The sequence below is a fragment of the Rhyacophila brunnea genome, unplaced genomic scaffold (genome assembly GCF_057557595.1).
Source record: "Rhyacophila brunnea isolate RB1 unplaced genomic scaffold, BYU_Rbru_1.0 scaffold_18, whole genome shotgun sequence".
NCBI classification, from domain to species: domain Eukaryota; kingdom Metazoa; phylum Arthropoda; class Insecta; order Trichoptera; family Rhyacophilidae; genus Rhyacophila; species Rhyacophila brunnea.
The window spans coordinates 18,149,489-18,293,667 of NW_028232837.1; the positions used below are offsets into that span (position 1 = coordinate 18,149,489).

Genomic DNA, 144,179 nt, shown 5'->3' on the forward strand with positions numbered 1-144,179 from the left:
TCCGGTTATGGACTTAAATTGTCTGTAGCGCCAGCTTACGTAAATAAGTAAGTATTATCTTGTAAATTCTGTCCAATAATAATTTAAAGAATCCTTTATTGTAACAAATAGCTTATTCTTCTTCTTCCACAGCGCTACATCCCGGGGTGGGATTTGGCCTCCTATACAACCACTCTCTACTCACTCCGGTCTCTCGCCACACTTCTCCAGTTACCGGGTCGTCCTATATGAAGCCAGTCCACTTCTACGGCGTCAGCCCATCTCCTACTTGGACGTCCTCTGGATCTCTTCCGTTGGGGTAGCCACTTCGTCATGATCCTTGGCGCTCTAACTTCAGGCATTCTCTCCACATGTCCCGCCCATCGTAGTCTTTGGGACTTACAGTATCTTATGATTGTTTGCTGTTCAATCAGCTCTTCCAACTCGTGGTTCATTTTTATTCTGTAGTTCCCATTTTCCAACGTGGGTCCAAAGATTTTGCGGAGTATTTTGCGCTCGAAGACAGCTAATTTGTTTTCCTCGTTTTGAGTTAAGCACCAAGTCTCACAGCCATAAGTGACCACTGGCCTTATAATTGTTTTATATATTAGAAGTTTACTTCTTCGGCCTAGAATTTTCGACACTTATATATATACTTCGATATACTTAGTTTTTGACTGGTTTATTTGCAGCCCAGCGTTTTCTGCTTTTATTTTCATAGTGCCACCATGGTCGATCATCCTCTGTTTGGATCTGCTTGTAATTACTATGTTGTCAGCATAAGCGCACATCTGCGTTTTACCGTTATCTACCCATACTCTTATGTTGGTTTCACAAGCTATGGATTCCACCACAAGGTTAAATACCATAGTGGATAGCGCATCCCCTTGTCTCACACCTGATTTGATTTTGAAGCTTTCAGTTTGCTCATTTTGTAGCTAATAAAGCGTAATATTATGGACCTAACAAATATAAATTCAAAACGTTCACAACATGAGTTTTTTATTATAAGAAATATTACCCTCACAAGAGAGAAGAAGAAAATATACTCTATAAAAAAACGTAAGTACAATTGTATACAGAAAATAATCAAATATTTAAAAAGCGCATTGACTAATCTTTCACCCCTCTCTAATGGTGTCTGATACGTTTGAGATGAGGAAACGGTTCAGATCCAGATATTTAATATATATCCAAATATATTCCACTTATAATTTTATAATTTCATAAAATACGGTCAGTTTAATCCACTCGGTTAACTCGTCAATGTCTGTATTGTATTTTTACCATACTTGCTTTATATTTTTTGTTTCTGTTTTTTTTTCAATTTGTTATTATTTTGTTTATTACAAACAACAACAAAAAATATCCTCATCTAGTCCACAATTTTGTTATTATATTTAAATAAATTCGAATTGAATACATATAATCAATTTCCATAGTCACTATATTTTGGAAGTTTATGAATATGTTTAATATTATCTTCTCTCTCTCATCTCTTCTGTTTCTGGAGTAGCCAACAACCAACCATCTTTCATAACAATTATTATATTCTATGACCAAAAATGTATTTAAGGAAGCATAGTCCTGTGCCATATTTTTTCTCATTAAATTTTGAAAGAATCAATTAAATGGTTACTTGAAATACATTCCTCGTGTACTCTACAATCATAGCTTACTGGATGTTTTGCTTAAAATTTTGACCTGTATGATATGTTCAATCTAAGATGGCGACTACTTCAGATATCTTTTTTGTTCACAATAATGTCTTGAGTATAAATATATTTTATCATTAAGATATTACAATATCAAAACCTATAGCGAATTTTAAAATGTTGCTTTCGCTTACGGTCTAAAATGATGAATTTGAGGTAGGTATATTTCGCAGCTAAGCCACAATAATCTTTATACATTGTAGAATATAAAATATGTATACATCATTATTTACAAATCAATATTACATGGTCCAATAAAATATTAATACAATAAAATAATATTATTGTAAATGTCTCCATTTTAAAATTGATAATAAAGCCATGCAGTTGTCCATATCGTTATAGCACTTTTTTGAATTATTCTTTTGAATGTATTCCATTTTGAATGATAGCCATTCAATTTCTTCTTTCAAAATATAATGGAATATTATTTAATTACATGACATGCTCCAGAAATAGTAGTAAAAAAATATATTTTATAGAATAAAATAATACCAGGTTAATATTATTCATTTCATAAAATTATAACCATGCTTAGGTACTCACAATATTCAATGTATTAATAACTCTGGTTCATAAAAATATTTACATATTAGTTACTATGTATAAACACTTAATAATAATATAATATCTTTACTGCAATCAAAATCACTGTAAACATGATACCAGAGGTATTTTGTTATTTACTATCAGACAGAAACGTTAATTAACTGCTGGAGGTATCGTACCTATGTAATATTATAATAAAATGTACATTATTCTAGTTTATCTATTGAGTGTTTGTTAATATTACTATAAGGTCGATCTAAAATTATTATTCAATGATAAAACTTATATTATGTATATAACTTTTATTATTTTACCACGTTTTTATTAGCTCGTATTCTTGTTTGTCCGGTACAGATTTTTTCTTGTGTATCCAGTATATTTTCTTTCTTATTTGTACAAGATTTGTATTGGACGATTGAAGATTTTTAACTAACTTCCCGACTAGCTAGACATTTGAAACTTTTAGAATATATCAGAACACGACGGCAATGCATTTTAGCCATTTTTAAGCAGAATTGAATTCATTTTCAGTTAATTCTGTTTTGTATGCAAAGTTATTATTATTGGTTGCTAAGGGGGTCCTAGCAACTAAATTATTAATATATACGTGTGTTACTATGGAAATCAATATGCAATGTCAAAATGATATTTCAGTATTCTATATTTATTCAGTATTTCTATCAAGTACAATAAAAAGTTTTTATTAATACATAGAATTGTCAAGTTTATATGATTCAACAGAAAATTTTAAAACTTGGTATAAAAATTATATTTGATTGTATATTATATAACTGTATTTTGTTATACGTTTGTATTTTGCATCCCTATCGACCGCAAATTGTGATCGCGAGGGAAACACCTAGGATTTTTACTGGAAAATACATTTAGTTTAATGTTTTTCACCCCACAAAATAGTATTCAATAAAAAATACTGCGTTCAATGACATGATGACGAATGGCAGAAATTTCTAATATGAGATATTCCACATAATGTATTTTTATTGTCATCTTGAAAATCAATACATGACAACAACATTAGAAATGTCAAAAGTTCGACAATATGTACGAATAATAATATTTTTTTTCATTTATTCTTTTTCTTACACCATCTCTATTCATTGAGTGAAGCATATGGGTATCATACTGTCTCTAAGATTCCTTATCGCTCAATCTTCTTGCATCTCTCCAAGTTAAATGTGAATTGATTACGGCGGGGAAATGAGTATACATAAAAATATGGAATATTTCGATTTTAACACTCAATCTATTTAGTCTAACAATGCCCAAAAATACGACTGTCATCACCTAATTATATTGTCTGTCCCCTGAGTTTCGAGATATTTGACCCCGGGGACCTTTTGCTTTGACGACGGTGGCTGAATCGGTCGTTGCTTGACTGATAAAACAGGTGGGTGCCGTTCAACTGAGTATCCGAAACAGCGAATTAGCATAGAAATCCAATGATATTGTAATAGTCTCTGTTTTAGGTACTATTGAGGTATCCAGGGGACTGAAAGAGGTATTTTATATAGTATGAGAAACCTTGTAATAGTTATTATTTTATTAGTGTATATATAATACATACTTATATCATCATCATCATCAGCCTGAATCTATCCACTGCTGAATGAAGGCCTCTTCAAGCTGCTTCCACTTCTCTCGGTTCTGTGCATTGAATTGCCACGTACTTCCGCAGAACTTTATCATTTCATCAATCCAGCGACCTCAAGGTCTACCTTGCGGAAGTTTTGTACTTCTTGGATACCAATTTATATAGATTTGTCCAACGATTGTCTCTTCTTCGAGCTATGTGTCCAGCCCATCTCCATTTAAGGCTTTTAATAAACTATATTACATCGCAAACCCTTGTCTGCTCCCTTATTCACTCACATACTTATATATCTATCATTTAATTTTACTCTTTTTATCATTTTGTTTTACTCTTTTTTTATTATTGTTTTTCTATGTAATGTATTAATTATCTAAATAACTCTCAATGTAATAGTATGTAACTGAGTTTAAAAAATTTTCGTATTTAAATAGAAAACATTTTTACAGAATATTTGTTTTCTTTGTGGTTGTATTATTAAAGAATAATTAACAGGTGAAATCTATATGTATAGCGTATTCTCCGATGCGTTTTACTAAAAGCTATTTTCTGAAAGGTAATAGTTTTTACACAACTTACTTTGTCCGGGCACTATATAATATATAATTATCGGTAGCTTTCATGAGTGATTTACTCCTAATCATTAATTTCAGAAACAAAAATATCACAAAATTACGCCGGTCTGAATATAAATAAACTTTCAAATCATTAAAATATACAACGTTAATGATTGATATGTTTTTATATTAAATATTGTTTATGTATCAGCTCAAAGTAAGTAATAATGAAATGCGGAGGCCTGGAGTAACGGCCAGATATTTTTACTAAGAGTGAGGTTGCATAGACACCTGCACACATGCTTACCTATATCAAAGATTAGATTTATTACACAACGTTTAGCTGTAATTTACGTGTCTGACGTAGGTCTTCGTATGCATCTTATAGTAAATAACCTGAGTATAAAGCCAGCTGTGAACTCCCATGTACCATTAAAAAATGTGTAATTAGTAGGTTACCATATAATTATTTTTTTTATTTTTAGCGGCATTTGTTATTCGCAGACGGGTGGCTGTACTTTTCGGTTACATGTAAGTTGTACGCTTGCAGTTCATCGTGGGATACTTATTCGTGCGCCGCAGTACGTGAAACATGAGTTCGTATAACATTTTATCAAATAACGAGTTCTTCGTTGAACTTTTCACCGTGGAATACATTTGTACGTATCTTTCAAAATGGGGCCATAGTTTGCAAATAGTACTGTTCCAATTAGATTAACCCTAACCTAACCTAACCTAACCTAGTAAAGACATCTTATAAAATTTGCCAAATGTTGTAGCATACGTACAAATATACTCCACGGTGAAATGTTGAACGAAGAACTCGTCATTTGATTAAATGTTACACGAACTCATGTATCACGTACTGCGGCGCACGAATAAGTGTCCTGCGGTGAACTGTTTACGTACAAATTTCTGGATACGGTACTTCTCAAACCGGCCATGTATGAAATATACTCTGATTACATTTTAGGAACAATGAATCACTTTTGATGATCAATATTATTTTATGATCTGTATGAATTTCGACCACAAAGTTCATAACAATCCTCTATATATTATATTATGTTACAACTACTGAATGAAAATTTTCTATTGAAGTTTGAAATCTTTTAAAGTACCTAAGTAAATACTGAGTACGTATATAATATTGCCACGGTGGCCCACGGTGGCCGCGCGGCATAAGCGTTGGACTACAAAGCCGTGGGTCCCAGGTTCGAATCCTGGGTCTGGCAAGTACAAAAATTGTTTTTCAATTTGTGTGTGTCAGGGTATGGACCTAATAGGTTGAGCAAGTGGCTGACATCCATTTCTCGTAAAAAACAAAATCTGTCAATACAAACCTCCACTCTGTGGAGGCCCATATGATCCTATCAGGATCGGACATGGTCGAAAAAAAAAAAAAAAAAAAAATATAATATTGTATGTGATTCTATATTATAAACCCGCCCTCCGGCTATCGCCCAGTATTGTGAAATTAAACAGCCTCTTGCTGTATTTTTTTATTATTATTTTGGTAACATGGACTTTGGTGTTTTGGAATGCATAATCTAAAAAAAGCAAACAAATTTCTTACAAAAGAATGTATAAAAATGATAAAGGAAGCAAGTAGCCACAGTCCACAAACATATAAATGAATTCTTTTAAGATATTTAACTTACTCGAGTGAGCAAAAAATAACAAAAGATCTGAGGTCTTTTATATTTCATTTTTCAAAAACGATTTCATTACAATTTTTTTTTATATAAATAATATTATATTATATAACATACTTTAATATACTAAAATACAAAAAAAAATACTAAGTGGTCTTTGACTATTTTATAATATACTAGATAGGTATTAGGAAGTGATTACCATATAAAAAAAATGCACGCCATTTTTTTCCATTATTTCCGACATTATTTCTATACTCATTAAATACCATTATTAAATTTTAAATAATAAAAATATGATGTATACCTTTGTATAACAAATCATATTACTTCAGAAATGGGGTAGTTTCACCTAGAAAGTTTTGCAGGAGTTTTTTTTTGAATTTTTACTTTGCTACCTAGGATTCGTAGCCGGCCCTCACTCATTCTGCAGCGGTGCTACAAAAACTATCGACACGCTGCAGGTCTGGCATGGCGGGAGGCGCAAGAGTTGGTGATGGATTGAGAAAAGGGGTGCAAAATGCTGGATCGTGACAGGGTAAAAGAAGAAGAAGAATATATTTTTAAAGTACCTATAATTCAAGACCGTCTATTTATTTTCGAGTTTCATTCTATTGCATGGCACCCAGTTGTCCCGGCGCCGAATCGTACTAGACCAGTCGCATTAGAGCACCAACGGTTTACATTGATTGTCAGCTAAATTAAATGTTTATTGGGTTATTCTGTAGACCAGTTCGGGTATAATATAGCACCTTATCTCCCTCCATTCAATGCCCAGACGTATGTATTGATTTCAAAAGAGATGTGTCGTGTTTTAAACGTAGTTTTGCCATATTAATCTTAACATTGACCTCATGAATAAGAAGGTTAGTAACCAAAGCAAGACGTAAACAGCCTTTCGTTATTTTTATTTCCATTTACAAACAGTAAATATCAAAGTTTACAAAAATGTTTATTAAATTATCAGCAAATGAGTGGTTCACAAGCATAGTGAACCAAGTCCATTCTGGTTATTTTTGAGTAACATTAATACTCAAACATAATATTTGAGTATTTCTTATTTTGTAAGGGTATAATTTCCCTTATACAATAACTTAAATGTACTAAAAATAACACTTTAGAATGGTAATCATACCCTTACAGAATTAGAAATACTCAAATATTATGTTTGAACTTAGTTTACTCAAAAATAATCAGAACGGACTTGATTCACTATGCTTGTGAATCACTCAAATGCAAGTACGTTATAACTAAAATTCGAGGAAATCCTGACATCGGTTAATAATTAAGGTAATTGACAGGTACTTTGATTTAAAACACAAAAGCCGAATGCCAAAATTAACGCAATTTGTGAAGCGCTTCCAAAATAATGTAACAACTACTAGTTAATTTCATAGTAATTAGGTAGGATGCACATGATTTAATTGGTAAAGAACATGGCGCGAATCCAGTAGATGCATATTCATAATATTGTCTTGGTGTCGTATTTTTTTCAAAAGATTTTTTCTACTAGGGAGGGTTCTACTCTGAGGTGTTTTCAAATTATGTGTGACAATTAATAATATATTCATTTTTATTTAAGTCTCAATTGTTAAACCGTACTAAAAACGTTCTGAAATCAGTATTGACTGTTTTAATATGAACAAATCATATTACTTTATTCATTATACGAGGGTGGGTCAATAAGTCCTTAGAAAAGCCAACAGGTGGCGCGACTAGTACTGTAAGCGGTTTGTTTTCATGCAGCGGCACTACCGATTCAGTATGCTGCGAAGTTTCAATCAGATTGGTCGGGTTGTTGTGTGTTTCTCGTACATTTAAAAAAAAAATTTGCTTGTGGAAAATGGAAAAATGGAAAATGGAGAAAATTGAGTTTAGAGCTGTTATTAAACATTTTAATATTAAAGGGTTAACAGCAAAGGAAATAAAAAATGAGTTGGATTTAGTTCACGGCATATCTGCTCCTTCACTTGCAACTATTTATAACTGGTTAAATGAATTTAAGCGTGGTCGTATATCAACAAAGGATGAACCACGCTCAGGACGTCCTGTAGAGGTGACTACACCAGAAATGATCAATAAAATCCACGATATGGTGTTAAGTAACCGAAGATTAAAGTTGAGTGAGATAATTGAGGTTACAGGGATCTCAAAAAGTAGCGTCATTTCTATTTTACATGACAAATTGGGCATGCAAAATATTTCTGCAAGATGGGTGCCGCGTTTGCTCACAGTCGACAATAAACGCAATAGGGTGGTGGCCTCTAAAGCCCTGTTGTCGCTCATGCAACGCAATCCGGATGAATTTTTTCGTCGCTTTGTGACTGTAGATGAAACATGGATACACCACTATACTCCCGAGACGAAAGAACAGTCAAAACAGTGGATTGCGAAGGCAAACCATGTCCAAAGAAGGCGAAAACCGTAAAATCAGCTGGTAAGGTTATGGCTACTGTATTTTGGGATGCACGTGAAATTATTTTCGTTGACTATTTGGAAAAAGGAAAAACAATAACAGGGGATTATTATGCATCTTTATTGGACCAGCTAGAAAACAAAATTGAAGAAAAACGGCCTCATTTAAACAGGAAAAAAATCCTCTTTCATCAGGACAATGCCCGTGTTCACACATGTTTACGATCAATGGCTAAAATTGAAGAATTGAAGTTCGAATTGGTCGACCACCCACCGTATTCGCCAGATTTAGCCCCCAGTGACTTTTTCCTTTTCCCAAACTTAAAAAAATGGCTAAGTGGACAACGTTTTTTTTTCAAATGAAGAAGTCATCGATCGGACAAATGCTTATTTTGAGGACCTTCCGAAAACTTATTTTTCTGACGGTTTAAAAAAAATTGAGAAACGTCTAACCAAGTGTATTGAGCTCCAAGGAGATTATGTTGAGAAATAAAAAGAAAATACAAAAATAAAAACTGTTTTAATGCTTTTTTCTAAGGAATTATTGACCCACCCTCGTAGTATACCATTTTTTTTAGTTCAGATAAATCGTGTCATGTAAAAATTACAAACTAGCACAATTTTTTTTATTTTATAGGTGTCAATCACGAATAAATTACGTTGCAGTTGTATGAATTTTTAATTAATTGTTGAATCGAAACATTTTCTTTTTGCACGCGTAATATTAACATTCCATGAAATACGTGGAATATACGAACTCATATCATAAAATAAGATAGTTAGTACTTTTAATAATATTCTAAAAATAATATGTTGTAGGTATTACAAAATAAAACTTCGGTACAAGTCAGTTATGGGAAAGCCAGTGGCAAACACATTTCGAAAATAACCGATATACTGGATTATTTGTTAGATTGGGTTAGTTTAGGTTAGTTTAAGTTAGGTTAGGTTAGGTTTTCATTCTTGAATTCATAAATTTTGCCAAAATCGGCTATGACAATTAGCGCGGTTCCCGATAACCCACTTGTACCAAAACGTTAAGGCTATACCTCAGTTGAGGCATGATTAAAAATATCGTGACTAGGCGATGCGTGGATTGTGAAAATGACGCGAGCCGAACGAAATATAATTTGTCAATATAAATTGTAATGTTCTGTTTATTGTTCTATTAGTAACAATAATGATATATTCATTGCATGTTTTCTTTTTCAAGTAAATGTGTAACGTTTTTTAATCATCTTTACATGATTTAAGAATTAATACCCCCGTCGCCATCACGAAACAAAATAAAATGGCGTGTCGGTTTCTCTGGCCGTTTCTTTCATCCATTTCGATTATCGATATATCATAAGAAATTTCTCTGAAATAACGCACTAATAGTGGATCGAGTAGCGCGCGTCTAGAAATTGAACACATTCGGCGACAATAATTCTTCACAATATGAGATGAGGTGCGGGTAATGAGCGAAGAAAAATAAGAGAAGTTCCTAAGCCAGCAACAGATTATCAGCACGTCATTACGTGAATTTATATTCCAGAACCATCAGAATAGTCAATAATAATTAATACTAAAATCCCTACAAAATTATTATTTTAATTACTTGTCATTATTGTAGCTCCCTTCGAAATGGCTAAAAATAAAGATACGTGAGATCACGTGATTTAATAATGTGTAAATATACGTAAAATAAAAAAAAAACATGCGTTAGGTTGGTAGTGCAAAATGATACGAGTGAGATAACTTTAGCGTATTTTGATACATTTAATTACCAGGTAAAATGACATTACACAATTTTTGTCAGTATCGCAAGCTTACCGTTAACTCGTGTGTGCTCACGTCACTTAGCTACAGTCTGCTTCTACCTAAGAATTCTAACAAAAAAAATTAATAATTCGAATCAGTATATTTCTTCACTTTTTATATTCGTCTAATTTTTATTTCCATGCGGACAAAGCCGTGGGCGATCGCTAGCGTTTATTATAAACATAATATTATACGAATAACAATATTATTTCTAATTTTTGAAATAATATTTTCCAAAACATGAAAATAAAACTTTAATTAAAATGTAGCCTTTAGAATATAAATGTAATAAATTAAATATGGCCTTATATTGTGTACATACGATACCTGCTGGGTGATATAAAATCAACTGACAAATATATTAAACCTACACCATTGTGAAACTGAAAAGTCGAAGCCCTACAAAATAAAAATATTCTTCTCCATAATATGCCATATTTTAAATTAAGGTTCATCACCATTATTCTAGTGGCTATCAAAAATACATGTTATTTTTTTCAGTGTGTATTTAGTATAGTCTCTATAGCAGTGATTCTTTAACTTTTTTATTCGACGAAACCCCTACCTGGCAGAGACACATCATATTAAGATTGGGGAAGGTAAATTACAAGATTGTCGAATAAATAAAAATAATTACAAGATAAAAAAATTTATATACCACGTTTTTAAATTTTCTGTTGAATCATATAAACTTGACAATTCTATGTATTAATAATTTAGAACAAATAAAGCAATTATCAACAAATCATTTTTTTACTATTTTGCAACAAACTAACAAATATAGATTACTGAAATGACATTTTGATTTCCATAGTAATGCACAAATATATATATATATAATTTAGTTGCTAGGACCACCCTCTTAGCAACCAATTTTGGATTAGATTGGATTTTTGGATTTCTTCTGAAATAACTTTTTATACAAAACAGAATTAACTGAAAATGAATTCAATTCTATTTAAAGATGACAAAAGGTATTAAAAGAATTCATTGGCATCATGTTCTGATATATTTTAAAAGTTTCAAATATCCAGCTAGTTGAGAAGTTAGTTAAAAATCGATTGCAAGATTTGTACTGGATGAACAACCACCAGACAAACAAGAATACGATCCAAGAAAAACGTGGTAAAATAGCGACACTTCAGTGATGCAAAATCTCGCTTAATTATATACATTATCTAAATGCATTACCTTTAACATTTCAATATTTTTGTGTGAGAATATTAATCAGATATTACATGCAAAAATATATATTTGAAATTCTGGAATACACGTCTACAAATATTCACAGTTAGCGCCGTATGCGAATAAAAAGTCATCGCCATGCAATTTATTCTGAAAAGTTCTTCTTTCAATTTCTGCCTCATAGCGATATATTCCGTATATCCGTAGGTAAGATATGAAACCACAAGTAATAATAACAAAAATTTGTATAAAATATAATATATCTAAACAGTATTCAGTGCCATACAATAATTAATATTCGTAATATTTTATTTCCACACTGTTTAAAACTAATAGGCAGGCTAATAAAACAATCACAATAATACCTTCTAGACAGCATCTCAACGCATCAATACTGTTCTGTGAGCGCGAGATAGGCGGTGATGTGATGACTCAGAACTGTCAGTTTTCAGAAAATTTAGACTGTAGTTTTTTCAGAAGCTTTCACGAATTTTTAGGAATAAAAATGGAAATTTACTTTGTATTGCCGTTTTACCTATTGAAAATCTGAAAAGTGACCGTGTGATTTGGTTGAATCAAGTCCTAAATAAATGCGTCCTTTTCTTTCTCATTGTTTGCATTATATTTTCATATGATGTATAAATTTAATCGTTTTACGTGGTTTGGTCAAATAATTTCGTTTCCCCACAATTAATAAAATTATTTGCGTTTAAAACCCAATCTGACGTATTTGCAGTTTCCGTAATATCCTGAGAATTACCCAGTAAACACACATTTCGAAAGCTTTTACATTATCAATAATAGATAAATCGGTATGGTTTGGGCATAACCCGATAACTGCTTTTTTGGTGATTTTATGTTAAGAGTAAAAATTGGCTCATTATAGTATTATAATATTACATTTGGTAATAACCTGATATCAGTATTTTCATTCAAAACTGCTCAAAACTCTACCTTAATATGATGGTGTTATGTAAACAAACACCGTGGTTAGTTTTGTGAAAACATAATCCAAAAACTTATCATATTTTGATTACTGATAAGTGATATTATTTTCCCAATTAGTGGAATAATTGACCATATAATTTTTGTCATGTTCTTCTTCGTTTATTTATATTTTCAAAGGTATACTCAATATAAGACAAAAAAAATGAACCGAGATTTATATGTCTAATTCAAAGTTTAAAATTGTTCTCCTGTAAATGTAACATTTTGCAGTTAACAGGTTATGCCCAAACAGCACCGAAATGCAAAATAATTATTTATGACGCCAAATAAAAAGAACTTTTCCAATCCATGTAATAACCAATTTTTTAATTGTTGCAACTTATCTAAAATTAACAATTTGTTGCTTATTCCAATAAAGTTTACCGTATATATTTATGAATATATAATATGAGATAACAGACAAATTATATGTATAAGTACTACACGCGTTGACGAGATAAATTTAATTTGAAAATGGAGCATGTTATGTACATACGAAAATATGGGTTAAATCTTAATTATAAAACGACTATGTTTACTTGCTTTTCCCTCCACCACTTGCTACGTCTCCATACATGTTATTCAGGCATATGACGTGGCGTAATGAACGTTGGGCGCTCTTAAAAGTTGTGCCGAAAGTGTCCCAGAACCAACTTCCCAAGACCTTGGTTGACTTGAACGACTTGAGAAGCTTTCATCCTACATAATATGGAGACACTCCCAGAGGATGTGATCGGCATCTTGTAAATCGCCACGTCATAAGCAAGTCGGAGATTCTATCACGCCAACATGTTTACTATAAAACTCTTTTTTACGATTAATACTTTCTTTATGATCACGAAATGTTAATTTTTACGATAAAAAAGGCAATAAATCATAATGACATATACGTAATTCCTGAAAAATCTAAATGTTCATGTTTAGCTTCCAAAGATACCCAAAAGTCTTTGTTTTGACCGTTATATTGCATGGGGGGCTTTAAGTTATGAAATCAACATTTCCAATTCATATAAAGTATGTGAATGTTGAAAATATGGATCATTTTATTATCCAAACACTCCATCCCTCTTATTTAGGAAATTTAAATAGACAAGAGAAAAAATAGAACATTGCAAATTTCCAATCACTGAATCCTGATTTATATTTCGATTATAAAACATGTCAATATTTTCATCCAGCTGTCCAAATTCAAATTCATAGTCTTTTATTGCTAAAACAAATGACTAACTTCTACTATAGCGACCATTTATATTAAATATTTTTAGTTTAATTATTGTTTTTTTTGCAATTAGTTTTCAAATAAATTTTCATTTTACAACGTTTTTATTAGGTCGTATTCTTATTTGTCCGGTGGTTATTTATCCAGTACAAATCTTGCAATCGATTTTTAACTACCTTCTCGACTAGCTAGACAACTTTTAGAATATATCAGAGCACGATACCAATGCATTTTTTAATACTTTTAGCCATCTATAAGTAGAATTGAATTCATTTTCAGTTAATTCTGTTTTGTATGAAAAGTTATTTCGGAAGAAATCCGTAATCTAATCCACTATTATTGCTTGCAAGGGGTCTGGGGTCTTAGCAACTAAATTATTAATATATACGTGCGTTACTATGGAAATCAATATGAAATGTCAAAATGACATTTCAGTATTATTTCTATCAAGTACAATTTTTTTTTTTGATCGTTTAAGCTAGTCAAGTCAAGTTTATATGATTCAAAAGAAAATTTAAAAACATTGTATATAAAAGTTCTTTTTATCTTGTAATTATTTATAATTTATTTATTGAAGAACTTACTATTTTTCATTGACAATAGATTACATAAAAAATATTGTGTTGAAAATCTTAGAAACAATCTTGGATTGAGTGGGATGTGGTGTTTGATGTTTTCTGTCAATACTGACAACCTCTTTTTACATCCTTGTTAGCCACTATTGATTTTAGTTATAGTATATTTTTTATAACATTGCACTCCGGATCTAGGATGAAAATGATGTAATATATTTAAAAAATATATTTTTTACATATATTATCTGTATATTTATTTATTACTACATTATATTAACACAATTAAATATCATTTGATCCAATTTTATGCGAAGAGGCGTATCAGTATAGTAGAGTCCAAAAAAAGTGCAAAGTTATAAAATGTATACTCTACTAATGTAGAAACCTTGATTTAAATTGAAGATATGCTTGTCATTATTAAGTAAATTTAAAAATAAGTTAACTGTATGATTATTAGATAACATTATTTTATAGTTATATCTGGGCTAGTATAGCACTAGCCCAGCGGGTCTATTCTATACAAAAGGCGACTATCGACCGCTAACGTGCTAACGTGATAATGTGTTAGTATTTGTTACATACATTTTATATTGAAATATTCTAATTGTAATTGTATTGTAATCAGTTAATCAGTTGAAACTGTCTCTCTCTCGCTCTCTCTCTATCGCTCATGCTCTAAATTTTAGCACAAGCAGGGGACATGCCATTAAAATATATCATTTATTACAAAAATTACTACCGGCGAATTATAATTGAAACAATACGTGTTAATAATTTGATACAAACATACCCTAGTTAGCGGTTTTAGCGGACTAAAGCAGCCTTTTGTATAGAATAGACCCGCTGAAAGCAATACGTGTATTTTCAAACACCCTCAGTACAAGATTTTTTTTATTATTTTTTTATTGCTTATGTATGATTTTAAGACCTTTACAAGTTGTGTATTTTTAATGATAAATCTTGTGTCTTGAAAAAATAGTTATTAAGTTTAAAAAAATAAGACTTGTTTGTTTGTTATTTTTACTACTACGTAAAAGCTGCAATAAAACACATCTCAATGGTTAAATTAATAACTCTCTTGTGAGCAAAGACAGAATTTCAGCGGTGAGTTATGAATATCTCGTAACAATGAATAAGAACGGTGAAGAAAAACTCTCCTTTCAATATACATTCTTCGGAAATAGTAAATTATTCGTTTGATTTTAGCGATAGCTATGCACATATTATAACACAAAAGAGTCATTCAGAAAATTCATTGAATCGATTGAAAGAAAGGAAACCACTTGCCTATATATGATATCCTTTAAATATACTTAACCCACAAAAATTACGTTGAAATTTTTATATATTCCGTAAAAATTTTCTGTTCTCGAGCGTTACGCAAACTTTTTATATTTGAGTTTGCAAAAACGACTATAACAAAGTAACTCAAATTCAATAAATCTATATAATTTTAAAGATTTTAGTAAGTGAAATAAATTGAATACTGATTTATATATGAAAATGTAAGATTGATTTTACATTGATATTCTCGTTGGTGGTGTGAAATAGATATTATATATTGGCAGGGTTTTTTTTATGACAATAAAAATTCGGCGCATTTTATTGAGATAGGAAGAAGTATTGCGATTTCCAAAATAATATTGACATACAAACTTGCGGAACAGTTATTTATAACTAAACTTTAAGACTTGCGTGGTAGTATTGATATTCAGTGTAAAGAAATAATTTTAATGTAATCTTTTATGAACGAGTCATTTTTATTGATTAGAATAAATTTAATAAATAATTATAAACCATGTGTATAATATGAATTTAGAATGAATTTGCAATGTATTTTTACAACGTTTTTCTTAGGTCGTATTCTTATTTGTCTGGTAGTTTTTTGTCCGGTATAAATCTTTCAATCAATTTTTAATTAACTTCCCGACTAGCTAGACGTTTGAAACTTTTATAATATATCAGAACACGATGCCAATGCATTTTTTTAATACTTTTAGCCATCTTTAAGTAGAATTAAATTCATTTTTAGCTAATTCTGTTTTGTATGAAAAGTTATTTTGATACCATTATTGTATTTACGTGCGTTACTATGTAAATCAATATGAAATAACATTTCATTATTCAGTATTTCTATCAAGTATAAATTTTTTTGATCGTTTAAGCTAGTCAAGTCAAGTTTATATGATTCAACAGAAAATTTAAAAACGTTGAATATAAAAAGTTCTTTTTATCTTGTAATTATTATTCTTTTAACACCATGTCCTATCCTAATAAGATCATATAGACCTCCACAGAGTAGAGGTTTGTATACATAGTTTGTAGTTTTCACGAGGAATGGATGCCTGTCACTTGCTCAACCTATTAGCTCCACACTCTGACTCAAACTTAAAAAATAATATGTGTATTTGCCAGATTCAGGATTCGAACCCGGAACCCATGACGTTATAGACCTACACTTAAGTTGCTCTGCTGACATGGGCATATTTTGCATTGGATTGTATAAATCTATTTAAAATAGTATAATTTTAAATACCACAAATTTTGTATTATAGTCCATAGCTTTCTAAATTGAAATACTCACCACTATCAAGACTTAAATTACTTACACAACCTGATGATATAGACCATTCAGGTTCATGGTTGAATGCATAATCGTCCTCCAGTATCTTTATCCTGAGCTTTCTGTCTCTCTAGTCAGTCATAATCACCCTCTCTATATTTGTATTTTTGTCTCTAAGACTTCATAGATTTGCGTGCCCTGGGTACTGTATTTTCTATCATTAATAAATGTAAATAAAATCCAAAATACATTATACATACATATAATTTTATTTAGGATATTAATTATGAATTTATTAATTCCATGATAGTAATTCAGTTCAATCGTCAGTTTCAACAGCTATTTTAACAGAGTCTAATAAAATCAAAAAATACGACTATTTATCACCTAATTGTTTTGTCTGTCAACTTGGTAAAAGACTGCTTTGAAGACGATGATTTAAATCGATAAAACAGGTGAATGTCGTTCAACTGAGTACCTAAGACAGCGAAAAAACATGTAAATCTAAAGAGGTAATGCAGTCACTGATTTTTAGGCATCCAGGTGATTGGAGGAGGTATTTTTTATACTTGTATATGAGGGTCTATGACAAATTAGGCGTCAGGATAACTGGGCGCTACACAATCGGATGGAATTTGAAAATAAAGACGTTCGTAAATCATATGTACTTTTAAAATATATATTTCATACTTATATATTATTATTTAATACTTGGTGAGAGTCTAAATAATAAATATGCACACGTAAAAAAATGATTTAATTGTGCATAAATATTTAAGTTTCAACAAGAAGAGAGTGCTTTTATGTTTATAAGCGTCAGGTATAGTAACTCTCAATCCGCAATAAAAAACGTTATGTTAAGAGGCAAAATGAATTAAAACTACTAAGTAGTAGATAGAAACTTATTAAAATTCCTCCTCTACTTTCTGTATCAAATCGTAACACACGTCTATTTATTTCATTCGACAGTGCGGCGCCCAGTTGTATAATCCAGTTGTATAATTATTATTTTATTGGTTTATATATATGAACTTATATCGTTTAATTTTACAGCTTTTGCCACTTATTTTGTTTTACTCTTTTATTAGTATTCTTATTGCTTCTCTATATCATTTATCTTTATATTATTCTCCAAGTATTTACCTAACTATTTGTTTGAAATAAAAAAAAATTTGCGAATATTGCATTCTAAAATTTTCAAAAATAATGTATTCTCTTTTAGATAAGTAGTTCTTTATTTATTTCACGCTTATCTAAATTAACATTTATATTAAAAATCAGGAACGATTTCTTACACATCGACCGACATTTTCATTTCTGATTTTGTACCGCAGTGAATTTTTAAACAATGATCACATCGTTGTCAGGATCGTCATATTTAATCCGTATATCATCACAGCAAGTGCACATTATCTACACTCCCTAGTTTCGAAGTATTGCAGCAGATTGGCATACATGACATCTCAGAGCAATAATGCTAAAGAAAGAAGGCATTACCCAGCTATATGCAGCCATTTTCTTTGCGTATGACGTAGAACCTAAATTTTATTATTTACTTAACTATGAAAAGTTATACTACCATCTTGCTTCTCAGTATTGCTACGACATTTAAGCACAATACGGTTAATCATGTTTTCTACTAAATTAACTAAAAATATTTATTGCTAACTTTATATTTCGCACAAAAACTATATAACACGTATTCGAAGTGTTTACTCTAACCGCAAACGCCAAACTAATATTCACCGGCTTCACGTTCTCAAACTTAATACAAGTAACTTTTTAATTATTTTTTTTTTAGACTTATACACGGCGTAAATGTGAACTCTGCCATTCTTGGTGGTGTTGGCTTGTGTGTCTCTGATAATTACCTTAGGAATCGATAGCATCCGTTGTTTGTTCTCCCACGGTGCAGAACTAACCTGCCATTAGTAATGCCAATTGGGAAGGCAATGACCACGTTTAATGAAATCGCTTCGGATATTGATACATTCCACTTACGTGAGCGTGAATTTAGGTGGACGTTGTTTTATAAGTTTTTGAGATAGGGTCTATCAAAGTTCACTCTGTGTGCTTCCATCTACTTTTATTTTGTTATTTTATTTTATTTCTTATTTTATTACTTATTGTATTTTTAACTCCCACTTCTCCGTATTTTTATTTTTAAAAAATATTAACAATTATTTTATGTCATGTCGTGAACGCTTTGAATTTATAATTTGTTATGTTCATTATATGTAAAATAAATAAATTTGATTTTATTTGAACTTATATTCATATTTCGTATATCTTACTCGAACACATATTATTGCAAAGAATGTTCATTCTTAAATCTTGTGATCGTGTATTTCGTTGAATAAAATAAATATTTTATAAAATTATTAGCAAGTCTAAGTACATAAAAACTAATTAAAGGAGTAATCCATGACGTTGCTTAGTAATTAAGGAATTATAAAATTGATACCTACCGTAATTTAATATACAAAAACCGATAGCCAACATAATAACGTACCTATTTTGACTACATGTAACAACTTAAAATTGTTTAGTAGTAAAAAAAGTAGTAGTAAATTAAGTAGGACGCCTATACACTGGTGCAAATCCAGCGGTTACAAGTTCCACGTCCCGTCGGGTGTCGTATTTTTTTATAAAAACAATTTTTTAGAGGGTATATGCATGGGATGTTTTCAAATTGTACAAAATATATCAAAGATTGTACGCGCAGCAAACGCTTTTTTGATTGCACACATAGTTAATTTTCATTAAATGACATCTTTTAGTTTACATCAATGCAACTAAACTTGCATTTATTGTTATTTGTCACCGTTTATAGTTTCTAGTGATTACAATCATATAAATTAGGATAAGTATATTAAACCATAGTTCTGCACCATTGTAAACTTAGAAGTTGAGTCTCATGTGATATCTTTTTTTCCATGGGAAAACTAAAAAAAATGCCGATATCAGTTGCAGTTCTCATTTCCCAATGAATACGACAAAATATTTATCAGAATCACTACCGCCTTGCGCATCAATGGATTTTCCATGGTTTTTTGCAAGGTAGTTTCATTGGCCCTGGCCGAATTCAAATTAGCAATACTCGATACGGGAAAACGGCTTGTTTCCAATAAGGCATTTTTTCAGCCGGCTTTGCGTGCCAAATCCTCTAAATAAGCCTTGATAGTTAATGCAAGGTATTCATCAAGGCGTCTAGAAAAATATCCAAATTTTCATTGTATTTTATCCGTATAATTTAATAACAATCTGAATTGGTTTTATTCTGGACCACACCAGTTGATAATATCCTTTCAAACCGAAAAAAACAATCCTCACCTCATCTTGATTATAACATATTTTTTATAATAATGTTTTTCTATTAAGAAATAATAGATTTATCAAGATGTAATGACCGATTTTTACATCGCTCAGCATTCAGCGGTGCTCATCAACTCAGTGAAAAACTCATGATATCATTAATTTAGTTCATCCAAATGAGACGAGCTCTTCTTCGTTATCTCCGACCAAATACTACGAATTTTGCAAGTTCTCATGCTCTCTGCATCTAAGATTTTATGACTGAAAAATAAGAAAGCCTGGCACGGGCCAAATAAGGAGTGCCTGTCTCGAATCTTGGGTGACTAATTCATTCGTTTGGCTATCCATGAAACTCATAGCATCTGTCTGTAACTTGTCTCTTACTTAATCCGCCCAAATATCGAGGGTATGTGTACATATAATAATTGTTATATACAAATTGGGAAGACAATTTAAGACTTTATTAGACGCATTTTATATTCTTTCATTCGATTTTTTAGCTATTACTACTAAATTAATAAATACATTAAAAAAAAAAATTATATACCACGTTTTTAAATTTTCTGTTGAATCACATAAACTTGACAATTATATATTAATAATTTAGGACAAAAAAGGCAATTATCAACAAATTATTTTTTTGCTATTTTGCAACAAACAAACAAATATAGAATACTGAAATGTCATTTTGATTTCCATAGTAACGCACGTATATATTAATAATTTGCTAGGACCATACCCTTAGCATCCAATAATAGTGGGTTGGATTACGGATTTCTTCTAAAATAACTTTTTATACAAAACATAATTAACTGAAAATGAATTCAATTTTACTTAAAGATGGCTAAAAGTATTAAAATAATGCATTGGCATCGTGTTCTGATATATTCTAAAAGTTTCAAATATCTGGCTAGTCGGGAAGTTAGCTAAAAATCGATTGCAAGATGTGTACTGGATAAACAACCACCGGACAAACAAAAATTCGAGCTAAGAAAAACGTGGTAATAAGATTCTGTGGCTTTTCAAGAATTATTTAATCTTTGAAAATGTATATGAACTGAAAATATTTTTATATTATAACTGTTATAATACTTAATATGATATAGTGACAAAACCATCTCAACATTTATGTTGTACGCAGTGCAGAGAATTCTCACTCAGGGGGATCTTAAATGGCCGTAAAATAAAATTGTCAACAAGAGTGTCCACATAAAAAATTCAGTACTGTCAAAAAAAAGTCTGTAATATCACAACAGCAGTGTTTAAAGTAATCTCTTATCCTTAATATAAACACACTGTTTACATATTTTTAAATACCTACGAATGATAACTGCCAGTAAGATGTTCAAATTAAAAGCCCACATACCATATCGTCTCTGTTCTGGCAGAACACACTAACTGGAGAATACTAGTTTTGAGTAATTTGACTTTGAAGTTGTTAAAATGTTTGAAACGGTCTATCATGTGAGTTTATTAAGTAATCGTTAAAAGGATGACTTTAAAATAAAGACTGTTTATTTATTAAGAAGGTTTCCAGACGGTAAAGTTTGAGATAAGGAACATTTTGGTATAACTAATTCAATATGTCATTTTTTCGAATTAGTGTCTTCTGCCTGAACAGTGACGATATGATACTCGAAAATTGGGAATTTTAGGTCTTCTTAGGAGTTATTCCTTCGTATAAATGATATACCTCTATGTCATTCATAATTTTGTATAATCGTATAAAATATATACATACCAGTCGCAGGTCGATTGGACAAATTCGGTGTAATCGAGCGTTGGGTTCTCTGGAATCTTGCATTCCATGTGAGTTTAGGAATCGCAAAAAATAAACGATCCGTTTTTTAATTTCAATGCAGTATTTGAGTCAGAATAAATAATTTTAAACGTGAAGTCAATGCAGTCAAAACTAGTGAGTAGTAACACCACTAAATAGAGGCACAATGCAAGTGACAGCTTTAAAAATAATCAAGTTGTAGCTGTCAGTATATTATTGATCAAATATCTATTTTTAATGTATCAAATTATTCGACCGCAATATTAAATTCCCAAGGACTCATATACCGGTAAACAAACCTGTGTCACCAGATTGATTGGCGATATTAAATACGGTATCGCAATGGAAAATTAGTCTAATATCCATTCCCATAGTATCATATTATATTATGACTGTAATAATAAAAAAAAATGCACAGCTACTTGTATTTAAACCGCTGACTCGTTCAATATAATTAGGTACTGGAATATAATGTTTAGGTATTAATTTTGACTGTATAAACAACGAATAATGATTTATCAAAATGTCACTCGAATCTAAGTACTTGGCTCGTAACTATTTCAGTACGTAATATGTACTGTCATTGTATTTATACTATGGTACCGACCGTTATGCTGCAAATAAAACTCGCTCCTGCATACATCTTCGACTTCTTCATCATCATCCTCAACACTATAAACCACACATCGAACACTACAAAGTATTTCATTATACATAGAGTAAATATTTTAGTCAAAAACCACATCTATTAGTAAAGTTTATTTAGCAGTGTTATCTTTGCAGGCCTTCATACCATACTCGTCGATAACAGTAGCAGAAATTGAATATCCTCTAGTGAAAACTGTTTAAATGAGTATCTCAGGCAGTAGAAATCAAAAATATGTCTGCTGTTCTTCGAATACTTCATGATATCACAAAAGATTGAACTGTTGCATGATGAATATTATAATATGTAAAAACTACCAGTTAATTTCGTCGTAATGAGATAGGATGTCCGTAGCTTATAAAATGGTCAATCACATTGGCGCGAATCCAGAATTTATTTGTCGGTTCAAGTTCCGTCGGGCGTCATAATTTTTCAAATAGGTTTTTTATAGCACTCTGAGGTGTTTTCAAATTATGTTCCCATATAATAATATTGTTACAACATATTAATTACCAATATTTTACTTATTCCACTCATTGAGTGAAATGAATAGATAAGGAAGCAGACAATGGTTTGCGATGTAATACAGTTTATTAAAAGCCTTAAATGGAGATGGGCTGGACACATAGCTCGAAGAAGAGACAATCGTTGGACAAATCTAGTCATCCAGTGGTATCCAAGAAGTACAAAACGTCCGCAAGGTAGACCTAAAGGCCGCTGGATCGATGAAATGATAAAGTTCTGCGGAAGTACGTGGCAACGTAATTCACAGGACCGAGAGAAGTGGAAGCAGCTTGAAGAGGCCTTCATCCAGCAGTGGATAGATTCAGGCTGATGATGATGATGATAATGATGATTTTACTTAAATATCTACGATACTTATATTAGGATGTTTTTCTCGTCAATTTTAAAAAGAATATTTAAAAATCAATGTATATTATATATATTAAATGTAAGTACCTACTAGACCACTTTAAGTTCATATTTTATTTCAATACATTATTTTATTTTGGAGACTTATTTTAGGTTTCTATAAGCCTTGAATTGAATTTGCCATCTTAATGGAAGTCTGCACATTTTAGAAGATACCAAACCAACGAGTCAATTATTTCATGTTGTAAACGTTAATGTTTTAAGCATACAAATATGACTATATTTCCATACATATTATTATGTATATGCATTAAATTTCAAGCTTAGTTTAAGAGTTTCATTATAATGCTGTAATAAAAAATAGTAAATTGGTAGGTAATTCAAAATATTATATAAATCGGCATTACGTTTAAGAGTAATCTGACGTTTAGTGGCTATAGGGTTACCATAGTTTGTATCAAACCGCTACCTAACTACGATAGTCTTTATTTTACGTCATCGTTTGGTATTCTGATATTACAGTATATTTTTTTTTTTATAATGCATTAGTTCAAAGCAGAGTTGATTGTTTGGGTACTGTATCAGTTGAAATACGATCTTACGATGGAGAGGATTCAGAAGAAAATTTAAAACTTCTTTACTTAAGGCTGTATGTATCCGCAGCTTTATCAAAGAAAACTAATTAGTTAATAATGAACTTTCTACATACATGCCTACTGTACTTGGATATATATTTGTTTCTGACAATTTCATGAATAATCTTGGTGGTGATTTTTGTATATTTGATAATCTAATAAATTGAAAGCACCAGTAAGTTGTTTATTCTCTTGAACTTATCTGGAATTGGTGACACCAATTGGGAGGACAATAACGAATTATTAGGTAATGTCTTCAATAAAATTGCTTCGATGTATCCCACAGTATAAAATTTGGAATGACATTGTTTTATAATTTCTTAATTATATAAACTCATGTTTACTGTATTCTACACTATTCTTATTATGTAGCTTTTTATTACCGTATTATTAAATAAAAATATCTCGAGACTTTGTCCGCGTAAAATACGATAATAAAAACTAGACAGGTAGTAATAAACAAATTAATAAATTATATTTTTTTTTCAAAAAATGACATAGACAACGGTTAGATCTAGGCAAGAATCTCAACACCTGAACGTAATCTCCGCTTCTGACTATTTTAAGTATTCGTGATTAAATTGTATTACTTACTAACTCCAAGTAAGCTAGTTATTAGATGTAGATGCATGGCCATTCACCCTTACGTCACCTCACCACTCTACCGCTACTATCTGCGAACTTGGCTTATTCTTAGTGAAATGTTCCAATAATTGTGTTATTTTCCACGTGTTTAATCTTAACGTCGAAACCTTTTGAGATATATAACAATATGACTCTAATCAATAATAACTGATATTATTTACCAATAATACAGTCTTAAAAGTAAACAAGAGTTAAAATTATTATTGATCTAAAAAAATTTGAGTTATAACGGAAAAGGCAGACAAAGTTTTTTATAAATGCTATAAGTACTTATTTTGATATTTATTTACTGGATATTAAATTTATTGGATAGTTAAACGATTTTCAAAATAGAATTATAAGTATTTTAATATAATACTTTACAAAGAGTATACCTACATACAATTGATTATAAAAATAATCAAGTATTCTAAAAATAATGGTTTTGTAGGAAAAATCAACATGCTAATCTCACATCAAACACTACAAAATCATAGACAAAACAATTCAGTTTTATTTGTTGTTTTTTGTGTGCTGAAAAAAAAATTATTTTTTCACAAAAATGAATTAAAATAAATAATTTAATTGAATTTAATATTAATCACTCTTGTAAATATTAATGGATAGCACAAAACATAATTTATTATGAGATTATACGAGACATAACGTAAAAATAGCTTTTACCCTTTGACACAGGCTAATAATTGTGTTTTTGACATCTTTTTGCGGCAAATTATTAATGGAAAATTATTATTTTTCCTTTGAAGGGTCAGTTTGTAAAATAATAATTCATTTTTATCATCATCAAGCTGGATCAATATATTCGTGTATTAAGGCATCCCGAAGCTGATTCCTTTCTAGACCAGCGCGTTGTCTTACCGCGTATTTCCGCTTAACTTAACTATTTTTACACTACACTACTTAACTACATTTTCTAACTTGTATGTACCACTGCCTTTGAGGTATGCAATTTAATTAATTACTAATATATAATGAAAATTGTAAAACAATGTCTACCCTTGTGAAATCATATTGTTTTTTTTATTTTAACGCATCATTCCCAGTATGCACATCTTCATACCATGCTATATTGCTCTAAGTTTTTCGAACCCTAATAAATATTAATGTCACAACGATACTTAGTGTAGTTTAACGTTTAAAAGTAAAAACCAGTTCTCTTATCAACAAATACATTCATATGTAAACGCTAATATAATATCATATTATTAACAGTTCAACTGCTATGTACGAAAAATTATATGAATTATTTCGATGTTGTTTGGGCATAACCTGATAACTGCTTTTTTGGTGGTTGGCTCACTATAGTATTATCTGTATTTAATTTGAAAATGCTCATAACTCTACCTTAATAATATGATGATATTATGTAAACAAACACTGCAGTTAATTTGGTCAAAACATGACCAAAAATCAAATCATATTTTGATCCACTGATGAGTGAAATTATTTTCCTAATTAGTGTAATAATTGAAAATATATTTTTTGTCATATTCTTCTTTATTTATTTATTTTAAAATGTATTATCAATATTAGACAAAAAAAATAACCTAGATTTATTAAGTTTAAAATTTTTCTCCTGTAAATGTAACAGTTTGCAGTTAACAGGCTATGCCCAAACAGCAGTACCGATTTTATTCCAAACATTGCATCATATTCCATAAACTCTTCTGTATAAATTAATATTATTCTTAAAACAGCGCATTTTATTTTAGACGATTACTGCAATGCATGGTGAAATCCGATGATACGAGGGTGGGTCAATAAGTCCTTAGAAAAGCCGACAGGTGGCGCGACTAGTACTGTAAGCGGTTTGTTTTCATGCAGCGGCACTACCGATTCAGTATTCTGCGAAGTTTCAATCAGATTGGTCGGGTTGTTGTGTGTTTCTCGTACATTTAAAAAAAAATTGCTTGTGGAAAATGGAAAAATGGAAAATGGAGAAAATTGAGTTTAGAGCTGTTATTAAACATTTTAATATAAAAGGGTTAACAGCAAAGGAAATAAAAAATGAGTTGGATTTAGTTCACGGCATATCTGCTCCTTCACTTGCAACTATTTATAACTGGTTAAATGAATTTAAACGTGGTCGTACATCAACAAAGGATGAACCACGCTCAGGACGTCCTGTAGAGGTGACTACACCAGAAATGATCAATAAAATCCACGATATGGTGTTAAGTGACCGAAGATTAAAGTTGAGTGAGATAATTGAGGTTACAGGGATCTCAAAAGGTAGCGTCATTTCTATTTTACATGACAAATTGGGCATGAAAAATATTTCTGCAAGATGGCTGCCGCGTTTGCTCACAGTCGACAATAAACGCAATAGGGTGGTGGCCTCTAAAGCCCTGTTGTCGCTCATGCAACGCAATCCGGATGAATTTTTTCGTCGCTTTCTGACTGTAGATGAAACATGGATACACCACTATACTCCCGAGACGAAAGAACAGTCAAAGAAGTGGATTGCGAAGGCAAACCATGTCCAAAGAAGGCGAAAACCGTAAAATCAGCTGGTAAGGTTATGGCTACTGTATTTTGGGATGCACGTGAAATTATTTTCGTTGACTATTTGGAAAAAGGAAAAACAATAACAGGGGATTATTATGCATCTTTATTGGACCAGCTATAAAACAAAATTGAAGAAAAACGGCCTCATTTAAACAGGAAAAAAATCCTCTTTCATCAGGACAATGCCCGTGTTCACACATGTTTACGATCAATGGCTAAAATTGAAGAATTGAAGTTCGAATTGGTCGACCACCCACCGTATTCGCCAGATTTAGCCCCCAGTGACTTTTTCCTTTTCCCAAACTTAAAAAAATGGCTAAGTGGACAACGTTTTTTTTTCAAATGAAGAAGTCATCGATCGGACAAATGCTTATTTTGAGGACCTTCCGAAAACTTATTTTTCTGACGGTTTAAAAAAAATTGAGAAACGTCTAACCAAGTGTATATAGCTCCAAGGAGATTATGTTGAGAAATAAAAAAAAAATACAAAAATAAAAACTGTTTTAATGCTTTTTTCTAAGGAATTATTGACCCACCCTCGTAGTACTAATTAATGCGTAACTTCTAATACAATGTAATAACCTGTTCGCAATAAATGGAAAACTTTCAATTGTACATTTCATATTAACATTTATTTTCAATACCTATAAAACAATCATCATGATTTACAAACAGTTTACTATATTACATTCGAAGTGTAAGTAATAACTAGCATTACGATCAAAATTCAGAGTTTCGTGCTGCAGCCTAAAAAAATATATATGTGTGTGTAATATATTTTTATATATATGTCTGTGTGTAATGTACATATATATTATTTTTAACACTACAATAAACGTTGAGGTTTAATTCCAGTAACTACTGAAACAGTAGTGCAATAGTAGAAACGAAACGATCAGATAGATACTCAAGCGTTTAGAAAGCCACACACATATTATTATGATCTCACCAGGATTGAACCCGGACTCCCCTGATGAGAGGTTAGTGCCCTACGCATTTGACCACAAAGGCCTTCATAGTATTATTTGCTAAAATTACAAATATAAATGTAAAATTGTGTTATTTGAAAACTATGCTTTATTTACAGAATGTTGTATAATATATATATATATATATATTATATAATTATATAATTTACAATCGCACATTTAAGTCGATTAACTCAACTTGGTAATCTATGTGTTTGCACTCTTTTAGACATTATCTCATTTAATCTTTTTTTTTAATAGACAATAGTTTAGAGTACTTTCTGACATGAAATATTATTTCCATTGTATAACCTAATTAATTCATTAAAATAAAGTAGTGTTAGGTATGGTTTATTCAACTTTATAATCAATTGTCAAACAAAAAAAAATCAAAAACTTAATTCTCGCAAAAGCTCAAACGCGTCACAATTTTCCAACGCTCGGAAAAGCGTACGACAAGGACGGCTACAGTGTTTCCCTCGGACGCGCCCTCTCGCTCCCGCATCACGTAAACGTAGGTGGAAGGGACTGGGAAGGATTCCCATAGAAAAGGCCGAGTTTAAAGCCAGCTTCGAGCATTGCATCGGTAGCGTTCACTGGGAAAAGTTACAACACAAACTTTAAGTTAGTTTATAAACATATAATATTTTATTTATTAACATCAAACTGTGCTTTTTCACTTTAGATACTTTACTGTAGTTTTAATATACATATTTGACTTACTTACAATTTCGTTAAACTTTAAACAAATTATAAAATATTCCAACGTTTTTTTATGAAATTAATTTTTACTCAAGATTTTTTTAAAATACACACAAAATTTTTAAAACACAATTTTTCCATATCCTAAATTATTTTGTTTGTCGCAATTTTTTAAATATTTAAAGTATACATGTTTACTATTTTTTAATACTTTAATTTGTTCTATTAATTAACAGTGTGTCTTTTTGTTTTTTTTTTTCAATTTTAGTATTGTTTTAGAGTAATATATATTTTATCGTTATATTTATAGAGAAATAAATAAAAAAGTAAGAATCCTTCATAATAAATTTTGTAATCGTTTAAATTTATTTTTGACAAGTTTTAATTAGTTTTATTCAACCCAAAAAAAATCTTTTATACTCGTTTCCTCAAAAAAATTTCAATAAAAATCATTGCATAAATTTTGTTTTGTTCACAGAGGCGCGTGAAACCATCCAAGAGAAGATTTCGTTCACTTTTCTTTCATTTCAAACTGCATTGTTAGTTTTTTGCATACAAGAAAGTGGCTGTAATATTTTGAAAAGTTTTCCATTTCACCGAAAGTTCCCGCCATCACGTCGTAGTAATAGTTTTGCAGTGTACGAAGAGGAAAATTCAACAAAATACACATTCAAAGGTAAGCGATGCATTTTTGGTGTGTTTTGAAGCCGCAAAAGTGTTATAAGCCAAAGATATAATTTCATATCTACACAATACGTAAATATTATTATCATCACTAAAATACACACATAAAGTATTTGTGTTACTTTGAAAATTGGTGAATGCATGTCTATTTTTTTATACTAATCGCCACTGTCCTAATTTATTAAAGAAGCCATTTCACTAATTTGGTACGTACATTTATAAAATACTATATTCTGTAATATTTACGTTGGTCACTAATAGTATATTTTTAATTTTGAATATAACTTAGGTTATTATAATAAGCAATAAATAAACTCAATATTACGTATTGTGGTATTTGTGCGAATTGGTAATTTCAAAATAGGAATACAGAATTAATAAATTTTGTGAGTTCTCTCATTTGGTTAATACAGACTATTAATATTATTATTTTCGATTTTATAATATGAATAGCAGGTTATTTTTCGGTTGACAAAGAGAAATTTAAATTTTTAATTCTTCTTTATTTGGGTAAATTAAAAGTGCCAAAATACCCTTTCGTAATTATAATACAATAAAATAACACAAATTTTTCTTTAAACATATTTTATATTACAATTTATTAATTTAATAGTGTAAAAGATTTTTAGAAATAATATTATATGTAATATGACATACATTAATTTAAATTTAAAATCAATTGAATAATAATATGTCCTTACTAACTAAATCGGTAGGTATTAATTGATATTTAAAAATAAAAGTGTAAAAATATACTATGGCTTTATATTATAAATAACAGTAAAAATTATTGATTATTAATAAGGTATACTAATAAAATTGACTGTTAATTGATTTGACAATTCAGTTTTCAATTATTTATGCAACTTAATATATTTTCAACAATATATATTATTTAAATCTAAATCATTTATACTTCTAGGAATGTTTTGTTTTTAAATAAAAATTGTGAATTTTATTACGAGTAGCAACAGCTTCATCAATAAACCTCTGTTCTTTTTTTGAAAGTAATTTCAACACGACTTTGGTTTATTTTAATATTCAATATTCAGCTTATAACGAAAGAATGATTTTGTTATTATGTTTATATATTGTATACACATATTATGTTATATATTGAAAATGAAATCAGATAAAATCAAAATAACAATGGAGACGTTTTGTACCAAAGTCATCATCTTTTCGATCTACTCAGTAAATATTCTTATGATATATTTTATTGACTTTTGAACACAATTTATAATAATATTATTTACTGTCAATATTGGGCGAAGCTGAAAAAATACACTATTAACGTCATGGAATGATTGAAAAAGAAAAATGGCAGATTTTGCGCTAGTAACAAATATAATCAAATTGTTAAATATTTTATTTAAATAGTATTGTGTATGTTTTCCGTTGCAGGAAAGAAAAAATCGCCTAAACGACAATGACAAGCTTCAATGGATCAGTAAGATGTGCGGCAATTTGCGTTGCAGTTATAATGGCTGTATCGGCTTTTTCATCATCGGAAGCAAAACGTAAGTACAATAATAAATTTGTAATATATTCTATGTAATGTATAAAAATTCATTATCCATAATTGTGAAAATCTGAAAATCCAAAATAAAATGAAATGTATTGTGAACAGTCATTTTAAACGAGATCTGCCACTAGTCAACTTTTTTAAGCATATCACTTGCTGAAACGAATAGAGTATCTCTGCTTCATGATGGTTTACATCTATAAATAATGAAATACTATAGGTTCTTTTAAATAATGTATAACCTAGTTATTTTCCATAAAATATTATATTAAACAATCCGTAGAGGGGAAGCAATAATTATATTAGAGACCATAATTTATAAAGCATAAAGTGTAAAAACCAATGTATGCTATGTATTTAATATGGACCAATCTTTTATAAAAGATTCAATAATAATTTACAGTAATATAACATAGCATTTAATAGTGCATGTTGTACATAATATAAAACTATCACAAAAAAATAACAATGTGATATATGACTTTACTCAATACAAAATGATAATAGGCTTGAAATTTTACTGGATGAATATAACCGCTAAAAAATATCATATAATATAGTTAATGATATTCAAATAGCATTCAACGCTAATGGTGAGATTGAAAACTGCATGTAGACACGGATCTTTTAAACTCACAATGCATACACAAACAAATTAAAATAGAATAGTTTTATTAATAATCATTATTATAATATTTTGAATGATTAAATACGATACGTCTCTCAAAATCCTCAACAGTTATCGTAATAACAATAATGATAATAGTAATATAAAATAAGTAAAAAAAAACTGACTAAGTTATACGGTAAAATGTGCTAGATAAAACTGTGGATCGAAAAACTTTGAATGAACTAGGAAAATCTTTTATCCAGGTGTAGATTAGCGGTAACCCAGGGAGACCTATGATATTCTTTCATCAAATAGTAAATTTATGATAGCCCAGGGGAACTAATAATAATGATGGTGAATAATAATATTGTAAAAAATATTTAATAAGCATATTATTTTTACATTTGAAATGCTGACCATTTAACGCTACAACCACCGTTGAAAAGTTTTAAAAGTTTTCAGGATTACATAAAAGAAAAAACTTTTTAAAGAATTATACCTAGGTATATAATTTATACCAACAATATATACGCCAAAAAATATTCTATGGTTTTATTAATACATGGACTCTTGAATATTATGTTTTCTTTTATAATCAATCAGATATATTTTATAGTAATACATATATTTAAGTATAAGTATTAAGAATAGCTGAAAATAACACCTCTTTTTTATTCAAATATGTGATGTAAATTTATTACTTCCATACATTATTTTGTATTGTAATTTGCACGTTCATTGAGTTTTAAAGAACTGATCTTCATTAATGACGCAGGCAAAAAAAAAACAATTGTTCACTATTAGGTATATGTATTGTGAAAAATGTAGTTTTCATCTATTTTCACGACGTTAATATACGTTCCATCATGGAACGTCATTTGGTGAATAAAATGTACTACTAATAGAGTTTTCAATGCACAATTATGGTATGAAAATGGTCGGGTGTGATATAATAGGCTACGGATCTCGAGTATGGAAAAATGTTGTATAAACTTAACACGTCATGTTTAATAATATGTTATTTTCAATAGCTACGTCTGTATCATAATAATAATGCATTAAAGTTTGTCTCGTAAATGTATCGCACATTCAATATTTGAGGACAGTCGGCGCATTTTATTTTACTTGGGTTTTATGGTCTGACCTTTATAAAGTATCCTGCTTCCAAAACCTGATCAATTAAGATGGCTTTTCCATTTATATATTATTAATCTGCTCTGTTAATGTACAATTGAAAATTTTATAAGTATTCTTTTATGAAATAATATTATTTATTCGGTTAAATACTATGAAATAATTTTTGTTATATATTTTATTGCTATTATGTAAAAATATGGAAAATACGTGGTATTTATTTGATAGAGTGTTTATTTCAAGATAGTGTATTATTAAACATTAAATTACTTGAGTGTATAAGTATTGCAGAATTACCAAATACCTGCATATATTATAGCCAAACAGTCTAGAATCTAATTTTCACAAAAAGTAATTAAATACAGACTCTGTACCTAAATTATCACATTTGTTAAGGGGGTACATGCTCAGCGTATGTCAAAATTTAGCTTTTGTTCTATTTTCAAATCATGATCCTGGACATACCTTAAACGTTGTAGATAATTTATTTATATAATTTTGAAGCCTTATTATCCTTTATATTTATTTTAAACATTTGATGACTGCATACAGTATTTTTATTACATAAAATAGTATTCTTTTAAACCTCTCGCTCTAATGTTTTAGAAAATAGTCATATTTCAGTACATAAATGTGCAGTGGTGTTAAGATATTTTACATTTATTAATTTTTAAACGCATTTATAAAACCATCAGTATAATTTATATTGACATTATTATAGTGAAATATTTACGATAAAAAATTATATTGATAATCTCTGTGATCCCGAATTTGGCAAGAATTGGGCATTTTATTATTCAAAAAATGGGCAAAATTAACACATGTGAAGATAATTCTAAAGATACATATTATAACCTATGTCTTTTACCATTCAAGTGTGATAAACATCTTACGAATAATGATTGCTTTATAATAATTATTGACCTAAGAATAAGGTAGTGTTTTTTTTTTAAATACGCCATTTCTTTTGGCATTCCCCAGTGGTTAAGCTACAACATACGGCCGTAGCCATAAATTGACAAACTATAATTGAAGTAGGGAGTAAAATGATGTTAACGCGCGTGTTTGAACATGTACCGTTAAAAAATCGGTTAGGCTTTAGAATTATCTTCAAATGTGTTAATCTTGCCCATTTTTTGAATAATAAAATGCCTAATTCTTGTCAAATTTGGGATCACAGAGATTATCAATATAATTTTTTATCGTGAATATTTTACTAAAATTATCTCGTCATAAATTATACTAATGGTTTTATAAATGCCTTTAAAAATTAATAAATGTAAAAAATTTTAACACCACTGCACAGTTATGTACCGAAATATGACTATATTTTAAAACATTAGAGCGAGAGGTTTAAAAGAATACTATTTTATGTAATAAAAATACTTTATGCAGTCATCAAATTTTTAAAATAAATATAACGGATAATAAGGCTTCAAAATTATATAAATAGTTTATCTACAACGTTTAAGGTATGTCCAGGATCATGCTTTGAAAATAGAAAAAAAGCTCCATTTTGACCCACGCTGAGCACGTCCACCCTTAAGCTCAATCAATTCATACTTCGGTCTATTCATAACAGTAATACATAACTTTTAAAACAATAAAACCGTAAGTTCCTACATTAACATTTAGGGCACGAAACATGCTAAATTCAGCTTTCCCGAAAGTATTCTTTTTGTAGTCTAACTCAAAGATACAGTATTATAATACCGTACCTAAGTAATCACCTACCGATTATTATTTATGTTAATATCAAATCGATTTATTTCGATTCACGTATTTTTAACACTAATACGAATTACACTTCATTCGGAATTTTCCATTCATTTTGATAGGTTCATCCATTATTTACTCGTACAAATGTTTTGTATAAATTAACGAGTATTAAATACTATTGTAAATACTGCACGTGTTGTTAATTTTATAATATCAAACAATATAAATACAGTCTGATTCATGACGTTCTGTTTAGTATATATTATATATCTACTGTGGAAAGTAAAAAAGGCGTAATCCACAAAACTAAAATTTTACAGGAGGCACACGTTTTTGTTATGGTTTTCGGTCAAAGTTGAAATACAAAAAAGATATAACCTTGAAGTGCATTATAATTATTAATTATTAATTTACTTTGTATTTGCTTAATCTAACATTCATTATTGAATTATTCAAAAAAAAAACAACAAAAGTAATGGTTAAGCGTCAATTATATTGAGCTTCTTTATGAGCTGTTTGTTGGCGAATTTAAAAGCGGGTGATTAAGCTACTGCGATTTGATGATTACACACAAAACTTTCCATTCGCTGAGAAACCACAAGCCAGCGACTATTTTGACAGAACGTAATTCGTTTTTTTACCGGGAGGTTGCTACTGCGCTCTACTGCGCAGACGCAGTAGGCCCACACGTCGGCGTGTAGCGTGTAAAGTTGACCAGCTTTCAACTTTTCTCGCTAGAATATTTACAACCTGCTTATTAGCGTGTTCGATGATTACACTGGGCGACTTTACAGGCAGATTGTAAATTTGCCAATAAACAGCCCGTAAAGAAGCTCAATGTAATTGACGCTTTACTCAATTTTTTTTTGTCATCTTCCTTTTTATATTGCTCTTAGAATACATACATAATTATTATTCGTTTTTTCCACGTCAATTCCTTCTTCTTTTAAATTAATAGTTAAATTTAGATAATAAATCAACAGCTGTAGCTTACATCCTTTGGTTATGACGTGTATTTAGTTAAGTACAACATTATTATGCAATAAAATATATTTTGAAAAAACTGAGAGTTACGTCCTTTTACCTTTCTACAGTCGATATGAATTCGTCGTAATGCCTCGTCATCAATCTATTACTTATCTTAGAAAATAAAACTTCAGCGCCCTTTATTGGATTCATATACCTAGTCTGTTGATTTTGGGAATAATCTTCGTCTTATATTATGTAGTAAATCGATCCTATAAGATCAGATTACCTGATTCTCACGTCATGAAATCAATATAAATAAACAAAACACGTTTTGTGTGCATAAGATTGTGTGATAATACTTATTCCGTATAATAATATTATGGTATTGACGTTACGTAAGTGAAGCATGTGACAACCACATGGTACCTCAAAAAATCTACATCACGGTAATCAAAAATCCAGATACATTTAATTATTGCATCTTCTTTATCTATGCTATGACCACGTAGTTTTATTGTACACGTCAGTTTATACTATAATTCGAAAAATTCATATCACAAAACTTTTTTTTGTATTGGAATCGATACCTATAGAAATTGTCATATTATTTATGTTATCACATTGAATAATGGGAATGGGACAACTGGCCGCCAGGACAATTGGGCGCAGCGCTGTCGAATAAAATAAATAGACGTTCGTTACGATCTTATATAGAAAGTAGACTAAGAATTTTAATCAGTGTAAGTTTTAATTTTAATATTTTTAATTCACTTAAATGTTTTTTTTTTTTTGGATTGAGAATTATCATGCCTAAGGCTTTATATAAAAAATAAAAGAACTGTCTTCTCGTTGGAACTTAAACACATGCGCAATTAAATCATTATTTAGGTGTGCATATTTAACTTACCATCAAGACAGTATTAAATAATATTATTAAATATATATTTTTAAAGTGCCTATAATTCACGAACGTATATTTATTTTCGAATATAATTCAATTGCGTGGCGCCTAGTAGTCCGTTCCTCCAAGACCCTGAAAAATGGTGGCTGCATAGATTATAGCAACCTTTCGCGTTTTGTTATGTACGTATGGGATACTCTTTTATCATATTTTTGTGGTTGTTTATGTAAATTTAACCTTCACTTTCACATACTTCTATCCACGTCTATTCAACAAGATTTCATGCAACATTTTTATAGTTTCCATAGCATAATGTATGTCATAGTATTCTTAATCATATACACCCAACTTTCATTCATTCACTAAGGATATCGCTAACTTTTTACTGAATGCGTTGTAAAAATTTTCGAATGACTCATTGAAAAAGATAATGTTGATTTAGAGAAGCAGGTAACTATATTAAAATATATGTAGTCCTGTGGGTCTATTCTATACTTATCGAACACTAAAGTGATAAATAGTATCAAACTTAGGGTAGGTTTGTATCAAAATATTAGCACTTTTTATAACAATTACAAGAAGTTGGTTTTTATTGTTGCAATAAGTGCGATATTTTAACAGCAGCAAGATAGGTGCTGTTAAAATATAGCACTTATTGCAACAATAAAAACCCACTTCGTGTAATTGTTACAATAAGTGCTAATATTTTGATACAAACCTACCCTAAGTTTGATAATATTTATTACTTTATCACTTTAGCGGTCGATAAGTATAGAATAAACCCACTGGATTTAGTATTACACCACCGTGTACTATTCTTTTGCGCATTATATTACATTTAACTGACAAATATTACCTCATAGACAAAAACCCCCTGAACATTAACCCTCCATATAAACATGTAAACAGTTAACTCCTTTCACCATTCAAATGTCGGTCAATTAAAGTAAATATGATTAAAATTAACTAAACTGTGAAATAAAATAATAAAATTTTGAATTAAAAACACAATGGTACACGTTTCTGTGACTGGTGAATTTTTCGATCTTGCTTTATAAAATTAATATTTTTTTCTAACTGAATAAATTTTTAAATAATATTATAAAACTAAGCACATTTCCTGTTTTAGTATATATATAAATATCTCTAAAATGTTGGTATTCTAAAATGTTGGTAAAAAGATGGCATTATAATTTTTTAACTTCTATCAAATGTCAAATACTTTTTAAGTTTTCAATATTGTGGCAATGAAATTATATTTTAATTTTAATTAATTATATTTTATACAGGGGAATATTTTACGGGGGGTTTTTGACCTAAAGGGTAATTGAGTTGCCTAGAGTCGTAACTCACATATTATTCTAAAAATCGAGTTTTGAGATAATCGCAAAAAACTACCAGAGCACGGTTTTTTGTAATTAGAAGAAAGTATTGAACTCCCTTCAATATTAACGAGTGTGTGAGTTGATGTATGTATGTTTTTAATATATATGATACTCATAATATGGTTGCAGACACACAGCACACTATGAGAAATAGAGCTCCTTGACTGGTTAGACAGGCCTTGATGACAGAACTCGCATTATTAGATTATTACAGAGTTATGACACCAACAGTCAATGTTTTAACGATTTTCAGATGGTTTAAAGTAACTTTTGATAGCCAACTATTTTTTTTTATATTTATGAAATGTTAGTTATGACTCTAAGCGACTCAATTATCCTAAAACCATATTTGGTTTATGTATGAACGCAGCTTAAAGTTGGTTTAACTTTTACATAAATTTTCTATATACTACCATATTATATTGATAAATAAAATGAATTATGACTTTATAAAAATATCGTCAACTCTTTTCATACGAGGTGCATTGAAGTAACATACAAAGATAATAATTCTATTTTGCCATTATTTTGCGAGGCTTTGTTACGTTACTTTTCCATCGATATTCTCTACAAATTCTATAAAAAAAACATATAGAATAATGTAGTATATTGTATAGGGAACGTGAAGTTTTTATTTTATTATACAACAGACTACCGATATTATAATAGTTCGTGTATTATTATTAACAGCATTTAAACCAGAGCTGTTTGATTCACTAATTAAATATGTTGGTTTCGGGTTCGATTCCATCAAAAATAGATACCCCACTTTTGATACAGTACTTTAAATAAATATTTACTTGCTTATATATGTTACACCAAATGTGCGAAATTGACTATTACATGAAATGGCCAAAATTTTGGCTAATTCATGTAACAGTCAAGCCTGTTGCCTTATTTATGAATTAGGTAAATTTTCTGCTGGGTACTTGAATTCGCCAGGGTATGGAATTCTTGAACTGTCAACATGACAGAATAAAAAGTAAATTTAATACGGATGGTTTTATTAGTTATAATTGGATATAATATAATATTATTATTATTAGGTTAGGTTAGGTTAGGTTAGGTTAGGTTAGGTTAGGTTAGGTTTGGTTTTGTAATTCTGAATTAAAGTATTCAACTGAATGTCCATTTTGAGGTTAGCTATCAAGTGTCAACAAACTATCACAAACATTCAATCGACCAAGCACGAATCAAATCACGAAAATACTTTTCAATAAAATTCTTCCGTTATCATATTATAGTTCTAGATTTCTTTGCGCATAGTAAATAGATATGAAAGTCATTGCAGTTACATATTGATTGGTATATTTTTATATTATAATCAATGACATTTGTTTAGTTTGATTAGTTGCAAAAAATACCACCGGAGCGCGATCATCTATTTTGACCATAGATAATATATGTACATTTTGACCAATGCACGAGCATTTTGATACATTTAGTTTAGTTGCAAAAAATACCACCGTAGCGCTACTATCTAATTTGTCCAAGACATGAACTAGACAGAAAAATTACTGCCGAATTCACGCACTCTCCAGATATTTTGTCTAATTCATGCTTGCATTTTTCATGATTTAGGTAAAATTTTGCCCATTTCATGTAATATTCAATTTCGCACAATCGGCGTAACATATACATGTATATAGGTATATTTATTCTCCCATGATAGCCGAGGTGATAACGTGTCGGCCTATAATGTTGTGGGTCCCGGGTTCAAATCCTCTGAGTCTGGCAACAAAAAAATTAGATGTTGATTTTTCCAAACTATTCACCTTAGCAGTGATGAAAGTTGGTGATGAAATACTGGTTGGAGGTTGCTCGAGTAAATTGATGAGAACGTTTATTTACTGATAAACGAATACAATGACAGGTGTGAAGTTAACCGCGCAAGGTAATTTGCGGTAAGGTCTGTTCAGTTCGAGGCGTTCTAATAGTGTGTACTACGTCCGAGGCGTATTGGTAGAGTGCAATTTCCGAGGCTTTACGATAGATAGTACCATATTCCATCCACTTTGACTCATTATTTATTTAAATTAATATTCGATAAATTGTGACAAGCTCTTATTGATGTAGGCCACTATTGGTTAATTGCTTTGCTGTTACTTTTCTGCTACCTCGCAACGTTTTGCTGACAAGGCTTGGGCTTGTCGATCCTCACTTACGTGTGTTACACTTGCAGAATGTGCTGCCCGTAAATGAAATGATATGCTAAAATTGGGCGATTCGCTGATTATCGCATTTTTGTAATCTTGGAGTATTTTACTGACACGGCCTGGGATTGTTGACGCTCACACATCTATTAGATTAAGAAAGTAGCTAAAATCCGTTTTTTATAAAAAAAAAAACTGTTAATTCCACCTCCACTCAGTTAATACATCATAGGATCGGACACAGTCTAAAAAATATTTATTGATGCACTATAATTAAATAAGTAATAACTTGTAATATATGTCAAAAATACTTTGAATATGAGTCTGTCTCCATTATATGCAATGATTGAAAGTGTGAATACCCAAATTTAAATGAGAATAGCAAGCCAAACCCAGAAGCTAATTCCATAAAATGTCAACTAAGTCAAATACTTGATTTCACAAGTTCATTGAATTACCATTTGAGAGTCAGAAGAGGTTCTGTCGAGACTTGTACATCTACTACTAATTGAACGTAGTTATGCAGAATGTAGCCAGTCTATAATAATGTCGAATAATGACACTTTAGCGACAACATGATATTAAAAATTTATGTAAAATGTAAAATTGTAAATAGTATTTTGGTGGCGTTTGGGCATAACCTGCTTCTTTGATCATTTTATGTTAAGAGTAAAAATTGGGTCACTATAGTAATATCTTCCATTTGGTAATAACCCGAGATCTATATTTCACTTAAAATGCTCAAAACGCTATTGTAATAATATGATGATATGTGAACAAACACAGTGGTTAGTTTGGTCAAAACATGACCAAAGACCTTGTCATAGTTACATCACTGATAAGTGACCTTATTTTCCTAATTAGTGAAATAATTGACAATCTAAGTATTGTCGTCATATTCTTCTTCAGTTATTTATTTTAAAATGTTTTTTCAATTTTAAACAAAAAAATGAACTGAAATTTATGTGGGCAATTCAGAGCTTAAAATGGCTCTCCTGTAAATTCAACATTTTGCAGTTAACAGGTTGTGCCCAAACGCCACCGATTTTATTTCAAGAATATTTTTTTTGCGGCTTGGCTATTTTCGGCAAAACGTAGAGAAAACCTTCTCGCATCTGATCTATATCATATCTCATTTTTTTATTTTTTGTGAACTGGCTACTTTCTGCATAACTATGTCAAATTGTAAAATAACAAACAAAGCAATACATACTCATCGTTTAACCACATTCTAAACGGAACAAGTTAATTTCAACACCTGACAGTGTGATGACTACAGTTTTGTGGGTGTATTTCTTTTATTCTTTTAACCATGTCCGATCATAATAGGGTCATATAGGCGTACCTCCACAGAGTAAAAGTTTACATTAACAGAGTTTTATTTTTTTTACGAGCAATGGGTGTCAACTACTTGCTCAACCTATTAGGTCCGGTTACATGTATGTTGTACGTATGCAGTTCGTATAACATTTTATCAAATGACGTGTTCTTCGTTGAACATTTCACCATGGAATACATTTGTACGTATCTTACAAAATGCAGCAATAGTTTGCAAATAGTACTGTTCTAATTAGATAAACCCTAACCTAACCTAACCTAACCTAGTACAGACATCTCCACATGTTGTACCATACGTACAAATATACTCCACGGTGAAAATTTCAACGAAGAACTCGTCATTTGATTAAGTGTTATACCAACTCATGTTTCACGTACTGCGGCGCACGAATAAGTGTCCTGCGGTGAACTGTTTACGTACGAATTTCTGGATACGATTAGGTCCATGACCTGACTGCAAACAAAAAATTGAAAAACAATAAGTGCATATTGTAACCTGGGACCCTCAACATTATAAGCCGATGCATAAGCACTCGGCGCTATAATACAGCGCATGTACTTTTAAGAGAAAATAATATATAAAAAAAAAACTAAAAGACTGAATTAAAAATACAATAAGGTAAAAACTTATTATTAAATTTTAAATTTTAAAAAAAGTAGTTACTATAAAATTTATATAAAACCATCATATCAAATTATGAAAATCAGTTTTTAAAAAAAACCATTTAATGCAGTGCTTGAGTGCCTGAATGGAGGTATTAATCATGTCAATATAATAACTAATGAATGAATAGAGAATTTGATTTTAAGAAAATCAACGTTAAACGGGTTATATTTTGTTTGTCTGCTTAGTGGGGACACGAAACTGGGTCATACTCAATAGCTATGGGTAGTCAATGATTGATAGCTTTAAATATAACTAAAAGATCATATGTGATTGTAAATAATTACTATAAACAATAAATTCTGGTGATATATTATGTTTAAAATTAATAAAATATATATGTTGATCGTTTCTATGTGAACCTGTAGAAATATATTCCAGGAGTGGTTGCACAAAAGAAATATATGAGAGTAGACTTGTTATTTTCGAAATGAATAGTAATCAATCAAGAGTAATAATAAACCAATCCTAAAATTTTCATCATCTTTCATCAGGAGAATGCACCACTCAACTCAGCGGTATTTTAAATGGCTATGCCATTGGCTTCCAATAATTGATGACCCATACTTTATTTTTCTGACATTATACTGTCAAAGTTTTAGTTTATGTTTTTTTAAATTATTTAATATACGTAAATTTCGGATTATAACTAAAATAGTTTTCCGATCCCAGAACTATTCGATCGGTTATATTCTGAAAATATCTACTACTATTAAGTATAGAATATAGGCACCTACATATTAATTTTTTGCACATTTGCCACTTTTAAAGGGACGTTTCAGTATTTACTCACATTAACCTTTGGACATAAAAAGTTTAATTTTGGTCTAAAGTCGTGATTTATATTCTTGATTCAAAGGGGATCTTACATAAATTTATTTCTTCCGGCCGACAAATTTGTAAGTAATTTAAGGAGATATAAAATAGATGAAAAAGTTTATTTTTCATGAAAAAAACATATATAAATATATATATATATATAAACATATTTCACCTTTAAATATCCCTACTGGATCTCAAACCATTTAACATGTGAGATAAACGTACATATTTTTATAAAAAAAATCATAGTAATTGGGTAAATGATTGTCCAATTATTACAAAAACTAAATAAATAATAATTTATTATTATTACAATTTCATCATTTGACACTTCTCCTCAATAATAATCAATGTTACATTTTGGCAGTTTTTAACTAAATATGCCATGATGATTTACATCACAATATTGTCTCTGTTTTAACATATTTATTTTTTTGATATAGCAACATTTACTCACTTGTTTTTGATCCTTTACGTTGACCTCTCTACAATAATGATCTGTGCATTTGTCAAAATGGAGGATTACACAAGAGTTTTTGTTAACCCTACGGATGCAAAAGGCCTTTTAATTATAAATAGTTTCTTCTCGACAAAATAGTTTTTTTTGATTATCTATATCAAAATGTCCAAATGCAACATAGATCATTATTGAGGGGGAGGCTTTATTTATATTACGTCACTAACTATTTTAATATTTGAGTAATAGCTACGCTACGTACTCAGCTATGTGGCCACAACTACGGCCACCGATGTTAATCGTTTATTTAAATGTTGCGTTCAGCTTCATATCAAGTGCACGTTGAATAGTACGAGTTCGTATTAAATGATGATCATCCGTGGCAACATCACTCTGGTCGTGCTCGTGGCTGCATTAAAAATATAAATTTTCAATAAATTCAGAATATATAATTTGAATAATTCGTTTCTCGAACCAGTATCTACTGGATTCGCGCCAATGTGCTTTACCAATTCAGTGACTTGCATTCTTTATAATCATGATGAAATTAACTAGTATTTTTTACATCTTAAAGCAATCGATTTTTAATAAAAAAAATATTTTATTAAATTGTCTCAAATTGCAAGCTTCGTATTGCACCTCTGGTTGGCTTAGCATTCGCCTTAACAGCTGATTTATCACAAAATTCTGAATTGCTTCCTTAATGAATAGGTAGTTAGTTAAGATACGTAATCATTTAATAAAACTTTACCAATATTCACTTCAACCAAGAGAATATATTATTATTATTATCTTCCACAATTGTATTTATTTCTTATTTCGCATGAAAATTTATCGCAGCTTCTTAATGTTATTTGCTTCCCGAATTTAACCAGCCGTACATTTCTAAACATCACGTTAAAAATTATGAACCATAGAATATATATATTATTCTTCATATCTCTACGCTTCACGTTGCGTATATCACACCCTTCTCAGTATATTTACCTCTTTAATGCTACAAACACTTTGGGTTAATATTTACACAATAACAATATTTAGTAAGTAATTACTTACTTAATGAGTAGATTTTCTTAAGACTATTTACTTACAAATCATCGAATCTCAAAATACACTAGTTGACGATAATTTAAATGGACTGTATTTGAACATGTTGAGTTTGTATGAAGTAGGGTGAATAGAGGGATGGATTCCAGATACTAACCTTTTGGTTATGTGACTACTGGAGTCTTGGATCACTCCGGAGAACTCACTTGCACACTTGTTATGTTTATTATGGAGTTAAGTTAGGTTATCACCCGGTCACTTTGTACTTTAGGTATTTTCGTTTTAGTTTTTAATTTAATTGTTTACTTATTGTTAGTTGTGGGCCTTTTGGCAATCGATATGTCATTAATTCAAAGGTGGTTTGGTGAGGATATAAAATAAAACTGACTCAAATACCAGTTATAATATTATTAACTATAAATTATACAAAGGGTACAGAACTATATACATATACAATTACTAGTGGATTTTTGGGACATTAACCCCAATCTAGAAGTGCTATCTTGAACTTACTTTTTTACATTCATCAAGGTCTTTGATTCAAGTCATCAAACATTGAAATAGTTTTCGCAATTTTTGCATAATTTCAAGTACATTACGGTTATATTATAATTAATGGCTTGTTCCGGTAATAGCCCAATCTAACTATTCTAGAGCTCACTTAGCGTTTAGTTTTTTTAACATATTTTATTTTTGCACTCGTTTTGGGACTCAGATCTTTCATTCAACCTATAAAACACCGAAATAGGTTCTGTGGTTTATTATATAATGACTAAATGTGTCCAACGATTGTCCAGTGGTATCTTCGAGGTACAAAACGTCCGCTGGGTAGACATAGAGGCCGCTGGATTGATGAAATGATAAAGTTCTGCGAAAGTACGTGGGAGCGCAACGCACAAGATCGGGAGAAGTTGAAGCAGCTTGAAAAGGCTTTCATCCAGCAGTGGATAGATTCAGACTGATGATGATGATATTATATAATATCATATTAATACTGTATAACGTTACCTGTGAAAAAATATAAATAATTAACAATCACACGGTTTTAATTACTTTGTTATATTAAGGTATACGAAACCATCATGTTCATATTAACCGATAGATTTGAGTCTTAAACTTTATCAAAAAAGGTGAAATATGTTTATTGTAGTTATGAGTACCTACTCAATAACAAAGTGAAAGATGTGTAGTCAAACTAGACGTGGTTTATATATTTTTTTTAGTATTTTCCACTGTGTATATTTATGAAACTTATCAAAATTGTGTATTTTTTATAAAAAAAAATATTATGCTATGGGGATAACAAACTCTCGATTACTTTATCAGTATTTGTAAAATAGGACAGTAAATTATAACAATTTCAAATATAATTATCACATTCTTCGTTACTTTTAAAATCATCTCAAGTATATATTATTTTAAAATTCCGTTACTAAAAGAATGTTTATGAGAAATAGAAAGCTTCGTAAACTGTCAAAAATACCATACACCTACTACAAAGAAGAATATTTTCACCTACCAACCTCCTTTTTTTTAATGAAAAAACTTTAACCTTGACACCTGTATGGAAGCTTTATATTTGGTATTATTGTGCTACATAATTCCAATGGAACAACTCCTACGGTATAATATTAAAGCTAAAAGATTCAATTGTTATAGGGTTGGTTTTTACAATTCCTCGTAGTTCAATAACATCACATAACGTTAACTGGAAATGGAACCGGAAGTAAATCAGAAAACCCCGAAAATTCTTTGAGAACCCATTCTGAATACAGTTATTCCGAAAAAATGTTATAGTAATATGTTTTTATTTATTTTGACTTATTTTTTAAGAAAAGACCGAATTTGGGTGAAAGCTTAAAAATTATCGCCATAAGCTCAAGCCTAATAAAATAGTATGAATAACCAACGTGGTTTAAAGGTACCTATAAGACTATAATTTTATTGGTATTTTAAAGAACTAGAAAACGAACCGTTAAATATATTTTCTGATTTTAACAACATTGCAAATAAGACGTCAAATTAATAATAGAAAAAATACGTGGTTAAATATTTCGTGTCAAAAATCATTTAATATTGAATATAATCAATTAATTAAATCAAAATAACCATTTAATAAAAGATATTTAATTTTTGTCTAGAAAAGTAAGATGACATATGTAATACTAATAATGTGAAAATTATAGTTACGTTACTGTTCAAACGGCTCAAAGTTTTATTTAACAATTGAAAGAAAAATAATTCCAAAGAATTTGGGAGTCTTATTATAAAGTTATCAGGTAAAATTTCGTAAAAACACCTATGGCAGGGCTGAACCAAGCCAGCGATTTATTTGAATAATAATTTTATAACGTTTTTGCCCCAATTGAGTCAATATTGTTTTGTAATTTTATTGAACATTCAGAAATTAAATGAAAACAAGTTTTCAAAAGCGTAACTTTTTATGTGAGCAATTAGAAAGTAAAACGTTTCTATGAAAAGAAATTTATTATGTGTTAATTAAATCAGTATACACCTACTATTGTAGGTTATGTTATTACGAGCTCTGAATACATTAATTGCTATTAAGATACATTATATAAATATAAAAATTATTATTAAAATATCGTATATAAGTCATCGTCGTGGATGAGGACATTTTTTCGCAATGCTTCAGTGTTCACTAAATATGACAATATTTCAATTTTTATCAATCAAAAAAGCCACAACTGTGTAACAAAAATAATCGACACTGATATAATGAGCAAACTACGCTCACTCAAGCTAATCCTCACGCGAGTGGAATGTCTCACTATCCGAAGCGATTTGGTTGAACATAGCTATTGCCCTCCCAATTGGCATTACCAATGGCAGATTATTGCAACCTTGAGAGAACAAACATCTGATGCTCCCGATTTCTATGATAGTCATTAAGGATACACAGCTCAATATTACAAGAAATGGCAATGTTCTCATTTACACCACTCATAAGTTGGTAAAAGACGTGACCAAGTATAATATACATTATTTTCTCGCGTTTAGATTAAATTAATGTTGCCACATTAGTGTGTGTATACTAAATTCTCTGGATTTCAGTAAATAAAAATAGAAATGACTAAATACACACATAATAATAAATACTTACCTATTATATATTTGGAAGTGGGTGAATGATGAGGTGATGAATAAAGAATTGAAGACTGGATGTTGAGAACGGTTGCGTGTTATTTGACGGATCGATACAAGTACAGTGATACAATGATACAGTGATAAAAGATAATAGCTAGGATAAGGCACGATGATATAGAGTGACAGTTCTCTACCAAGATAAAATATGGAGTGAGATATTCGTTCAATCATGATAGCCTATTTATTGAACTCTTCACGATTGAATAATGCTTACACTGAGTATCCCATGCCTTTAGTGAGAAATTTATTTTGACATAATCATAATATTTATAATATTACTAAGGTAAAAGTTCTTAATTGCAATTAGTAATTAGATTCTTATGAAATGCATATGATAGACAATCTTATTTTTTACCGTCAGCATTTCGCACTGAGTAAGCACTAAACGATACGCTGACGGCTTGTGAAAACTGTAAAAACAATTAAATGATATTAATTTGGAAAGACTCATTTATCACAGCTTGTTCTCACAGGTTGTCACATTGTTTGCCACATATACATAGACCTAGATTTAATATAATATTATTAAAAATATTGTATAATGAGAACATATAAAATAATTAAATAAATGTTACCATTCACAGTAGATTGGCTAATTTTCTGAAATTATGAATTAGTATATAAATATTTTAACGTACCTAGTATGTAATTTTTTTTTCTAGAGTTAAAGGATAATAAAACCATGAAAAATATAAATCTACATTCACTCGTGTATGCTTTGATAATTGGAAAACGTTACATACAGAACTTTAATTAATACTTTAATATGACTTCAATCCCTTTTGCTGTCACCCCCTCAATAATCACCATGAAAAGTTATTCATCCCACTCTCTGGAGTTAATAATTCTAAATACGAGTAACAATATATGTCCCAAAAATAAATTTACCCCATCAAACATTTTTTTTCGGAACAGACTATCTTTTATTAGAAATTTTACGTAACTTACCTAACGCAAACGTGTCAAAAGGTTATTTTAATAGACAGTAAACAGTGTGTACAAAAATCTTTGAATGCTTTAATATAATAATACAATATTTTTATGAGAGCACGAAAGATGAAATGTCAGAACACTGGGAGTTACTGGACTGTGAAAACATTACGTTGTATTGATTTAGTTATATATATGCTTTTAAGGCATTGTTTTGGTTTTCCGATGAGGTGATAGGCTTTAGTAACCATTCATAATCGTGTTACTGCGTATCGCACTAAGGGGTGAAAATCACTGAAGTTGACTCTACTCCGTTCTATAAAGAGTACCAAAGATTAATACTTGCTATTGAAATATGAACTTTGGATGCTTGGTCTCCAAGTAAAAAATATTGTTTATTCTTAATATCTTCCCTCAGCCAGCGGTGTAATGCTAAATAAAATCCTATTTTTTTTAAAATTTTATTACGACATGAGTAATAAGTTAGCCATATGGTCAGTGTATCAACGTAAGATGGGTGTGAATGATCAAAATTTTCCCATAATCACTTAAGAATATTATGACGATTTATTCGTTTCTTTTACACATGTTCACATCCAGTTTATTATGTATGAATATACGTGTTCAATTTCTCGATTTTTTTCCCAAGTTAAAAATAATAACGACACAATCTTATATAATATATTCACGATGTGAATCAAAATTATTTTGTGTAACATAATTTTAATTATAATTGTTTTAAAAGGTGCCGAAGCGCTAACCTGGCACGCTCCGGCCGCACTATATCACTTTTTATATCTTTTAATATAAAATTGAAGATAAATGAACGATCGAAGTGTAATGGCCGGTTTTCACGATTCTATTTTTATTGATCAACTAAAATTGAACAAAAATGATATTATGAATCTTTATTAAATATTTTATTGATATTTTTTTATCTGGTCTATCTTTTTCCGATCAATTTATGAAGCATCATTACTTACAGTCGAGTTGAAACGTGATTCTACCGTGTGTTAACTGTTGGCAGTCGAGTTGAATCAACACACTCAATACGGTGTAGTCTTTACAAGTATTTATTATATTATGAATATAAAATACGGCTTTAAAGTTGGGACAGAGTGTAAGTTTACATTTTTTTGAAATATGATGAAATATGTCAAAAATTCTTATAGAATCATAAATTGAAAATAATTACAAGATAAAAAGAACTTTTTATATGCAACGTTTTTAAATTTTCTGTTGAATCATATAAACTTGACTTGACTAGCTTAAACGATCTAAAAAAATGTATTTGATAGAAATAATACTGATATGTCATTTTGACACTCGTATTGATTTCCATAGTAACGCACGTATATATAAATAATTTAGTTGTTAGGACCAATAATAATGGATTGGATTACGGATTTCTTCCGAAATAACTTTTTATACAAAATAGAATTAACAGAAAATGAATATAATTCTACTTAACAATGGCTAAAAGTATTAAAAAATGCATTGGCATCGTGTTCTGATATATTCTAAAAGTTTCAAATGTCTATCTAGTCGGGAAGTTAGTTAAACATCGATTGCAAGATTTGTACCGGACAAAAAACCACCGGACAAATAAGAATACGACCTAACAAAAATAAAAACGTTGTAAAAACGTTGTAGTAAAAATTACGATGCTCAATAATATGCATAACCTTCTATCGTAAAGAACTGGAGGCCTACAATTTGACCAAACAACTAATATAAAAATGAAATCAAAATAATAAGAAAGAATAGCTCTCTATTTTTAACTCTTGTCTTTTTTTGTCTCGACATTTCGGGCTCGTTTCAGAGGCCGTTCTCATGAGTTCTTTTGAGAATGTAAAAACCACATTGGTACGAATCCAATAGATCCAGGTTCGCGTTTTTATAGGGTATGCTCAAATTTCTTATATTTTTTTTCTATAAACTAATTTTATTATTTTAACATTTACTGGTTTTTGTACTCTTTCGCAAATCACCGCCTAGAATAGTAAACTGTGAATTATCTGAAAACTCTAATGCAACAGTTTTAACTATAATAACATAATCAATAAATAAATTATTAAATATACATTTCAAATAACTTGACATGTTTCATATCAGGATAGTTTAGTATCTCAGACACATTTTTATTTCTATCATATTTCATAAATTACAAAAACTTACAAAAACAGAGACTTATCACCAACATTGGTATATATAATTCATAACTATACATAATTCATCCAACCAATAATAAAATATGTAGGTATTCCTTTAAGGAAATGTCACGTAACTATCGACAGTTTCCTTTTTTCACATATCTAACACAATTCTAAATAAATAACTACACGCCACAAAACTTTCAAAATTGTTATCCATTTTGTTGAGTCACACAATAGATAAATTACACCAGATTAACTTGCCCACTGGTTACATTAAATATGTTATAAATAAGCCGTGGAGATCGTTGATTTATTCGTGGGTCATCAAAAAAGCAATTACCAGGGATTTAATTAATATTACAGAGACCCAATACTGTCCACAGTTTTAAGTTCCTCGTTTGTTAAAGCATCAGATTAATATGCGGAGGGTTTTTAGTGTAGTCCCACTTCATCAAAAAACTAAATTTTCTACCAATGTTATGCGTACAAATTCACTGCTCACAGGAAGGGTGTTTAAATACTTCCACTATTATCAATGCATAACTAACTAATATATCATTAGTTTAAAATTATTCGTCGTAAAATACTTTCATTATTATAGATTTCATTTTTTTGGCTAGAACCTCTGAATAATAATTTATACTCAATGATTTTTTTATTTATTATAGCTATGTTCAGATTTATAAACGTTCGGTTATACGGAATACAGCGGAAAACACATTTTGAAAATAGCCAATAAACTGGATTATTTATTAGGTTAACCTAACCAAACCTAACCTAACCTAACCTAAGTTAACCCAAACTAACAAATAATCCAGTATATCGGGTATTTTCAAAATGTGTTTTCCGCTGTATTTCATATAACCGAACAGTACCACCATTTCTTATTTTTTCAATATGATATACGTCACATTAATAATATGCAAAAAATACTGTATACTCAAAGGAATTTAAATCTAAATCGTTACTTCTAATATATTGGCACAATCAAAAAATATATGAGAATTTATAAACCACTTAATCAAAAATGATCATAACTTTGTTAAGAGCATACTTCAGTGAAACAGCAAATAATTTTCAACTATAGCTGCTACGAAATTTTGGACTCGCTGGCAATCGGAGAGCGAAAGTCGAGCTGTGAACACGTCAATTTGTTTCGTGATGGCGACGGGGGTATTAATTCTTAAATCGTAGTAAGATGACTAAAAAACGTTACCCATTTACTTGAAAAAGAAAACATGTCAATGGATATATTATTATTGTTACTAATAGAACATTAAATGGACGCATGTTGGATTTATATGACAAATTATATTTCGTTCGGCACGCGTCATTTGCACAATCCACGCATCGCCTAGCCACAATCTTTTTAGACCATGCCTCAACTGAGGTATAGCCTTAATAGAGTATTTTTTAAATCCTTCATTACACAAATAAATTCCATCTGAAAATTGTATTCTTAGTTTAATAAAAATAAATAAGTATGACTAATAAAGTTCAGTGTCCACTATTTCTGTCGAATCTTACCGGCCTACCTCCACTCCTCGCCACTGATGTTTATATAAATGTACATATATAATAATTATGTACATACGCAAATTTTTTGATTTTTTATAATCTTTAACTTTTTATAATAATAACGCTTGTAACTACCTACGTATTAGTTTGTTTATCCATATTAATAACTAATACATTGAAGCTTTATAATTATTAAGAATTCTGTTGACTGTATAATATTTTCCGAAACAAAGAAAGGTGTCACTAACGATAGAAATTCTTTGTCCACAAAATCTATTATTCGTTATTAATGCTAAAATGCATTTTGTATTCGAATTTTCCAGACATTTTATACGACAAACTTTGAATAGATTATTGACGTCACTTTTAAGAAAGGTAAATAATGATTGATTTTACTTGTAAAGCTGATAGTCATATGCCCTCCAAGGAACTCGGTTATCTTGGTGTAGAATGAATTTTGGTCGATCACGCCATATGTAGTATATTGAGTTATAAATATGTAAGACGCATGTTCACTCAGTTGTGATATATATGACCGATTAAGACCGAGTGTGGAGCGGGGCGAGTTAGTTTAGAGGGGTCTTTGTTTGTATAATATGACTAACCATGATGGATTTGCTACCAAACTCTTTGATCTTGGACTTGTCAACAAAATAACATGTTGATGTAGCGGAGAACAACAGGATGCAAGCCACACCCTCTGGGAATGTGGAAAATATGGTCCGAGAGGTAATAGATGCTTAAGTCGGTCAACCAGCTGTTGGCAAGCCGTCTGAACTGGTCGCCAGAAACGCCAACTTTATAGCATTTAAAAAATTTGCAGCGTCTTATTACGGACGTGAAGATTTATTCACATAGTTTTTGTATGTCCGCATCGTTTTACGATTTTGTTTTTTTTTATATACCATTAAATTCGGTTATCATATGTTATTTCTTCGTCCTTTTCTCTCGTGACCTCTGTCTTGAGTTTCTGCTCCTGGGATATTGCCAGGCGTAAAAAAAACTGCTGATGCTTCACACCAAACGTAGGGTCTCGTGATACGTTCAAATAAGAGTATGTTTGACGCGGGGCGGGTTAGTTTGGAAGGGTCTTTATTTGTGTTGTGATATTTTTAGGGGAAACACTGACCATTCCTATTTTACAACGTTTTTATTAGCTCGTATTCTTATTTGTCCGGTACAAATCTTGTAATCGATTTTTAACCAACTTTCCGACTATCTATACATTTGAAACTTTTAGAATATATCAGAATACGATGCTGATCAGCGCTCGAAATGGAAAAGTTTACGAACCGGAGCGCTCGACAAATTTTCTGAAGATATTTACATAGTCATCAAATCGTATGTGTGTTTTATAAAAATAAGTGTGTCAGATTTTCTATTCTATGGCCTATCTAGCTCAGATGGTCAACATATTTTTTCCACGAGACGGAGCGATAATTTTACAAATTTCACGAGCCATTTTCCATTTCGAGCCCTGATGCTGATGCACTCTTTCAATACTTTTAGCCATCTTTAAGCAGAATTGAATTCATTTTCAGTTAATTCTGTCTTGTATGAAAAGTTATTTCGGAAGAAATCTGTAATCCAATCCACTATTATTGGTTGCTAGGGGATGGTCCTAGTAACAAAATTATTAATATATTCGTGCGTTACTATGGAAATCAAAATGAAATGTCAAAATGACATTTTAGTATTCTATATTTGTTTGTTTTTTATTTACTTCATATCAAGTACAAGTTTGAGCATATTGAGCATAATAATTTAACATAAAAAAAGTATATAAAAAGTTCTTTTTAGCTTGTAATTTTATTTCCTTAGTCAGCTAACGTTAAAGTAATTGTCAAATTAACTAATAAGAATCCCGCGTGATTTCGTCCTATCACTTGATTCGTATTGCATCACTCACGGCCAGCAAAATAGACAAACATGAAATGTAAGTCCCCGTGATTTAAATGGAGGCGTAGTTTCCCTGTACATGCAGTAGGCTATTATTTGCCCAGTCAGACAATAGTTTGACGTCGAGTGCAATGAGTGCCTAAAAAGAAAAAAAATCTGTCATATTCACGACGAATCGGTAATTAACTATTTTCTAGGACCTACAAATGTCTTAAAACGGTCCTGCTGATAAACACCACAAATTAAAGTATACTAAATCATTTATTTTATATTTTGATTATTTTAAATAATATTAGTTCACCTCGGCTAAACCAGGGACAATTAAGATTCTGAAACATAACACTCAATACAACTTTGAAAACTGTCTGAACAGATGTGGCCCCAAATATTGCATATTTAACAGCGGAACCTAGGTGAATAGTATAATACTCTATTATACCGACAATTATATCACTGCTAACTACTATATTAATAACAAGTTTTGAGGATGTTTGCATATGTCTTATTTACTCGAATTCTGCTTTAAAATTCTGACAATTATAATGAAATTTTTATTTCTTCGTGGTTTTTTGACATTATCTACAGCTCTAAATCAGTGATTCCTAACCAATGTACCATGGACATGAACAATCGGTAAAATTAATCAATGAATCATATGAATTTTAATAATAATAAGTAATAATTACATTCGTACAAATTATAATTTAAATTGGGTTTTATTTAACATTACATTTACTGAACATAGATAATTTGAAAACATCTCATGCCCACTAGAAAAAATCTTTTTTAGAAAGAAAAAAAAAATGACACCCGACGGGACTTGAACGTGTAACCGCTAGATTCGCGCCTATGTGCTTTTTCAATTAAATTACGGGCATCATGCTTAATTACGACGATTTTAAGTAGTTCTTACATGAAATTCTTATCAAATTTCATCACAATGTTGGCTATTGGTTTTTTTTATATTAATTCAAGGTTACTTCAATATTTTTTTTTATATAAAAATCATTCAAATTATGTATTCTCGATATAATATATTATAGAATGTTGCATTGTCAAGTCTTGTGAATTATTCGTTGAATAAAAAAATATATTAAATTTACTACTATAATTAGATGTAAATATTATTTTTGCTTCACTTGAAGTTGACGTGGATAATTATTTTGACATTTGGTTTTAAAAAGTGTTTTTTGTGGTTTCTGTTAATTCTACAAAATTCATTGTCTTGTGTTAATAAAATGTGACGATTTCAATTGAATTAAAAATGATTTGAATTACTTTAATCAAAAACTATCAATTACATAAAAAACATTAATAAAATATACATATATTATTTCAATACTTGCTTTAGGTTAGCATTGCTTAAAAAAAGAACCAATTTCATTAATTCCTTTTAATATTTTTGGTATTTAAGAGATTTCTGTTAAGTAGATTCTTTGAATTCACAAACATGTTCAAGGCTCACTTTTACAAGGCTCTATTCGATATAAATATAAAAAAATTCAACTTAAACACATTTTTATTCTCTATAGAAATCGAAATTTAACAAAAAATAAATAACATATATGAACACCAATCAATAATCTTGTTGTTATATCCGAGAGAACTTATAAATTATATTCAATGATAAAACTAATAAAAATATTTATATTTAAATGAAGAAATCACAATTTTAAAAAAATATAAGTTTAACTTTAAATTTTAAAAAAAATATAATATTTTTAGATCCTTGAAATAACTTTAAAATGTAAATAAACAGTGAAGTTTATAAAATTTCATCATGCGTATTCTGCCACTAGATTCACCTAGTAGCATTACACGCCTCATTAAATAAAATTACCAACATATAACAATTTTCATCACAATCCTAAATGATCATATGGCCATTAACATAGTGCAGGTTGTATTATTACAAATGTATTTTAATAGAGATGGATATAAGCCACTTATTTAATCTATTATGTCCAAACTCTGACTCCAGTGAATTTGCCAGACCCAGTACCTACGATATTATAACTGTTTTTAGGGACGCTTCAATAGTAGTTAATTTAAAACTTTTTTGTTTTTTTTTTATTCCGAAAGAATTTGTGAATAATGGAATCATGTAATAATCAAATTTTCCAACACTTGTTATTTACAATTTGTTTTATACAAAAAGGCAAGTTTTTTGCATTAATTAATAATAAATTGTTTTCATTATTATAAACTCGTTTTCAAATCATAGCAAAATATTATTTTATTTTTAGTCAGTTTTAAATATTGTACTAAACAATTGTAATAACACTAGTATCTACCTATCGAAGAAGAACTAACTAAATATATCTGTATTTTTTATCTCTCACCACCCGTTGTTTTCCAGGGTTTAAATAATACAAATAATTCAGTTTGCATAACTTGAAAAAAATATAATTAGATTTTTTAAATGCCCACGAAAATTGTATCCAGCAAGCCAGTTATTTTTCAACTTTTTCATTTCACACCCTTGTTAGCGTGCAAAGATTTTTTTACGACGCCCTCAAAATATCAAGAAGCAGGACGGGTAACCACAGAACAGATTAATAAATAGAAATGTAAAAGCCATCGCCGTGGACCAATATTTTGAAGCAGGGTATTTTATGGCAAATATAACAAACCATGCCGACGGCACTCCTTATTGGATGCATGTTACATTTACGTAACAAACTTTAATGCTTATTATTATCATACAGACGTAACTGTTGAAAATAACATATTCTAACACGTGTTTAAGATTATCCCATATTTTTCCACACTTCAGATCCGTTGCCTGTTATACCACACCCAGTAGGGTAAGCCAGTTCCTAATACTTTTGGGTTCCTTGTGGGTCACTCTGATCACATTACAGTTTTTCTTGTCTTAGAATTAAAATAGATTTCTGAACTTTTCTATATTATACTTACTACATTGAGCTTTGAATTATGTTTGATTTTTATTATAACTATCACCAAAAACCCAGCTTCGCGTAGGGGTTACATGTAAATTATACGTATGCAGTCACCATGAGCTGTCATACCAGATACAGATGGACGTATAGCATTGAGATAAAAAAATTACTCGTTGTTTGTGGAGCATTTCACGAGCACCTTCTTGCTAGTACCAAGTGACGATTTTCAATTTAATCATATTAGTCATAATATTTAAAGGGGGTTTCGAAACAGTTTAAACCGGTCATATAAAACAAATATTAAATTATACGAAATTTTAAAATGTTGCGTATCGATCATAAATTAGGTATAAAATTATACATTAATTAGTTTCCTACAGGATGTGATTCTAGAAAAGAGATACATTAGTAGGTACTTCTGTTCATATTGATTTGCTTTGTATTTTTTTTTTTTGCATCGGGAATCCATGCCCGTAAACCCGCCACTGTGTTAATTTTCTTTCAAAATATTTAGAATTCTATATAAATATATAATATGCATGTATTTATAATTTACTTACCTACCTATTTTCTTCTGCCTTTCCCTTATATTATGATTGTTTTTATTAAATGTTGTATTTAGATATGAATTTAATCTCAATGTTATACGGCCATCTGTTTTCGATGCAATATCTCACGGTAAATTGTGTGAGGAACTACAATAATTTTTCGGACACGTAGCAGTGATAGGTAATTTATTGCAAATGGAACCATGATTCGCTTAGCTTTAGCACGCAATAAACTATAATATTGTGTTTGTACATTGACTCCAAGGCGCCAAAGCACACGCTTTGAAAACATCTGCCGTAAGCTATAGGTATTAATAAAATATATTTACAAATCCCAGTATAATTTTCGGTTTTATTATTGCTGAAATTTATCTCTAAGGTTATTTGAATGTAACAATAATACATCATGTTGTTTCAGGATCTTTTAAAAATATAAATTATCGAAAATTATAAATAATACGAAATTTCGTACAACAGAAGTCAATGAGTTGAAAAACAAACACTATTTTTGAATATCAAGTAATTTATTATATAAAAAATATTTTATTTACAACAGAATATGAATTATTTATGGTTAATGCAAATATTATTGTTATAATTCCTGTAGATTCTAAAAGCAGGTTCTTTGTTATTTTTTAACCTGTGTTATTTTATGTAGGGATAAGAGTTATTGTTGTTTTTATTTAATAAAACGCATTTTTTTTGTAGTACTTATTCCACTTTTAATCAATAGATTAGGACCGGTTTCGTCCGCCTCAGTGGGACATTTTCAACTGAATACATTTTTTTTTTAAAACAATATTTATCAAACAAAACCCGAGTACTACAAAAAAAATGCGTTTTATTAAATAAAAACAACAATACAATGCAGTTCCACCATGAATTGACAGTTAACAAAATAAAAGAAATAAGAGTTATTGATTTAGTTGTTTCATTATCAGACGATTCATAAAGCATTGAATTGTTACCCATTTCATCATATTAATAGTGTTATCATAAATACTTAAAGAAAGATATATATTCTTATTTAACTCATTCGCTGCTGACTATATAATGAGATTTTAATTAGCACCTTTAAAATGCACGTTAATTACATCGATCGGCTGCCTGGTTATTAAGCGCATGGGCGTCTTCAGCGTCCAAAGTATTAATACTACACCAGGATATGTGAGCCTAATAACTGTAGTGTAGAGAAACAATAATGAATCAATCAAACACGCGGGCTTTGAAAAAATCACATAAGTGACCTCACTGGGATCGAACCCAGAGCCTCCGGACAAAAGGTCAGTGCCTTACGCATTATCTGTATACTATGTTCTCCATTCAGGCAGTATTTTACTTGGAACATTACCCATCTATTAAGTTAGTAATTATTTCAGGCAGAAACTTGGTCACATTAACCCTTATTCAAAAGAATAATAAGTGTAGAATAAATTGACAGTAGTCATGTGAAATGCATTACTATAAATATCTAAACATAAGTCTTCACGTCAATTACCGTGAGTACAGATAAGATCAGAGAAAAATAGCACACTTACACAGGTATATTGACGGGAAATAATACGATATTACTACTGATAAATAGATACACACTAATTCGATGAAATTTCAATAACTCACTGACGAAATAAAATTATGTATTTTCCTAAAAATTCATACACATAGATTAATTAAAATTATTTTTATTTTTAAAAACATTCTAAGTATATTTCTTTATATGTGATTGAATTCCATAGAAATTATTTTATTAAATTATCTAACTAATTATTATTTTAATAATATAAATTATACGCACAGATTTTAGGCTTTCGCATTTATTAGCGAATATCAATTTGTATAGACTGCTTCAGACCTCCTGAGAACACGTGATATAAAGTTCGTACAAATATACTATTCATGAAAAATTTGTTCCAAACATATTCCTACTTTCCTACATATACGGTAGATGTTGTTGGCAAATTAAATTATTTTTATAAAATAAAGTGATTATTAATATGCAATTAAAAATTATTTGTCAAGAAGGTAGGCTTTAAATAATCGCTTAGTATGGAGTCTTTGCCACTCCTAATACCACCGATAATAATAAAATTCACCATAAAATAATATTAATAAGATCCTTCAACGAATTCACATGTTGGTACTGTATTTTGAATTTATTGTTTGTTGTTTAAGTTTATCTTTAATTTTAAATAAAAAATAATTACAAGATAAAAAGAACTTTTTATATACAATGTTTTTAAATTTTCTGTTGAATTATTATGCTCAAACTTGTACTTGATACGAAGTAAATAAAAAACAAACAAACAAACAAATATAGAATACTGAAATGTCATTTTGACATTTCATTTTGATTTCCATAGTAACGCACGTATATATTAATAATTTAGTTGCTAGGACCACCCTCTTAGCAACCAATAATAGTCTTTTATTTTTTACGGATTTTTCTGAAATAACTTTCTATACAAAATATAATTAACTTAAAATTAATTCAATTCTGCTTGAAGATGGCTAAAAACCATCCTGTCCTGTACTGGACAAAAAACCTCCGGTCAAACAAGAATACGAAATAATAAAAACGTTGTAATAAAATATATATGTACTTATTAATTAAAATACTTTAAAATGTACATTATCAAAAAAATATCTCAAATTGCAAGCTTCGTATTTTTTCGCTTGGTGCCTCTGATGGGTAGAGTATTCGCCTTAAATAATCATTTATTACCGACCCTTTACCAATGAGTTATTGTATGTATGATAATAATAGTATTGTGAAATATTATGTCGCACCTCGTTTACCTTGGGAATCGTAATCATTAGGCGCCTAGTTGAAAGGACATTGTAAATACATAGGAAGTTTCCCGAATCAGTGGAGTGAAATTCAGCAGGTGTATTGATTTAAAGCCTTCACAGGCTGCAGATAATAATTGGCTCCGGCACGTAAGCTTGGATGAATGGATCCCACCGGCAAATTTAAGGACGGCCATCATTAATTAGTGCTGTGGGTATTTTGAACGAATGAATGGCCAAATACGATTTATTAGATTAGCAAAAATTTTAATTTTACGTACCATATATATACTTTATTTGTATCTATATTATATCATAGTGTGCCCGACTGGCCCGAATTTACCTTAAAGGGCCTATAACCTGTGGCATTCGAGTTGGTAGTCACATTAGTTGACATACTACGAGTATCATCAATATGTACCTAGTTAATTTTAAAAGGTTTTTTGAAGTTATACTTCTTTTGGCGCGTTTGAGAAATCAGACCAGAGTGTATTTTTGGCGTGTGATATGTAACACATAATTTATTTTTTCACACAAAAATAAACGCACTTGGATTCGAACCACCGATTGTTCGGTAATCAGCCGAACGCACTACCTTTACGACACAGTATGATACTGCAATCGTAACGATTATACAGTATAATTATATAGTATAGAATTGTTCCGTTGTTTAGGCAGCGAATTTATTATTGTCGGCCATTTGCAATTTCTTACGTAAACAAACGATTAAACGTCAGAGTGACAGTTGGTACTTTAAAAATAAAAAAAACAATGAGAAACCATTATATAATTTAGTAATATTAGTTGTAGTGTATAGAAATAAGCCAACGGCGTTCCAGTAAGCGGTCCTTTTTTTGAGTGTGTAATTTAACAAGATAATTAAGAGCTAGTCGAAGAATCTAGTTTATTACAAGTTTTGTTTTTGTTTTGTTACGCAAAAGAAGTATAACTTATAACGCGCGTACCTAAGTACACACACCGATTTTTTTTAACCATACCTTCCACCAAAATATTTTGCTGTGATGTATTGTGATAGTTTTGAATAGTTTTGTCCTACAGTTGAAATTTAAATGTAGTAAGCGTTTCCAATATGATTTTTTGACAGATACGTAAACTATTCTGAAAAAAATATCAAGTTGTGATAATATATCGTAAACTATCCCGGATGTCAATAAATGGAAATGGAAATGTAAACCAATTAATAAAAATAGTACTTATGCGTAAAACACGTGAATTCTTTAAAAAAATCTCGTACTGTAATAATCTAACTTAAAATATTATATAGGTACTGAATAAAACCGTACGAATAAAAAATATAATAATTTGGTATTTAGTAACGGATAAATAATGCATTTTTGCTTACGTTTTAATTATGAATCACCCCCACTCAATTTATTCTCTATGGTTTAAAAATCAACCACGACTCGCAATCCATAGACAGGCCAAACATTTCTATCATCATTCGTTGCAAAGAATTTAAAAGTATTTTATTTTTATCCGGAAATTACAACGGGGTAATCCCTGTTATCTTAGGATAAGTCTGACGTAACTTTTTTGTTTAATTTTCTCTCACAGCAGCGTCTCCGAAAATATTCAATCAGAAATGTAACACGAACTTGTCGATCTGTATTAATTTTATTTTAAATGCCTGATAATCTTTTGATGTCTATGATATTGTTGTCGTTTAAACCAGTTTCAAATTTCGAATATTATTGAATTCATTTTTTGAATAATTTTAGAATTTATATTGATGATATTTTATTCTTCTTTTCGATTATCGATTCTTTTCAATTACGAATATCGTAATACAAATTTTTAAATTTTGAATAATTTAAAAAGGAATAAAATATTTTTTATTTTTAATAACCGATGATCCGTTGATGTTTTCAGTTTCAAATTTCGAACGTATTTGTGTTGACAAAGTAATTGGTAGGTACCACTAATAATACCAACGAAACTAAAGAAACCCCCTATTCTATGGACTATATATTATAAAGTCAGAGCCTTTATATATTATGATAAAAAATTATACTGAAAATAATGTTATAATAAAAAATTTTGCTTTATTTTTGAAGTTATTTCGCGTTATATTTCAATTTATAGCAAGCTTCACATTTATACTTTGAGTTTTATTTACCAGGTTTGCACTGAGATATTACGTATTACAACCTAACCATAAAATATTTTTTAAAATAAAATAATTCTTATTATTCAGATGAATAATCGCATAAAATAATACGTTTTATTATGTTTGTGTTGAACAATGTACATAATTATGTAAGCAACCAACTCATGTGCGTTAATATTTCAATAGTAAACAACTATTTTTATTTTAATTAAAAATAATATATTCAATGCTGCCAACACAGATACCTACCATTAAATTAGGTGATAATAATGATTGCCATAATTATTATACTAATTTAAAATGCATTTGTTTTATTATTCTCTGGCATTGAATAGGTAATTCTTTTATTTTGGATTTTGAACGTAATAGTGGAGTGATGCCTTTTATATTAGTATTTGAACAACCCTATAATGTTCTATTCAATAAGGATGAACGTTGCATCAATGTTTTAAAATGTATTAAATATAATTTATAAATTTATGTTCAAATGTCGTAAAGCTATCGGTGACATCCTCCCGCCATACGAATGAATGAATGAATATTTCGTTTTTTTTTAAATATTCATTCATTCACTGTATATTTTTTGACTATTTCCGATCTTATAAAGACTACTTATATGCTCCTCTACAGATTGGAGGATTGTATTATCATGTTTTTGTTTTTATAAGAAATGGATATTAGCCATTTTCTCAATCTACACATATGATTACACAATTCGAACCTGGTGTAGCCCAAGCGAAAATTTAAATTGTCGGTACAATGTTTTAAATTGCATGCTTCGTATTAGAGTAACTGAGTACCACTTTCCATGTTAGTTATTATTTATGAAATTTTAATATTCTTAAGCGGTCAATTTTTACAAATTGAGTTACAAATATTTACATTTCACACCTCAATAATTATTGATTGAATAGAATGAGTTGCTAAATTTTGAAGAACTAAAAATAATCCGTTTTTTAAATTCTGAGACTTGATTCACGCAGTGCGGACATTTCCTTTCTTTAAATACATAATTAATAATGTAATAGGAAAAAATATACTACCTATATCCTTCCGGAAAATCAACATTCTTTCATGTAACGTTTCTCGTTAATTCCCTGTGTGTCTGCTTTCTTATATTTATAATTTTATTGCTAAATTTGAATATTTCTAATAATACTACTTACCTACAACAATGTACTTTATCCATGTACCTATTCAAGTTTTCAGGCTAAATTATCAGAACACTGGATTATATTAAAACATGCTATATTACAATACACAGGGGTGAATTAATTCGGTTCACTGTTTTTATATTCCATTATTTTAACTATTTTAGTTGGTAGCAGTGGCGAAGGGTGGAGGCAGGTTGTGGAAATGCGCCATAAATAGTGCACACTGAAATCTGTCAATCAAACGTATTTGTTTACATTGATCTCAGAATAAAAATTGCAGATAGTATTGGTTACTTATTAAAATTCAATTAAGCCCTGCCTAAACAAACCATAATAATATAAATATTAGGTAAATCATATTCTTCTATCTATATTATATCTAAAATTATGACATTAATAATATATTATCATACATATGTTTATATATTTTATAGATAGAAGAATATGTGTTATCTAATATTTATTATGGTTTGGTTTAGACAAGGTTTAATTAAATTTTAAAAACTAGTTAATACCATCAATTTGTATTCCTAGTTTAATAAAAACAATTAATATGTATTTTATACACAGAAGTGTAATGAAATGGTAGAAATTAAATGATAATAACTTTTTTATATAATGAAATTGACATGTTTGAATCATGTGAAGACAGAAATCATATAAAAACTTTCGCATACCAACTATTTGTATTAATATATGATATCTGTACTCAGGCCAATCGATTCTTCTTTGGATGATATCACTTTTAAGAGTAATTAATATTTCCATGTATCTGTTATATCAACTAACATAACGTATGATATTTACTATTATATATTTTAATCTAATTAGCACAATCACTGGTTGTTTGTTTTCGAAACACCTTAAAACAGTTTAGAAAATAAATCCGTTGAAAATAATTTAACAATCTTAGTACCTATTCCAGTAATAATTTTAACAAAATACGTAGGTAATTCTTTTGTGTTGTATCACTTATCTGTAATATTCCCTACGTTTAAATTCAAGTCTCGAAACGTTTAGAGTAAAAGTTTATTTCGACAAACAAAAGTTGCTACGTTTTCAAAGTTACTTTCTGCCCATTCATTTCTGCGTCTTATAAATTATTTGAAACATTATCTTCAAATTGATTTAAATTATTTAAAAAGTTTCCCTCGAAAGAATTACATCATCCGAGCATATATATTTTTTGTATTGTTATCTAGGCTCATGTTCACAACTTTGTATCTGCAATGAATACTAAATTTATTCTAAAAACGCATTGACATTTTAACGTGTCAGTGTACTTTTTTAAAACTTATAATACGACAAAAAATTCTTCATAAAAACGTTATAGTATTATTATTCTTTAAATTAACTTCTTAATATTAGCTTTTTATGAAAAATAATTCTTAGAAACGATTTTACAGACAATTTTGAAGCTTAGATATACAACATGTTTTCAATTTAGACGTGTTTATCTAAATATATATTTAAGTAAATAACTTTTCTATATAAACATATGAATTATCTTATTTTGAATTATTTTTATATTCTTTTTTTTCTTGTTCTTCGGCCATATCCTCCTCTTAACTGGAGCATATGGACACCACACGGCACCTCTAAACATCCCAGTTGCTTGCCAGTTTCCTTGCGTCATTCCAGGGTATACCAGCCATAAATCAAACCTTCCAAAAACGGCGATCAGGTGTTTCATATGAAGACGGCGCAGATCTACCTAGCGATAGTTGCATGTAACCTTCGAAACGTGTAGATATTTTGATGCGGTAATCGGCGAGCCGGTATAAGAATGACCAATTCGTAAGTGTTTGTATGAGACCTAGCGTCTTCGACTCGGAGCCCGAAAAGCATGCAACTTGTCGATTGCAACAGGAGTGATTTTTTTTCAAACTAAACAAACAGTCGCATTCGATGAATCTGCGGAGCTCCATTTTGGCAACGTGTGTTTTGTGAATAACAATGTCGTCACATCAACGTGTTCGACGCGTTGCAGGCGGACGAGTTTTGATGTAAGAGCCGGCTAAGATAGTATTTAGTAGCCTTCCAGGTCGCCGAAATCCGGTTGACTTAAAGAACAGGCAAGCCAGGTTGGAGTTCTCTTCTAACATCGGCAACACATTATTATCACTACAAATAAAATTGTCTTGTATAGGCAGAAGTATTATTTTCAGAATTAAAAATTGATACATCCATCGAAGTGGCCAAAACATTGTGTAATGGCTTACAATCAATGACATACTTACAATACATCTTCTCTATGATTTTTAAATAGTTAACACTATTTTAATATATTTTAGTCGTGTTTAATGTTATTATCCAATAAAAGATATTTTGAAAATAACTGAGGATTAAGTCATGTTTTTTTTCTACATGCAGTACAATATAATAAAGACTAATACTTTTATTATTAATAACTATTTTTTCAGTGTGTAATACAAATAACAGTAATGCAATTTTATATTTTATTGTTTATCTGTCATCGAAAAAATATTTTTAAAATTGGAACTGCGCAGACGCACACACATTTCAGGCTTAAAATTTTTAGAAATTTTAGAGATTACCAAATATTTAAACTATGTATTAAATAAACTTATTGTAAATTTATTATAGTGAAATTAATAATATGTATATAAACCTAATATAAATTAAACTTTTTTTTTAAAGTTAAGTGAAATAACTTTTCATTCGCGTTTTTACCACACGAGTATGTTGCAATTTTTGTTTATATTTCATCTTATAATAAATTTCGTCATATTGTTTGTCATGAACTTGGGTATAGCTAAAGATGATAAAAGTCTTAATTTATGAGATTTGCACAAAAACAACTTGATACGCTGAATGTAATGTTCCTAGCAAAAGTGTTTTTGTGCACTTTAATCATCGTTATAATCTGATTCTTTCATTTTAGACAACCGTTCAACGTTGGTTTTATGATTCTGCTCCCAGATAAAAATAGCGCGTAATCTTTAAATTTAATTAAACGGTTATTTATTTTGTTTTGGTTTTTATACTCATTTTAGTTGTAATTTAAAAAAAAAATCTAAATTATGTACGAGTCTACTCAGTCAAAACAAAATGCCGCCTATTCAACGCTTGCATTCTCACGGTACTGCTTTACGGTAGTAAATCATGGCACCACGCGAAGGTTCAGAGCAACCATATACTGAGCTTTGAGTTTTAAAACAGATATTTTAGACGGATACTGAGTGTACTTTAGGAGTAACGAAGATTTAAGATAACATCTGTCATCACGCGGAGATTGTAGAAGCGACGTTGAACCTGGCTTGGACACGTGCTGCGGATGCCAGAAGAGAATCTCAACCTGGCTCGCCTGTTATTCAAGCTAACCAAATTCCGGCTTCCTGGAATGACGCAATAAGACTGGTTAGTGACAGGGATTCTTGAAGGTGCCATGTGGTGTCCGTATCGACATGGCCGAAGAAAAAGAATAAGAAGAATTATGTTTATATCTATTTTAAAACTAGTAAAACATCAAATGCATGCATATTACTATACTACATACTAGTGAAAATAATTGAGTCAAGTAAGATTCGAATTCAAATAGTTATTTTTCCAAGTACTCGATCAAACTTTATTGTTTACGAATAATTTCTAATAACTACACTACCTTATTAATAATCTAGACCTAAGACTGCGGATGGTATGTTGCTATTTTCAGTATATTTCGGGTCTAGGACGATTTGGCGCCGGGACAACTGGACGCCACACAATTTGAAATTAAATAGACATTAGGTACTTATATGTACTTTTAAAAAATATATTTAATATTATCATTTATATTTAAATTATTATATTATGATTTAATAGGTGTTGAGAATTTAAATATGCACACGTAAATAATGATTTAATCGTGCATATGTTTAAGTTTCAACGAAAAACGAGTTTTTTATTTTATATAAAGCCTTAGGCATGGTAGTTCTCAATCCGCAATAAAAAAAACATTATGTTAGGAGTAAAATGAATTAAAACTAATAAGTAGTAGATAGAAACTGATAAAAATTCCTCGTCTACGTTCTGTATACGTGTCTACGACAGTGCGCCGTCCAATTGTCCTGGCGTCCAGTTTTCACATTCTCTATATTTCAGTATTTTTTAATGGTATGGACGTATGGGCGGCAAAGCAGAAAATGTCACGAAGAGTTGAAGTTTTTGAGATATGGTTGTATACCTAGATCAATTCCCAAAAATCATTGAACTGACCAGGTGACAATATTAACGATTTCAAACGAATGGAAAATGGCCATGAAGTTCTATGTAGTACCAAAACTGAAAAACTATAGTAATTTGATAAAAATGCAGCGTCTTCAAGGAAAGATCAATGGGTAACGCCGCATTTTGTGGCTTAAAATAATATCCGTCATTGGTACAAATACAGCTCAATCGAACTGTTCTAAGTAGCAGATGAAAGAGCAAAGATTGCCTTGATGGTGACTGACCTCCGTTAGGGGATGACATGATAAGAAAAATAATTAGACGCCTTTTGACGTATTTGATACGCCGTCAAAAAAAGGCTAAGTACCAATTTTTTATGACGTATTTGCTGTGGTTAATAATTACTAAAATAAATTAATGTTTTATTCAAAACTGAATTTGAAACACAATATTAAAGAAGCTACAATTTTTTAATTGAAAATAATATAATATACTGGTAAAATACCTAAATATAATTATATTGAAAATAATTTAGATTTAGACTAAAAGGAATTCTTTGAATTCACATCTTTAAGTTACCTACTTGTCATTTAATTATGGCTTAAATTCGCTTCATGATTATAATATTTATAATTAATTGCACTACAATGTCTACCGGTAGCAACACAAGATATCCTAATATCAAAGCTCAGGCGCGATGCAGCGACTCCAATATAGTACATAGTAAAAGAGTTTTGCAAAACTTTAAACTTCACCGTACCATGATCTTTCTGCCCGTATGCCGGTTAAAAACAATGAGGCCTTTTTGAGCGACAAGAGAGGAGCTGGTTCAAAGGAACGATGAACTTGGAGAACTTACGCTGTGAATGCTAAGTATTTGGGGTAAAATACTCCTATCTCGTGATAGAATTACGTACTTATTCTTTGTTATTAGCGTGTTATATAATTTTCTTATTTAGTATCTGCGTTGGCCGGATTTTGTATAAATAAAAATTAATTAACTGTCCGTTATGGAGCACTTGCTTTATTTACTAATTTACGATGTTGCTCGATTGCCATATAAACACCATTCAAGTGCTCCCCTCCACGGAAATCTTTAGTAAAAAGCGAAAGACGTATACGTATGTACTTCACAGGATCATTTCTGTAGTATTTTCTCCTTCGTAACGTGTATAAACCCCATCGGGCCGTCCGACATGGTCGCCACAAATGCCAATTTTGTTTTGTTTAGAAAATTTGCTGCATAATACTGTGAACGTGAAGACCTCTTCGCTTAAATCGTTCGGCAGTTTAATAATTAGTTTTTGTTTAATATCTTTTGTCCGTGCTAGTTTTCCCATGGGCATACTGTCTTATTAAAGTATTTTTAAACTCAGTCAGAACACACTGCTTTACATATAAACTCAGGGTCCCGTAATTTGTCCGACCGGGTGTGGTGCAGGGCGGGTGTGATATGTGGGGCCAGGCTATTAACGTAAATATATAATCTTATTCATTGTATAAAATACATAAGCCACTTACGGAGGTTGCATAGCTAGGGAAATCTCATTATTCCTGCGCGTCTGGTGTCGGGTCTAGGACGATTTGGCACTGGACAACTGGACACCATGGAATTCGAAAATAAATAGACGTTAGGTACTTATAGGTACTTTAAAAAAAATATTCAATATTATTATTAATATTTAAATGATTATATTATGATTTAATAGTTGGTGAAAATGTAAATATGCAGACGTAAACAATGATTTAATCGTGCAAATGTTTGAGTTCTAACGAAAAAAACTAAGAAAGTTTTTTGACAAGTTGAAAGTTAAGAAAGAAAGAAAGTTCTAAGAAAGTTTTTTGTTTTATATAAAACCTTAGGCATGGTAATTCTCAATCCGCGCTAAAGAATACAGTAAAATGAATTCAAACTAATAAGTAGTAATTAAAAACTGATTAAAATACCTCGTCTGCATTCTGTATACGTATCTACGACAGTGCGGCGTCCAATTGTCCGGAGGCCAGTCGTCCCATTCCCTCTGGTGTCTTACCTTTCCATGCTGTTATGAGATATTATTTCTGAAAATACCAAAGTATTATAATATAGTCATTTATCGTATGGGGCAAGCTATTAAGACTCATGACTTATTAAATTCTCATTGGTGTGACCAGCTTGAGAAATAGTAGTTATTATTCAATTTGAATCACTTACAATGCCTTACTTTCTTTTCGGCTTAATTTGTATATATTTATCACCCATCTTTATAATAAAAGGCATTCTTCGTATATCATCATAAATATATAAATATTATGATATATAGCTTTTAATCTATTTTTTTTAAAACATATACGTACATGCCTTGTTTCTTTTAACAGTAGTTGTGTGAGAGTTTTAGATTCATATGCACTGAAAAGTGAAATCTCAGTAATTCCATGTATGGGCGATCCGAATAGATTCAATGAGACCCAAGGCGTTTGGTTTGACTCTCAAAGTAATAAGGATTTTCTCTAGACTGAAATTTTCTACTTGGTTGAAAACAGTACATTTATACTCGTTTTCCTATTTGAAAGAAAAAACAAAAGAGATTTCGATTTACTAAGAAAAAATCAAGTTGGAACATTGGTGTTGTACATCTGAAACCATAATCGTAAACTAAACTTTCAGGAGCAGTCTCGTAGCATTCTTTATAATATCACCATGGTATCCTAGTTAGTAGGTAGTAGGTACATATTCGTCATTAAAACTGTATTTTTAACATCGCAAAGTTCTGGAAATATCAACCAATATGGATTACCAATTGAACGGTTTCATATTTAAAAATTTTAGATTTACCTGTTAACTAATCAAATTGATTAATTTCATAATTTCACATATTGATTAATCAACACATTTTAACAGATGATTGTGTGTCAAAATTATCTCTGTAATATACAAAATATCATATTATTTATTATATTTGTAGAATTTTCAATACAATTATATACACACGTTTTCCTTAAAATTATCTACTAACAAACTAACTTATTTAAATTTAGATTATAAGAATATATTGTAATAACAACGTTATTTTTGATTTTACATAATCACAACCAATAAAGCATTGTCCGGATTCTATCTATATCAGTGGTTCTTAAGTGAAATTTAACTGTGGCCGCACAAATGATATTGACAGTTTTATGGAAACGTCTGGTGGCCGCACCAAATTTCACCTTTGTTGGGATTGAAAAGATTAAAGCTAAATTTTATTTACTAAACAACGGAGTAATTTATTTATAGACAAGTCCATTTTTAATCTATTTATTTAAAAACAATGCAAATAAAAATTCCTTTTTCCAATGCGAGTCGCATGGCTGCATCTAAGTTTACATCTGTCAACTGGCTTCGATATTTGTTTTTTATGAAGTGCATTACACTGAATGATCTTTCACAGTATACAGTAGTAGGAATAATCGACACTATTAATAAAGCAATTGTAGCCAATTCTTTGAATTTACTTGATCCTTGGTCAACGTATAACTTCGACCAAAATTTTTCAACCGTGGTATTATTAAAATGGTTTTTAAGAACTTGGTCATGACTCAATTTCAATAACGCATATTTAATGATAACCCAGCTAATTAAATCAAACACTGAAAATAATGTTGGTGGCCGCTTGCGGCTACCAGAGCCGCACATGAGAACTGTTTTATATTATTATTACTTCGGAATCAGATATAAAATATACATGTAGAATAAAACAGGCATCGTAGTTTTTTGTTGTTGTATGAAAATTAAATGTTAACCGATTGACCGAGTAATACTTAAATAGTATTACTTGAATATTCAGTCTCCTTCGTTCTATTGAGTGCTAATGACTACAGAGTATTACTTTATAATAATTAATCAAAGGCAACACTATTTTCTTAAGCTTATAATAAATTGCTTTGCTTTGTAATTTGTCACACTTGTAGGCTTGGTTTATCAGATAACCCATATTTTAATATATTTTCTAACTACAAAAAAGACATAGTTAATAAAAAATATTAGCAAGTACGAGTGAGATACATCATAAAATATTGGAGAAATTCGTGATGTCGGTTAGTAATTGAAGTAGTAGGTACCTACTTTGGTTTAATAAACAAAAACCGATCGCCAATAGTAGCTTTATTTGGAAGAACGCTGATGAGAAGTATTGAAAGGCCAATAGTTAAAGTTTGTCGTCATTAGTATATCACCTCGTAGCATAGTGGATAATGCGGGGATTGGGGCGTAAACCCAGGAGATGCAGGTTCGGTCATGCCGGGTGTCTTACTTTTTTCAAAAAGATTTTTTCCATTGGTTATAATATATTTTCTCAGAAGTGTTTTTCAAAATTATGTATGTACAATAATTAGAATGGTACATTCTTAAATCTTTCGTTGAATAAAAGAAATAGTTAATTAAAAATCCAGTATTTTTTTATTCGATTTAATTTGATTAGATTATTTAAAGTGTTACGTTAAAGAAATTAGCCTAACGAGACTTTACTTATAATTGCCACTATAAAATTTTGTTGCCAAAATAATAGAATGAAAAAGGTAATAAAGTATCTACAATTTTAAGCTACGGATTCTATAGGGCACAAATCAACACTTTTTTATATTGTATAATTTAAAGAAATATATTCTTTTTAACACTACAACAGGCCATGAGTCTCAATAATAATAGTGCAATAAATGATAATAGACGCGAGACAATTACAAATACTCAGGCTTTTATAAAATCACAAACATATTGTGACCCCACCGGGAATTGAAACCCAGCCAGGCCCAGGTCAGCGCCTTAAATGGGCCGCGTACATCACTGCTTATTGATTTACTCTGTATTTTTGTAATTTAACCATTCATCATCATCGGCACTACAACCCAATTTGGGTCTTTTCCGTCTCCAGTAAACGTCTCCACTCCCCTCTGTCTGCCACAAGCTCCCTCCATCACATCAGTCATAGAGATGCTGTGTATCTTTCTATACAGTCCAGCCACCGACCCTCCTTTTCCCTTCTGGTCTCTTGAAGAGAAGCCTCTTTGGTGGTTGGGTGTCTTCCATCCTTGAGACATGCCCTGCCCAACGAAGTCGCTCTACTTTCAGGTGTGAGACTACAGGGGGATCTTCATACAACGCATATAGTTCATGTTAGCACACATATAGCTCCGAAGACTCTTCTTAATATCTTTCTTTCAAAGATATCCAGCTTCCTCTCATCTTTTATTGATAAAGCCCAGCATTTTGACCCATAGGTTAATATGGGTCTGATGAGGGTTTTGTATAACTTTATCTTAGTTTTTTTTAGAGGAGTCTTGATCTGAAGTGTCTCTGTAAACCGTAGTAAGATTTGTTTGCCAGAGTAATCCTGCTAACTTCTAGGCTGATGTCATTTTGACCATAACCATTACATATTAATTTGTGTCATAATAGTTAGAGGTTCCCCGAGAGCCAACCATAGAAAAAGTTTAAATCACTGCCATAAACTATAATTATATTGGATTTAATATGTGTGTGTTCATATTTGATACGTTCATTATTATATCACGGAACCCTCTATTTGGCAGTCTTTTCAGTGCGGAATGCAACTTGGCATAAAGGGAGGACAATTTCTGAAAGTTCCTTCGAAAAATTTAGTGACAGGTGCCCGTCACGATTCGGCAGATTTCATCGAATATCCGGTTACAAAAATAGTCAATTAATAATGGTCTAAAAATACTGCTTTTCCGAAAATAATGAACAGCGTATCGGAATAAGATTAAATATTCCTTTTTTTATTTCTAGCACTAATTATGTTTATATTTTTTTTACTAAAATATGGCCGCTATCTTTATTTATAATAAGCTTAATAAAAAAATACAAACATTCGTTATACAATTTTTTTTTTCATTTTAATTATGTCACTTTAAATCTATCATTATGGTGTATAAACAAAGATACGTGGTTTGTATTTTTTAACAATACGTGATACAAGAACAGTATAATTGGATTATGCAGCCACGTTCGTTATTTAGGGGTTAAAGAATGTTATTTTTAATGTGACTAAAAAAATGACAATCGTTCATTACCAGAGCAAAAAAAGCCCCGCATTTTATTCGTTAAAATATTAAATAGAATAAAGAGGTTTTTTTATATTCTGTTTGTAATCCGATTTGTGTCTGTTTTGAAATTTTAATAAAGGTATAAGTGAAAATCACAAGTGCGTACTTTTTTTTTCCGCGAATAACATAATGTACATGAATGTGAAAAATCAGACAATATAATATTACCTTCTAGAATATAACTTAATTGAAACATTTTTTTTGCTCTTGTTTTAAATATGGATAACATTTTGTATAAATAATTTAACATGAATCCGTACACGACTCTGAAGTTTCTTGATAGGTCCAGTCAACCAATGTTACATGGTTTCAATAGCTCAAATTACATTGGCCGATTCGCAGGCCAACCGTCTGCCACGACTACCCCCGATCGTAAAAAGTCAGTCGTTCCCTAGAGTCGTGACCGAATTGGAACAATTTCTATTTTTTGGTCACAAATCTTGGCTTACAAGATTGGCCGCATGAGTGTATCCTGTCTTGCATTGATAACAGCACAAATTTGACGTCTACATTATGAAAGCTGCCTAACTTTAGGTATTCATTATTTTAGCAGACAATAAATACAATCAATAACTCGTTACTAGTCTAAATCATTAGTTACTTTATTTATAATAACATTTTCTACACTAGCGTACAGTAAAAACGAAACAGTGATTTCGTGATCGAAAAACGAAACAGTGATGCGGTTCGTCGATTGTATATGTACGTATAAGTACGAATACGCGGTCATCGGCTGCCAGGCATTTATCACGGCTTCCCATATGAACGCACACTATCGACCGACCGCATTATTGTTTCGTTTTTACTGTAATATATTATGAACCAATCAAATCAAGCGCCAACACGATTGAGTTGGTAGCTGAATCGATACGTGTAATTAATTGTTATTTAAAGTCAACGATTCTTCACAACGATGAATCTGGACGGTTATTCAATTCAATTCATTTATTTTACATATTGTGGACATTACAAATTATAAGTTTAAGACGTTCACAACATGACATTTAGAAACAGCGAAATATTATTAAAACAATATTAGGTACATAACAAAAGAGATAGATCAGTATTAAGTTATTCTACAGTATAAATGTGTAAATACAAACAAATTATATAGGTACAAGGAAGTACACCGGATGAGTTAAGCAGAACCTATTTTAATAATTTAAAAAATAACGTCCACCTATACTCATCCTCACGTAGATGGAATATATCAACATCCGAAGCGATTTGGTTGAACAGAGTTATTGCCCTCCCAATTGGCATCACCAATGGCAGGTTAGTTCTGCTCCTCGAGAGAACAAACAACTGATGCTCCCGATTTCTAAGATAGTTATCAGGGACACACAAGTCAATACTACCAAGAATGGCAGAGTTCTCATTCACACCACGTATAAGTCGAAAAAAATACGTGGCCAAATATTGATATCTTCTAGCACTTAAACTACAGTATGAAAGCATACTTAAGAGAAAGTCAGTTGGATAAAGCCACGGATAGTATCCATATAACCTCAAATAAAGGAGTCTCAAAAATTTCTTTTGAACTCGCTCTACCATAAGGTCATATTTCAACTGATGCGGGGCTCAAAAAATCGACCCACTCTCAAGCCGGCTTCTCACTAAGGAATTAAAAACAATTTTTAATACAGTAACATCTGAAAAGACCCGGGAAGTACGCAAGACGAAGCCCAACATTTGTAGCGCCTTTTTACAAATGATAACAATATGACCACTAAATGACAGCCTACTGTCAAACGTAATGCCAAGATCCCTTACAGATGCTATTCACGAAAGAACTCTGCCATGCATCGAATATTGGAAAAATAATACTCGCGAGGCTCTGTTAAACGATAAAATATTGCATTTTTCAATATTGAAGTCCAGTTTGTTACGCCTGCCCCAATCTAATAGTTGGAGTTGACGACAATCGTCCAAGGTGACAACTTCCACGAAGAGTTTCAGGCCATCAGCGAACAACAAAAACATAGCATTTTTAATGACCATTGCTATGTCATTTATAAAAATCGTAAACAGCAATGGCCCCAAGTTTGAGCCCTGAGGGACACCAGAAAATGTATTGAACGTCTGTGACTGATAGACGCCATGCGATACGTATTGTTGACGATTCCTAAAATAGCTCCCGAATAACTTCAGAAAACGATTTTACAATCCAATTAGTTGGAGTTTTTCCAACAGGATGTCGTGATCGACTGTCAAACGCTTTTGAGAAGTCATTGTAGGAACAGTCAACCTGATGGCCTCTATCTAGTGTTGACGACACATAATCTACAAATACATATACGGGTATACGAATATGCTCGTGTAATTAAGCCTTTAGATTCTTTAGAAGGATAACAGAACTTCTCAGCTTTCAAAAATATATAGCATCTCCTATATATTATTATCCTAAGAGATTTTGGAAAATTAACTAACAGCTCATTTAAGCGACATTTTATTGTTATTTTTACATCTTCACTTCAAAATGTGCGCTACCGATTCATCTACCGTTTGAATTGACCACATTTCAGAAATTTTCAATGATTTTACAGGTACGTGACGTTTATATCCGATATTTTCTTACACACCGTATACGATCACCATATTTACTGTCCACGCCTGTCAGAATGACGTCTTTGTCGCTTAAGACCTTCTAATCCTTTATTTGACAAACGAATTCGATTATCTTTATTCAAATATCGTAATGTAGGCATTGGCGCACTTTTTTCCGGTGAAAAAACCATAATTTTGGTACAATTTAATACGTATAATATCTTTTGACAGCGGGGTACGCCACTGACGGCCATTTCATAGATAATGTGATATTCGAAATTTGATTTTTTTAAAATACTTTGTGGCTGTTCACCCACTATTTTTGTTATTGAATAATTACCTAGGCTACTAATTTCCATACTAAAAAAGTTGCCATTGCAAACAATGAAAGAAATTAATACGAATTGGTATAGTTATCAAAATGTGTGATATTGTATAATATCTACCTATTTTTTTCGTCCCTATCATCATCAATCTTGACCTATACACTGCTGGATGAAGGCCTCCTCAGCCTTATTCTACTCCTTACTTACACATGAATTGTTATATTTATCAAAATCTACCTATCTATATCGACTGTGGAAAGGCAAAAGGAGTTAATCCACACTAATCAAATTTTACAGGAGGCACAAAAAACGTTTTGATAATGATTTTGGGCCAAAGTCTAAATATAAAATAGACACAAACTTGAGTCATCATAATCATCATCATCATCATCAACTAGGATCAATCCACTACTGGATGAAGGGTTCCGCAACCTGATTCTACTACTATCGGTTTAACGAATTTGTGATATTATACCTATTTCTATCATTCTTATATCATCGACCTGAACCAATCCACTGCTGGATAATGGCCTCCCTAGCCCGGTTCTACTCCTTTCTGTCATATGAATTGCTGTATTTATCAAAATCGGTGATATTATATTTAAAAACATATTCATATCGTCATCATCATCATCAACCAGGATCCATCCACTGCTTAATAAAGACCTCCCTAGCCTGATTCTACTCCTTTTGTCATATAAATGTATGTATTTATCAAAATCTGTGATATTATATGTATCTACACATTCATATCGTCATCATCATCATCATCATTATCATATACCTGAACCAATCCACTGCTTAATAAAGACCCCCTTAGCCTAATTCTCCTCCTTTCTGTCATATGAATTTCTGTATTTATCAAAATCGGTGATATTATATTTATCTACATATTCATATCGTCATCATCATCGACCTGAACCAATCCACTGCTTAATAAAGACCTCCCTAGCCAGATTCTACTCCTTTCTGTCATATGAATTTCTGTATTTATCAAAATCGGTGATATTATATTTATTTAAATATTCATATCGTCATCATCATCATCAACCAGGATCCATCCACTGCTTAATAAAGACCTCCCTAGCTTGATTCTACTCCATTTGTCATATGAATGTATGTATTTATCAAAATCTGTGATATTATATGTATCTACACATTCATATCGTCATCATCATCATCATCATTATCATATACCTGAACCAATCCACTGCTTAATAAAGACCCCCTTAGCCTAATTCTCCTCCTTTCTGTCATATGAATTTCTGTATTTATCAAAATCGGTGATATTATATTTATCTACATATTCATATCGTCATCATCATCATCATCATCGACCTGAACCAATCCACTGCTTAATAAAGACCTCCCTAGCCAGATTCTACTCCTTTCTGTCATATGAATTTCTGTATTTATCAAAATCGGTGATATTATATTTATTTACATATTCATATCATCATCATCATCGACCTAAACCAATCCACTACTTAAAGACCTCCTTAGCTTGATTCTACTCCTTTCTGTGATATGAATTTCTGTATTTATCAAAATCGGTGATATTACATTTATCTACATATTCATATCGTCATCATCATCAACCAGGATCAATTCACTGCTGGATGAAGAGTTCCGCAACCTGATTCTACTACTATATTATACCTATTTCTATCGTCCTTATCATCATTGACCTGAACCCATCTATTGCTGGATAAAGGCCTCCCATGCCTGATTCTACTCCTTTCTGTCATTTGAATTGCTGTATTTATCAAAATCGGTGATAATATATTATATCTATTTATATTTCCATTATCATTATGAACCTTAATCAATCCACCGGTGGATGAAGGCCTCTCTAAGTTGTTTGAATTTCTGTCGGTCATATGAATTAGGTACTATATTTATCAAAATTGCTGATGTTATATTTTCCCATTCATAATATCGTCATTATCATCATCAACCAAGATTAATCCACTGCTGGATGAAGGTTATCCCAACCTAATTCTACTTTTCTTGGTCATATAAACTGCAATATTTTTTAAAATTTGTGATTTTATATACCTACCCATTTATATCGTCATTATCGTCATCAACCTGTATCAATCCACTGATTCCACATCTTTAGGTCTTATAAATTCCTATTCTTATCAGATATAATATGTATTACTTCATTATTTATCAACATTTGTCTCGATATGAATGTCCCGCACCGGGAAACTATATTGTTTAAGGTTAATTTTTAAAACAAAATATGATTTTTAAAATATTATTCTGTGGCTCCAAGCATTTATTTTTTATAGACAATGAAACAAAATAATGTTTAAATTTATTTTTTATGCTGCTAACCTTTTTCTATTATGTAAATGGGACCCGAAAGAGATTAATATTCGCGTTATATTGGATCGCTATTTATGATAATCACGATTGAGATGTATAACTATTTATCATATTTAAATGCACATACCTACACATATATTGTATTAAAATTAAAATGACAGTGGTAGCAATCGGCGATTGCCAGCTGTTTTGCTAAGCTTAGCAGCCTGAAATGGTGTCAGATGATATTGAGAAGGCCAGACTCCAGAATAGACTACGCACATGACTCCAAATTTGTATTTGCAGTGACGACATGCATATCGTAAACTGACAAATCAGATAAATTTTCAATTGTCTGACGTGAATGAAAATCCATCCCGAAGGGAAAACTATGGCGCCGTTTATACACACTTTACAATTATTATATTAAAATCCAACACCAAGTCACTATGATGAAAAGCTGTCTGCAAGACCTAGCGAGACAGACTGGCGAGAGCCAGCTGGCTCAGCTAGTATTACATAAATAGAGAAGGTCTCTTCATACAATGTTAGGGACCGGAGTCTAAATGTAATAAGACACCACATAGTGCGATATTTTTTCCCATAATTTGTATTTAATTGTATGTCTCATAGATCAGTACGAGTACCTAGATGTGTCTAATACTGATCACTTTCACAGAAATTAAAATAAAATTCAATCTAGGATATGTGAACTAAAGATCTTGGGAGGATGCTCTTGAAACTCCTAGAAGTCCTAGAACGTAGTCATAAAAATTCACGATGTACTTTGCATCTTCTGTATAGTTTTGCAAAAATATATAGCTAGTCGTTTTTGACTAAAAAATACTAGATAATTTCATCGTAATTAGATAGGATGCCTGTAGCTTAATTAGTGTGAGAACATTGGCGCAAATCCAGTGAATACAGGTTCAAGTCCCGTCGGATGTCGTATTTTTTCAAATCGATTTTTTCAAATTATGTATGATTTTAATTTTGTTGTTATATTTGTTTTTAAATGTACTATATTATTTACCAATATTTTATTTCAATTTCTATGATAATACACCTATAATAAAATCTTTTTCTCTTCAATTTTAAAATTATAAGTATCTAAAAGCCAATATTCATAATTTGTGTTGTGTTATATAAAGAATATTACATTCTAAAATCCTGTGAAAAATAGTTAATTAATACAATCTATTATTGTAAAAATAGTACCTAGTTAAGATGTCACACATTATTTACCTACAATATAAGTAATCCGTACTGGCTTTTCACTTTGTCGGCGTGAAACGGTTATTTAATACCAAATACTAACCTTTGCCACAGAACCGAAGCGAAAGAAGTCGAAAACACTCTCAGCGCACCGATATCAATTTGCTCTTACAAAATGCTTACAACAGCCGATACCAGAGTGAAAATTCTCTTCTAAACATTTTCTCCAAAAAGATTTCCAACTCAAAAATACGAGTCACATAATATTCTAACAAATGCATTTATTGGTCTTTTATCTAAGATATATTTGGTAAACTCTTGATGACGTGAAGGGTTCTTGCAAAATTGAATTACCAAAATTGACAGTGGCGAAAATACATGGTGCAAGACTCTACAGTGCGGGGGGGTCAACTATTCTTATATTTCAATCCCAGGTACATTAAATTTCAGATCATTTCTAAATCAAGTAATCGAAATATAAGTTGACATTATTCAAGATGACTTAAATGCATTTAAGATTTGACAAAAACATTAATTTTCCAATTGTTAAATGTCATAAAATATACTTACAAACAATGAAGACTTTAATAGATATCCATTGCTGCACAAGGAATATGCTTTATTAAGATATCTATGTGCTAAAAAAAATAATATATAGTTTTTTAAATATTTTTTATTGAACATACATAATTTTGAAAACACTTGCCTGCGTCTCTGGGGATTCGCGCCCACGCACATCAACACAATACTATAGGCATCCTATATAATTGCAACAAATTGTTACTAATGACTCTCTGAAACGTTTTCTAAATTGAGTTACTATTGACAATGGGCTTTTGTAATTTAAATCAATGTAGGTATTAATTATCTTTAATTACTAACTGACGTCACGGATCACTCCAAGATTTCTTGTTGTAACTTACTTGAACTTGCTAATAATTTAATACGGGATTCGCAGGTTTGATTCCTACTAGGTATCGTATTTTTTTCAAAAAACATTTTTTCTATCGGTTATAATATATTTTCTCAAAAGTGTTTTCATAATTACGTTTGTACAATAAAAAGAATATTACATTCTTAAATCTTGTGAATTTTTTGTTGAAAAAAATAGTTAATTAAATTATTAGCAAGTTTGAATTACTAAGTTATTTCTTAATCAAAGTGTTACATTGAATCTGAAATTACCTTACAAATATTACATTTTTTATTGAAACGTTAAGACAAATTAACATCAAATGAAGTTCACTTGATAGTTTACTATAAATATATAATATAGTATATCAATGTCGTGTTATATTATACATCACAAATAATATTCCTCAAACTTCAGCAAGTACAGCTCACCACTGCCAAACATGTTTACCGAATTGAAAGTGTTACCGGTGCGTAGCTAAACTCAAGCGACGTGACGTCACGATCTAACTTTGGTGCAGTGGATTATAAACCGCATAATTTCTGCCACACAATGCACCCCTCTATTACATTACAGTTATACTCACGATAGTTGAACGCTTAATAGATATAATAACTTAATATACAAATATACCAACAAAGTTGCTTAATATATTCTTTGAACAATAATTTATTGGGTTGTATAGGGTAATTTGAATAAATCGATTAAAATGGTTTTAATTCTCGTAGTTATAACTCTTCTTTACTAGGTACATCAAATAATTTTACGAGGAAATAAAACTTACTATACTCAATCAAAATTGGGATGACAGTTAACTGGAATAAACACTTAACCTCGCTTTGATATCTTCCTTACGCAATGGCCAATAAAAATTAGAGCAATATCACGTCTAATATCATAGGGCGGGCGGCTCTCGTGGTGCAGTGGGTAAGGCGCTGGCCTTCCACCCGAGAGCTCTGGGTTCGATCCCGGTCATGACAAAAACATTAATGTGTTTTTCTCAAAGCCTGGGTGTTTGTGATTGTTCAAAACTACTAACAACCACCTTGTACGAAAAAACAAGGACATGGTTATCACAACAAAAAAAAAAGCGGACAATACCGCTCGGCGAGCAAACAACCGCAGGGAAAATGCCGTCATATAGTTAAGAGCATACTTCAGTAAAACGGCAAATAATTTTTAACTATAGGTGCGACGAAAGTTTGGACTCGCTGGCAATCGGAGAGCGAAAGTCGAGCTGTGAACACATTAATTTGTTTCGTGATGGCGACGGCGGTATTAATTCTTAAATCGTGTAAAGATGACTAAAAAACATTTCCCATTTACTTGAAAAAGAAAACATGTCAATGTATATATTATTAATGTTACTAATAGAATAATAAACAGAACATTAAATGGACGTATGTTGGATTTATTTGACAAATTATATTTCGTTCGGCACGCGTCATTTGCACAATCCGCGCATCGCCTAGCCACGATCTTTTTAGACCATGCCTCAACTGAGGTATATAGCCTTAAGTAGTACCCGAAGGTCAGTAAAACCCCACACGGATGCCCTTAAACCCGTTGGATAGACAAACTTATAAATTTCAGTGAATGTACGTGGCCTTCATCCACCAGTGGACCATCTCTGGCTAATGGTGATGATATTATATGAATATTCATCAATACAATGTAACATACTTCTACTAGCATCGTCAGGATTTTAGTTTTAACAATTTGTATATTGTACTTGAGCTGTGTTCTGATAATTACATCAAATAAGTAAACACAACTTAGTAACGGATAGTGTCGAGAATTCTTGATTAAACTACGTAACTGACTAATTACTAGTTGTTAACTTAATAGCGCCTGTACACATGCATGCAATTACTGTCGGCAATTGTGCTTATTTTAAACTGTCATGACAATAACTGTTTACACGTAAAAGTGTTGACTGTCTCTCCAATTCCATTATTCAAGAGTAAGCGAGACGCAATGTTGTCATTTTGTACTACTATCTGACAGGTCGTATTAAAAATCGGAGCTCAAAATGAGTAGTTCATTTTTTTTGCCGGCAGGTTCGCTACGATCGCTCTACTGCGCAGGCGCAGATCGAAAATAATCTTACTGTCGCATTGGAAATTCGGAATCTTCCAATCTTGTTTGATTTATGCACGCAATCTTGCCGACTGCAGGATAATACATGTCTCCCCATACATTTTCTTACTGTGCACAGTACATCCATGCACGTTTAAACGGGGTATAACAATTATTATTCAAATTTTGATATATCTGACCATAGATAAAGTGACTATAGTAGTGTTACAATTGCAATTTAGAAAAAGCTATAAAATGCTTGAGATATGACACCAAAAAACATTTTTTCACATAAGCCGTACGGTTTATCTTCGAAAAAATATCAAAAAACAAATGAAATTAACTTAAATTCGTAAATTGACCCATTTCTAAATTCAAATATATGAGTTTATTTATTATTATTATGCTAATAAACAAAATAGCTCGCATTTAGTCAATTCTCCGCTTAATAAACTAACAAACAAGTCGGTTACACAAGTTTTAACGCCTCCACGGAATTCCAGGACTATTGTTACGGACGCATGGTCACATTCGCATTGAAGTTAATGCAAGACGTGTAGCAGGTACCAATTCATGACCATGTCCGAATTATGTGTAAATGAAGCATTCCCCAAGAGTGACACAATTTATTCACAAGGATAAACTGTTGTCAACATTATAAACTATGCCATAATTCAGCTAAAGTTGTGTAAACTTTAAATAATATGTATTTTTATCGCTTTGGGTTTAAAAGACAAATGTATGTAGTGGAAATATCTAATACGAAGATATAGTTATTTTAAAATGACTGACCTAACATTTTTATGGTTATCAGTAAACAAAAAGTGAGAGATGTCACGTCTGCGAATAAAAGGCAGGCCTGTAAAGAGGATGGACTATCTGAAATACCTAGGTTACCGTATACATGAAGACTGAAAAGCCCAGACCATAAGATTAAGATCAGCATTGAAATGGCAAGACGTGTTTTTGAAAAAAAATAAACATCTCTTCTGCAATCGAACTCCGGTAGGGTGCGCAGGTATTAATTACAACATACGTGCACTGATTCGCAGTGTCAAAACCTAGACATTAAAGGAACGGACAATATGGAGACTACCTAATAGTTCCCTTCAAACCAACCCGCCCCATACCACAATCGGTCTTAATCGAGCGTATCACGGGCCCCATATTTCATGTGAAGCATCAAGCTGGGAATGTCTCAGAATCAAATGCCCAAGACTGAAATCACCACGCACTCAAGTGTACGTTGACTGGATATACAAAGACTTTCTAATAAAAGTGTCCATGGGAGAGAGGAGCACGGAGAATTAGCAAAAATTAATTATTCAAATTAATTGACATACAATAACATGTAAAAACAAAACTAATACCTACAATACGGACATACTAAATTATGTGAAGAGATCTTCACCATGAAGATATTCTAGGCTGAGCAGATCACCAATGACGAGGTTTTCAAAGCAAGCCAATAAGACAATACTTACTTATAACTATCACGCGGAGAAGAGATTCAGCCTTCGGCATTTTTCGAAATGAAAAGAGTGATTTACTTCAACACATAATGCAAGAAACGGCAGAAGGCAACGGAAACGTAGGGAGAAGGAATATGTGTTAATTAAGCGACCTCCATAAGTGACTCAATATCCAAAACATTGGAGATACAACTGGCCCAGGATAAGGAGGTGTACTGCAAGTTGGTCGAGAAGAAGTAGTAGCAATGATAAAAGTATCATTGTATTTCAATAGAGATCAGTTTTTGTTTCGAAAAATAACAAAACACGCTCCTGGGCAATATTATGTTTTGATGACATAAAACTATTTGTCTAAAGGAAAAGAAACAACCAAGTGCTAAAACGAATAATTGTGTCTAAACATTTACAACAAAGCCGCAAGATACTATTGTACCCATACAATAAATTCATGCGCAAACGTCGTGCAATTTATTACATATTATATTGGCGTGTTGACATTGATTTTATCATTTGTATTTCTAGTGTTAACCACATATCTATGAAATTATGTTTTATCAAAAAGGATAACTATGAATAATTCAAAGGTCTACTATTTCATAAGGAATTACAAGTAGTTAATATTTTTTCAAATGAAATAAGTACGTAAAATAACATTTTTTTATTTAATCACTCCAGTCGCCAACTATAAATCATGTTAGTAATGTCAACTCTGTAATTTCAATTACAAAATTAGTTGCCATATTTTCTTGTCGAAAATTGAAACATCTCGGATTATAAGCGTAGTTATTATAAATTGTTTAGAAGAATATAACTTAGTGGATATTATCTATCACCTAGATAGCGAATGATCCTATTCGATCCTATTTATTTTAAAGAATATTTGAACAATTCTAATATTTATCCAGCTGTAATACCCGTTGTTGTTGAGGTGCCGGTGGTTTTGCTTTACTGGCCAGGTAACCCTCCTTCGTCATTGGCAGGCAGAAGTAGCTAATCTTTCTCATTCTTGTAGATGTGAATCCATTTAGAAAATTTATAGTACAGGAGTAGAGGACATTTTATTGTAATACAGAAATAGTACAGGTTTAAAAAAGAATCTAGAATTTTGCTAAATCAAATTTTATTAATAAATTAGTCGTGTTAGAACAGTTTACTTTTACAAAAAATAATTTTTCAATTCTAAAATATTCAGCAACCAATAAACAAAAATACGTTTTAAAAATACCACTTTTTGACATTTACTCTGATTTCAATGAGAATTGTCATCTAAACATAGATTGTAGGTAAATGAAGTTCTTTTATCGAAATCTAAATAATGCATTTTAAAATTTGAATATAGATATATTATAAATATCTAAAAATACGTTTTATATGACAAATTATTCCCTGTCTATTATCATAAATCAAATAGATAATAATTCAAAATTAGATGAATACGAGGGGAGTTCCATAAGTTCACGAAACGGGACAGAAAAAAAAGAATACATATATGTTTTATATTTTTATTTTTCAATATAATCTTCTCAGACACGTATCCATTTCTTAGATCTATCGATTAATGTTTCTAAACCTTTATAAACATATTTTTCCATTTGCCTTCAAAATGCTCATTTACGGCTACGTCATGTACGGACTCATCATCATCAAAATTTTTTCCACGTAAGTTTTTCTTCAAATTTGAAAACAGGTAATAATCACTAGGTGCCAGATCAGTACTGTAAAGTAAATGACGCAATTCCTGGAAGCCGCATTTTTTCATAGCAGCCATTGCAATTTGAGCCCTATGAACAGGTGCGTTGTATTGAAGTAAGAACACGCCTTTTGTTTTTTTACCCCTTCTTTTTACTTAACAGATTTTCGTTTGCTCTTTTGAATATTGGAAACGATTTAATAAAACAATCAACTTGAAATTGTACAAGTATACCTAAAAAAGATTACCTAACAATAAAAAAATAGTTTTGACCCCAATACTTGCTACTTTCATATCGACTGTGTTTAGGAAAAACGGCGTAACCCTCGATTTTTCGAAAAGTGCTTTTATTATCATCATGCAGCCAAAATCTGTGCCTATTTTAATAAAAATATTAAACTAAAATCTCTCAAAAAACGTTTTTTGCCTCTCCTGTAAAATTTGTTCTGTGAGGGTTATGCCCTTTTTCCTAGACAAGGTTGATAACCATTCCGCGAACTTATAGAACTCCCCTCGTACTTATAGATTTAAAATTTTGACATATTATCTGTCTTTGTTATTAAATTTTAAACCGCTTTCTCAAGTGAGTTCATGACGTTGATTTTGTAGGTTTCGTTATGACAAGTTTTAACGTAATTATGTCGTAATCACCAATCACAAAGTTAGTCGTCCCCTAAGCTTCTGCGGAATTTCAAAAGTTAATTAACCTATCCCACTGTAGGATAGCTAGGTATGTTGTATTGCACTGAGTGTTACTATAATTGAGTTCCTGAGTATTTAACGATTACAAGTGCACTGGTGATAAAGTTGTGTAAATCGACTTCAAAGTTAAATATGCGAATAGAAATTCTACATAAATGTGGTGAGATTCTCTAATGGCGGACGGTTAATTTATTGTAACAGTTAACCGCCTCAATACATTCATATCATAAACTATCCTCGATAGCCGCCTATATCCGCCTTGTATGTAGAATATATGCGCAAGTATTGCAGTAATTATATTTCGTTTCATTTAATTGTTATTATATTGTATTTATTTTGTACTGTTTTTATTATTTACATCTGAAACAATGCAATTATTTAAATGCCACCTTAAGAAAAATATATTCTAAGTAATACAACAATGTAAAAGTTATTGCAATTCGCAATATATATGCATGCAGATACTTTGCATCATATATTCACCACAAATACTTGTGAATCCAAAGGCTGTAATAATCCATACGTAAGTGTAAAAAAAATCATGTAATATCGTGACATCTACCGGAAAATTATCGAAATAGATAGAAAATTATACCAAATTTTAAGGCTTTTAAATTATGCCTTCAAGTAAAAAAAAAATTCTACCCTGGTAAAACATATTAAACTGTAGATATATATTTTTTTTAAATAAAATTCATTTTTTATCTCTTGCGGCCTTCTTTCTTATTATTTAATTTTAACAACCAACTAACCATCAATTTTCTTAATTCTACGATATAATTACACGTTGACATTAGTGTACTTATACATATTCATTAGTAATAGTATCAACTAAATATAATTTTTTAAGTCCCATAAGTATGACTGACAAGTACCTACCTAGTACCTACATAATATGCACATTAACCCCCATTGCCTACTTACTTTCAAAAGTCACTATTAGCCACTGTTATAATTATTGTCATTCTAAGGTCTTTGCGACGTTTATATACTTATAATTACATAAATACTTAAACAAAATAAAAATAGTACCTTACTTTTTAATCAGCTAGATATTCTTGTATATCCACAATACTTACTTTGAATTCTTCTTTCTTTTTGTATATTTTTTATAATGTTTTAATAAGTTGTACAATAACAAAATTAGAGTACCTAGTTAAACAATAAATAAATGTTACTTACCTTGGGCAAAGTAAATTAAATCCAAAAATAGATAATATTTCTTATTTGTATTTTGATAGTAAGTAGGCATATTAATTTTATGTTGATATATACGAAACTAACATAGAAACAATAGAAACAACTTAACAAGTCACAGTAGAAATAACAATAATATAAGGAAAGTTTGTAAGACTCGTGTGCGTTGGCGATTTCGAAATACCTCAAGCAAATATCAAATAATTAATCACAAACTTTAAAGTTTATATCAAAAGCTCTAGCTATAATATATTAGTTAGTGTTTCTGTTGTATATCTTATAATAATATACATAGCATGTAGATTTACCTGTTGTATTGACTAACAGAGAAGACGTGGTACCCAAGATAACGAATTTACCTTGCACGTTTCCTCCATTTATTTTTTATGATAACAACAAAATAAAAAAGCGCCCCAGATAAAATTGTTTGATTAAGAAACATAGCACCAACATCTTATATATTTCTTAAAACAATGAGCAAGCTCACATTATGTAATATTGAATATTATTATTATACCAGTTGAAAATTAAACAACAGGTTAGGTTCTAGTGGCTTGCTGGAACAATAACCCCTTATAGCTAAATACCGATTATATTCAGGCCGTAGCACTGAATTGCTAGTTATTGATTATATTCGAATGAAATACGGTAACGTGTTCGTAATAAATGAAGATTTTCAATTATTGTATAATATATTTCGTTCAAATTATTACCATTACAAGAAATATTATTTTATACTGCCATATTGCATTAAAAGTGTGAGCAATAACTTGCACTAACATCGAAATTTATAGTTTCGTGTCAAAGCCTAAATATAATGGGAATTCCTAATAGCTTTTGGGTTACTATCTGTGCCCTTGGTTTTTTGTTTTAATAAATTATTAAATTTGTACTCAACTTAGGACGTATGTATTTAATTCTAGCCATCAAACACTGTAATAGCTTGAATTGTTTTCGCATAGCTTCGAGTATAATACGAAAGTATACACAATAATAATATAATATTTAAAAAAAAAATTGAATCATATTAGCATTATTTGTCTATTATAATATGCATTCGCATTCCTATTGAGCATAATATAGTGGCATATCATTTGCCAAAAATCTATGCATTGAAAGATGAAAAATTATATTATATTTTAATTCCAGGGTTGATTTGTTTATCACTATTTAATAGAAAATCCCAAAGAAAGACATCAAGACTTAAGCTACCATTTTCTTTTCAATTTATAAACAGTGCTACCAACATAAAACTAGCTTACCTTATTGGGTATGGTATATAGTGTGGAAAAATATTGTATACACTAAAAGAAGTGTTAAACGATAATAATTGTTACGTTCAATAGTTATGTTTTTCTAATAATATGTATTAAAATTTGTCACATACACATGACGCGTATTCATTGCATATTCGGCATGCTTTGTGTCTCTTGGTAATATTTAAAACTGCTACCACACTCGGCAGGGTAAGATATTTCTCATTAATTTTCTGTTCTATCTTAGATTACCCATTTGTATAAATTTCAATAATTCGTAACACATATAATATATTATTATATATTTAATATAGAAATGTTACATTTTCGTCTATAACTATTCAATATTCTTTTTTATTTTTATTTATGTACTTGCTTTATATTTTATGTTCTTCTCTTGTTAATGCTTTTCTATATTATAATTTATATTTGGAAACTTTGCTGGTTGCAATATACCTTTCTAATATATTATTATGTATATTTATTTATAATCAATGTAACTGTTTGTTTTATTTAATAAATAAATAAAGGTCCTTTAAGTGTCTCTTGGCAACCAACAGAGAAAATAATTATTATCTATTATTGCCAATACAATCAAACTAAAATTGAGTTTTCGGCAAAGATTTCGATATGTATGTTACCTATATAAAATTCAAAAGTCTTAAATAAGTGAATTATTTGCTATTTCTATTTAATTTTAAATTAAATCGAAAGTTTGACGTAAAAATATGTTAACCACCTTGTAAATAATATTTGAATTCGTTTAATCAGAGATACATATTGCTTACAGCTTACACACTTACTGAAATTAGTATTTCAATCATGACAAGTTGAACATACAACGATATAATTTATAACAATTAAACCGAATTTACTCTAATCGGCCGGGACTCGTATCTCAATTTTCGGACTCAAGTGATAAACAAAATTTCAAAAGTCAACAGCTGACGTCAGGCTCCATTTCGCGAAACCTAATACATTTTGACTTCGTAACCAAATTATAGGGGTATGTTTAATCGGATTGGGGATGTTTTTAAAGAACTGCAAACATGTCTGCGATGTCAACTTAGTGGAATTGCGACACAGACTCACGCACTCTATAGCTGAGAGATTTTTAAATGTCAAATCAATTCAACTGTCAACGATTTGTGTAAATATTTGCACGCTTAAAGATTCTAAGATATATATTTCTTATTTAATTGAATCACTAACGCCTCCGAGTTTGTGAAGGCTAAATCTAACCCCCTATACTGTTAACCTTTCCCAAACACGCTTCGACGTTGGAGTTATAACTATGTACATCAACTATCATAATCATTATAATCACCCGAGGTCAATCTACTGCTAGATTTTTGAGTCGCGATCCTCTTTTATAATAGTAAAGTAATCTGTAATTCCCACCACATCGGTATTTGAATAGATTGAATAAAATATTTAAAAACAATAAATTTTTACATTTTCTTTCACAATCCTGTTTTCTCCACGAGGATTATCAATCACATCAATTTGATTGATTTTCTCATTTGAGATCTTAAATTTTCATTTGTCAGATGATTATATTATAGAAAAAAACTAAATCTGTTTGTCTTTCTCGTATTTAAAATAGGAAAAGTCAAGCTAAACAGTCAAAGTATATCCTTACGTTAATGTGAAAATAATAACAACATTTTATACACGATAACCGAGCGGTAACGTGTCGCCCTATAATGTCATGGGTACCAAATTCACATGTTATTTCTCAATGTGTGTTTGGATCCAGAGTATGGGCCTAAAAGGTTGATCAAGTGGCTAATATCGATGTATCGTAAAAATAAACTGTTAATATAAACTCCACTCTGTTATCTTCTTATAATCAAACATGGTAAAAAAATACATCGTGAGATATAATCCAACTCTATGAGTAAAAATCTTTAATAGAACTTTATATACATCGTAGCTATACATCTTTGAACCCGTTTTCGCGTATAAATAATATGTGTGTTGTGATATGAAAAATGTTCCTAACACATTTTACAACGTTTTTATTAGGTCGTATTCGTATTTGTCCGGTGGTTGTTTGTCCGGTACAAATCTTGCAATTGATTTTTAACTAACTTTCCGACTAGCTAGACATTTCAAAGTTTTAGAATATATAAGAAGACGATGCCAACGCATTCTTTTAATACTTTTAGCCATCTTTAAGCAGAAATGAATTCATTTTCAGTTAATTCTGTTTTGTATGGAAAATTATTTCAGAAAAATCCGTAAAACGTAAAAGACCATTATTGGTTGCTAATTTGGTGGTCCTAGCAACTAAATTATTAATATATCCGTGCGTTACTATGGAAATCAATATGAATGTCAAAATGACATTTCAGTATTATTTCTATCAAATACAATTTTTTTGATCGTTTAAGCTAGTCAATTCAAGTTTATATGATTCAACAGAAAATTTAAAAACGTTGTATATAAAAAGTTCTTTTTATCTTTTAATTATTTTTTAATTATGTCACTTGTATTTATTTAATCCTCAGCACGTCAATCATTTACCTATATATGCTTTGAAAAACGTTCCTGTTACAGTTTGTAATATGTGTAAATCTATATGTTAATAATTATTATATCTGTTCAAACTCATTGTGTTATCATCTCTATATCACTAATGTGTACGTACGTGCATAGCGGAAAAAATAACGGAAAAACCAGAGGGTGTTAAATTACGTTCGCGGTCACACAAAGGGACATGACATTTTGCTTAAAGCTAATTACAAAAGTGGATTTCCGAAAGCAAAGGCATGCTCACTTTGTACTAAATTTCGACGTTATTTTTGTATATCATTTTTATATTTAAAAAAAACAGATTTATTACTTTACCCGTGTTCATTTAATGAAATTGTTTTTTTTTATTATTAAATTATCTTTATTATAAATACTATACTATGCTTTGTAGCTGTGTTTCAGTCACATAATTATCATCAAATAAATTCAAAACAATGTGACAAAGTGTCAACTAATAAAAATACAATAATATTAAAACTGCCTCATGTCAAAATACATATTATTATATACAGTGGCGGCAGGTAGTTTCCCATATTTGTTGGATTGGGAGTGCACTAAAAACTTTCATAATTTTAAATAAAAATCTATTCAAAGTTGTTTTTCAAATAAACCGTTTTTCTTTTATTTATTACTAGAGTAAAATTATCATAAAACACAAATAATAAACAATATTCAGATATTTATTTAACTTTACAAATTACACATTCAGAACTTTTAGTTAACTTTACAAATTACAAATTCAAGACTTTCACAACATGATGTGAAAATGGCGCCGGCCTTCCATCCTGGAGCTCCGGGTTCAGTTCCCGGTAAGGACACAAAATATGTATGTGATTTTCTCAAAGCCTGTGTGTTTGTGATTGTTCAAATTACTAACAACCACCTTGTACGAAAAACATGACATGAAAAAAACAAAAAAACAGTGGAAACAATAACGGAAAATAGTATAAATAATAAATGCAAAAATCATAAAGTACCTACATGGAAATACGCAAAATGACCTAAGTAGATTTTAATTTTTTTGAACTTATTTAACTTTTTTTATTATAATTATTTAATTAAAATTATTACAAATTAAAATTACAAAAATATAATATTATCATTGCGTATCCTTTTATGAGAAATTATAAAACATCTTCTAAATGTACTATCACTTAAGTGAAATACATCGATATTTGAATAAATATGATTGAATATAGCTAATTATGTATAGTATATTATATTAGTATTGAAAATTAATAAAATCATAATATTATGGAATTGAACTTTTTTCTAGTTTATTGGAATTTTGGGGCTACTAGGTAAATTTTTAAATTTAAATTTTTAATTAAATATCATAAAAACAATCCTTAGAATATGCCAAAGTGCTCTTATCCAAAGTTGCACATTTTTTTTTGCTAAGCCACTAGAAAATATTTTCCAACAACTTGAATACATACCTGGATCACCTGAATATTATTTATATCAAATATTGAACATAATACAAATTTTATCCATATAAATTTACACCACTCTTTTACTTAGCTGAAATCTACCATATAAAATGTACTGAAACATTTTTTTTTCATTTTGCACTCCAATGAATGGGTAAAGTGACAATAATCCACGATTTGTAAAGAATATTTCCCGCGCTTCGTTAGCAATGTTGCAATCGTGTGAAAAGCATGCCTACAAGCCTAAATACGATCCCAAGCATGAAATAAGTGACTTTTCAAACTAGTTTGTTCACAATCCACAGAAGTATTTTTTGTCATATTTTCTAGAACGCGTTCTATTGAGGTTTGAATGCATTCAAATTTTTGTTCTGGAGATTTCTCGAAAATAGAACAATAAAGTTCTACTTTTTTAAAGTTCTAGACTGCATTCGAATAAAAACTATATATTTTGTCAATTAACCGCACGTCAAATAGTACATATTAAATGAAATATTTTGTTTTTTTTTCATAGAATCTTCACACAAATTTGTATGTCCGTTACAGTTTTTTTTATATAAAAAATACGTATTAGCGTAGAAATTTAGCTGTTTTCGTTTGTTTTATCAAGCTACAAAAATCTCATCTGAGGTTTATATACTGTTGTGACATTCCATTCATACAATTTTAATTAGTAGGGATATTATTTTTTTTTAAATACATATAATTTATAATTGGTGGGTATATAATATTATAGTATGTTAGCATCAACCATGTGATATTATAATTTATACTGGCAGGCTACATTATCTCAGAAACATTGCACAAAAACGCTTTGATGTTTGGCTGAGCTATAAACATTTTATTCATAAATGGTAAAGGAGGAGTAAAAAAAATTACATTTTAGCTCCTAATTGGTATAGTATATGAACACAAAGAGTTAGAACAGACTTTTCACTAGGAATGTTAGACAACAGAAGACTGTATAAAGTGTCATATTTTTTTAACTGTAAAAACTTCTGAAAAACATTTATTAATAATAATACAGTAGGTAAATATTTTATATTATATTATTCATAGAATACGTGGTATCTCAAAATTGTTGTTTGAAATCTGATATAAACAGTCTTGCAAGAATACGGAACATGATTTTTTTAATGGGAAACTTTTACGACAACAATCGCAGGTGCTAGCACTTCACTGATTGTTTTAACTCATTATTCATCGCATCATATAAAGAAACGTAAATATTATGATGAAAAAATGCACAAATCTGGTGGGGTGTTGCTTTTTTTAGCATGATCACTAATGATCACTAAGTCCAAATAATAAGAACCCACATATATACATGAGGGCTCTCGAAACAAAAATGGCAGTCTCCATTTTTTCAACATGTTGGCGAGTCATTAAAAATATCTTATATCTTTCTTATAGATTATTAGTATAAGACTCACTAACAAATTGCGAAAATGGAGATGTCTTTTTTGTTTCCAAACTCTTCGCTTATATATACCAGTGGCTTGCGATCCATAAATGCTATGGATGCAGAGCATGCCTATAACACCACATGTAATAATATTATGCTATCGGATGGTATATTTTATTTAACCATATTTTTTATCGGTATTCTATGAAAAACTATTATAAAGTTTATACTTAAATTATCTTTTAATATAATAATTAATTATGTAAAATTTTTGTTTGTTAATAAACGTTAATTGTGTTTCCCAAATAATGTAACTTAATATAATGGTTTTGAAACAAAATTATTTCTTTTAATTATTCTACTAATTGAATTGACAGTTGCTTCAGGGTATAAACCCATCTTCTGAACGGTCGACTATGATATTAATTAAATATTATAAATAAAATGGGACTCACAAAGTTAAGTCATGCTGATAATAGATAGTAAATAATCGGTTTATGTAGATTTTTCCAGTAGCATACCCACGGACAGACCTCGCCGCACGCCACTACCATATGTATAGGCAAACATTGTTTCAATGCCTTGATTAAGCCACCCTTTCAACTAAAACTTAAATGCATTTTTTTTATAGTCAAACGCAGAGATGTTGGCCCAACAAAGACGTCATAATTAAAAATGCGATTTAGACAGCTTAATGTTATGTTTTTCTTAATGCCAGTTAGCATTTGGTCTTTTATTTTATCATCATCCTTAATTTGTATGACTTAGAGATACCCACGAAACGTTTCACGAGAACCAGTTACTAATATTATCTGTTTAAACCTTAATGCTTGTTTATATGGGCTGAGTACTAATCATTAGTACTAGCTAGTTTCACTAGCCACGAAGTTACTTAAGACGATACATCAGTGAAACGGCAAATAATTTGTAACTATAGGCGCGACGAAATTTTGGACTCGCTATCATTCGGAGAGCAAACGTCAAGGTGTGAATGCGTCAATTTGTTTCGTGATGGCGATGGGGGTATTAATTCTTAAATCGTGTAAAGATGACTAAAAACGTTACCCATTTACTTGAAAAAGATAACATGTCAATGAATATATTATTATTGTTACTAATACAACAATAAACAGAACATTAAATGGACGCATGTTGGATTTATATGACAAATTGTATTTCGTTTGGCATGCGTCATTTGCACCCGCGACCCGCAATCCGCGCATCGCCTAGCCACGATCTTTTTGCCTTAACTTTGCATTAAGGCTATGCCTCAACTGAGGTATAGCCTTAATACAACGCTGAATTGAGTTTACATGAGTTTTCAAGTAAAATTGCATTAGTAATACCATAACAAATGCAACAAAGAGGCATACTCACAGATCAGATAAGAAATAGAATACCGATAGGCTATATCCAATACGCCGCATCTTGATGTTGATGCAGGGTTATGAATGTGTTAGTGTCCTACGAAAATGAAGCACGCATTATGCTCGTGCAGTGGCGCACCCAGGGGGAGGGCCAAGGGGCCCTGGCACCCCCCAAACATGAAAATTATCAGAATGATTTTAAACATTGAAATTGAAAGCCAATAAACTATACCTTGGGCTTAGACAAATAAAAACACGGCAAAAAAAATGATTTTAATTTCTAACATAAAAATTTCGAAACACATAAATTTTTCGAAAATAAAGTCGAAGTTTCGACATAAGTCGGGTTTTTTTAGAAACCCAATCCTTAATGGAACCGTCGAAAAAATCTCGTGTCCACCCGAATTCCGGAGTGATGTAGGTCATGGCTGGGGAGGGCTGACAGGGCTCTAGCTTGGGGGCCCGGGCTGTGGGGGGTCCAGCGCGTCGGTTTGACCAGATAAGTGAGATAAACACACATCATAAATTAGCTTTAATTGTAAAAAAAGTCGCCTGCAGCGCTATTATACTTCATGATCATGAACATTTTAGATTATTATAATTGTGTATATTTTAGTAATATATTTTCTGATTATTATGTGTCGATACTTGACAGCTCCATGTAGATGTATTAAAAATCGCCAATAATTCACAGTATAAGTACCCTTAATTTGAACTAAAACACAATTTGAAACACGTTAATGTAGTATTTCATACTGCTGCCTTTAATCTTAGCGGTAGGTAGGGGGTCCGCCAAATATCCTATCCTGTGGGCCCGTTTCAGGATGTGGGGGCCATGGTGTAGGTACACCGAGTGCAATAGACAAAAGACTGATAAACGAGAAATTTGGCTGTGTTGTGTTGAGTAGGTTTGTGTATAAGTTAAATGCACTAATACTTTTTTGTCCATTTTCAATTGATATATTGGAACCTCAATATTAAAAATTCAAAAATCGACGATAAACATTCGGCGAAAAGAACGACTACACCCACTAGTCGGTGGTAGTGTAAGTCAAAAGAACATTTTTTTTTCAGTGGAATTCGGCATAAATACTGTGTTCTCTAGACCAAGCGGGTAGCACAGCCGATAATATTTGAGTAATGTTTTAGCATACTAGGCGCACATGTCTAGCATGGTCGCTGTTAGGTACTTCCAATCCGCCAGTCGCTGATGACACGCTCAACGGTTACCGCCGTTATGCCTCCAATTTAATAAAAACTAGAAGAAACTGTACAAATATAACCACCTTGTATTGTAAAAATATGTAAAAATAATTATATGAAGAAGAAAAGGGGCCTATGGGACTAATTTACATTCTCCTCTTTGGGCCCCCCCAATATTAAATCCTGGGTGCGCCACTGTGCACGTGCATAGTTTGTGTTATACACCAACATTCAATGAGCGTAAATGCATAAGCCGACAGTAATTTTCAACGTAAAACGTATTCTTGGCACGTGTTTAAGTTAAACCCGGATTCTTCCTTACTCGAGTCGGTTACCTGCTATCGCCTTACCCGTTATGTATTTCAGTTCCCATTATTTGTGAGCTCTTTGGGCATACTCCTACTCGTATACTTATATTGTGTCACAAAAATACTAATTATCAAGAGTTTGGTGGCTAACACATTGCAACAAGTAAAGTTATGGGTTTCTATTCACTCGCACTAACATTTTTACTAATGCTTATTAGTATTCGGCCTGTTTACACAGTGTCGATAAGCCTGTATAAACACTACCCTGAGTTAGGTTATATGAACAGAGTAGAGCGGAAGGAGGGAAAGAAAAATATGTATTAAAAATTGTATGCCTTTGATCCAGACACTAAAATTAATTAAAAATCCAATGTTTTTATATCATACCAATGATATTCAAACTTTGTATGACCTTATAATAAAGCGCTGTATACATACTACAGTGTCATAGTGACATATTTTACATACCACGAAAAAAGTTTGTTAATATAAATAACTTCCACTCTGCGGATACCAGTGGCGAAGGGTGGAGGTAGGCTGTTAAGATCCGCCATAAACAGTGCACATTAAACTTTTTCAGACATACATATTTGTTTTCATTGCAATAAGACTACAATTTACAGATAGTGTTAGTTAGTTTTTAAAATTCAATTAAACCCTGAGAAACCAAGCCATAATAGATAATAGTCAAAAAATACATGTCTATCTATAAAATATCTAAAATTATGCAATTAAATCATACATAACTTTGAATATTTTATAAATAGAATAATATTTTTTATTTATTATAGTTTGGTTTAGGCAGGGCTTAATGAATTTAAAAAATTAACCAACAATATGTGTAATATGTATTTTTAATCCAATGAAAACAAATAACTATGAATGAAAAAGTGTGCACAATTTTGTCGTATTGCCAAAATTAGACCAAAACTATTATGGTTTCGTTTAGGCTGGGTTTAATTGATTTTTAAAAACTAACTAACACCATCTGTAAATTGTAGTCTTAGTTCAATAAAATCAAATAAATATGACTAAAAAAGTTTAGTGTGCACTATTTATAGCGAATCTTAACAGCCTACCTCCACCCTTCGCCACTAGCGGATACATAGGTATATATGCTTTACTTAGGAGTAGGGAATCCAATCCCGAGCCAAAATTCTGATCCCGGGATTTCGGGATTACAATTTGATAATCCCGGGATCCCGGGACTGGTCCCGGGATTGGGATTTTTTTCCATTGTTAATATAAAATTTTTATATTTACAAATAACATTGATAAAATCGGTCAAAAATAAATCTAGTATAATTTATACTATTTAAGACATTTATTGTTAATATTGTATACGTTAAATCTTGGAAATACACAAGTTTAATGGAGTAAATAATATTATAATATAAATAATAATGTGAATTTAATATGAGATTGCTATTTCTGATAGCAAAGACATAATGATAGATCAGCGAGATTTAAAATAGTAAAGCAAATAATCATGGCGTACTTATGGCCTTTCCGCTTCATAAATCTAATTAGTCAGCCAAATATGAAACTGCCGTAAAACGTATGATATCATGGTGGAATTACTTTGTTAAAAGTGCGAAGCATTGTTTTTTTACCAATCTTTCTCATTTTTAATAATCTATGTGAAAAAATAAAATGAATCGGCAACCTACACATCAAACTTCATTCAAACTCAGTTTATTTCTAATGTAGTTATTTTGTATTAAAAGTATTTTTTCTGTTATATTTTCCATAAAAATTGATAAAAAAATCAATCCCGAAATCCCGGGATTATGTTTATCAATCCCGGGATTCATAGGTATCGAAAATAGCTCGGGATCCCGGGATCCCGGGATTCGGGATCCCGGGATTGGATTCCCTACTTAGGAGTGATAATAGTATATTACTTTCACTATGGTACTGTAATGAGTCACTATTAATGACTTCCTAATATAACCTAAGATTCATATAGAAGTACTGTTTTACTAAACCTACATTTTTTTATATGATAAAGAATCATTCTCTACAAATAATTTTTAATTAACCGTCCACATGCGCCACATAGGTGAAAATGGAGTTTTTATGGTATTTTCAGAGCATAAGCCTGGACATTCTTTAGATGTTGTAGATAATTTATTTATATAATTTTGAAGCCTTATTATCCATTATATTTATTTTAAACATTTGATGACTGCATAAAGTATTTTTATTACATAAAAAAGTATTCTTTTAAACCTCTCGATCTAATGTTTTAGAATATAGTCATATTTCAGTACATCCATGTGCAGCGGTGTTAAGATTTTTTAGATTTATTAATTTTTAAACGCATTTATAAAACATTGTTAAAATTATAATTATAGTGAAATATTTACGATAAAAAATATATATTTATAATCTCTGTGATTCCAAATTTGACAAGAATTAGGCATTTTATTATTCAAAAAATGGGCACGATTAACACATTTACCGAATATGTACCGAACCGAAAAAAAAACTTTTTTTTCGGTTAGGTACGTGTTCAAACTTGCGCGTTTTACTCCCTACTTCAGTTATCGTTTGTCTTATCTTATCTTATCGTGGATACGGCCGTATGTTGTAGCTTAGCCACTGGAAAACCCCAATAGAAATGATGTATTTCAAAAAAATACAACCTTACTCTTAGGTCAATAATTATTTTAAAACAATCATTATTCGTAGGATTTTCATCACATTTAAATGGTCAAATACATAGATTATAATCAGTATCTTTAGAACTGTCTTTAAATATGTTCATCGTGCCCATTTTTGGAAAATACCATAAAAGCTTCATTTGACCTACGTGGCGCATGTGGATGTGCCCTTAAGCCATTTGTTGAATAAAAAAATAACAGCTATATTTTTTTAATATATTAAAACGTAGATAGATTTTTTTCAATATTATTGTCAGCCATTTGATGAATCCGAATTATTAAAATTATGTGAAATATAATACAGCGTCATTAATATCTAAGATCCAATTCTGGTGCTTATTTATATAACTGAATTTCACAGTGGAGAAATGAACAATGAGATCGAATCATTGGGCATGCACAAGGTCGTGTTATTTCTTTCTATCAAGTACTATAGCTTGCACATCACTCTTGTAGATCACTCTTGTATCATCAACACAGGGAGTGGAAAATCGGCCATGCTAATGAAATCCGCGATCACTCCGTCACTAACGACTGACGCATCTGCTCTAGGGTTTTTAATCATTTTGATCTGATCAGCCCATATCCTGGATCTCAGTTAAACTATAACCATAACTTAAAATGTAATAGGCAGTTCGGAACAATACGTAGCATCCAAGAAAAGTGGAAAATCTGTGATTGGTAATAAACTTCTCAGACGACGATTATGTACTAAATCTATTTTAGACTTCTCCCAGAATTATTTAAAAAAAGTTGGCAACCTTATTGTAAGACTTCAGCGGCAGCATTTTGTGAGAGGGAACATGCAGCGGGCATATTGTATGCACTTGTTTAAATGTATAAATGCTCGAGTATGTGGTATACGGTCGTACCAATAAACCAAGACACCCATTAGATTCAAACTGCGGTACGAAACTATAAACTTTAATCGTAGTGCTAGTTTTTTTATACTTACATCGAATGCAATATGGTAAACTGTTTGTAGAAAATTATGATTATTTCATATATTTAAAAAAAATGATAATATGAACGAAATATGCAATCAAAAATCTTCATTTACTGCGAACAACTTATCGTATTCGCATTCTAAATTAAGCAATAAATTAAGAAAATTGAAATTTAGTGACGTGCCCTGCCTATAGATGGCCTTGTAATATACCACCTAAGATTTGAGGAAGACATCCACAGTCAAATTTTACGACAAAAATTTGGTTGTCAAAAATCCATGCGATTTTTAGATGTTTAAACAATGACTTCGCTATGATCTGGCAGATGCCAAGTCAAGTCTCAATATTACCATCGTTGGTAACCGTGGCTCCTACATAATATAATATATTACTAGATAATGACAAGTTAATTAACACAAATATGGTGGTTAACATATAAAAATATTGTGCATAATATGAAATTGTCATAAAATTTCACTTATAAAAATTTTAAGCGCAGTACCGGTAAACTACAATCCTCAGCACGTCTAAATTATTACTTGAAAACTGGTTTACGAGTCCCATTATTAAATATATTATAATACGTACTTACATAACAATATGACTTGCAAAATTTCTTTCATTATGAACCACCCTTTGTTATTATGAATTTCATAAAGTGCCGAACGTAAATTATATGATTTTATAAGCATACTTCGTCACTTACTCGGGGGCGGTTCATAAGCATCGTAAAACATATATTTTAATGCCGAATTTAAATAATAATACAACACTCCAATTTCAACGTTTATGAAGATTTATATTCTATTTACGTATACTAAAAATGAACCAGAGTTGTGAAATATTTTTTGGAAATTCACACATTCCAGTACTTATATTAAAATTTCTACATCAGAGCAATTTTGCTGAAAATGTGTGCAATTAGGGTAACTTTGTCCATAGGTCTAAGATTGGCCCACTATAAAAAGGTTTCTAATAATGATGTCATATCATTGCTATTTGTAGATTTTAGTTAAGGGGGGACATGCTCGTCGAAGGTCAAAATTGAGTTTTTATTGTATTTTCAAACCATGATCCTGGACACTCCTTAAACGTTGTAGATAATCTATTTATATAATTTTGAAGCCTTATTATCTTTTATGGTTATTTTAAACATTTGATGACTGCATAAAGTATTTTTGTTACATAAAATAGTATTCTTTTAAACCTCTCGCTCTAATGTTTTAAAATATAGTCATATTTCGGTACATAACTGTGCAGTGGTGTTAAGATTTTTTACGTTTATTAATTTTTAAACGCATTTATGAAACCATTAGTATAATTTATTACGAGATAATTTTTGTAAAATATTCACGATAAAAAATTATATTGATAATCTCTGTGATCCCAAATTTGACAAGAATTAGGCATTTTATTATTCAAAAAATCGGCAAGATTTACACATTTGAAGATGATTCTAAAGAAAATTATTATAAGCTTTGTTTTTGACCATCAAAGTGTGATAAACATCTTATGAATAATGATTGCTTTAGAATAATTATTGACCTAAGAATAAGGTAGTGTTTTTTTGAAATACGCCATTTCTTTTGTCATTCCCAGTGGTTAAGCTACAACATACGGCCGTAGCCATAAATTGACAAACTATAATTAAAGTAAGGAGTAAAATGATATTAACGCGCGTGTTTGAACATGTACCGTTTAAAAAAAAATAAAAAAAAATTCGGTTAAGTACATGTTCAAACACGCGCGTTAACATAATTTTACTCCCTACTTTAATTATAGTATGTTAATTTATGGTTACGGCCGTATGTTGTAGCTTAACCACTAGGGAATGACAAAAGAAATGGCGTATTTTAAGAAAACACTACCTTATTCTTAGGTCAATAATTATTATAAAGCAATCATTATTTATAAGATGTTTATCACACTTGAATGGTCAAAGACATTGCTTATAATAAGTATCTTTAGAATCATCTTCAAATGTGTTAATCTTGCCGATTTTTTGAATAATAAAATGCCTAATTCTTGTCAAATTTGGGATCACAGAGATTATCAATATAATTTTTTATCGTGAATATTTTAGAAAAATTATCTCGTAATAAATTATACTAATGGTTTCATAAATGCGTTTAAAAATTAATAAACGTAAAAAATCTTAACACCACTGCACAGTTATGTACCGAAATATGACTATATTTTAAAACATTAGAGCGAGAGGTTTAAAAGAATACTATTTTATGTAACAAAAATATTTTATGCAGTCATAAAATGTTTAAAATAACTATAAAGGATAATAAGGCTTCAAAATTATATAAATAGATTATCTACAACGTTTAAGGGGTGTCCAGGATCATGGTTTGAAAATACAATAAAAACTCAATTTTGACCTACGACGAGCACGTGGGCCGTTTAGTAGCTCGTTGGTGGTATATATGAATTATAATACATCATATTTTATTTGCTATGTTGTGTAATTTTCCATGTGTTAGTTTAGATTTATGTATTTTCTCTGTATTTAATTTATAAGACAAAACTTAAATTAGCAATACTCACTTTCAATTTGAATTGCTAATCCATAAAAGTAATGATACATATTATTTTTCCCCCATCAAATATGCACAAAATGCATGAAACCATACAGCAAAGTTGTAAATATCATAAAATACCTGAAAGATTAGTAAATAGTATGAATAATTTGTAGCGTGGGCTAAGTCACATTATATCATATATATATATAATATATATATGTATATATTATATACATATGTATATATTATATATATATATTATATATATATAATATATACGGATTTGTTTACATCGAACTAAGAATACATTTACAGATTGTGCCGGTTAGCTTTTAAAATTCAAAATTAAAAACCAAACTATAATAGTTTAGGTATTGTATGGGCCATGCAAACCGCGGCTTGCGAGCCGCATGTGGCTCTTTTGGTATTGGCGTGCGGCTTTTTGCCAAATTCCCAATATTTACAAAAACATTTGCAAAATTCACAATTTTTATTTTCTGTCATTGATTTGTACACTTATTATATTATATAATGACATTATCGCGAGCCTAATTTTTCCTCCGTGATAGTTGATGCAAAAAGGTATGATTGTTGTTGTTTTAAATCCGCCCATTGCAAAAGTCGACAAATCAAATTTTTCTCCATTTGATATTGATACGAGCACTTTTGAAATACAATTTTATTAGTAGATTTAACAAGCATTGAGCTCAAAATTTATAGGTCTTGCCACCAAAATTGAGGATTTGGAGAGAGAAAAATGCAATTTCATTTCACAACACAAGTGGGGCGCTCTAAAAGTGATAAAGTAGATACTACGATTTTTAATACATATTATAGAATAGCTTTCCGAACTCATATTCGAGTCTACAATGATTGATGAGTCTACGAGTGAACAATCATTTTCAAATATGAACAATATAAATAGCATTTAGAGAAGCCAAATAACCGATGAGAATTTTTTGGAGTCGCGCCTGAAATTAAAAACTACAAGTTACATACCAAACATAAACACTCTCCAAAGAAATGCAAGGAAGGTCATTGTTCACATTAGTTTTAAGGAATGTGTAAAAATTGTATGTAATTCATATTATGTAAAATTATATTTATAATATCAACAATAAAAACATATAATATTAAGTATGTACCTTAGTTTTATTCTGGAAATCTTCTTTACTTAATAAATAAACAATTATAAAATATTATTAATTCATTTAAATAAATCATATTTATAAAAATATACGTATGGCTCTTGAAAAATTTGGCTCATATTTGGCTCTTTTGGTTCAAGAGTTTGCCGACCCCTGGTATGGGCGATCGACAAAAACAGTGTAGGTACATTGTTTCAGTCATACTAATTTGTATTCATTGAATTAAGAATATATATTACAGCTGATGAAGTTAGTTAGTTTTTATAAAATTCATTAAGCCCTGTCTAAACCAAACAATAATTGATACAAAATATTCTTCTCTCTATAAAATATCTAAAATACCATGAATATATCAGTCGTGTTATTCATTCGAAATTATTGTACTTTTGAGACGTCTTGATTTTACATAGAAGTAAAATGACAACGTTTATTGAAAGACTCACGTAAAATATTTGATTTTTCAATACCTGAAACCAATGAACTGAAATAATAACGCTTTTAAAATACGATAATTTTATTTAATCTTGTGTCTCTCAACCTTGGAAAATTGATTTTCAAAGAAAAAAATTATAATATATTTGTAAAAAAAATATTTAATCACAATTCATTCGTGAACTATTAGTTAGATAAATAATCATTTGAATTCCAGTCAGACTTTTGTACACAATATGTAAATATATATACTTACTTACATCCATCGCAATGATATATACTTACTATAGTATCCAGCACATATTATTATTTATGTTAGGTTAGTCAGTCGCCATAAACCAAGAGTTTCACAGTAGTCATGGTTTATGACTAATTTGATGAAGGACAAAAAATACAGAATCCCCTAAATATCTTTAAATAAGTACCAATATTGGATGCGCGTTGCGATTACCTGACAAACTTTAATACATATTTAAAAATTCCCGACCATGTCCGATCTTAATAAGATCATGTGGGCCTCCACAGAGTGGAGGTTTGTGTTAACAGATTTTGTTTTTACGAGAAATGGATGTAAGCCACTTGCTCAACCTATTGGGTCTCATACACAAATTGAAAAACAATATGTGTACCTGTCAAATCCAGAATTCGAACATTGGACCCACGATGCTGTAATAGTAATAGTTTAAGTATTTACCCAGGAAGTACGCAGTTTCCAATATTTTTGTGTTCGGCGTTTAGGTTTGAAGAGGCGTGTGTCGTGAGTTTATTTTGCGGTTGGCTCAAACAATTTCATCCATATTCGAATTCATTCCTTCACCGATTGTTCAATTCACCGCAAGCACACAATGGTTTGAGTGAATGGGAAACAACCATTCCTCATACAAAATTTTAAGATACCATTATCATAAAATATCACCATTATTTAATAGATATTATTTACCTATTGTATTCAAAATCACTCATTATGTTTAATTCTGATGACTTTCTTTTTCAACTCCTTATTTTTCCACTATTCATTTCAAGATATTTAATTACGTACACCAACATGTTCACGACAAAAGTAAACTTCGTTGTTTTCAAACAACCATAATATTAAAATTGTTCATTCGTAACTAGCTCGCTCTGTTGCCATTTAAAAGAAGTCTTTCCCATTTTTTTACAATGTATAAGTATAATGTGGCCAATTTATTTTTTTCCATCAATATTAAACTATTTGTCATCTATCTTAAATATTATATATATATACTTATTGCACTCGCTATTCTTTGGTGTCAAGCTATTCTTCGGTGTTAAGTGAAAATAATTACAAGATAAAAAGAACTTTTTAGATACAACGTTTTTAAATTTTCTGTTGAAGCGTGATATATTATAAACTTGACTTGACTAGCTTAAACGATCAAAAAAAATTGTACTTGAATACTGAAATGTCATTTTGACCTTTCTTATTGATTTCAATAGTAACGCACGTATATTTTAATAATTTAGTTGCTAGGACCCCAGACCCCTAGCAACCAATAATAATGTTTTACTTTTTACGGATTTCTTATTTGTCCGGTGGTTGTTTATCCGGTACAAATCTTGCAAACGATTTTTTTAACTAACTTCCCAACTAGCTAGACATTTTAAACTTTTAGAATATATCAGAACACGAAGCCAATACATTTTTTAAATACTTTTAGCCATCTTTAAGTAAAATTGAATTCATTTTTACTTAATTATGTTTTGTATGAAAAGTTATTTCTGAAAAAATCCGTAATCCAATCCACGGGGTCTGGGATCCTAGCAACTAAATTATTAATATATACATGCGTTACTATGGAAATCAGTATGAATGTCAAAATGACATTTCAGTATTATTTATATCAAGTACATTTTTTTGATCGTTTTAGCTAGTCAAGTCAAGTTTACATGATTCAAAAGAAAATTTAAAAACATTGTACTTATATAAAAATTTCTTTTTATCTTGTAATTATTTTACCTCAAGTGCCAATGTGACATGTTGCATCATTATTTACCGAATATTGTATGTAGAATTTATAATCATATGTAAAACATTGATGACAATTTACTCAATACATAATTAGATTATTTTAATATTCATGTATATTTACTTGTAATACTGAAGAACGAATCTCGTTCTTTTCATGTCAATAACGAAATGCACAAAACTTCTAACACGTGATAAAAATAATTGACAACACTGACACAAAAAGGCTTATCGGTAAAATAATGGCATAACTAACGTTCGCCAAATCGTTACGTATGAAATACTGATATTTAATTAACTCTGCCCAGACTTTTTTGTAATTCTATGAACCCTATTAAATCCTTCCAGGAAATTTATAAATCCAATCAATCAATTTTTTCAAATTCAGATTTATTTGACATGACAATAATATTACTTACATATTATGTAAGTACTTTATTTCGTTGCAAAATATGTAGTTTAATCCCCATACTGCATTCAATTTGAAATTACGTATTTTAGTTATTCATTCACTTGCATGACGGGAGGTAGTTAATTTAATTATATATATATATAGAAAGATATATCTGTAAAATGATAATTTTGAATTTATGAGCTAAAAAAGTCCTTTGTTTTCTTATTCGTAACGATATTATTTGATAATGTGTTTCATATTCTCCATATTATCGTGCCGCCCTAGAGGATGACAGCTACCATTAGGGCGATCTTAGCTTTGTCACTCGTACCAATCACGGAGGTTCTTAAGCCACAAAATGTGGCATCGTCCTCTGCTACCGTTGATTTTTCCTTGGATGACAAGTTGGGTAATGCTATACTTTTATCCTCTCATAGTGTGGGCGAGGTACTGTAGTTTTCTGGTTTTGATACTACGCAGAACTGCTCGGTCCTTTCACTAATTCATAACTGCAACATGTGTCACTCAGTCAGTCCAATTAATTTTGAGAATGCTTCTATACAGCCACATCTCGAAAGCTTCAACTCTCTGTGACATCTCTTGATGTAGCGTCAATACTTTCATACCATCGAAAAGAATTGAGAGAACATAATGTAATAAACCAATTCGATTTCATTTCGTAGTTAGTTTTGACCACATATTAATTACTTATTAAATCACATTAACCCTGCACTCGAAATGGAAAATTTTACGAACCGGATCGTTCGATAATTTTACAAAAATATTTACATAGATACATATTATTATTACATAGATATATATTATTTATAATTTTATGTGTATTTTATAATAAATAAGTGTGTTAGATTCTTTGTTATATGGCTTGTCTACCTCAGACGGTCAAATTAATTTTTCCACAAAACAGAGCGCTAATATTGAGAATTTTATAAATCCAAACGGCTCTCTGAGGCGCTCAGGTCCATATCGAGCCCTGCATTAATCAAAATACTACAACAATTTGTAAAGAAAACCGAAGACCACAGTAACAAAAAAAGTCCATAGTAATTTATAGTTCCACTAAAATAACTTTAATTCAAGCTAAGACACATTTAAAACATCCTAAAGGATGTGCAGTCTTCCAGAAAGTATTTATAGAGTAGGATATCATCCAGTCCGGGATGATAATCTACAATACATGATGTAGGTTTCAACTATATAAATATAATACAACATTTTATAAATCATATCTGTCGTCGGTATCGAAATTTAATAATTTTTCGCAAGTATAAAAATATCATAAATAAAATTGGCTTGTGTTACGCTACATCTATAAGTTGTGTTGGTAATATCAGTACCTTGATATATTATAAAGCTGATCGTTTTACCTAGGCGGAGCTTGGAACACCTCCAATGATATACATATTAGATTTTATCCGCACGAGTCACAGCCGGACCGATAATGTGCTCCCAAGAGACATTACGGTGATGTGATGTATATTTTATATATGAAATCTTATTGTTTAATATTGTTTATGCTTTTATTTTCTATTCTCTTCTGGATGTAATGTTTATTGCATATTTTTATTTAACTTGCTTGATTATAACTATCTAGTTACTTTTATATTTAAATAAATAAATAAAACACTCAACCGGAAAGATGTGAGGTTCGAGTTGCATTTTTAATATAGCTCCCTTTTTTCTAATATATGTATTTTTTGGGGTTTTCCAAAATCCTATATTTCAATCATTTCATTCACTAAAGACAATATGTTTTGTTAATATTTAATACATGTGAGCCAGGTTATTTTATTTTACCATTAAAAAGTTATTTGACAAGTTTCCAAAAGTTTTCTAAGAGTGGATGGTTTGTTTTGTTATCAATAAAATGTTTAATTCGTAATATTCCAGGAGGCTGTTCTTCATTCGGCCACTCGTGCTTCGGGGGCCACGGCAAGAGGTCAGAGGGACGCGCCGCGACGCCTTTCATCGGCGGCGACGGCCAAGAGGAAGTGGCGGCGCCGCGGACGGGCTATCCTCGCATTTCCGGCGACGCCATTGCACCGGAAGACGATATCATACCGGTCAGGAGCGGAGGTGAGATGATACTGCGAATGGAAATCTATTCAACTATTGTTTTATAATATCAGCACTCATATAAAATACTATTTTCCGACATTTAATTGAACATACATATCCACTGGTATCGCGCCAATATTCTACATAGGTGGTCAACCACCCTTTCTCATCTGGTATGTCGTAGTGGCCCTCTTTGGTGGCTGGGCATCTACCATCCTTGAGTTACTATCGCCTTACTTTCACATGTGAGATTATCTGGGATGGTATCATCGTACAATGCATAATATAGTGATTATTTCTCTCTCGCTATGCGCTTTCTTTCTCGCATATGGCCCTTGTCAGTAGTTTCCTTTCAAAGATGTTCATTATAATCTCAGCTTTTTCAGCTCAGCCCAGCAGCCCAACTTACAGATCAATCAATGGTCAGGGTTATGTATTACTATAATATTTTAGTTTTCTTTAAGAATAGTATGGATCAGAAGTGTCACTATACACTATTTATAGTAGTAACTATTTGTTTTTCCAGAAAAATTCCTCTACTAACTTATGCATTATCATAATTTTACTCAATATACTCCCTTATCTGTGCTTATTAGTGTGTATGACGTATAAAATCAGCGTTTATAAAATCCCATTTTAACAATAATATAATTTATAGATGTCAATTCAACTATAAGCATCTCCGTTTACTTACTAATAAATTTGATACACGATGAAAACGTATTACCGATTAATTACTGATAATAAATTATCCCAATTCATTATCTATAACTCTCACAAAATTAACTATCTCTCTACTGACTTATTTTCACTCTTATTAATGTCCAGCTACATCTATCTCATAGTTTTCGAGTAGCTTTAGCCATGTTTCCATTATCTCATAATACCCTAATTACAGGAAAATATGAATGAATTGTCACATGAATGACTTATATGGATAAAATAATGTAACATGACATTATTGGATTGCGTAACTTAATAAATAATACAGACAAATATGTCATATTTCACCGGGTGATACGGGTAGTTAAGTATACATAATATTATGAGAGACCTCAGTTTCTTCTATAATTCTGTTACAAAATTATATGAAAAAACGTTGTACCTCAAATGGAACAACTTGAAATGGAAAATATTGGCATTCAATTGAATGACACTACAATACATGGTTTGGAAAAGGTTTAATTTTGCGTTACATACTGGTTAACAAGATTGCTTTATTTAGGAAGCTCATATTTTTTCTGCGTGGGTTCTTATTAAAGGAAAAGTTAATATTAACAACAACATAAGTAGTCAAAATTTTAAGGATCAAAATGTTGTAGCCAATGATGGAAAGTCTCATTAAAGAGCCAAACTTTGCATTACGGCCAGAGGTTTCTTTTTAGAAATTATTTTTCAATGTTTATGATAAAAAAAATATAAAGGTTTGAGAAAAGTTATTCGTCGTCGGGCCCTGGTAACTGAAGATCATTTTCTAGATGATTTGACCATCTGACAGCTTTGTATATGGCTTTGATCACTGTCATCTTTAGATTAATAAAGCCTGAGCATAAATTTTTGCACAAGCAACGAGTGGTCCACTTTTCAGCTGTCAAATTCAGATCCCAGATTGCTTGACATATTGATTCGCCCTTTCTCGTTTCAAATTGAATCAAATATATTAACTATCAGTGTTATTTATAAATAATATAAATTCCTGTTATTCATCAGCTGTCAAAGTCAGACTAGTCCTTCACACAAAAACCGGTGGTAATATCGATTTCCAAAAAATATGTAGCATTGATCTATGCATTACAATTGTAGAAAGTGTATTAATGCTAGTGTATTATTTATCATTTAACTCGTCTATTCAAATCAAACCATTCTCTGTGTCAAGACTTACTTTGATCGTCACTTTCAATTATTAATAACACAGAACCACTAAATCAGATGAACTCCAAGGTTTTCAAGATATATTAAAACAATCTGAAAGAATACTCCAACAAGTTAACACGACAGACTCATCAGTATGAATACTCTATAGATAATGACAGGTCATCCATAGATAACGGGAGGGGCGAAAAGTAGGACTAGTCGTGTAATGTATCGGCTTTCTTCTTTAGTGGGCAATGCTTTGATCCATCCCTGTCGACAGTCTTCTCTGCGGGCTATATATCCAACGAACTAAATAGCCGACACAAGCAGATTGATGAAAGTCTGTCTCGAACCTGGATTTCGTTGATTATGTAGTCATTGGTGTGTTGATCATTCACGGGCTTCTGAACATACACATCCAGCACCACATTTCAAAAACGTCTATCCGCTGCCGTCGAAGTCTATAGACAGTACTTACTAGATACATGTTTTTGTTAATTTACAATTTTAAAACCTTTAATAATGAATATGTATGTATCTAAAAACATTAAAACGAAAAATATTTTTTTTATTTTATAAAAGATAAACTCACAATTTAAAAAAACTTTACAAAATGGAAATTTGTTAAGGGGACGTTCTTCAGAATTGGCCTTGAGAATTGAAAATATGATTTTTTACATGTGGTCCATAATATCTGGTCTACTAGTTAATATAAAAAGGTCGCGTCAAAGTTGTTTGTGTCAATAAACTTGCCCACGACTCGATCGACTCATATTTCACATTTATTTTGTCAGGGCTGTCGAAGACATAAATCATTAATATTTATACTTTTAAAATTTTATTTATAATATATATTATTTAAGTTTTGTGCATCTAATGCAGGGTCCACACTGGCAACCTCGTTAGATTTTACAATAATTATGATAATTATCGTAAAATTTCTTAAGCAATTATGGTAATTATCGCAAAATTTAATGAGGTTTGTTGCCAGTGTGAACTTGTTGCCAGTGTGGAAATGGCATAATATCCACTGTGGTTTACGTAGTGGCATGGACCTGGGGGGTTAACTAATTCAAGAAGTCAACACCCATGATAGATTTTTTTCCAGTTTTGGTTGCAAGATATTCCAAAACTCTTCTGTAAAATACGTTCCCGATTTTATAAATGGAAATTTCTCGGTGCACATAGTAAACAAATCTACAAATAAAAAAGACCAGAAGGAACATACTGATTCATCGCAGTAAAATCTGGCAATCAAATTCGCCATTTTGAAAAGCGACGATTTTGCGTAAACAAATATCACGTGGTCTGTACGTGTGCGGCAAACTTCGAATGTGTTTGTAATTTTGTGTATTTTATGTTTGTGTATCACGCATTGTCGGCCATATTTGCCGGCCTTTCTGACTGCCGTGATTTGTACACATCTTCCTTCCTGTCTTTTTTTATTCGTAGAAACAAACAGTATTTTCTATTAGTTATATGAAGTTGACCTTGAATCTTTAATAAAATAATAAGTACACAATTAAAAGATTTTGAAATAGAAAAAACACGTTTCCAAGCTTTCAGCCGTATTCACTCATGAATGTCATTTAGATAAGTAGGTATATACACATTTTGATGTTATCTTGCAAAGTCAACAGTTATCTGTTCTTTATACTATAATAATATGTACATGCGAATGTAATGTTTTCAAATAATTGATATGGATTATATACCATCGTATTATTTTCTCTAAATCATAAACATACTATAATAGTATTTGAGTATCAACCTATGTTCAATTTGAATTTGGTTATAATAATAATATACCCGTAGATATATCAATAGTATGTTTGCTACGAAATCCGCCCAAGTTATCAGTATGTACTTGCACAGGTTTGATTAAAAACTATGATGAAATTAACATTTTGACAGCCCTGTTTTCTGATCGGCGGATGTTTATCAAAATAATAATTTTCGGCGGCCGACAATATCAATAATAATAATAATGTTTCTTGAAATAAAATCTCCGATGATTAGTGATTTTTGCGAAGAGATCGATTTAAATTAACGTGCTAACGACGCCGAGGTCCTATGTATACTAAATTATAATTGAACATCGGCTCTTCAGCCCCCTCTTAAGGAATGTCATCTTATTTAATATTACATACTATTATTTTATGAGCATGTTTATTATTAAAATTTAGTTTATTTTTAAGCTAAGTTAAGTTAAGTTTTCTCTAAGGTACAGTTAATATTTTTGACTAATTCATAGTTCTAATATCGTCACTGTTCTGGCAGAAGACACTAATTCGAAAAAATTACATATTGAGTTAGTACCAAAATGTTCTTTATTTCAAACTTTACCGTCTGGAAATCTTCTTAATAAATAAACAGTATTTATTTTAAAGTCATCCTTTTTACGATTACTTAATAAACTCACATGATAGACCATTATTTCAAACATTTTAACAACTTCAAAGTCAAATTACTCAAAACTAGTATTCTCCAGTTAGTGTGTTCTGCCAGAACAGAGATGATATTTTTTACAAAATGTAAAGGTATACTCATAGCTTGAAATCTTTTTCAGTACGGTCAAAATATTGAATCTCAATTTGATAAAAATAAAAATGATTTCAAGTTAAACACATTTTCATGTAAATTATCAAAGAAAAAAAAATCTAGAATAGCAACCTTCATGTTTGTCCACCAGGTGCCTCCAGTTGGTGAATCTTTAAACAGATGATGATATTTTATAACCACTCTGTACGCAAATAATTTCGACAACTACCTGTATCTGCTTCAGCCACCAGTGAACCATATGCCCAATAAAACGTGACTAATTATTATCAATCAAATTAGAGTATTCATTGACATGTATTGTATCATTTCAGGATTTATGGACAGTAGCGATGAGTCTATGAATATACCTGAGGAACTTAAGCTACGTCTTTCACCATTCTTGAGGCACTGGGTAAAGTATTACACATATTTATCACTCACCTTTTCAATGCTGGCACATATCACATGTATAATATAATCATATATGACGATAACAAGTCAAAAAAATCACAAAATAAGTCATATAATAAGTCACAGCGGAGCTGAAAGGCATCAAAAATATTTAATATAATATGGCCCATATAACATCATTTTCAATTGTATTTAATTAATATTTTGACTGTTTAAGTTAATAAATTTGAGGCTGTTAATTTCAAAGTCGGTAACCTCCATTTTTCGCGATTTTGAGATAATCGCAAAAACCGTCAAGTACATTTAGGACTGCAAATAAAATATTTTATTTTTGCAAACATATTTCTACAACAAAATATCAATAAAAAACATTAAAATTATGTCGTAAAATATTAAAACATGGCAACTGATGACTACAGTAAATTACGTTGAAATCAACGTCTTGTTTAATTATAAATAACTAACAAATGAAGCTGAATTTGATAATTTATGAATATCCATACGATGGAAAAGTATTTACTAAATCAGAATTAGGTAATATATTAAATTATATAAAATGGACGTTACTTATTATTTATACACCATCATAATATGTACTTTCGGTTCATTTTTACATATAATTTAAAGTTTTTTTTTAAATAATAAAAGACCTTGTACCAAGTTAAATTTGAAGCCACATCAATCGCGTTACATGCAAGAACTTTTTCTCAAATATAGTTCAATCTATTTTGGCTTTTTAAAATTATGTCAAATCAAAATACATTACTAACACACGTTACAAGTGTCTTGGTTCACCCTAGATTAACTATACCTATCATTCATTTCTCGTCAAAACAAAAATCTGTTAATACAAACCTACACTCTGTGGAGGCCTACAATAATTATAACCTTTTTAGGATCGGACATGGTAAAAAAAAGTCGAACAAGTGTACCCATGGTGGAAGAGTTGAAAAAATCCGGCTCTAAATTAGTGGGTCGCGGGTTCAAATCCTGCATCTGGCAAGTTTACGTTTATTTTCAATGTACATTAATTGTACCCAGTGCAAAAGGGAGTAATGGCTAAGTGAATTGCTATAATATTCGTTGTAAAAAAAGCTTTGCACTCTGTGTAAACCTATATGCTTTGATTGAGACCGAAAATGGTTATTTACTTTGTTTAAGTAAAGAATGGCACTAACCACAGAATGCTTTGATAGAAGATTATTAACACCCAGCCAGATAATTAAAATTCCGTAATGGCGGTTATAAAATAGCATCATATTATAATAATTTATCATTAGTCTATTTATTTAGAGTCTAAAATTAATGCTGTATTATATGTGTATTTTACATATCTCAAGTAAATTCTGATTAATTTGTTTAAGATTATATAGTATTTTAAATGTTGAAATAAATATTAGTCTGATTTATCTGAATTATCACACCATATTTAAGGCAATATTGATGAAATCTTACCACTAATAGCATGGAGGTCTAAGGAATAGCTATAAATTTTATAAACGATTTTACGATAACCAATATACAGTAATAAGACTAATAAGTATAAATTAAATTAACAGTTTTGTGATTTTCGGCCATTAAGTTAAACGCTAACGTACCACAAGTTACGTTGGTCATATCCCCTTATAAAATATTAAATTAAAAATAAGCATTGTTTTATAATATAATATTGCAGTCAAAATAGAGAATATTTTGCCACAAGCAACATTATCTTAATATGACTACCTACTAGTTTGTGTGATAAAATAAAAATTCTAATTTGTTCAAGGGTACCTTGAAATAACATTTTTTTCCAACGATGTTTACCGTATGTGAATTAAAAATTAAAATACAATAAAACGCATGTTGAAAAAATCTCTTATTATGTTTTAAATTTGGATAGCCACATGTTAGATAATATAATATCTGTGGCGAAGGGTCGATGTTGGCTGTGGAGATTACACTAAACTTTGTGAGTCATACTTATTTGTTTTCATTGAACTAAGAAAACACATTGCAAATTACATTTGTTAGTTTTTAAAATTAAAATAAACCCTGCCGAAAGGAATCCATAATAAAGTAGATATTAGATAAAACATATTCTTATATCTATAAAATAATATATGAAAGAGAGGGGCTTAAGAAGAGCTTAATCAAATTTTAAAAACCATATGTTATTATTGTGTTCTTAATTTAATTACAACAAAATAAGTATCTCTGACAAAGTGTGCATTATTTTTGTCGGATTTCCACACTTACCTCTACTATTATAGTTTGGTCTAGATAGGGTTTAATTGAAAAAAAAACTAATAAGTACCTTCTACAATTTGTATTCTTAGTTTCATGGAAAAAAATGAGCATTACCGATAAAGTTTAGTGTGCACTATTTATGTTGAACCTTCACAAGTTTGCCAGTGAGAGATATAAAATAAAGTGACTTTAATTAATAACAGAAGTCAATGGTGAATAATTTATACATATATATAATATGTAAAATTAAATTCATCTTTTTATCTTGTATTCACCTATGAACTTAAACCAGGAAGTTATACTGATTTTTTTTGTTTTTTTTTTTCAGCTGATTTCATACCGGCGTTCTCAACAAAACAACGATGGTGGATATTCTCTTAACAACAACTTGATCTAAACCAAAGCCGCATATAATAAATAATAAATTGAATACTTGACGATTATGAAAATAGCACGGATAATTTTAATTTTCAACACTTCATAGATTAATACATGGTTTATTTCGCGTTGTATATAAATTATTATTATATAAAATCTAGTCATGGCACAAAAAACAGATTGAATCGAGAAAAAACTGGTTTTATTTGTATATAATTAAATCAATAAATAAATAAATAAATCATCTAAGTCATGTATTTTTATCATTTTATTATGTCAGACTTTAATGTTAAATTAATATTTACAGAAAGAATCCAGAAATACTGAAAATAATTATATAAAATTGTAGTAAGAATAGTATTTAAAAGATGGCAATTGTTTGAAAAGAAATAATTTATGTCAGTATCATTTGATTTTCAATAAAATATTATTTTTAATGTATGAACGCTGTTTTTAATTATTTTTTATTAAAAAAATAAATACAATTAATATCTAATAATTAACTTCTGAATATATACTAATGTATTATACACTAGTGTATGAATGATAAAAAATGGCTTCTTTTTTTTAAACGGAAGTATATATACTTTATCTCACGAATGCGTAATCCTACTTATCCAGGTATGATAAAAAAAGTATCAAAGTACGATGTACTTGTATTTAAGCAACACTTGAAAAGCATCTTCTACAAAACAGACATCATAAAAATTATAATACTCGGAAGCCTGGTGACATGAAAAGCTTTCTGATCTCATTTAAGTGCAGCGTGCTGCGTGAGATCTTCGGACCCATCAACGACACACATTCAGGGTGATATAAAAATACAACAACAAACTGTACGTTCTATATAAGATCTCGTACAATTCATCAAATTCTACAGTTTTAGATGATGGATAAGATGAATGAGTACCAAAGAAACTTAACATTCAGGAAAGTAAACGAAAACCTGATCGACCACATTTAAGGTGGAGAAATATTACCACATTGGATTTAATTATCTTCGCATACTTATAAGTTACCCTAAACTGGAGAGATACTGATTTGTACAAACCAGGATGTACGTAGAGAGCTCTAGGAAAAAGTAGATTTATAATGAATAATTTTACTAGGTTTTTGAGTTATATTGTCGGTTTTTTCTGCTGCCACCTCCGTCCACACAGCAGAAATTAACGACAAATTTCAATAATTGTATTGCTTTTCATAAGATTACATTTTGTAAGTCAAGTCGTGTTGCCGATTTTCAGTGTTGTCAACTCAAGTCAGACCACTACTTAAAAAATGCACATATTGCGCGGACAATGGTGTAGGGACATACATCCGTGAGATAAAATATAATTCCCATTTACTAATCTATTCCTAGGTGTATTAAATGTATATTTTTTGTGTAATAATTATATTAAATAGTTAGAAAAATGTTAAAATTATTAAACGAATTCTAGGCTGGTGTTTGTTCACATTGATGTGTAATAAAAATTAGACAGAATATAAAAAAACATATTATATTTTTACGTAGTGAAGAAACACTTTTATTTTATTTTTCTGAACGTAGTACTTATTCATATTAGAAAAAATACAAACGCTATAATGTAACACATATTATTAAGAAATTAATAAATATAAAATTTAATTATTTACCGTTAGAGTATACAATATACATACATTCTAGGGTAGTTATTACTTCCCCTCAATGTGTTAATGCTTTAATTAGGTAGCTTTATTTTGTTTTAAAAAGTTTCTATATTTAAAGATAATTTGCAAACATTTGTTTTACCAATGCCTCTTATAATAATAATATCATGTAATTTTTATCATTGTGAACAGATATAAGAATTCTGCTTATAATTTGACAATATGTATACTTAATAATTATTTGAAATAAACAATCTTTGCATTATATTTTTTGAAAACTTCTTGATTATTTTATCCATTATTTCAGCTTTTGGGAGTGTACCCAGTAAGAAAAAGGGACGAAGGGCTCTTATAATGAGCTCTTCTTGGTTATGTATATTTAATGAATGCAATAATATATATATATATATATATATATATATATAGGTATAGATCGCACAACCAGAGTTGAGGCGGCCGAATTCTCACACAGATGCATTCAAAAAAGGAACAGGCTGTAAAAGAATACTGTTTTGTTCAGAAATTCACCAATACACACAATCTTTCGTATCTGTGTCGCACCAACTCTGGCCGAGAGACCTATTAGTACAAACTACTCATTGTATCAGTTACCCCAGCAACAGTATCTACACAATAAACAGAGCATCGAGAAAAATTATTCCCGTCATCGCTTCGTCTCACTCTCGACATTCCATAAATATACACCACACTACGTGTACTAAATGCATTACGATTACGTTACGTGAACGCACGTGACCACGCATTAAACTCCACGAATAAAAATTGTACAATATTATTTTACTCAATATTTAAAATATTATTAGACAGATGCTCCCATGCAGTATTAGCAAAATTTGCCAAAATGTATCAGATCAACTCTATCAGGTCACCTCACGCCTATCACACCACATTGCCAACCGCACGCGTGAAAGATTTTTTTCTGAAAATGTATACATTCTTGAGCCACGTGCCTTCGTGTATTTTCATTCTTAGTGGTTTGCAAGAGAGCTTTAATTGGCACAAGGTTTTTGTAGGCTATTAGTCTTTAATATTGAATGTTCTGATGGTTCTAACATGTGAGCTCACATAATGTATTGGTAATGTCTTTCTAGCATTATATGTCATTATAAAGATATACCTGCCGCATTAAGTAACCTGATAAATACATTTATTATGCTTCTATCACAGTGAGTATATATATATATATATATATTGTTTCAACTAGTGTTGTATGAGAATTAACTTTTCCTGTCAAAATTAATTTAATTACAAAATTAAATTAGACATTGATACAAAAACTACATGGATAGAAAGAATCCTCTAAACTATGGTGCCCGACATGACTTTAACCTGCAACCATCGGATTCTGGCCAGTGTACTTTACCAATATAGTCACCTGTTCCCTATCTAATTACGACGAAATCAACTAATAGACATTGTTGAACACTTTTACAAATTTTTCGAATATTGGCGACTGACTTTTGTGGCTTGATTCATTATACCAATAATAGGTTCTCACAACCAGCGTTATAATTTCTCAATATTTTAGCCTTAACTTATTTGCACTTGCTAAAAATTTAATTAAATATTATTATATTATACCTACATATAAAATCAGGTACGCCTCGTCTATATGTGCATTGCATTGCGTATCTTTATCCATATTTCCTTGACTTTTCAAACTCGTTGCAGAGTCTGCCTCGAACTAACGTTGGTCAGAGTAAAAAAGGTAATTGTATACTTCATCAATTGTGATAACTAGAGATACCAGATTCAATATCGGATTTCACAAAATGTCATCAAAATCTTGTGAAATAAAATATCAGTTTATTCTTATATATTATATAAAACAATGTGAACTCTTACAATCCTCTAAATTTTCAATAAAATACGTGGTACAACTAGACCCCTATGTCTCCTCAGTGAAATTGAATTAAACGAAACTATATTTTTTTTCAATAGATGGTACCAATATAATATTATAGTAGATCACATCTTGAATAAGTATACGAGATATACGAATAAAACTAATTCCCCAGTTTTTTTTTTCTCGTTATATTATAAGTTGTATTAATAATAATTATCAAAGATATACAGAGCTACAAAATAAAGAATTATAATTCACGATTCACGAATTATAATTCATTCTGACGTACATCTATTGCACGCTGTCGCTGCACCCCCTGTGTACGAAAATATACCTCACAATAATGCTTTTAGTCCAGTCGATGAGTGCTCAAAAGATGGGTGTAGAGTGCATGGAATATGCGAGAATTTTTCACAGGACTTTGTTAGAAGTAGTTAGTAAGTAAACATACTAAAATTCCCTGCCCCTGGGGGGTAAGCTAAAGGCGGGAGGGGGATTGAAAGGTCCCATTTTTTGGTTTTTCGCTTATATCTCGGAAACGAAGCATGTAGAAAAAAAATGTTTTAAATAAAAATTCTATCTATATTTGTCGAATTCCCAACGGTTTCTGAGATATACGTTATTGAAAATCTAATATTATATTTTTAAAATACTACAACTTACTAATATGCATCAGTCTCGAGGATTGTTAAGCCAAGTTAAACTATTATTAACTGTACAGAAAAAACTTAACATTTAGTACATTGATCAAAAAAATGTTAGAAAATCTTGATATTATGATACGAGACAGCTTTTTTCATCTCATTTTGAAACTAATACGTAGGTTCTTAATATATCATCTTATGTGACGCCACAATAAATATGCATTTGTGTAAGTATATATTATCTAAACAAAATAATGCAACTTTTCAGAAAGGTATATGAAAAATACCTAATTAATTACATACCTACATTTATTTTATTTTTATCCGATATCTAATAATTAAGAGTAACATTTTTGTCAACAGTTTCTGTATGGGCTTCTGCATCGCTGGTGTATTTAGTGACAATGGAACCAGTGGATTGAATTAATGAATATTAGCCATTTCTCTTTCTTATTATTTATTAATAAGCCCTCAGAGATGGCAAACAAATATTACGACTAATTAAATCAAGAAGAAAAACGGCAATAAAACACAATATTAACATTGTATAATATGTATTTTAATAGAATATATCTTATTTCACAATCATTTAGAACATTCAATTAATTGGAATTAGTATTATCAAACATTGACCTTTTTCATATTAATAATCGAACAACGACTCGATTATAAATACTGTAACTTTTATTGTTTTTTATATTATAGGTAATTAAATATATAATATATATTCAAAATACAGGCTGATTTCATGATTTTAGTTCTTTAAGGCCCGGATACATAGAATGTTCAATCAAATCTTTGAATTAAAAAAAAATATTTATTTTACAATCAAGATAATTTTCCATTTTTTTTGAATAAGTAGGTACGTAGTACCTAATATGGCTTTCAGAAATCGCATCTCATTATACAATCATTAAAACTTCTCCATATTATATACATTGAGATTATAATATAATAAATCGTTTTAGGATATGGGCATCGTGGCAAATACAGATTCCACAAAGTTCTATTTTATTCAAATTTACCAGTCAATTTACGAACTCCGATATAAATTTTTATCAATTATATTTTACTGAATATTGTTTTGTAAAGAATAAATAAATATATATCGGGCATGTTGACACATGGATGATTTGAAGGAAAAGTGCGATAACCACAGATATCTCATGAAACGAAATGTAAATTAATTTAAAATTTTAGATCGAAGACGTATATAATAAAACTATTTTATGGTATAAAACTATAATATATGAACATTTTTTTAATTATGACATAATTAGAAAAGATAGGGTATCATAATGATATAAAGATCTTTCCTACAAGTTTGCTGATTTTTTATGCAATCCCTAACATGACCCAATTTCTTAATAATTGAGACAATAATTATTATTGACCTATTTAGCACACTTTCTCTATCAAGAAATATTTTATTTATAACTATGTAACAGCAATAAGTAATTACAGTATCTACATAAATATTCATGTATAAAATAACATTGATTTATTATAACAACATTCAATTTAATTAATAATTCCGTTGCTTTCGTAAAAATATACACCCCCATGTCTATCAACAGTATCATAAGCACATTTCAAATTCGGCATTTACTACCCTATGTAATAAACACGTCGAATCCTTATACAAAAAAATAATAATACTCTAAACGTGGAAGTATAAACATAGATCAATAATTGAGATTCGAAGGTTTGAACGAATAAAAGTTTACTAGTGATCAAGTTGAGTTAAGTCTCTTCAAATAATATTCGATTTTAAATTCTACACACCATTGCTAACTGATCACTATTTTCTTTATTTACAAATAAATCAATTCCGTCAACGCATAGAATTTATTTTTTATATGATACGAATTCAACAGTAGAAATATTTCGGAATCAACATCAGGTGTTTCTGAAACCAAAATGTCTAAATTTCACATTGACACGCTGTTTGCTTGTTTTTAACCTGCAATACACATTTCAATCTATACGAAAGTATAAATTTATATTACTTTAACTGGCGTTTACGCGGTAAAACTCCATTAAAATAGAACTTACAAGTTTTAAAGCGATACAATTTTAGATACTGTATTAATTTAAAACCAATTTCTCTCAAGCACCCTCAGTCGAAAGTATTAATTGAGTTACTCAGAAATGGTTGAATATAAGTTAGATAAATCAACTTCAAAATAAAATAGGCGATTATCAATTTTTTTTTACAATATTCTGTAATTTAAAACACGTGTACAAACAATCCATTATAATTAGGCATCTATTTAGCAAAAAAAGGATGTTTATTAATGTTTATAGTATTTGAGTACGATTACTATGAAAATAACAAAGAATTAATTTTATACACCGTGTCAATGGGATATACTCCAATGTCGGGAATAAAATGGATATATTTTATATACAATTACTAATTATGGTAGTTACGTGTTTGAAACCTTTTTAATTATGTCACCTCAACTCGTTTGTCTCTGATACAAATTTCGTTTTTGTTACATACATTAATTGAAATTTTAAAACCTTTAAAATGTCTAAAACGTGAAAATAATTATTTATTTTGTTTATATGCTTAATTGGTTAGTGTATATGGTGTCTCATGAGAGCGTCGGATTTAAATTTCGCGCCATTTTTTATATAAGGTTGACAGATCTAAATAAATTATATTTGATATCCGTCAATCTTGCGATTAGTATATTATATGAAATACTACAATAAAGAAAAACGCACTATTATTGTAAAAAATCATTATGAAAATGAAGAATATTTTGCTGAAACAGTCAAAATAATAATCCAAAAAATCAATTCGAAGATTATTTAATTTTTTTTAGGAAGCTGGTTCGGCTCAACGATATGTTACCCATGCGTTCTCGTAGCGGAAACTCAGTTGAAAGCATTAGCCGCAGTGAGAGAAAATCACCAGAAATCTCAGTGACATCAATTCGTCATCGTTCACAAGAATTAAGCGTTTCAAGAAGCAGCTTACAATCGATCTGCATGCATACAATATCCAACTAATCCAAAAACTCAAACCAGCAGACCAGTTTAAGTGAAGAGAATTTGTTAATTGGTTGGTGGAACATCAACTTGTGACCAACAATTTTGCTAAGAAAATTATCTTTAGTGATGAGGCACATTTTCAACTCAATGGCTACATAAACAATCAAAATAGGTAAGATTGTAGTGCGGAGAAACTAGAGTGATTTAATAAAAGTCAATGCGTCACTGTATTTGGCTGGTGAAGTGATTAATGGTGGACCATAGTTCTTCTAAAATATGGCTCAAAATGCGGTTACAGCGAATAATTTGCATTACAGAACAATGATAACTGATTTTTTTTGCTAGGACTGATTTATTAAAATCTTATAAATGTGCAGTTTCAGCAAAACGACGCAACCCGTCACACAGCGCGTGGAACCATTGAGTTATTACAAATCCGGCGCTCTTATCAGAACACATGTATAATACAATCCAAAATCTACAAGAATAATCCAAAACACTACTAGGCTATGTTCTAAATATATAAATAAAAAAACCCCTAACAACACTAAAAATATATAACATTGAGCAGTATATATTAAAGACAAATTAGAATACTTAAATATTTTTTACAATCTTGTAATACAACATTTAACAAGCACCAAATAATTATATACACACTATCAGTTCTATACGCATACCAATACCAAACAAGTTATAAACCCTCGATTAAATTTTCATAATACATCAGGAAATTTATCTAAACCATGGTCTTAAAAGTTAATTACATATTCCTTAAAATACCAATCACTAAACTTAAGACAATACAACATCAATACTCTTTTGTCCGTTACAATTAATAATGTTATACATTTTATATACGTAACATTTCAAATACATATTCTCATATATTATATAAATAACATACATACACATTTATATAAAATATATTTCAGCTACTTTTTTAAAAATACTTATTACGCTAGAGATATTTCAGTTATGAAAAAATACATTTTGTTTCTACAACAATTGGACACATTTCGTTAATATCTGAGAAATTCAATTTTATCGACATCTATTTCTCATACACTTTTATAATTTAATTCATTTGTATAATCATTCAATTTAAAACATGTAACCACCAATATAATATTATAATCATTATTTTCATTAAATTTCGGATTAATTATTATTATCAATTGATTAATATATGGTAGCCAGTACATTCACATACATAAAGTTATACGCGATCTCGCACATATTATTAACACTCCCGTTACTGACATGTCACCTTAGGGCCCATATAAATACCATACAATGGTCAAAATTGAATAATTTATGGTATCTTTAACAGTAAGTGTCAGACCAATTTTTAGAATTTATAGAAAATATGTAGGTATAAGTATAATACCAGTGTGATGTTTTCTCATCATATAAATCAACATTTCTTGAACACATAAAATATATTATTATTTCCGTAAAATAATATTTTTTTCAAATTCTTCTTTTCTTGACATGTGTATTGTATGTACATCTAATTTAATTGTTATATATTAAATATATTATGTTAACTTTCTATTGGAATTTGTAATTGCAATATTTTTCATTCTATATTTGACATGATAAATAATATATGGATTATAAATATTAACTGTATAATTTCTCAAACTTACTTGCCAAAGATGCATATTTTTTTTTCGACTTTTATACGGCATGTGGGCCCTTAATTCACTGACGCACAACGAGTAACAATAATCTCTCATAGAAATCATAAAAAATCATCTTCTAAATCAAATTTTTTTCAATAAAAACAATATAGCATTCGCTAAATCTTTTAATGCAGTACCGCTTAATTTAAATAATAAAATATATTCTTTTGTAAGTTCAAAGACATCATAACTAAATTAGGATAACCCCTGATACCATTTATAATTAATGTTAGTAATATCATTAGGTATTGATTTTAATAACAAAATTTGGTTGCATTCCCTTGGCAAACTTAATAATAACTCAGATTATTAGTACTATCAATAATTCGCTTGCATCATACACGAATCGATAGTTAAAGTGTTTTTCAAGTAGTAAGTTGTGATGTTAACTCGTGAGTGTCGCATTTTGTTCGAATACTATAAGTAAAGCAAAGTTGTTATTATTCCACGCAAAACTTTTTAATATAATAATTTTGGTATATCACGATATTATCAAGTTTAAAAATACTGACTTAATATTTATGAACACTCACTGTGACAAACGGACGATATTAGGGCGAATCTCACCCCGTCCATTTAAAAAAGCACATTATGTATGTTTTTGATGTTTTACAAAATGATGTTTTTTGAATTAACAGGTTCTTACTTTCTCAAAGCTCATGTACATAAAATATATTTGCATTGAATAACAAATATTGTAATTAATGATTCATAATAATTTTGAATCACCCATTTTTAAGTACCTACATTAATTATATAGGTATGTATATTAAAATAAGCAACCTTTAAATTGACTTTCTTCTAAAATTTTTTCAAAACTCATACACATTATTTTATATTCAGCTCCTTTTGAAAACATTACACAGTGCGTTTTATTGTACATTACATTTTATTTACACACAATAGTAGTAGAAAAATACGGTCATTCTATTAAAAACTTGATGTGAAATATGTATAATTTTAACTGATATTTTTTAGGCATTTAAAAAATATTAATGTCGATAAATATATAATAATATGTCTTTATTATTATTTTAAGTAGCCAGATAACAAAAAAAAACCTTCCTGTGTTAATTAAAAAAAATATGCAACACGGTAATTATTGCATTATTGTTAAGTGAATATGTTAACTTTTTGTTTAATTCGTAATTGAAGAACTGCGGTAGACAAAGCGTTAAACTACTGTTTCGAGAAAACTGCGTTTAAACTGATTTTTTTTATTTTAATCTTTACCGAATTTTTTTTCGTCAGATCCAAGTGATTTTTAGCGACGCTGCAAAGAAAGAATCGAGTATTCTAAAAACACATCAGAATTTCCCGATACAACTTAGGTCCCTCTTCTATCTAGCTTTCAATAATTTGTATTATTTCCGTCTGAAAGGGTTTCCCAGTTATTATGTTAATACGACAATGAAAAAATCTATGGATTTTCATGTTTCAAATGATATACGACCAATTTAATTAAAATGAATAATCAATGGTATTACAATAGTTTTTTGGTCTAAGAAATTAGTATGCTACTAAAAATTATACATTGTATAATATAATATATTAGTTCTTTTTATCGCTATGTAATATGTTTTATAGATTTGACATTACATAGAAAATTATCGTCGATATTTGGATGGATTTTCTCATATAGACTTAAATGAAAATTATACATTTTCTTGTCATATCGAGAGCCATTTCATTTTTTTTTCAGAAATATTAATATGCCTATCAAGACAAGTTTTATAAACTGTACATGTTTGCATTTTCTTTTCAAGCATGTTACATTGATATTATTATTCCTGTGACAGAGTAATATAAGTTGATATCCCTCACTGTGATCACCGAGTAATTAATTTTCTGATTTATTATTTCGCTTTTCTTCTTCTTCTTCTTCTTCTATAAGAGTGATTTGTCGGCGAAGCAACATGGCCAAGAAAATTCCAATTATCTGAAAAAAATATTGATATACATTAATTGTTTACCTATCGATTATCTTATTACAAAACACTTTCCACACAATTAGATACATTTGTTATACAGCCAACGGCGGTTTCATAACAATACGTTCTTTAAACCTTTATTCAACATAATTGATATTCGTAGGGCTGCTGTCAAAAGTTGGAAAGTCAATAATTTAAGTATTTGGAGTTAATAATGGATTGTGTATATATATAAATATGTATGATAGAAGAAAAAAATATCATTTGGTATATAGAATATGTATATAAAGCACAAAGAAATTAGCATTTTAAAGGGCATGTCAAACTTTAAATTGCAATTACTCTATAACATGATTTCGAGACTTACCAACTTTTGGCAGTACCCCACGATATATAGATAAAAATAAAGCATAATCTATTTTTCTGTATTTCGCTTAATATTTATAAAGAAATTTATAAATTATACGTAAATAAATTTTGTGGTTAAATAATTAAGATAGTTTATCAGCTGAATTTTATTTTAGATATTTCATCCCATAAATTATGTGATATTTCAAGAATGTATAAAATTATACAAACAAAATTGTTATGCTTAATCCAAAATATGTTTTCCGTCATTATTTAAAATTTCTTGCTTTTAAATTTTCAATTCATTTGCGATAGAACTATTTCCCATTAATATTGTTTTTTTAAACGGTGGATAAGCTGATAATCTGTTGGTACCATATCAGTAGAATATGGAAGATACTCCATGACTTCCCATTTAAACAACTTTAGTTTTAGAAGAATCTTCAGTGGCGTACGCGGCATAATGTTAACTACTACACAACAAGGAAATAATATATTATCGTCGATGAAAAAACCACCAAAATCTAAATATAGTAAATCAATTATTTAAAAACCATATAACATTAATTATCATATTATTATTAATATAGTAATACTTCTAATCATTAATAAATAATCAATTACATCAGAGTAATTCCAAACACTCGTTCAAAAAAACAAGCTATTCACTTACTTACAAAAAGGGTGTACCATCATATTTGTGCTTATAGACCAGTTTTTTGACTCTACCATAAAATTTAATTCTGTTAACGGCCCACGTGCTCGTCGTAGGTCAAAATTGAGTTTTTATTGTATTTTCAAACCATGATCCTGGACACTCCTTAAACGTTGTAGATAATCTATTTATATAATTTTGAAGCCTTATTATCCTTTATAGTTATTTTAAACATTTGATGACTGCATAAAGTATTTTTGTTACATAAAATAGTATTCTTTTAAACCTCTCGTTCCAATGTTTTAGAATATAGTCATATTTCGGTACATAACTGTGCAGTGGTGTTAAGATTTTTTACGTTTAATAATTTTTAAACGCATTTATGAAACAATTAGTATAATTTATTACGAGATAATTTTGGTAAAATATTCACGATAAAAAATTATATTGATAATCTCTGTGATCCCAAATTTGACAAGAATTAGGCATTTTATTATTCAAAAAATTGGCAAGATTAACACATTTGAAGATGATTCTAAAGATACTTATTATAAGCTATGTCTTTGACCATTTAAGTGTGATAAACATCTTATGAATAATGATTGCTTTATAATAATTATTGACCTAAGAATAAGGTAGTGTTTTTTTGAAATACGCCATTTCTTTTGTCATTCCCTAGTGGTTAAGCTACAACATACGGCCGTAGCCATAAATTGACAAACTATAATTAAAGTAGATGATCACAGAGTAGAGATCACAGAGATTATCAATATAATTTTTTATCGTGAATATTTTACAAAAATTATCTCGTAATAAATTATACTAATGGTTTCATAAATGCGTTTAAAAATTAATAAATGTAAAAAATCTTAACACCACTGCACAGTTATGTACCGAAATATGACTATATTCTAAAACATTAGAGCGAGAGGTTTAAAAGAATACTATTTTATGTAACAAAAATACTTTATGCAGTCATCAAATGTTTAAAATAACTATAAAGGATAATAAGGCTTCAAAATTATATAAATAGATTATCTACAACGTTTAAGGAGTGTCCAGGATCATGGTTTGAAAATACAATAAAAACTCAATTTTGACCTTCGACGAGCATGTCCCCCCATTAATTCAACACATACAAGAACAGATACAAGCAAAATGTCAATCTTCGCAAAGAAATCCGTTACTCTTACGAATAGTATTAATTCGCTATGAAAATCATATACAATTTTATTACTTGACATCAAAAAGAAGGTCCTCATTTTGGATTACTACGCACTAGCACGGTGTATACTGTAGACCAGCGCTGTTCAACTTCTTTTAGGCCGCGGGCCATTTTTAATTTACCAAACACTTCGAGGCCAAAGAGGATAGGTTAATGAAAAGTCAGTTAATGTCAATTCATAAGTTATTTTTTATACAAAAAAAAAAAAAATAACACATAACTAGAAATAATAAAAATAATTGTGAAAGTTTTTATTCGTCATAAATTAATTACGTTTGCAAATAAAGATTATACTATTTATACGTACTTATAAGTTATTTAATGGGACCATTATGGCCTTAGTTGTTGAGAAACAATAATTTCTTTTATGTCAATATCAACATTTGTTGTGGCAAGTCTAATCATATTTTCAAGCGTGGAATCCTTCAAGCTATTTCTATATTTTGATTTTATGTATTTCATGTCAGAGAAGGCACGCTCGCAAATATAATATGTACTTCCGAGCATAAAAATGATTTGAAGTCCAAAATTTCTCATTTTTGGGTATTTTTCTATATCCAAAACTTTGAACACTTCTATTCCAGTTGCTCCACTGGATGCAATAAATGGGTCAGCCTGAAGGTCGCATTATTCCAATTGATCAACAGAGCTAATATCAATATTGAATGGATCACTGAATAAATTAATACTCAGCCTAAGTTCATCAAATTGAGAAAATTTTGTATTAAAATCTTCAATCTATCTAATTTAGGGGTGACGTTTCGCAAAATGTTTCCCGACGAATAAAACTAATTAATCATATTTATTTATTTATAACGCAATATTTTAATTCTCATCAACAAATTTATGTTTTTTTGTTGTTTATTGTTAGAAAAATTATGCAGTATATTTCTTTGTTTTGAAAAATGAAAAAGCATTTCTAATATTTCGTATTATAATGAAATGTGTTCATATATTAATGTATGATGGGTAATTTTCTCCCCGATGTTTGATGAAAAAATTGCTGTACAGCTTGCGGGCCGCAAAAAAAATGGCGGGCCGCCAGTTGGACAGCGTTGCTGTAGACAAAGTAAAATTATTCTGTATTTTACCTCAAGTATGACAATGGAGCCAGCGACCATCAAGGAAAAGGCTATTTCCTCTCGCACCCAATTTTCTATATGCCGAATACATCCCTAAAACATAGAAAAATCACTAGTTAGTATTTTAATACACCGACGTCTGTAAAAAAATAAATAAATAACCTACGTAGGTATGATAAAGTAAATTTTTGGTGTTGTACGTACGCTGAGAAAAAATATTTGTTATTTATTATCTACGTTTGATCTAAATAACAATTTATAAAAATAGGTACTTAGTTCAAACGCCCTATTTGATTTGATACATTCTAGTATAATTCGTTTACCACACGAAGGCGCATCTCCACACCGCTGACCGCGCACGCAGAGCATTTAGAAATTATTTATGTGTATAATTTTGGAACTGCGCGTTATATCCACACAACGTTCTTAGTTATTGATGCTATCGATCTGAAATCTTCACTAATTGTTCCTTGTGGTCAATTGTTGGTTATCATGACATCAATAAAAATGGTTGAAACAACTAAGCTATGGTGGATATTTCTCTTCATATACGCATTTAACAAATAATATTATCAGAAGTCGAGACCAAAAATAACATTTTCAGAAAAAACCCCATACAACGCACAAAAATCAGAAAATTTTAAGCTTTTGCAATATTAGTGTACATATGCAATCAGCTGAAAGACAAAGTTATGAACGACGAAGATGAAAAACACCAAATAAATAATCAGAGAAGCAAAAACAAAATAGTTGGGATACTTTGGCCACATAATTCGGCATGCCGAGATAATATTATGGTAAAAGAATAACGCTCTAGTTTTTTAACTAGAGAAAAAAAATCTAAAATTTTAGAAGAGACTGGTTAAGTTCAGTACCCCATCCTTACATCCATTCTTATTCTTAAGCAACGACCAACAGGAAAAAAATGGCCGAAATTATCGCCGACGTCTGATAAGAGGCTTATCTTATAACTCAAAAGGCAAGTTAGTTCTGATATATAATATCAATGACATTATTAATGGACAACGCACTCAATACAGTCGATAGCAAGTAAATTCGCGCATAGCGATATTCGCACGTGTATAAGTAGACGTCACGCAAATTCCATTATGCGATATCACGCATCGGGAATTTATAGCAATATCACCTTTATTGTAATGGCGTTAGAACAGTGTTTCCAGTGTCAATGTTCATTTGAGCGAACCCGTTCGAACCGAACCATTTGGCAGACCCGACAACAATTAGTATTGGGAATTTATAGCAATATTACCTTTATTGTGATAGCGTTAGAACAGATTATGCCATTCGGTAGACCCGACAAAAAAGTGGGTGTCATTATTTTTTTCAGATGATTCGTCCATATTAATCTCATTGTATAATATACTTTAGGTTAAAAATTTGTACTTTACTAATTTTTATAGTATACACCGGCTCTAAGGTATAGATGTAACTAAGTGTATTATTGATAAAGGGATTCTTACGTGCTTATTTCTTGCGCTGTTATATTCCTCAGGTTCTGTGGATTGACAAGAAGACTCGTGTTTTGGCTGAGGTTTTTGCCAACCTTCCTCCAGCTGTAAAATTAATTCAAACATATATTGTTCCATTAACTCTTATGTGAAAAATAAATTTCTATTCGATTTATTATTCCAGACTCCTTTACGTGGTACAGTGATTTCATTACGAGTGGTCCTTCTACTTATTATATATTATATATTTATTATATATTATATATAAAAGTCATTTACCACGTTATTCTGTTGTATTTTTCTATACATTATCAACGTTAAGTCTTGCAATAACCAGAGCTGATAGAATCCCATTTTTAGGCACCTGAATCGATTCCAGTGAAAAAATCGAACTTCGGATGAATGGTATAGGAACGCATACGGGACAGACAGACAGACAAACAAACATTAATCTATATATATATATATATAGATATTGTCCTGTGCGATGCTAACTAACTATAAGTGATTTTAATCATTAGTACAACTATTATTTTATTTATATATAAGTAAAAACGTTAAACTACATAAATATAGGGGATCATATTTACCATTCCATAGAAGACGCGAGATACGACACTTATTGGGCTTCCGTTGTGCGATATCTGAAACGAGAATGCGGAATTTTCTTATTTACCTTTCTTAAGACGTAACTAAACTAAACAAATAGACAAATGTTATTTATAAGAAATGTGACACGTCTAGGACCAAAATTGAATCAACCCCGGACGCAACCTGGATTAAGGCGCAGAATTGAAACTTCCGTATATACTTCAAATAATAAAAATAATTAATTTTCTTATTTCAAAAACCAGTGAAAATTTAATATATAGAAGATTAATACTGTTGACTGAGGGTGATTGATGTAATTTGAATTTAAATTCAAATTGATTTGAGGTTTTTACTACTCTATTTGAGTCATTTTTTGCGACCCGGGCTTAGTCTTTCAGTATCTTCAGGCACTAAGCGCACTCACCTATGGCAAATACACACTAACTACGAATACTATAGTAATATAATAATAATAGAAGGTAAAAACATTATTCCCTAAGTTATTGATCAATATAACATATTAAGTACTCGTACGTCCTTCTTCCACAAAATAAGTTTTTTGATCTGCACTGTTATCTGATGACTTTTGAAATGAATTTTATTTTATTCATCTTTCACAAAGAAAATTACTAATTGCATTTTCCGTTTTATAACTTCAGAAAATCAGGTAGATACACAAGAAAAATGAGCATAATATTCAACACAAACAACAATCCCAAGCAAGGTCGCCAATCAAAAGGCACGCGTTCCGCCTGATTTCATCACGTTTGCAAACAAACACCCGGTGGTAACGGAGAAAATTATGTAGATAGTTAAATCATGCACATGCACGAGTTCGAGATAATATCTCAAAGAAAAACTACTTTGCTAAATAAAAAGCAATGCTCATCAATGTCACTCAAATAGAGAGAATCAACGACTACGTCTATCTTGGAAACAAATGTCAATTATTAACGGTGGTATGCATGGCGAGATTGCTCGTAGAACCAAACTGGCATGGAGAGCATTTGGGCGCCTGAATAGTATCTTCAAAAGTGACAACCCATTGTGTCTTAAGCGTAAAGTGTTCAACCAATGTGTGCTGCCAGTGGTCAAGTGTCATGCGTGTGCAACATGGACTCTTAATGTAAGATAAATCCAAAAATTGCGAGATTTATTTCTGATAAAAAATCGCAAAATCAGTATCGTAGTATTGGTCAGAAAGTAACAAGACTTGTTGACGTCCCTAGTCGTATGCCCTTCAATTCACTGTTCTTGCTAGTTGTAGTGTGTTGATGGAGCAGGGGGTTGATTGCCGTGTAACACACCCTTGCATATTCTTGCAAAATACGTCATGTTCAAAGGAAAAACACATTAAACTGTATGGTGACTTCAGTATTAGGTAACTGCTTCTGAGCTATTTCTAGTCATAAAATACTTTCATGCGTCATAACCAAACGTAGGGTCTCGTGTACGCTTGATTACGGCCAGCAAAGCTATTCTACACACAAAGCGGCTATCGACGGATGTTTATCATAATATATGTAGTGAGACGGTTAATTATTGCAATACGTTCACCGTCTAAACTGTCAAAAGTGCTATGTTTTAACAGCCCCTCTATTGGCTGTGTTAACTTTTAGAGCGAGAGAGACAGTTTTGACAGTTTATACGGTTAACTTATTGGAACAATTAACCGGCTCAATATATAAATATGATAAAGTGATAATATGTATTACTTTAGCCGTCGATAGCCGCCTTGTGTATAGAATTAATAGACCCATAGATGTGGTACGAGGCGGATGTGGTTTAGTGGAGTTAACTTCAATGTTTTAATTCCTGTAATTTGTCTGCCCATCATAATGGCGTCTGGCTTAACTCTGCATCCACCACCAACATGGTGCAGAATTCATTTATGTTGACATTGAAAGAAAAAAATACTCTCAACATAATATTATTATCTAAATAAAGTGTTTATTTTATCATAAAATGGTAAATAAATTAAAAGCTATCATTAACTGACATTATTTAGAGTGCTGAGAGTTTCCGGAACGCAGCAGGAGGGTGGCACGAGACGGGGGTGTCCTTGGGAGACTCCCATCATGGACCACTTCGTCATAGCATAGTCTTCATCGCCCTTTACTCCGCAGCACTGGAACTGATAAACATAATCAACATAAATCAGCGATTCACAACCATTCTATCATTCGATGCACAAGGATCTAATATGTTTCTAGTTTTTTTTTTATCAACACGTCGTAGCTGTTTTACTTCAGGGCACACATGCCCAATGAAGGTCAAAATGTAGGTTTTATGGTAATTTTAAAGCATTCCTCAAAATCATGTTAATGCGCGTGTTTGAACATGTACCTAACCGAAAAAAAATCATTTTTTTTTAAACGGTACATGTTCAAACACGCGCGTTGACATGATCTTACTCCCTACTTCATTTATCGTTTGACAATTTATGGCTACGGCCGTATGTTGTAGCTTAACCACTGGGAAATGCCAATATAAATGGCGTATTTAAAAAAAATGCTACCTTATTCTTAAGTCAATAATTATTATAAAACAATCATTATTCGTAGGATGTTTATTACATTTGAATGGTCAAAGACATATAGCTTATAATCAGTCTATTTAGAATTATCTTCAAATCTTGCCCATCTTTTGAATAATAAAATGCATAATTCTTGTGAAATTTGGGATCACAGAGATTATAAATATATTTTTTATCGTAAATATTTCTAATATTTAAATAGTGATAAATTTTACAAATGGTTTTATAAATGCGTTTAAAAATTAATAAACCTAAAAAATCTTGCTGAAAACTGCACATGGGTGTACTGAAATATGACATTAGATCGAGAGGTTTAAAAGAATACTATTTTATGTAATAAAAATACTTTATGCAGTCATCAATATGTTTAAAATAAATATAAAAGATAATAAGACTTCAAAATTATATAAATATATTATCTACAACATTTAAGGAATGTTCAGGCTAATGCTTTCAAAATACCAAAAAATCATCATTTTGACCTTTCGAGCATGTGTGCCGAAATCCAGGAAACTTAAATATTGCTATATTAATTAAATACTTATATAATAATATGTGCGTTTTTTTCTAGAGAACCTCCAATCCTGTCAGCACTTCAAGGGAGTCACTAGATATGCCAGTGCTTTGGACATCCACGTACCTATAACCAACACTGTCGACACATGCTTTATCTATCTACATATAATAATTATTCTAAAAAAAATTGGAAAATGCACCAATTTCTTATTTAAATTACTCTTTGTTGATAAAATTTTCACTACAATTTTTGCACATTTCGGGAGATTTCAATTTGAATCGAGCATATTTTTCTAGCGAAAAATCACTTTTAAAATTGCGTTTTCGATATATTTCGGTGGTTTTATCGACATTTAAATCCATGCTGTCAAAATACTCTTTCAAGTCGCGTATTGCGTTTAATATACGCTGCCTCTAACTAATATTTTTGATGTGTTGATTTAAATCTAATAAGGCTACATTGGCGATCAACAATATAAAAAGATAAACATGTTACTTTACTGCGTGGATCATTTTGACAGTCTATAGTTACACCGATTTCGTTTGTTTTTCAGCGATAATAATAATTACTTTCAAATATCGAATCATTTGAGCTGACATGTTAAAACACAACGTAAACATTTTAGGTAGGTAAATTAAATATATAGTATAGGTAATTAATGCACAATAAATTTATCCTATGTTATTAATAGTAACAATATATTATGTTTCTTCTTTTTTATATTTTAAGTAACTATTAATGCTCAATGTTTATATTTATTAATTTGCAATTATATTTTTTCTTCTTTTACATTATAAACAACGACATTATGACACGCATGGTGTTCGCTATTTTACAACGTTTTTATTAGGTCGTATTCTTGTTTGTCTGGTGGTTATTTATCCAGTACAAAACTTGCAATCGATTTTTAAATAACTTCCCGACTAGCTAGACATTTGAAACTTTTAGAATATATCAGACCATGATGCCAATGCATTCTTTTAATACTTTTAGCCATCTTTAAGTAGAATTGAATTCATTTTCAGTTAATTCTGTTTTGTATGAAAAGTTATTTCGGAAGAAATCCGTAAAAAGTAAAACACTATTATTGTTTGCTAGGGGTCTGGGGTCCTAGCAACTAAATTATTAATATATACGTGCGTTACTATGGAAATCAATGTGAAATGTCAAAATGACATTTTAGTATTCTATGATCGTTTAAGCTAGTCAAGTCAAGTTTATATGATTCAACAGAAAATTTAAAAACATTGTATATAAAAAGTTCTTTTTATCCTGTTATTATTATCTAATATATAAAAATCAATATTTGTTTGTTTTTTCGTATTTTATATGCTGCCATACCGTTCATCTGATTGCGATAAAACTTTGTCAACGTATTGCTTGCACTTGCGCGAATAGTATAGGCTATATCTTATATATACAAATGAATGTCTGTCTGTCTGTCCCGTATGCGTTCCTATACCATTCATCCGATTGCGATGAAATTTTGGTAAGTGGTTGTATGCACACCCGCAAATATTTTTGAATTATAAAAATTATCATCTTCTTCTTCTTCATTATATCTTCTTTTATTCGTATGGTTCGTATACCATTCATCCGATTGCGATGAAACCTTCGTCAGTTGTTGTGGTAATACCCGCAAAGGTTTCTAAATTAGTACAACCATCTTCTTCTTCTTCTTCTATTCTATATTCCTCTATGTGTACGTTTCTGAATTAGTACAACTATCTTCTTCTTCTATTCGTATGCGTTTCTATACCATTCATCCGATTGCAATGAAATTTTAGTCAAATGTTGTGCTTACGCCCGCAAAGGTTTCTGAATTGATACAACCATTTTCTTTTTCTTTTTCTTCTATTCTATCTTCTTATATTTGTATGCGTTCTTATACCATCCATCCGATTGCGATGAAATTTTGACCAGTTGTTATGCGCACGCCTGCTTTCTGAATTAGTATAACCATCGTCTTCTTCTTCTATTCGTATGGGTTCCTATACCATTCATCCGATTGCAATGAAACTTTGGTGAGTTGTCGTGCGCATGCCGATAAAGATTTCTCAATTAGAAAATCATCTTCTTTTTCTATACGTATACGTTCCTATACCATTCATCTGATTACTATGAAATTTTGATCAAGTGTTGTGCTCACGCCCGCAAAGGTTTCTGAATTGACACAACCATTTTCTTCTTCTTTTTCTTCTATTCTACTTCTTCTATTTGTATGCGTTCTTATACCATTCATACGATTGCGATGAAATTTTGACCAGTTGTTGTGCGCACGCCCGCAAAGGTTTCTGAATTAGTACAACAATCTTCTTCTTCTTCTATTCGTATGTTTTCCTATATTATTAATCCGATTGAAATGGAACTTTGGTGAGTTATGCGCATGCCTACGAAGATTTCTGAATTAGAAAATCATCTTCTTTTTCTATTCATATGCGTTCCTATACCATTCATCCGATTGCAATGAAACTTTTGTCAATTGTTGTGCGCACACCTGCAAAATTTGTATTATCTAAAATACAAAGTTTGTTGCTTGTTTTTTCTATCCAATTTTGATTTTTTTTTACTACATATTAATAACATTAATAACGTTTGCATATTTTGGATTCGATTTTAATTTAGTGTTCTTTTGTTTGATCTTTACTCCTATTAGAATTATTTTCATATTGCCATATTGCATTACACAGATATTTTAATATTAAACAAAATAATTACCTCTTATTATTTTTTAAATATCTAAGATAAATATAACCACGAAGCGACCCTGTGCGAAGCTGGGTACTTCAGCTAATTGCCTATAAATAAAATGTATGCTTATAGGCAAATAAAATAGTCAATTATGACCATTTTATGCCATAATCACTATAAGTAAGTACTTACATAATATAATATTTTTTAAATACATTTTCTTAACTTTCTTCAACACCATCATTTGCATTCGTGTGGTCAAATAGGAGAATATGTGTAGCCATTATCATCAATCCACTGCTTGACAAAGTTCATTCCTTTTAGACATAATATACATTCCTTCATTATTTATCAACATTTGTTTCGATATGAACATCCTACACCGGGAAACCTTATAGTATTTAAGGCCAGAATTGTAATTCAAAACATGATTTTTTCCATGGCTCTATCTATGGCTGCAAGCATTTATTTTTTATAGACAATGAAATAAAATAATGTTTAAAATTATTTTTTACACTGCTAACCTTCTTTTATTATCTAAATAAGACCTGTGGGAGATTAATATCCACTTTATATTGGATATCTTTATACGATAATCACATATTATATTGCTTTATATTCGAATGATTGAAATAGGGACCATCAGTTGTTTATTCTCCCAAGGTGCAGAACCAACCTTCCACTGGTAATGCCAATTGGGAGAGCGATAACTATGTCCAACGAAATTGCTTCGGGTGTTGATATATTCCACCTACGTGAGAATGAGTTTAGGTGGATGTTGTTTTATAAATTCTTAAAACAGGGTCTGCTTAACTCATCCGGTGTACTTCCTTGTACCTATCTAATTTATCTACTGATATATCTCTTTTTTTTATGTAATACTGTTATAGTTATATATCTCTGTTTCTAAATGTTATGTTGTGAACGTCTTAAACTTATAATTTGTAATATCCACAATATGTTAAAAAAATAAATAAATTGAAATAAAAAAATTGAAAAAATGTATAATTAATTTAACATATTTAAATGCACGTGATTTTACGAAAAAATATATATACCTCTACATATCATGTATCAAAATATCAAACTGTCTGAGGTGAATGAAAATCCACCCCGAAGGGAAAACTACCACACCGCCAATGAATATATTTTTTTTATTAGATTTACTTCACAATTTTATAAAAAATCAGCGACATGTCATTACAACGCCGTCTGCAAGGCCTATTGAGACAGCTAGGTATCGCCAGCTGGCTTTGCTAGTACATTTTAATTTAATAAACTATTTCTTTTATTCAACGAATTTTTATTTATTTACAAGATTTGAGCAAGTGACATTATATTTATATTTAATACACGTAATTTTAAAGCACCTCACCAAAAACTATATGTGCGTAAATTCAATGGTTATAGGTTCAAGTTCCATCGGGGGATGTATTTTAAAAAAATATTTTTGTAGTGTATCTCTGAGGTGTTTTATGTATAATATGTAATTTAATGTTTATTAAAGATTATTTAGTAAAAAAATATTCAGTAAGTGGAGTTTATAATTGACTCGTAATTAAAATATTTACCACAATATAATATTCTACGATAATTATCTTCAATAAAGCATCCGTGATCATTCTTTTGCGTTTAATAAAATGCTAAAATATAATAATTGAAATATCTCGTTTATATTATTATACACACTACTAGCGATAGCCCCCGATTTTTTCAGCGTAAAATACGACGAAAGTAGACGGAAATACAGAATGAAGAAAAAGACTGATTCGATTTCAATATAATTTATTCATCTTTATACGTTTTATTCCACATTGCATTTTGAATCGGCATTGTGTTTATTTATAAATTCTGCGAAAGATAATGCATCTTTTTAAATAAGAAGATAACATTTAAATATAATTTCGTTATTCAAAAATAAATGTTTTAAGAGAAGATAATAATTATGTAGTCAATAGGTGTCCATTTTTGATCGCACAAATTTACGCTTATTCTATTTTATAACGTTTTTATTAGCTCGTATTCTTGTTTGTCCGGTGGTTGTTTGTCCAGTACAAATCTTGCAATCGATTTTTAACTAACTTCCCGACTAGCTAGACATTTGAAACTTTTATAATATATTAGAACACGATGCCAATACATTATTTTAATACTCTTAGCAATCTTTAAGCAGAATTGAATTATTTTTCAGTTAATTCTGTTTTGTATGGAAAGTTATTTCAGAAAAATCCGTAAAAAGTAAAAGACTATTATTGGTTGCTAAGGCCGTGGTCTTAGCAACTAAATTATTAATATATACGTGCGTTACTATGGAAATCAAAATGACATTTCAGTATTCTATATTTGTTTGTTTGTTTTTTATTTACTTCATATCAAGTACAAGTTTGAGCATATTGATCATAATAATTCAACAGAAAATTTAAGAACGTTGTATATAAAAAGTTCTTTTCATCGTGTAATTATTTGAAATATACATATCCGTGATATGTGAATTTGATAGTTTCTACAATTGATAAAAAAAATATAATCGTTTTAATGTATATCGTCCTCCGATTCTTCGTATAACATCTCCAATAGTAAATAATGTGAGTAGGTATGTTTTTGAATAAACCGTTGCATGATTTGATGAGAATATATTTATAAAAAAAACACAACTTCATGGATTGACATCGGCAGTCATAATATTTGGCTAGTGCAAATTAGAAAATCCTCATTTCATTTCATGACTTATTACAACGTTTTTATTAACTCGTATTCTTATTAGTCCGGTGGTCGTTTATCCGGTACAAATCTTGCAATCGATTTTAACTAGCTTCCCGACTGGCTAGACATTTGAAACTTTTAGAATATATCAGAACACGATGCCAACGCATTCTTTTAATACTTTTAGCCATCTTTAAGCAGAAATGAATTCATTTTCAGTTAATTCTGTTTTGTATGGAAAGTTATTTCAGAAAAATCCGTAAAAAGTAAAAGACCATTATTGGTTGCTAAGGTGGTGGTCCTAGCGACTGAATTATTAATATATACGTGCGTTACTATGGAAATCAATATGAATGTCAAAATGACATTTCAGTATTATTTCTATCAAGTACAATTTTTTTTTGATCGTTTAAGCTAGTCAAGTCAAGTTTATATGATTCAACAGAAAATTTAAAAACGTTGTATATAAAAAGTTCTTTTTATCTTGTAATTATTTTTTCAATCCTAAAACGTGGCAATCCTGGACAAATTACATTTAACTGCATATTATTGTAAAACGAAGATAGAACATTTACTTTTACTTATCTTTATTTACCTTAGCGTTTCAATGAAAATCACAGAAATCATAAATTGCCGCATAATTGCTTTGACGCCTTCCATTTTTGCTTAATATTTTTGCCATTTTTTTTAAATTCGGGACCCCCCCTGTGCGCACTCAATGGATCGATAAATCCGCGCATGAGTATAATATTCTATGTTCCTTTAACTCATCTCATTCAATAGATGACATGACTTCTACAGTCACATGTTAAAGTGTACTCATTCACGTTCCGATCACATGTATTTTCTCTGAGACCTTAAACATTATATAATGTTGATACTCTGATTTTCTTGATAAAACCACAGACCGACTAGTACAAATAATCTAAATTAGCGACAAATCGAAACAACTCCCAACAGATGCACTTAAATTAGTATAATATAATCTAGCAACGAGCAACGATAATGTTCACTTGATAATGAGTGAGCTATGATTATTATTACCAATGAAATTACCAAACTGAACATAATATAAATTAACAAACTATTTTCTACAATCAACGAATAATTCAAAATATTCTCATTCGCTGCGGACCTTTTAATTAATATGTAATTACCAACATTTGAATAACATGCTTATTATATCTAATGGCCACCTAATGGGCAACGCATCAGTTGCGTTGGACATAGTGAATGGATATTCCATTATTCCATAATATTAAACAAACATAATTTAAAAACACCTCAGAAATTTGAAAACACCTAGCTACTAGAAAAAAATCGACAGGCCTCGAACCCGCATCCACCGGATTCCTGCAATATGTTTTTATAATTGAATCACATGCGTCCCACCTAATTACGAAATTAAGTAGTATTATTTATTTATTATCTTACAGCGCTTAGCAAGTTGCCTTCATTTTGGTAATGGGCTTTTGTGTTTTAAATTTAGACATCGCGCGATTTTCATGCGATAGTTGGAACTTGTGCAATATATGCGCCTGCGCAGTAGAACGATAGTGGCTGGAAAAAATACGAACAACACCGCGGAGAGCATTTACATACTATTGGTGCCAGTAAATCAATGCATGTGTAAAGACGCTATTAATGATCAAATTCGTCACATCCGGGAGATGTATACCACTTATATTATTAATCTATTTAAATTTACCGAGTAAATCCGACAGGTGGCTAAAATCTGGTGGGTTGAACTGATTTGCAGAACAAAGAAACGCCGTACCCTCGAATATTATTAAATATTGTTACTCTTTCTATGATTATAATTTTGGTAAACAGATTTCAGACTTCAAAGCATGGCATGGAAAGGTGAATGAATGTTGGGCATAAGACGGAAAGACCATAAAAGAAACCAAGGAATAAGAAAGCAATAACTGGACTAACCGCCATTTTGGGATTCAAGACGTTACATCTGCCGTGATTTCAAGCAAAACACCCAGTAAGCCATGATTTTAGAGTACATAACGAACGTATTTCAGCTAATCATTCAAGTTTTTCATTCAAAATCTCACGGACCAATTTTAATTATATAATTATTATGCCCATACGGAGAATAGTCATACCTCATGCATGGTGGATTGTAGAGCCACGTGAATGTAAATCTAGTATGAAGCAGATACTAATTTGCGGCCGCACCGATGAGATCTCATAATATGTTTAACTATACAAATAGGTACACAGCATGAATTCATAGAATCCAATATATGGCTATCCATCATGAAGACTCAGTCATAATTTCAATGTTATGTAGTTAG

The 144,179-nt window shown here is 30.4% G+C and overlaps 1 protein-coding gene across 1 annotated transcript; it reads left to right on the plus strand.

Moving 5' to 3' along the window:
- Positions 1-28,754: 28,754 nt before the first annotated feature.
- Positions 28,755-117,481, plus strand: LOC147073273 (neuropeptide CCHamide-2-like). The gene is made up of 6 exons (XM_085945521.1): positions 28,755-28,805; positions 29,362-29,559; positions 30,972-31,087; positions 109,711-109,896; positions 114,606-114,685; positions 117,242-117,481. The coding sequence occupies exons 3-6, from the start codon at positions 30,997-30,999 to the stop codon at positions 117,308-117,310; spliced, it is 426 nt and encodes a 141-aa protein (XP_085801647.1). The 5' UTR covers positions 28,755-28,805; positions 29,362-29,559; positions 30,972-30,996; the 3' UTR covers positions 117,311-117,481.
- Positions 117,482-144,179: the final 26,698 nt, after the last annotated feature.

What these genes read in the sequence shown, in the direction of transcription:
- LOC147073273 (XM_085945521.1), top strand. Translation starts at nt 30,997, where the DNA reads ATGACAAGCTTCAATGGATCAGTAAGATGTGCGGCAATTTGCGTTGCA. An exon ending in TTCATCATCGGAAGCAAAAC is followed by an intron (nt 31,088 to 109,710) that starts GTAAGTACAATA and finishes GTAATATTCCAG; the next exon opens with GAGGCTGTTCTTCATTCGGC. An exon ending in CACCATTCTTGAGGCACTGG is followed by an intron (nt 114,686 to 117,241) that starts GTAAAGTATTAC and finishes TTTTTTTTTCAG; the next exon opens with CTGATTTCATACCGGCGTTC.